Raw genomic sequence first — 121,896 nt, 5'->3', positions numbered from 1 at the left:
GCTAGGTTTTTGACAATAATTTGCAAAAACAATTGAAAAACGAGTTTATTAATTTGTACGAAAAAACACAAATTAGTAATGAAAGATGTTTAAAATAATATACTATTCTGGTGGCCAGAACGCTTTAATGTCCTCCAGGATTTGTTCGAAAAAATCTGTGTTTTGGTGGCGATGTTTCCACAGAAACTCACACAAGTATGATTCTAGCAAGTTGCGACTTGTACCGCATTCGTTCCTATTACGCCGTTTTGCCGACGCCCAGAGCGATTCGATTCTCTGTGTGTGTGCTCCTGTTGTAGGATCAACAAAATTTTCAGAATGGGTTAGATCACGCGATGCTTGCCCGCTGCGCAGCGCTTCGCGCTGCTTGCTCTTTTAGAAAAAAATTAACTCGAGCTTGCAAAGTCCAAGCCCAGATCAAGCGGCGCGCGTTTATCACTGATAAGATAAGACGAGTAGAAAACGCACCTTATATAGGTAGGAGTCCAAACTCGTGATTCTTCGGTTAAAAGTGACCAACCAGAGTTTCAGGATTTCCCGCTTTTTAATTGACAATGAATTAACCGCTTTAATTACGATCTTTGTGAATGCGGGGACATATTAGAAAAGACCCGAATATTGGATTGTGACACTGAAAAATATGATACTTAGTACTATCGTTCCGTAGCCGATTGAGATATTTTATAAAAACTATCAAACAATATTCTGCAAGATGTCAAAACATCGCAACTAGCAACCTGCAGTTCTCACTGGAATTATTTTACGCATTAACCCATATTATCATGGATGAAAAACAGAGTGACTATCTGGCCGTCCTTGAAAGTGAAATGTGATTATAGATATAACCAGTTTTGCAAGTCCAAACTATAAAAACAGCAGAGCCTATCATTAAAGGTGACATACTCAAGCCGTTGAACTTGATAATTACACTTCCAAAACAACTATTTAAATCTTAATTCCGGACCGGACTGGAGGGATTCCCACAGGAGTGGAAATGTACCAAGATCACGACGGCAAGACTTGCTATTTGCTGCGGACTTGCAGGATCTTATGATGAAGGATGTGATAAAATTGCCTCCTCATACTACTGGAGATTGTCGTTATTTCCATTGTCATGTAAGGACTGGCTCCCGTCATTATTTACTTGTTAGTGGGTACTTTATGTCATTCCTGCAGAATAACGTCACGTTCAAGACCATCGTGGCCGAACTTTGCGGAACACTTCCTTGTTCATTAATTGTGACAAGAACAACGAGGTCAGTAAAGTTGGTGGGCTTAGTTTTATTATTGTAATGCTTCGATGTTGATATTAAATTGACTGATTTCTTCAGTAACACAATATTGATCTTGCGTAAAATTTAAAAAGAAACGTTTTCTAATAACATTTTAGTCAGAAAATGAGTATGTACTAGAATGAGTCTCATCACTATCTTAACCTTAATCATCTCCATAGATATGGGCCTACACGGTTCAGAACTCAAAATAAAAGTAGATAGCTCTTATAACATATATAGTGGGGAACCCGGCGGAATGGGGTGTACTTAGTAAATATAAATTTTTTTCATGTAAAAAGGGTTGATTAAAGAAGGCTGAAATATTTTATACATGTTTATTGAACATTAGCACACAACAAGACAATATTCATATCTTAACAAAACACAGATAATTTTTTTTATATTTGAAATTACACCTATTACAATTTCCGTTCTGTGCCCTGGGTAACGGGGCAGAATGGGGGTGGTCAATTAAATCCATGTCAACATTTTTGAAAAACTTCCCTCCAAACGTATATTGTTAATTATAACAACTAATACGTGTTTTTGTCATAGCTTTTTTTCCTGAAGCTACTTAAACTAACATCAATTGTTTCAAATCTCCTATTCTCAGTCCTCATCGTCACATATTCACATAACACTACAGCTTCATCGTCCTCACTGTCTATGCCTGCGCATGAAAAGTTAAAGCACCACATTTTGCAACTCTACAGCACGATACCCACCCTTCTACTGATTTTTGAATAGAAACCTCCACAATACAAACTGGCACAGTCTGCATCTATCAACATCATCACTGTCATCATTGTCTTCATTTTTCTGCTGCTCCCTGTCTTTTTTTCAAGTTCTTCAGGTTTTTTTTCTTTAGTTTCCTTACTCTTCAGATTTGTTCTCCTTCTTAAACAACCTCATTCTTGCTTTTTCTTGCTTGATACGATTTTTTATCTTCCCTTTCATTTATAGATCCTCCATAAGTTCTCTTTTGTATGGCGATTCTGTTAAGATCGCAGTCTTCCCTTTTTTCCGATTGCCCTCTTTTGGTGGCCTTAACTTTGGGAATTGGCATCACAACTTCGGGTTTGAGACTACAAATTTGTATGTATTCCGGGCCTAATTGAAGAGGCCCTGGTTACCATCTACCCAATGAAGCATCCAGGGACACTCAATCCATCATTGAGGGAGGGGGGGGGGGGGGGGGGGGGGGGGGGGGGGGGGGGGGGGGGGGGGGGGGGGGGGGGGGGGGGGGGGGGGGGGGGGGGGGTGGGGGGGGTGGGGGGGGGGGGGGTGGTTGGGGGGGTGGGGTGGGGGGGGGGGGGGTGGTAATTGGTGAGGAGAGGGGAAGTTAGGAGAATTGAAATTGTTTTTTTGGAATTTATATTGAGATTTGGTGGTGGTGGATGGTTTTTGCAATGATAAAGGTGCAAACCACACCCCGGGTACACGGGCGGGGCGGGGGGGGAAGTTGGGGGGGGGGGGGGGGGGGGGGTGGGGGGGGGGGGGGGGATGAAACACTGCGGCAAACCGGGCGAGGGGGGGGGGGGGGGGGGGGGGGGGGGGGGGGGGGGGGGGGGGGGGGGGGGGGGGGTCATATCTTACAAAAGAAAGCCGGGGTTCTTTGCCGGTGTTTGCTCTTTTCAGTGCAAAAAATCTTCATCAACATCATTTGAGCTTGCTGATTGGCATTTTTTAACTGGAATGTTCGGAGAAGGCTCCTTGGATAAGTTCTTCACCTCCTTGGTTAAGATCTTCACTCCTTGTTAATATCTTCACCTCCTTGGATAAGTTCTTCGCCTCCTTGGGTGGGGATCAGTTTCTCCTCCGGTGAAAGACAGCCTCTTGGGAAGGAGGTATTTCAACAGGAAATGTCGGTTACGTCTGCTGGAGAAAATCTTCCCTTTGAAGAATGGAGGGATCAGTAGTCCATATTCCTGTAGCTTTAAACGCACTTAGGCAGTTCTCATATTGGCGCATTGAATATAGGCTTGCCCCAAAAATAGTCGATATCTGAATAAAGTTACCACTTTATCCTGGATTTCTCCCGAAGCCATTTTCGGAGCTCCTCGCTGTAGTATCCGACTTAATGGGTTCATAAAATCAACCATCAAGAGCTGAAGCCACTGGAGCAATGCGTGGAATCATAGCATGGAAACTCATGGTCCCTAGCAAGTCAATAACGTTCAGGTTGTTTTTAGTGTGGAGTCGAGTGGCCGTCAAGGATAAGAAGAACCGGCGATGTTATGTTAGATGCATTAGAGAATGTAACAAACTCTTGAACCATGCAAAAAAAGTAATCTAATAGTAATCCACCCCGATCTGTGTACCTCTGGCCCAACCCCCAGGAGGCAATCCCATCTCAAACTCCTGCTGCATTCTTTTTCCTAGGAAAATATCAGCATAGGAGGCATGTACGCTCCACTTGCTGACATGCAAAGGAGGGCAGTTACAGTTTTTCTCCTCTGTCTGCCGAAGTTAACAACCCAACTGACGCTTTCCTTTTAGTGGCAATGATTTTGTGTAATGCTCTCTGGGTTAACTGTAATTCCCAGTTTCTGTCGCAGTTATATATTTTGGGAGGCAGTTAGTTTGTGCTTGTCCACTACTTTTGGTGAGTAACAAAAAAAATTTGGTCACAGACTCTTTGTTGAAACCCCAATAGCTCGTGCACCAGATGTTTGAACTCAGGTGTCCGAAGAGTTAAAGTAGGATGTCTCTTAAGGAAGCCTTAGACCCAATCTTGTCCCTGCGGTTTGATTATTAAATCTATGGCCAATGCCATTCCTTACAGCTAATTGATAAGCTAATTCCCGCAAGTCTTATCATTGACAAAACAAATAACCTAGCCACCATAGAATTTTAAGTAGGTTGTACTAGCTCCTTGTTCCTGCTCATCACTAAATACTTTTGAAATTTTCCTGCTGATTTATTAATGTTTAATGTCAGGGTTTCTTTCTTTTTTTTACATATCTTTCCAAAGTTTGATTGGGGCACATTGAACTGTTTGAGACGACTGTTTTGTAACCGAATTGGCCGGAAATAACTGCATCCTAACTGCGTTATTGCATAGAACGTAGGACCATGATTGTCCATCCGTTTTTCCTTTTATAGTCTCGAACCATCTGAATATAAAAAATAGCCTAAGTAATATGGTCACCAATAAAACAATGAGGTATGGGGCAGAACGGGTACTTCCCCGTCCTGCCCCACCCCGTCCGCCCCAGTGATATGTTTAGGTTATGAGTATGTGACTCAAAAACGAAATTGTTGGTAAAGAAACATTCTACTACACGTAACATAAGCTAATTAAATGTACCATTGCAAGTATCCACTAATGATAGTTGACTTAAAAGCTGTAAATTGACCTTACCGTTGGTTCCAATACCGAATCAAATTTGCACGCAGAAGCACGAAAACTATCATCGAGCACACTCACTCCGCAAAACCCATTATTTCCGCTTGCAGGCGCCGAAACTAACTAAACATGGCTGCGCGTTGGTGTATGCGAGCCGAGACAGGGTGGTAGGGCGTGATCTAGTTAGGCTCTTATGTAGGATGTGAGCCGCTAGGTACAGGGCTGTGAGCACGGGGATGCGGTAGACCTCAAAAGCTCTACTTCGTCGAGTTCTGCCCCGCTACCCCATTCCGCCCCGGGTTCCCAACTCCCTTCTGTACTGTAGACCCCAATGTCAGTTTTAAACAAGACAAATATTTTTGCAAGCTCTTGATTGATTTCATTAGTATCCATACCAAAATAATTGTGTTGATCAATGTTTACGATACTATGGCCATGTTTATTTATCTTTATGTCTAGTCTGACGTCTGGTTCGTTATTTGTGAATTCAGGTGGGTTGGTGTGGATTTTTCATTTTCGGTCTCGATGCTACGTAGGTTTGGATCCATCCACATCATGGGATCGAGCCTTCTGCTCAAAACATGGCAGCCTGACGTGGTCCAGCTGACCTCACATAACAGTAGGTCCAAGATCAACTCGGGCTAAATCTGGTAATACGTGTTTTTTTTTTTACCTAATCAAGTTTTCAAACTCTATACTTGCTGGTTCAACATAAAATTCTTTATGTTTTTATCAACCCTTTAAAAAAAGTTTTACTTGGTGTGAATGTTAATTTAGTTGGATTTCACCTTCCACTTACTCGAACGTCTGTAACGTGACATTGCCGTAGACATGATTCCTGGAATCTGGAGTCCACGTCCGTATGAAAAGATAAAATAAGGTCGGTGACGAAGGCATTCAAAACGAACTCTGCATAGTTTCAACATGAAAGATAAATTATATTAAAACTCTATATGGTGTTCCTCACACAGGTTTATATCTCACGTGCGTGAGAGAATGAATCCTATTGATTAAAAATAAGTCTCTTAGGGAAACCTGATATTTCAATGTTGATCAAAAGTAATGCAATAAGTGAACATTCCTATCGGTGGATATATGTAATCAAATGAAAAAGTAAACAGACGGACGGCAGAAGAAAAGAAGTAAAACAGATAGATGTACGGACATCTCAGTCAGGATAATGCAAAAGAAAAAGGAAACAGACGAACGGCAGACGAAAAGAAGTAAAACAGATAGATGTACGGACATCTCAGTCAGGATAATGCAAAAGAAAAAGGAAACAGACGAACGGCAGACGAAAAGAAGTAAAACAGATAGATGTACGGACATCTCAGTCAGGATAATGCAAAAGAAAAAGGAAACAGACGAACGGACAAACGTGAAGAAGTAAAACAGATAGACGTACGGACATCTCAGTCAGGATAATGCAAAAGAAAAAGGTAACAGACGAACTTCAGAAATTCTGGTAAATGACTATAAATTATGTAGAAAATGTAAACCTATTTGTTGTTGAATAAGTTCTGCTTAGCCTAAGTGTAAACGTGAAGGATGTAAAATTTCTTGTTGCGTAATGGTGTGTCCAAAATTCAAATACACTTCTGCAAAGATTAAATATATATATATATATATATATATATATATATATATATATATATATATATATATATATATAGTAACTACTCTAACAAACAGTGGTCTTGCATCCTAAACATTCATTTCGGCTAACAGCGCCTATGATGCGTAATAACTGTTTTTCCAGTGCTGCTTTAAGTATTGCTTCCTGAGTTACAAACAGTGGATTTGAGATATTTTTGTAACTAGCACCCCACACTGTGATCCCCCCTCCAAAAGTGATTTAATATATGCGAAGTAAGCTATTCTTATTTCTTCTAAAGTTAAAAATTCTTGCAGTTGACTAAAAGCATAAATGAGTTTTCTAAGTCTACCATGTGCAGATGAATTTTATATATAGCTCATTACAATTAAAAATCTTTGGATAGGCATATTTAGGGCATATCCTGTACTATTTTTACAGTCTTGTAAAGGAAGGATTTAGCATTTTGTTATTGTTTTGTTGGGTGTTAAAACTGAATTAAAACAAGCTGAGTCAATTTGTTGTTTCTATATTTTTTTCATTAATAAATTAGCAGTATTATAATTTTACAGTGATTCTGTTCATCTTTAAACTAACCCCTTCCTTATTTTAGAAACAATTTCTGGTCATCGTAATCAATAAGGTTTCTGCATTTCGCTTTAACGTGGGCGTCTTTTTTCGGACCTTTTTATTTTTAATTTCAGAGCAACGATCTTTTAAGATGGAATAACTGAGAACAGCTCCACGAGGTATTTGATCAATGAGCATTTAGAGAGGCAGTTTATATAACAACACATTAGCAGTAGTTTACAAGATTAATAATTTTTAAACACGTCAGGTTAAGGAACCACAGTTTTCAGAGACTTTGGCAGCGGATTTGTCATGTTTATATGTACTTCAAGATGTGATGAGTTATATAACTATACTATATTAGATATGCTACACTCCCATCTTCCGGTTACAAGTGTAATGGAAGTTACGTGAAGACAGGGTTTTCCATGTTGTTTTCAGAACTCGTCGTAATTGGTTCAAGTCAAGGTGCTTGCATATTTTATTGAAGGTTGGCCTGTAAAAAACCTTTAGCTCTTACGCAGCTCTTTCTCTTGACAGCTTAAGAGTCTTCTGCGTTGTATACTTGGTGGAAGTGGAAAGGTCTTAGAATTGAAGACATTTTTTTATACAAGAAGAAGTAGAAGTACAAAACATTTCTTCAATTCTAAAAGCTCTTGTATCTTCCCCACCTGACGAAGAGGATAGATTACAATACTCGAAACGTTGTGTTATACCTTTTGTAACCTATAACGCTGGCAAATGTCCGAAATCCTGTTATTCTTTCAAACCTTCCATCGTCAATAACAAACTTTAAACAAAGAGTCTTTAACTAGTCGTTTACTTATAAGATAGGATTAAGCCCACCAATTGTCACGTAAAAGGCTTTACTGAGGTTACGAACAAAATTTCAAAGTCTGTAGAAGTAACTGGATAACAGGATTTCGGATATTTGCCACCGTTATGATGTTATGCCAAAATCCTTTAAAATCATTCATTTTTAGCCATGAAATTTAAACAATTTGCTAGTGACGCATTCCTTTTTATGATTTTTCTGCCTTCTACTCTCCTTTACGGTATTTGAACTCTTTAACGATCACTTTGTACAAGTCTCTGAAGTATAACTCAGATTGGTGTCAGTCAGCTTAATGATGGACTCTCCCAGGGATCTGTCTTGCTTAGATTTTTTTTTAAGGAGAGGCCGATCCTCTTATAAGCCTTATTCTATCCGTCCTCGTGGGCCACTAGCCTGTGCGAGGATCTTATCAAACAGAATAAAGTGGAGTGTCGATACAGTACAAGGTCGATGGTACTGACAAAAAGTGCAAGGGTCACAGACAGGATTCGAACCTGTGCTATCTCCAACTCAGTCCCAAAGTCCAACGTCTTAGACCGCTTGGTGATCGGCACTCCCAACGTTTAGTATTTATTCTGTTGATATTAATGTTGCGCAGTCTAGAATGTTGATGTAGCCAATTCTACAAACCTCTGTTTCACAACTTAGAGAAGTAAGTTTTATTGACACGAGGTTTGTTATCATGTACTTTTTAGACATCAAGATTACATAAAACTCTACAATTTAAGCAGCTTAATAACAGGATAGTTAACATATTTATCAATAATACTTAGTCGCCGTTACCTATTTTGCCTCACTCTGTCCATCCCCAGACACTTGATTTGCTTAAACACAACAATCATATACATACCCACTTACGGAAGCCATCTCTAAAATACAATAGAACAGATTTTAGGAAGTATTTTACACCACTTAAGTTGTCCATTTCAGGAAGAAAGTGCAAGAGTATTGTATAAATCAACTTTATCCCTATTATAACATTCTCTTGTAGAACACTGTGATCTTTCCTGTTCAATTAATCGGGGCGATGATTTAGATCAATAGTATTTTCGTGGCTACTACTTTCCGATGGCTTCCGATACCAAACGAGGTATCCTCATCTGATATCAAATACAAGGAAGCTCTGACGAGAATGTTTAAAGTACTACTGAAAATACATACATTCGGGGTTTGTTCACTCCCGAGAATCCCATGACAAACTCAATCCAAGATGACCTTGACGAATGTCTGGGATTTTTCTAATGACCAGAATAGCAATTTGATGACTGATTCAAAGAAAGCAGTGTGTATTTCCAGGAAGGAATGGTCTTTAGCTGCTTCTGAACTGCCTTGGCCTCTGCAATTACTGAATGAAAATGGGAAGAGATACGAGTGTAAGGCCGGGAGTTGTAATTATGTTGCAGCCTCTAAAGCAAGCCGTATTATTAATGGGTATCCCCCGCCCTTTTCAGTAAGAATTACTGAGCACAATTCAGCCAGCCAAGAAGCTGTATATACTGACTGGATGAGTAGGATTTGGCTTAAAGATAAATTTTTCTCCTTATTCTATCTGACGCAAATACATTGTAGTTTCGAATTTAAAAGACAAATGAACAGTTTATATTACATTTAGGTAATTCATACGACGTAAATTTACAATGTAATGCAAGTAAACTTGTACAACTGGCAGAGCGTTAGCGAAGCTTATCACTCGAGGGGCTGGGAAATTTAATTTCTGTCTGTATGTCTGCTATATACTTTTCTACCTGTTCGCAGGATATCTCGAAAACGAACTTTAAATTCTGCATGAAGCTTCATTTGTATACAGGACACTGAGTTCGATGACGGTGCAAGTCACCCCATGGGATTTGAATGAGTGTTGGATTCTGTGAGTAACTAAGATATCAAAGAGAAAATATCAGAACAAATAAATGTACAAATAAACTGAGTATGTTCATGTGACATTATGTGACGTAGTAACGCAAAAAATAGCAGGATAAATCGATTTGTAAACAGCCTTAGTAGATGATTTTTACATGTGACATTTTTTTCATAGAGTACGAGTACACTAAAAAGGGGAAAATCGATGTTAAAGGTTGAGGATAAGATTTGATTTCAATGCAATCTTACGTTGTAGCTTCCCTAGCACGCCGGACCTTTTATTATTAGAATACTGCTATTAAACTCAACTTAATGAACAAAAACGTGAATGTATCATGCAAAAACATATCTGAGAAATATTTCATCTGTAGAGTTTCAATTTTGCATGAGACGTCACTTATATATAGATAACAATGAGTTCTATGATGGTGCATGTCCAACTATGGTCTTTGGCTGAGCGTCATTAAAGCCTGTCACTCATTATGCTGATGCAATTTCTCTTCAGCCTGCCGAGAGATGTAAATATTTCTCTTCTGCATGATTGTATGTCTGTCCACACGACATCTAGACAATTGAAGGAGCTATAGATTTGAATGTTACATGCAACCTCTGTTATGCGACAAGCGGTACTCATACTCTGTTAACTATTGAGTGTGGAAAATGTTTGGAAAACCCTCAATATTTTTTAAACTATAGCATATAAAATATAAAACTATGCACAGTATTATTATACGGCTATCTTAATTGCATTTTTGTTCAATACCATTACACGCCTTCTTTAGGGGGGACCGTATTGTAGAAAACTGAAAAGCATAACATCTTAAAGTTCTTTATTACTATAACATAATTCCGCAAAATACACTGCGTACGCTTTATTCATAAAATAGAGCAACTTTGAGATTGCCAGTTTTGAATATTGTAAAAGTATAAACTTTGGGTATTGATGTTCTGTTATTAAAAGAATACATTCAAATGATAGCCAGAATTATACATCACACTAAGGGCATTCTTGAAGCTATTGCACAAAAGTCTCAATAAAAACAGTTTTTTTATTATGCTTCATAATGACGATTGGTTCTTGTTTCTGTCTCCCAAAAGAAAAAGCGATGTTAGTGAGAAGGAAGTCACTCTGTTTCCGTCTACTATTAGTTATTAGGCTATAATAAGTAGGTAAATACACACGTACGTATTATAAATATAAAAAGTTAATGAGCACTCGTGTGATCTGAGCTTATAGTGAGGTACAATCTCGAGAGGTGTTTTTTATTTTTTAGCCAGAAGTGTGGGGTGGATATGACGTCAGATCACGTTGGACGATCTTGCACGTGACCTGAAATTGGGAAAGTACCGCTTGGAAATACTCCTGGCCATCAGTGCGGGCTTCCATCGTGATAGTACCCAAATTCAAGTTAAGATCACGTGAGTGCTCGTAAAGGTTATCTTTAACCTCTGTACTACTAGTAACATTTATGGTAACCTAATGTAAACCTACTTAGGTTTATATAGTGTTATATAGCGTTATAACAAGAAGTAGATAGGGACAGAGTGGCCTCCATCTCGCTGACATCACTTTCTTTTGGTAAGCAGAAAACAAGAACCAATCGTCGTAATGGAGCATAATAAAAAAAACTGTTATTATTTAGACTTTTGAATAACAAAACCCTTATCCTTTTGACCTTTTGAAATTTACAAATTTCACTGTTGGTCAAATAAAGTCTGTTCTTTCTAATAGTGTATTTATTCAAGTTCCCGGTAAGAAAATCTGATCCAAAAATAATACCCAATTCTTCGGATAATACCAAAGTACCTTTTTTCTGCTATTGAACATTGTTGCAAATCACCAAATTCTGACAATAGTGCATTAATCATGAAGATTGCTTGACCTTCACCTTAACCACCTTAACTTGGCCTTGACAAACGATTAGCAATTAATCATTCAACCCATAATCTCCTCACCACTACCATCATACTCCTCAGTAGTGGTACAAACCACTTGTGTAGGATTTGTTGCGTAACAACTATTTCAATATATTAAACTAGCTCATACCCGCGGCCTCACCCGCAATTTCTATGCAACGTTCCGTGTATTTAATTAAATAGCTTTCGCGGTTTCAGTAACCCTTTAACTATTATCAACCAATGTGGAGAAACTCCTAATTCGAAGTTCATAGCCTTCTTAGCGAAAGCACTTAGGATGTAATACGATAAGGGACATATGATATTTTTGAAATGGAATTAGTCATCAAGTACACATCTTTCAGAGGGCGAGAAATTCCTATTTCAGGTTTTGTTTTTTTTTCAGAGCATTTCTTGTTAGAGTTATATATTATATATCCGGACTTACAAATATAATTGGATGTACACGTACTTGGATTTACCATATCTAATTTTGTAGGGAGGTTTGATTCAAAACAGTGCCGTTTTAAATTTTATATATTGTTAGTGAAAATTAAAAATTAAATCATCAATAATACTAACACATTTAAATACTTGAATAATGAAAGTTGTCACTCCAACTACGGTGGAGTCATATGATATTTTAAAATAAAAGATTTCAGTGGTCAACGTTAACAGAACAATAATACACATATTAGAAATGTAGCCTCGAAAATGGTTTTATATAAGTAAACAATGATAAACCTTTTAACACTATTGTAGATTTTATTTGTACAATGTACATTTCGAATTCAAATGTTCGTAATGAAGTCATTCACAGAGACACGAATATCCCTTTTGTTACTGAAGAAATTCCAAAGTTCTGCATCAAGTATCAAAACAAATTAAACTCTCATCCTAACTACTTGGCTATTAATCTGCTGGAACAACAGTGACCATCAATTTCGGCTAAAAAGACATGATTTCTTAAGCTTGGCTGATCGATTTTAAAGATGAACAATCTCTTAAATGTTTATGTTAATTAAGGTTGATGAACTTTGATTAACCATGTCCTTAAGATTTATCATCAAATTTACTTATTGTTTGTTGTATATAAACAGATTGTAAATAAATTAAAGTAAAAAAAAAAAAAAAAAAAAAAAAAAAAGGATCCATCATCAGGAACTTGTAGGTTAAAGTAAATGAAGTAAATAAATAATTGAAACCATATTTTCATATGTTTTAACTACCTTGGTGGCTAAATTTTGAACTTAATTTAATTTAAAAGTCTATCAAATACATTTTGTGTTAGAAAATCATTGTCATTTAATAATATATTAGGATTAATTTTGTCACTTTTGTAAATTTCAAAATGTTCTAAAGTTGACAGTATGTGACTTTTTAACGATATAAATTGATAACGTATAAAATTAAATACAAAATTTAGCCACCAAGGTAGTTAAAAACATATGAAAATTTTGTTTCAATTATTTATTTACTTCATTTACCTCAGCCAAGTACAAGTACCTGATAATGGATTCCTTGAATTAGAAATGTAAATTGTACAAATAAAATCTACAAAAGTGTTAACAGATTTATTATTGTTTACTTAGTCTTTGCACGAGTATGAGCATTTCTGGTTCGAGTGAATTATAGGCCTACTCGTATTTCCGACGCCAATGTCCAGTTTGCCTTGTTACCACGATCAAGAAAATGAGCAATGTACGTCGTTTACTCCAGTCTTAGCAAAACTTATTTCATAGTTGACATTTCCTTGTTCCCGGATCAAGAAATATACATATACATACACAGATCTGAGAAGCTTACTTCTATCTAAAGCAAACTAAGATAAGTTTTATAACAATCTTTAAATTTATAATAATAAATTATACAGTAACTTTGTATTTGGTATCTAGTACTTAATAGTTACTAAATATGCATGTTAAAAGTATATTCTTACTGAATCTTTTCTTGATATTTTTTACTCTGTGCTCAACAGCTGTTACAGAAAAGTTTAAAATAGGTTGTGTTGTTACTATCAAGCTTAGTCTAACCTTTCACACTATAAATGTAAACCAGTAGAAAATAGTGGTTAAATTAAATAAGCATAATGGTTGTGCTAATAAAATAATGTTTACACAGAACAGTTGATTACATTTAACAGGCGCTTTCAATTAATATTTCGCTACTTTAGAGACCAAGATGGGATTTCTCACTACTTTAAAGACCATTGGGGCGTAACCCGGTTAGATTTTTGAGAAGAGAATATGTTTATATTCGTACCAGAAACCTAAGAATGTCCATGTAAAATTTCAGGATAATCGGTTGAATAGTTTACGCGTGAAATTGAAACAAACAAAGGCACTTTCGCATTATATTACTTAAGTTAAAATAAACAAATCCCGAACAATTGTACAATCAAGTCTTTCTTTATTAAAAATATTAACATTTTCTCCTAGTTTTAAGACAAAATTTGGGGACATAGGGAATTGTTTTGTAACTACTTTTAAAACTTGCAACACTTCTAAATCAGTTCATAAACTATTCTAGAAATATGTTTCAAATGTATTTTAATTATTGAACAAAAATAAAGGTTTAAAAACAGCAAAACAATAAAAAAATAAAAATATTTACATAATCAACTGAAAACAAGAGCACCATAAATTTTACTGTAATAACTGTTAAATAAATAACGTTAAAATATGAAGGCTTTTTTTAAATTATGGAAAAGTTATATTCAAATTTCATAATGCATGAAAAAGTAAAATGTTTTGTTTAATACAGAAATCAAGTAACAAAACACAAGTGGTATGGCACAAAACAACAACTATTAGATTAATCATTAAAATAAAACTCAAATACTCAGTTGTTCCAAAAAAAGATAAAAACTAATCTAAAAATTAGAACATGAACCACACATGTTTTAGTAGTAGTGATCTATCTACTTTTTATTTTTTGGGGGTTTTTTATTTACCACAATAAACTTAATTACAAACTAGGATTCAAAAAAATTAAATTATGATTGATATGCCTTTTGACTCATAACTCCATTTTAATTCAGTAGTGTTATAATTTTACTTATATAAAACTAAAACTAATCAGTTGAAATAAAACATGAATTCTTAGTAAAATCTTAAATACGTTTATAAAAGGCATCACAATTCACTTAAGCACTCGAGAGCGTTGCAAACAATAGGCTACAAAAAGACAAGATAATCATTTCCCTCTTAGGCTGGCTAAATCAACATGCAAAAACAACTAATTGTATTTCTCAGGCTTGCATGATCGGTGTCACAGCTAACGTCTACGTTTTCCTGTTCACAGCGAGTAGAAAAAAATGTTAACGCAATGAAATAATTTAAATATTTTAGCCTTGGTGTGGAATGCTGAAACTGACTTGAGATGGCTCTATGCAGTGAGGCCAAAATATGTCGAGTTTTATTGTGCTACCAATTCATCAACGTGGTGTGAACCCTAACTTAGGTATTGGTTAGAAAATGTAATGTAACACCATTGCTTTTCAACAGTTTGAGCAGACTAGGCTTTATTTAGAAATATCAGATACTCATAACATTTTTGGAGTTTCATCTAGGCGGAATAAATAATTTTGTTGATTCAAAAGTGATAAATTTTTAAATGGAATAAAGATTCAAACTTGTTTCACTTAGAAAGTGGCATCTTCCAAGGTTCTGCAATGACCTTTGTGTTCTGAGCCCATATTTTCACAGAGAATCTTAAAAACTCGATTCTTTAATTTATTGCTGCTCTTTAATGGCATTGATTTTTTAACGCCCACATGTAAAATTTCATCAAGTACCAGGGTCATACCTTTTGCTGCAAAAGTCCATGAAAAGTCGTGAATTATGCAGTGCGTTCATATAGCTTCTGACGTTACCTTTTTGATCTACCCTCGAAGTGCAGTGTACTTTCCTAACATAGTCTGAGCTCCTTCTGTGCAAATTCCTGCACTTTCCTTCAAAAATGTATCAGTCATTCTGGAAATGGTTTTACCAGTGGTGTCTGCTGAAAACGTCTCACAAAAAAACAACTCTTCCCGCATCGCCTCACCATTGACGAATCTTACATAAAATATCGAATTTGCAATTCTCTGAAGATCGGTAGTTTCATCAAATTGTATGATAAAATGGGAATTGTTCACCTTTCCGTCAATTTCGCGTGAAGATTTTCTGAAATGTCAACTAAACGTGTTGATACCGTATTATTTGACATTGGTATGGCCTTTAACTGTTGACCCATGGATTCTACAAACATAGTTGAAACCATATCAATTGCTGCTGGTAATATCGGGTCTTATACAATAGTGTACGGTTTTTTCTTCTGAGCGATTCTATGAGAAACGTGATAAGATGCCAACAAAGCCTTTGAAGATACACTTATAATGTTGGAAAAAGCATTGTTTGTAGATTTAATACTTTAAAGCGTTTGTTCAAAAAACTCTCTAAGTTTGTTTGCGATATTTCCATATTTAGCGTCAAGGTATCTTTTTAGTTTGTTAGGTTTCATGCTGTCAGAGGCCAGGACCGGCTAGTTAGATTACACACTGGGTCGTTCTTGGCCATTTATAACTGTTTTTGTAAATCCTAGTGATAGATAACTGTCGTGATATTTGCGCACTTTGGCTAACCTTGATCTGCTTGGACTTATGGAAGTGGTTAGGTACACCTATCGTGTTGCCAGGATCCACATTTCGACCTTGACTGTCACTGACGCCACAACCCGTACCTGCCTTCACTGATACGGTCCACTTGCACCACTTGTTACAGTTACAAGAAATCCTTTCATTTAGATTTAGAACATACATGTTTCTCTCATGGCCAATTATTTGTTGCATGCTTTCGTGTTGATAAAACATCTAATTTGTTTATTTCAGCAAAAAGCAGGTGCACTAAACATATTGTACACAAAATAGCGCTTAATTGAATTTTAATTAATAGTTATAATTTGAAACAACAAAATTGATTGGAGTAAGAATCGACCTTTTAATACCTGGTTGATAAAATTCATATCATATATATGTCAGCAATATAACGAATTTTGAGATTACTTACTTATTATTTATTGTATTTGAATTTAATACAATACATAATAATGCATAATTTGAACGTAATATTAATCGAATAGTAATCAAGACAAAACTTACTTTATTGTGTATAATAGGACAAGAAAATGTGTAGACCTAAACTGCTACTAGTTTAATGAGAGCAGCACGCAAGGAAATATAATCTGAGGGGAAATAATGGTCATTTCATACTTTTAGCTTTTGGATACTCTAATAGGCAAAGTATCGTTTTCATTTCCATTTAATAATTCTTCTGAGATTTGGTCTACTTTTTTACAACATTTCCGAACGAATAAATTCAAATTAAACACAATACAAAGGCAGTGTATCATCTATCCTGTGTAATCATAAAATGTTTATGGTATCTAAAATATTAACACCGTACTTACGCAAAAATAAAATGCTGTACAGCCTTTATAAATAAAATATTGGCCCCTTCTGTTTTGTCATTCAAGGTTTTAGTACATATTAATGAATCCCTTCCTTCCTTAAAGGTACGCGCTGTGTGATCAGAGTGCTGTTCTTAAATTGACGAATTCCTTGAATACACCTCGTTGTAGTTATATACTTGCAGTGTCATATTACGTAACTATATGTTATTATTATTATTTAATTAATTTAAATCACTGTGTGTTGTTATATTACTTACTGAATTGATTATAGTTGGTTTTGACTTATAACAGAGAAGCGATTTCGTCTACTAATGCAACTTTTATTCAACGTCGGCGATCGAATCGCGTGTGGCCTGCAACCGAATATCCACCACAGTAATAACATGCTAATATTACGAATTGCTGGATTCGCGGAAATTTCCGATTGGCCACCAAGTTACAATCGGTAATTGTCGTAACTATTCCGAACATGTCCGAATCTTTAACCTTGGTTTATCCCCCCCACCCCGCCCCCTGATGACGACGCGACGCGACGCGAGCGATGTTGACGGCCTAAATCCAAGGCTCAGGCCAGAGCAGGGCACGGACACTTCTTACCACAATAGTACGGTATCAGTGCATGCAATTTGTGCTGTAAAAACCGCTGTCAACATTTCATTGATCGGTATGTCATCACTATCCTTATCTAATATTAGTTATACCAATTAACTCCTAGATTTATTTACTTTAACTCTATGGTTAATGTGTATTTAATTTAGCAGTTTTCTTACTATTTTATTTCTTTCCTAAATTAGCCGTGTTTACAAACAAGTGCACAATCAGTGTTGTTGAATTGCCTTATCACAGATTTGTTCTTACCGGGAAGTTATTAAATAACACTGAATTGTAAAATCATACAAAGTATGTATTAATACATGCTTTAAATGTCATTCTCAAACTTACAAGTCTTAACATATTATTTTAAGGATTATATAACATACTTAATAATAATAATTATTATTATCATGCATACAACCGTGGTTGGTGTTGAATTTTAAAACAGATAAAGTATTTCTTAGCCCTTTTTCGATCCAGTTTTCATATTAATTGCCTTTAATCCCACTCATTTGTAGTGAAAATAATGATGACTAAATATTGAATAGCACTTTTAATTATTGATGGTAATTCTCAATATAAAAGCAACTCTTTTATAAATAGTTCAATTCAAACATCAAAGTTAATTTTTGACCAATGAAAATTGTTCACAGTTTTAAGTGTTAAATGGTTCAATTTGAAAACTATTTGTTTTATATTTTCTACAAAAACAGTTTGACTTTTCTTTAGCCATATATTTTTATGTTAGCTGTAATTTAGTAATATTTTATTTTATTTAGTAAGTTTTACAAAAAAAGGACAATCTTCAATCTTTTATATAACTCTTCAATGGCGCTGTTTGAAAACTAATAACATTGTTGATATACTAAACATAAAGTTCGTTTATATATTGTATAATTATATTATATATATATATATATATATATATATATATATATATATATATATATATATATATATATACACACAATATTCTACAGGGTGTACATAAAGTCCTGCACGGGTATAATATTTTCTAAACGATAACAGATAAATAAACAAGATTTGGTACATCAATACTACACCTAAAAATCTACTTTTTGAAGGAACTATCAGTTTTCTGTAATATCATGGGGACGTCCCGCAAGGAGTCAGAAGGAAATCTTAAATAGGAGCATAGGTCAATATGGACATCATTTTAAAGGGCTTATCTAGCAGAGTGTAATGCCGCAAACCGCACTCAAAAAGATTGATCCAGTAAAAAATGGCGGCTGTTCAAAGATTTTACTTGGTTACATTTTATTAGTAGCCATAACCCCAGTAAAGCAAAACTGCAACCAAACGAATACTGCAGCTAACTACTACATTATGCTTGTCAGTTGTACAGAAGTGAATTATGACATTAGTTATCCTCAAGGGTTACAAATTTGGTCCTAATATATTGATAACGGGGAAAATCTGATAACAGTAACAATTAGAAATCTCAGCGACCTATGACGATCGGAAACACTTCCTGTTTTCATAAAGTGTTGAACAGTTCTCCCTACAGTTGTTCTAGAAATTGGCTGCCTCTCGTGAAAGTAGTCATTAAATAAATGGCATGCTTCCTCGTGTGATCGTCTATACGTTCACGTTCGTCAAGCGACATAGTGTAGTTGAAGAACTACAAGCAATACGACAAACTCTTTTGTACTAAAGCGCACTGATAAAATGGATGGACAGCACTACTAAAACAAGAAAACTAGAATAGCCTACTATGAATAGACTGGCTAATAGGAAAGTCCTAACTGCGACCCAAAGATAAGAGATTTCTAATTGTTACTGTTATCAGGTTTTTCCCCGTTATCAATATATTAGGACCAAATTTGTAACCCTTGAGGATAACTAATGTCATAATTCACTTCTGTACAACTGACAAGCATAATGTAGTAGTTAGCTGCAGTATTCGTTTGGTTGCAGTTTTGCTTTACTGGGGTTATGGCTACTAATAAAAATGTAACCAAGTAAAATCTTTGAACAGCCGCCATTTTTTACTGGATCAATCTTTTTGAGTGCGGTTTTGCGGCATTACACTCTGCTAGATAAGCCCTTTAAAATGATGTCCATATTGACCTATGCTCCTATTTAAGATTTCCTTCTGACTCCTTGCGGGACGTCCCCATGATATTACAGAAAACTGATAGTTCCTTCAAAAAGTAGATTTTTAGGTGTAGTATTGATGTACCAAATCTTGTTTATTTATCTGTTATCGTTCAGAAAATATTATACCCGTGCAGGACTTTATGTACACTCTGTATATAATTTTGTAAATTCGCTCGTTATCAACTTTGAAGTTTGATATATATATATATATAAAATTTTATTTGTACTGTTATTTATACGTGAAAAATTTCTTGATAATCATTCAAATCTCTTTGAGAGAAATTGGAAGAGTATTTACAAAAATGCATTGCATACATGGTGTCCATAAATGTTCAAACTGCAATAACTCAAAAATGGAAGATTTTACAAAAAAAAAAAAAAAAAATAAGAACAGTGTTATCTTTTAACTACTGATCAATAATCAGCTGATTGTTATATTTAACAGCTAAACTGCCTGCTCATTGTCCTCATTGTGTACTAAGCAATTGTTAATACATTGTTTTGGATGCAGTACATGTTGTTTTGCCGAATTGATCTTTATTTTTTAATTTATTTTTTTGCTTATGTACTGTAACCAAATACCCTTTATTAAGTCATTTATATAATTGAAATAGAATTAATAGAATTTATTGGTTTACACAATTTTAATATTGTATTTTTTCTCATTAAAAATTATATGGTTTACTAAATACACTTAACAATGATCTATTAACTTCAGCTTTAAATGTAATATCCAATAAAATTTAAGTAATGAAGAGTTAAATTAATTAACTTTCTTTACTAAATTTAGTAAACAACACAATTTTGAAATCTTATATGACTTCTCTAACACATTTTCCAAAACAGGTTTTGATTAGACTAAACATTTTGCAAAGGTTGAATGCTAAATTTTAATTTAATTTAAACATATAGTTTTTTCGTAAAACACAAGCAGACATGAAAGTTTCAAGCAGTATGAGCACAAAGCTGTCAAATTAACTGACTATCTAGAATATGAAGTTAAAGTTGAATCAAAATGTAAATGGAAAACAAATTTACATTTAGCTCCTTTTGACTGTGTTTAAGCTCCGGAAGTTGATCTAACCCTATCTGATACATTCTGGGACCCAAAGTTTCATACAGTCATAGATAAACTTGAAGGTGCCTTTTCAAAGAGGCTTGAAGCATACGTATTTATTGTTACGAGGTTTGGGTTCCTTAACAAATTGGACATGCTCTCTAATTGAAAACTCTTGGAGCAATTGGAAAATTCTTTAAATATTACTAAATGTTAAGCTTTTAACATTTGTGGTTGCCTGAAAATGAAACCTTTGGTTTCGAAAGGCCTCGTCCAAACAATAAACAATTCGGAAAAGTGTTGTTTTCATTAACATTTAGTAATATTTAATGCTCTCTAATGATGAGGTGTTAGCAGCAAGCAAAATGCTAGTAGACAGCTGCAACGAAGATCTTAACGAAGAATTGGACAAAAAAGTTTTAAAATTCAATACTTTTTCCTACCAGTTTCAAAATTAATATGAACAAAGTGAAAACCATGTTAGTAAAGAAAAGTGGATGTATTAACTTATGTTGAAAAACAACTTAAAAGATTGCTTTTCTAATTTAGTTGTAGCGTTAAGAATGTAACTTTCCTCGATGCTGACTACTTGCGCTGCAGAAAGATAGCTGAAGCTGATCAAGAACAGACTCCGGACCTCAATATCAGAAGATAGACTAAAAGTTTTGACTTTTCAGTTGGTACTCCTCCTACAACTAGTTTGCTGGAACATTTGAACATAAGTAAACAAACCATTCCAGAGAACTTTTTTCGAAATCTAGAGAAGAAAACTGAAAAAAATGTTGGCATTAACATTGAAAAATCAGTTGAAATCCAGTTGAAGTGACAAATTTAATGAATTTGAAACATCTGTTTACGTTTGTTCCAAAAAAATAATGGTTTTGTGGAAAAACTAATGTTTGTTGAAAATCGGATGAATGAAATAGAAAAACAAAACAAGGATTTAGTAGCTAAAAATTTAAAATTAGAAAAAGAAGTTGAACAAATGAAATTTCTGTTTAAGGAGTTACAGCAGTATGGGCGGAACAGCAACCTCCAGATAGATGGTGTTCCTGAGTTTCCCGGTGAAAATGTTTTGAATCTGGTAAATAGTATGGCAATTGCTACTGATGAAACTATAGTCTTAAATCAGGACATCCAGGCCGCACACAAACTGCCATAAAAATACACAAAAGCCCTGCCCTATTGTCATTCAATTTAGTAACTGGCAGAAACAGGACAGTGTTCTAAAAAAAAGGGCAAGTTAAAGAGTTCAGTATTTGTGAGGGATGCGTCAGAAAGTATGGTGTACGAGTATGTTAATGAACACCTAACACAATACTTCAAAAAACAGTTCTATGATTAAAAATTGGTAAAATGAACTATCAGTACCTATGATGGATATAAAACTCAAATATTCATGAGGAAGGACAGAGACTCAATTGCAGTAAAAATAGCCAGCACACAGGATTTGGAAAAATTGAAAAACGATAATGATTAAATAGTCAACAGAGGAACAGACAATACAGTTTAGACAGAGCATTTCTGGAAACTGGATTCTTGTCGTTGGTGCTTGTGTGGATTGACCAAAGGTCGAATTCAAACATTTTCTTGTGTTGGTTAATGATAACTTCAGTCACTGTAATATCTGACATCAATATTACACTTTTACTCTTATCTTCATCAACTACCATGGTCCTTCTGCAAACAGACAATAAAGTTTGAACAGAGCATTTCTGGAAACTGGATTCTTGTCGTTGGTGCTTGTCATGGATACTTGTCGTTGGTGCTTGTGTGGATTGACCAAAGGTCGGATTCAAACATGTTCTTGTGTTGGTTAATGATAACTTCAGTCACTGTAATCTGTGCCATCACTATTATACTTTAACTCTTATCTTTCTCCAACTACCATGGTCCTTCTGCAAGCCTTTTCATCACTTAAAGCAAAAGACTCTTATTGCCATGTTGCAGGAAATGAAAATTATTTTCTCACATATTGTTTTGTTTCCTTTATTAAGGATTGCAGATTCGCTTTTTTATTTTTATGTTTTAATATTTCTTGTTTTGGAAAGTCTTATTTTACTTTTATTTTATACATTGTTTTTCTGATTATAATAATGCATTTCTGTTTTAAGCAAAGGAGAAAAATTTGATTTTTAATTTGGTGTAACAGAATAGTAATTTAATAAGAAAAATTTGTTTGTATGCCTCATTTTTATTGCGTCAGAAAATGTGTCTTAAATGTAACTCTAACTGTAACCATATGCAAGTGAGTAATTTTTTCTGTAAGTTTGTTTATAATATGTGTTTATAAATTTGTTTATAAATCATAATGGTTCAATTACTATTATGATTTATAATTTTATATTATGATTATGTTTTTGTTTTTAATGTAAAAATGTTTTAAAATTATAAATAATAAACAGTTCAGCACTTTTAGAGAGCATTAAATCACTAAATCGATTTTATAGTGAGAATGATGATTTATTATTGTGGCACACAAATATACAGGGGTATAAACACAAATTTTGATTCATTTATTGGTTGAATATGAATGGTTTGCATATAAAACCTTAAGTAATTGTATTGTCTGAGGCTTGGTTGGTAAGTGAGAAGGAAGTCGTTTCGTATAATATAAATAGTTATCAAATATTTGCATCTTGCAACTCTGCCGTGAGAAGTAGTGGTGTCATTGTTTATACCTCAGGTATAACATCGGTTCTGTGTGAATGTGATATACCTGGTTGTGATATGGTTTTGGTCTTATGTCATTTAAATAATATTTCTTTTTATGTTTTAGGTTTGTACCGTTGGAATTTACCATTGGCAAGGAATTTTGTTCATAATATTATATGATTTGGGTGATTTTAAGATTACCATTAAATCAGAAAATAGCTTTAGTGATGAATTTTTGGATTCAATGGCTAGTCTTGGATTTCAGCAACTTCACTAGATAATAGAGTGCAAGGCATTTCTTCCTCATGTATAGACCACATATGGTTTAGTTCAAGGGTTTATAAAGCTCACAGGGTATCAGTGATTGAAACAAATGTAACTGACCATAGATCTGTGGCGTGCATTGTTGATTTCACTCACCTTGGAACTGCAGAAAGAAGAGTTCATCATAGATGTTTTATTGATTAGAAATGACTTAGCGTTGATATTTTTGAGACTAATTGGTTGGATATTTCGGAGATGTTAATTTGGAATTTAATTTGTTTTATGATAATTTATCTACTTTGATCCATAACAATAAACATGCACTAATAACCTAGAAAAAACTAATGTTAAATCTAAAATTTTAAAGCCATGGATGAGTGCTAGATTATCTAAGGCTTTTACTATTAAAGATACGATTTATAAATCTTTAAAAATACACCCCTGCACAACGAATACAGAAAACTTTGATAAATTTCAATGCTAATTATCAACATAGGTGAGACAAGCTAAACACATATTACACTAATAAGTTCCAAGAATACAGTAATAATTCAAAACAACTGTGGCATTTAGTCAATAGTATTATAAGAGGAAATTCATCCACTAGTAGTATAATAACATTACTGAACAATAATAATAGTTTAATAACTGATACTTGTGAAATTGCTAACAGTTACTGTTTTAACAATTATTTGGTCAACGTTCCTAATAACCTAGTTGATTAATTTCAATGTATCTTTGAAGATATTAAGCACCTTTGTTCTACATATTTTAAACCTTTTATTAATTAAAGTTAATTTTTTATTACACTGAAAAAATTTTAAAAACAAAAATACAAATAAAAATTAAAGTCTCTTTTACTGATTAAAAGTATTGGTGATGAATTGTTATCATCAAGGTTAATATTTAAAATCTTAGAAGAATTGTCTCCGAAGTACTCGAAATGGGACTTGAAGTATACATAGCACTCAAATTAAGATTTGAAGTGGACTCGAAGTATGTATAGTACTCGAAGTGGGACTTAAAATAGGACTCAAACTCGCCTATAACAAAATCGCAACCGGATAAGCCAATCAGAGGCAACTTATAATCATGACCATGTAATCTCGTCACATACCATGGATGACACCATAAGTTATATTCATTTCAATCTGGTCAATAAAACTTCATCATAGGTAATTTACTTGAATATTTAAAAATTTACTTTTACAATACATTCAAAATAGATTTCTAGCACAAAAGGGCTAATTTATAATGCGAAAAATGTAAAATTTACTACGGACAAGATGCGCAAGGTCTTGCTCGGCAGCTAGTTACTCAGCTGCACAGTTCAAGAGAGAAAAGATTACTGTGCATGACAATTAGGTTATTATTCCACCAAGAATTTAGTTCCAAGAACATCAGAGACAAAAAATACTAACCACCAGTAATGAGTAACAGGATAGCAAAAACATGTTTTATATATGATACAAGTAATTCCTAATTCAAAATTGGTGTACCACAAGGATCAGTACTGGGACCCTTTCTTTTTATAATAAACATACATGATTTTTCTTCTAATATGTATGTACATCTTTTTTATATGCAATCATGCCACTTAAAAAAAATTCAGTGACAATTTACAAAATTTAAATAAAGTCCAAAATTAATCCATATTAAAAGCTCTGAAATGGTACAAAGTCAATTCTTTATCAGTGAACAATAATAAAACTGATAGATAAATATTTTCTCTGACACAATTAAATGTAGATAATGTGAAATTACGTCTTGTTATTCGGCTAGATAATATGCTTAATAATTGGGTAAGCCATCTTGACCAGTTGTGTCAAAAGTTTCTAGCTATTTAGCTAGAGGTACTTACTTGATCCATTGGGTAAAACAATCTGTAAACATATATATATATATGTTAATCTCAGTACACTATGCATCCTTTCGTTCTCATCTTTCATATGGTACCCGTTGGAGAAATAGCAGGAAGGGAGGAAAAGTTTTGATCTTGAATAAAAGTGTTACAGATAATACACAATATTTCATCTAACATGGATGTCATGTTTTCAAGTTTTTCGTGAATTGCAAATTATAACATTACCTTGTTTTTACATCTACAAATGTAATGTTTGTTAGATGTTAAAGAAAATCGATCTAACTATACTCTAAGGCAGAACAAAGTTTTTGTGGTTCAAAGATTCCAAATGTTGTTGATAAAAAGGTGTGAATGAAACTGTAAAGTTTTAATATTTCACACATAGTAGTAAAATTAGTTACAGTTTATTTTCACATTGTTCCGAATATATTTAACTTGTATTATCCATGTATTGAGGACTCAATGCAGAATAAATTTTAACATGTAATAATTAAATGTACCATACGTATACAATTACCACGCATACTCATAAATCATACTTTTTTACTTCTGTGGGAGGAAACTCAAGCCTTACCAGTAATAAGTTCCCATGACAGTAATTAGTCATAAATATACGATGAGCAACAGTTTTAAAATAATTGTTTTCCTCATTTACTCTGATTGTTGGGTTGAGAATATCTCTTTAAATCCACTCATTACTTAGCACAGTGTACTACATAGCTATTACATAAATCAATAAACTATGTGATTGTTTTAATGATTAACTTTATACCCAATGACAAGAACGCTAATTGGATAACATAGGCAATCAATATCAAATTATAGATCTTCTAAAAAAGGAAGACGCTGCTTGTTACTATGTTGTTGCTTTAATACTTGTTGACTCATTTCTTCATAGTTGACTCTTGTAATTTAATGCAAATTAAATGTGGTTACAAAAGAATTTACAATGCTCTTTTTTGATGCAAAATCATGACTTTAGTTATCTTTAAATTCTGTCCAATCTTATCTTTTTTATAAAATTAGTACATTTTGAAAGTCTATTACAATGACAATATATATGTTTTTTATATTGTTCTAAATTACTTATTTAAAGAATAAAATACAATTCCCACACTATTGCAGTATTTAATTCTGTGTAATAAATATAGAGAGCAATAAATTAATGCCAATTTATTATTTTTAGTTAAAAATTTGTTTGGGTGGAGTATATTTTATTCGATTTGAATATATAAAAACGTGTACAAATTTAATGTAGTGATTCTCAGCAGCATAATACTATTTGCTTATCACCAAAGATTGGAAATAAGAAGCTCTTCATGTGTATCGCATAACCAAAGAAAACTTGCGTAACACTTATTTGGTAAACAAAATTAATTGGTAGATCTGACCGGCATATAAAACTGCAAAGTGACTCTTATCAAGTGAGATGACCTGGCTATCTTCTACAGGTCAGCGGTTGATGGTCTGAATGTTACCGCAATAGAGAGAATTCGGACCGACTCTGAAGGTATCCAATAGAGGAGAGATGCCTAACCTGGAGAGCAGCTGGCCTGACTGGAAGTACCCGGAGTGGAGGGAGAAGGGAGGACAGTTGACGGCAGATGGATGGCTCGAGGGCCGGAGGGAAGTGGATGGAGCCGAGGGGCTGTGGAGAGTTCATGATGGTCTGTACGAGTTGTCTTCTTGGGTCCACTCCCACCCCGGTGGCTCCCAGTGGCTTGAAATCACTAAGGTAACAAACTATTGAATTTTTTTGAATGTTTACAAACAGGTTTAATTACCAATGTTATGTGTCACTCAAAAAACTTCACGTTTGCGTCTTTTAAAAGTATTTTTAACACATTTGCTGCGGTAAAAGGTCCCCATTGTGTACCCAATATACAGTATTAATCAAACTCATAATTTTTGTTCAGTTGGCACTATTTGTGTTCATTATGCTCTAAAGTAATTAACAGAACTGAACCCCGAATTTTTGGCAAAAACACTTGTAAAGTATATGTAAAATCATAATAACTTACCAGTTGTGATAAGCAATATCGAAATACCAAGGACCAAAAATACTCTAGGTGACCTTGATTTTCACACAGTTCTGTCTCAAAGCATCGTAACTGCACGGACAGTGGTCCTGCATGTTATGTTGGATACAGTATTACAATGTTTCTTCCAAAAATACACAATAAAACAGAGAAATTATTTAAATATTCTTTGAATAATTCTAATATGAAACATAACACCCATTCATTTACAAAGGATATTGTAAGGGTCCATATGTATGTGTCCGTGTGTTACTAATACTAATCAAACAGTAATCCCGCTTTGCAGGTCAAGTAAGTATACTTCATATAAAACAAGTTCGAAAGTTACAGAGATCTGTGGTAAGATAATGCAATGCAGCACATGACAGGTAAAATAAGTGAGTGCTGTACGTTTGGTAGAGTAACTGATCGAAAACAGTCCTCCGCAACTTTGGCAATGGAAACACTACTGTTCGGACAGTAGTCTGCAGCAAACGTGTTAATTTTATGATTTTTCATGGAATTTAATTGATTTTATTTATTTTATTTTTATTTTGAATATTTTGAAACTTTAAGTGTGATCTTTTCAGACTGAATTTTGCTACTGTGGCTAAGTATTATTTTTCTACATAGTGGTACATTGTACATTCAAGATTCCAGTCCTATAACTTAGTTGATTACATAAATTGTGTTAAAAGACAATAAAACATTCTTGATTCCTATTATCAAGATTTTACCCCTCCAAAGTTTTTGAGATGTACCACTCCCCTCCCTCCACCAAAAAAAAAAATGTTTTCTAGGTTCTTCGGGAAAGATGAGATAAATTTTAAAAAGGAAAAAAATGTGGATGACAATGATAAAAATTCAAGTCATTTCCAGCTTTAAAAAATTATGTGTTAAATAAGTTGTTCTTTGAAGTTTATTTTTGACGATGGAAAAGATTGTGAAGGAAACAGGATTTTTCCGGACATTTCCCATCGTCCAGCGATGCAATATAATCAGTAGCACTATGTTTAGAAATCTGCAATCTGATCTCTTCTTCAGGTAAATGACTAAACTAACTTCTACTAACTAAAGTTAGTATGTAATACTAACAGAAGCATAGTGTTACTGACTGTATTGTATCACTGAACGATGGCAAATAAGTAGTATTAAAAACCATAATCTACAGCAATTGTACAACATGTCATAATTATCAAATGATTGTCTGTTAGTAAAAGTTTATAAAGCGTATGTGTTACAAGTAGGGTTCCATTAAAAGCTTACTTTTTAACTCTCAGTGCCTCTGGTTAGAATGTGTCAAAAATAAATTTGTAGTGAACATTACAAAGATAGTATATTTTGATTCCACTATTATAAATTAATGTTTTAGTCAATCATTAGTGAACTGAAAGGCTTATTTACTAATAGACTTGGAATCATTCTACTTCATCCTTCACTTTGTCAGATGGACTTAGTTTGTTTTGAGTTTCATCGTCTTTAAATTGACTGAAAGTGTTTTAAAACCATTCTCAATTACTCAGTCATAATATCTTATTGATAAGACTCCTATTAAGTAACTCCATGACTTGAAATTCCTAGGAAAGCATCTATCTGACTTGAGAACAAATATGTAAAAAATAAAAATTCAACCGTATATTATAAAATTTTATACCTACTGTTAACTTGTCTTTGTGTTTAGGATTTTTTTGGATCAATTAAAAATGTATATACCTTTTATATAAAACGTACAAGACGCCTAAAAAGGATTATAGGTACTACGTAGCAAACCACTACCTCCTAATGCTACAAGGCGTTACCCAGCAGGGACCACTTCAGGCTGGTTTATACCTTCCAGTTGAACCCACCACTGGGCACAGCAAAAGCCGACGTGTCACTTCAATCTGGGCAACCTTATGGAAGTCCAGGAGCGGCACATCACTAACTGCAAATGTCAAGATTCTGGGGTTCATGGGCAATTCGATAGGTGTAGTCTACTGTGGGAGATGACTGTTGGAGTTGGTAGGATTTGTTCCCTAACCTCAGAGGTTCTAGCTAACCTCAACAAGGGTGTGCCACCCCCTGCCTACTTTGACTGGAGAGGCTGGTTCAGAGCTGGCCTCTCCTTCTTCCGGGGAGACATGACTTTGAGATGTAGTGCCCTAATTCTTCCTCATGGATCTCGATAGGAGGCGGCCCCTACTCCCTAACCTTACCCATCCTGAATATCCTGTCACTCCGGAAGCAGCGCAAAGGTTCTTACAGGACTAAGTGCAATTTATAAGCTTCTTGTCCTAAAAAGAAAAAAAAATACTACAAGGCTAATAAGAAAGTGATTCATGATCAGTTAATGCAGTACCTAGAAAATAAGAATTTTATGATTATTTCTCAACATGATTTTCAATCAGGATGATCTGCAAGTGAATTGATAGACGTGTTGTGGAATCAATACAGTAGACACACTATAGGAATCTATATCGATCTATCAACGGTCTTTAATAGTGTAAAAATGTTCTTTCAATCAAAAATAAATAAAAATTAGTAGGATGTTCAAAGTACATATTGTCATAACTAAATAGTATTTAAAGAATAAATTTTAATTTGTTTAACTTTTTTTGTGAGGAAAACAAGTTGTTTCATCTAAATTACAAAACATTTTTCAGTTCTCTAAGTCTCAATTTTAGGTCCTCTACTTTTCCTCTGTTTTTATGTATATGATATTTACGCTGCCTCGTATATTACAAAGAAACCTTTTCCTGTAATATGATAACTCAAGTATTAAAGCATCTGCAAACACAGTGAGTCTAAAATTTTTATGATTAATCCATAAAAAATGGAACACTATTTAGGTGCCACAATTTAAAGTTAAATCATAAAAACACACTTTTGTATCTTTTAGAGTAATCCCACATAACAGCATAATATTGAACTGCAAATAGTTTATAATGGAACTTTGTTTGAAAGTAAAAGTAACAGAAATTTTCTTGGCTTGGTAATAGATGAAAACTTAATTTGGGATAGACATATACAACAAAAAACTGAATTCAGGAATTTGTGCTTATCGAATATATCACATTTTTGTAAAAAAATAACAGACTATAATGGAATAATTTGTTTGAAAAGTTATTTATAGTTGGCAAGTAATTCAAAGGTATTAGTTATTTTAATGTCTCGTTGTGTAATGTGCATTGATAATATGGCAAGGAAGGAAATAACAACTAACATATTTCTTATTGAATCATTTGAAAGTAAATATAATTGAGATGGACATATAATCAAATGTCTATATTAGTCCATGTGGATTTTTAAGAAATGTACCATACCTTACTTGTGCCGGTCACTGAATTGATGTACTCTTCTTTTCAATTTAATATTTACCAGATTTTCTAAAACCTGGTAATTAAACTAATTTGTGAAAAAAAAACTTTCCATTATGAATAATTCCAATATTTAATAATAATATATTATAATATAATATATAATAATGACATATTATAGTATAATATAATGGGCCAATATCCATTTCTTATATTTAGTAAAATTTTCAAAGACCATTTCATGAGAACTTAGCTAATAAGTTATCACCAAGATAATTATCAAATTTTAAAAGGATTGTACACAGTAGATTAATTGATTAATCAATAATTGACCTACTATATTAATCTGCAATGTATGATACACTAACTTGGGTAAATGGTTAATGGTTTGATAATTTTAAACTATAGGTTATATTTTTAAACTATTACAAAAAAAATAGTTAAAAACAAATTTGTTGGCCAAAATATTAGAATTTGACTTTACAAAATCATTTGTTATTTTTATGAATGAGTTGTTACATTTGGAACTACAATTATAGACCGTGTTACAACTTGGATTGGCTTGGAAGAGGAGGGGGTAGGAGTGAATCTGATATAATAGCACACCAAATCAGAGTAGTTTGGAATAAATCTAAATTTAAATGTATTAGACAGGCTAATTTAAAGTAAAACAATTAAATGCTGCATTTCAAACAAATTAGATAGCTGTTGTATTTGTATTTTTGAAATTTGTAGGGTATTTTAGGGTGTTATATCCCTCTTTTTGACACAAATGATTATAGTTAATATTAATGTTATTGTGAGACGTTTCATTATTTACTGAGTTACTATAAACTAACTGAGAAATCCAGCTAAGCATATGTAGAAACTGGGTTTTTGTCCTTGAAATTATAATAATGTCATTCATATATCAGTCTCAAGGTAAACTGTCACTGCATCATGCATGGTCAATGCTAAATGCTACAAACTTTTGTACTCTAATAATTATGATTTCTTGTACACTGACTACAATGTTTCTGAAAATGATTTAATGTCTGTATAGCATCTGTCTGCCATTTTATCTGTCTGTCCGTCTCTCTGAAATATCAAAGATCCATTCCGCCGTTGTGCTATAATATAATGATCCCCTCCGAGCTATCTGCAGATTAAAAACCTTGACATAAACTAAAAATGAATTACTAAGACTTGAAATTTTCATCCTTTTACAAAATTAATGCAAACAAAGTAACTTAAGACCTTAACGACTTTTCATCTCAATGTATGTTGTTTTGGTGAATGTTTTTCTCTTTTGGATAAACATGTTTGTAGAGTCTAGATATATACATTTCTTTGCAAAATTGTTATTTTTAGTACTTTATATCAAATTTTTGTTTTTTATACATCATCAAATAAGTCATTATTTCACTATCCCTGTCTATGTCATCATCACCCAAACGAAGCTAATTGTCTATTTGTGCACTGGACATTTCCACAGTGCAATAATTACTAGAAATAAATCCATAAAATACTCCAGGACAGGTGAAATGCAAGAGCAATATGCAATAGTTGTCTGCTCTGAGCGATTATGGTGCCTCACCAATGTGCAATCGCTCGTGGTAGAGGACTAGGAATTGCAAGAACCAGAACCAGGGCCGTACTCTGCATTGGCGGACCCTGGAAAAGACATTCCGGCGGGACCCATCATGTCCCACTACCTCGCCACCCTGTTGACATGTGGCGTGTTTCTGCCCAGGCCTTGGTAAAATTGTCCAAAAAACCCATTCTGAGAACTGACCTGGACAGAACTACTAGTGCAACACGTGGTTGCCATGCAAATGCTTCTTGCGCAATATTACTTATCAGAAAACAATCAAACAAGAACAATATAACAATGCGTAATGTTACATCAGTAGCACACCTTTACACAATCGCTATGAACATAATATTATGTCAAAAACTGTGAAGGGGTTACTGGCTAACAATTACAAACCAATTATATTAAATCTAAGTAAAAAACTTTTCTTGGAAAAAAATATATTGAAAATTATGAGGAGATTAAACTCTGAATGTTATTAAAATGCTAGTGTTGAAAACTCAATTAATTTGGAAACTAGAATACAATTTACTAAATTTCTTTTTTCAAATAATTCAGTTTGGTATTTAATTTTGAGATCATTTTCTGACTTTGATAAAGTTTTTAAGATCCAGAAAAACATTATTAGATTAATGACTTTTACATAATTTAGAACTTCTTGCAAACCTCTGTTTAAAGAATTAAAAATTTATACATTCTGAAAATCCTACTAACAGTACAATCGAACTTTGAAAGCTTACCACATAAAAACTTAAACTTTGATCATAATTACAATACAAGATTTAGAGCCAATTTTCAATATGACATCCATCGACTGCGCCTTGTAGAAAAAACTCCAATGTACGCGGCAAAAAACTATACAATAAGTTACCTCTAAAATATAAGTATTTAATCAATTCAAAGAATTTAAAAGCAAACTAACAGATTTTTGTTGAAAAAAACTATTATAGTAATGATGAGTATTTAATGGATTCTGAATTTTAAAATTTTATTTTAGCATAGATTGCATCAAGTTTGTTATGCTAGCTTGACCTCTTATATATATATATATATATATATATATATATATATATATATATATATATATATATATATATTCCTTTATCATTATTACACTATACTATGACAATTTTACCTTTTTCTATAGCAATGCTATATATAAACGTTTATGTAAAAATAAAGACTGATTATGACAAATGAGCTGTGTTTTATTTAAAATTTCACTATAATCAGGTTGTATTTGAAACAGTGTAGAAACAGTATAATTTTTAGTTGAATCTTGTTCAATGTATTGCAGAATACAGAGTTTTCTCATCATTGTACTGTTGGTTTTACAACTAAAAAGTAGGTATTTGCATAGTTGTGGTTTGATTTGCAAGCAACTAATACATTGGCTGCTTTTAAAATGTAATGATGGTCTTATATAGCATCTAATTGGATATCATACTTTGAGAATGGTACTTGGAAAGCAACAACAGATAGGGTATTTTGGAACCTGCTTTCATATGTCACCAAACCAATTTTATTCGTTAAATAACACATGAAGCCTTGTAAAGTTGTTCAGGTTATCCTTGGATGACCCAGGGATGGAATTTGATTTCGAAAACTAGATTTCAGCATGCTGTCATAATATAACTGAGACCAGCATCTCTTAATTTGGGACTCCAAGCAAAATTGTAGCACTTCCTTATCATGAGTCACTGCAGGGGCTTACTCAGAGAAAGATATGGGGGTCCATCATCCCCCTAAATTGTGTTTTACCTTAATATTTCCAGTCAGAAATAACTAAAACCATTTAGAATTCTAGCAATAAGTTAATACACACTTGCATACACGGTTTAAATATTTTTCACTTTCTTTTATTCGTAATAGTATACAATTGTAAACTCTTAACCTTCCGAACTAACCTCTCTCCTAAAATAAATTCTTTGGTATGCTCCTCATCGATCAGTTACTTTTTAAGTAATTACTTATGGTAATAAATCATTTTAGCCAATTTTAGCTAACAACAAGAAATAAAATCTTATATTATGCTGTTTCTCTTTCCAAAATCACACTGTATTGTGTCCAAAACCCTTATTCTAGTATAATGGATTACTATGAATAACATTTACATTGAAACCATCTGAGATTCCTTGGATGGATGTATAAGTGCTTGAAAATATTGTAAGAATAGCGTAATTTAGGGTGTAATAATAATAATAAATATTTTATTCCATAAGACATTTTTACAGGAAATGTATCGGAATCGTCAAATTTAGAGAGCTTAAATTTTTCCATACACTACCACAAAAGTCTCATACATAGATTGTTTGCCGTCACACTCTCTCACTCATTCGAATTGTCCATCTCTAGTCCCTAGTCAGTCTGCCAATCGAGGGTCTCCCAATTAAATGCCATAAACTCGTCCGTGTTGTAGAAAGCGTTTGCGACTAAAGTTGATTTCAGGGGAGCTTTAAATGCCTTCGGCATTGGGGCATTTTTTATCGAATTTGGTAATCTGTTGAGGAAGAGAACTCCTGCCTGGGAAGGCAAACGTTCAAACAGTACCGTCCTGTGTGCCCCAGTTCGGTAGTTGTATCACAAACATGGTCTATTGAGAGAAGGCACATGAATAGGATAACCATTAAATGATTTTAAAATAATTGAAAATGAAGGAAACAAGTACAGGCATTGAAATTCTTTCCCAATTACAGAATAGTCAATATTTTTCCTAATAATTTTTCTTTCCTTTTCAACACATCAGATATTGAGTTAGAACAAGTGAATCCTCATTTAGTTCCATATCATATAGGATGGCAACTGAACCGTTGAACTGCGAATATGTCTTCTATTGGTTCATATTTTTAGCAATTTAAGACTTTTGTACAGCTCTAACTATGATAACTCAACCAACATGTGTTTTATTCGGTTTTTAAAATTCTTGAAATAATTGTAATTTTTTGAAAATGCTTCAGGTAAAATAAAAAAATTACCTAATTTCATATCAGCATGTGCTGTAAAAATGTAAAATATTCATGCAAATTTGTATATTGTGTGGATGATGTGTTCTAACATAGGATTGCATTTTTTGTCACATTACTTTAGACTAGGCTCAGATGATTCTTAGAATGTGAAATCTTGGATTCAAAGTTAAGGTTTTAAGTTGAGATTTCCAGTAACAATTTCCACAATTACTGTTAATTTGTTGCCCATTTGCTGTTTTTCCTGTTAAGTTGACCATGCATCAGGACCCATTTAAACATGATAGAAGTCCACCACACCACATGTTGCGTAACACTCTTTGTTGAGGTTGCACACAAAATTTCTAATTTCTAGCTCATTTTATTACAATACTTAGGTTACATGTGTTTCTATGTCACATGTTAAAATATCATGTTCAATTTCTTCTTTCCCCCATAAAAAATTGTGGCTGTAGTGATAAATAAATCAATAAGTAAGTACTTTCTTATACATAAAATATTTTTTTGTATGGACGGTTCATATTAAGGTAAAGTATTGATCATTTTAATTTTACCAATTTTTAATGTCACAGAATTTTTATTTATGGAAATAAAGTAGTTTGAGATTCAAACGTAAATTTTCAATGCGTTTAAACACATTTGTGATTCTGATTACAACACATTTGCAAAGCTAACACATTAGCTTTTGTCAGCTATCTGTGTTGTAGGTCCCAGTGTTAAAACAATATGTGAAAACGGGAACGGTTTGATTACTCCACTGATCGTTGGCTCAATGACCGGCCCACTTTATAAAGATGTAGAGGTTCAATTAGTCTGCTGGCCCGTTTCATTTGTTTCATTTCTGTTAATTGTACAAATAAGATTGTTGGCCCAACGAACCTTCAAATATTAATTTACTGGTTTATTAAAAAATATACCAACAAAAACATAAATAATGGAAAAATAGATCACAAGATTTATACATAAACTAGTATAGATTGTATTTATTCTCTGGTCAGTCAACCAATTGAGAGGTCTCCCTATTTTTTGCCATAAACTCGTCCTATACCGAAGAAAACGTGTATGGTCAATGTTGTTTTAAATGAATTTTAAATGCCTTCAGCATGGGGGCACTTTTGATCGAGTTCGTCAGTTTGTTGACAAATCGAACTCCTGCTTGAGTAGGCAAACGCTCGTGAGCTACTGTCCTGTGTCATCTGTCACAGTTCAGTAGTCATCCATGCCTGTAGTTGCATAAGAGTGTAAATCACTACCACTTATGTGTTTGCATTTGGATTAAAAAAAAAAGATATTTTTCCAAGATGTAGAGACAAGGTAATGTGCAACAGTTTCAGATTTCTAAAAGCTGGCCTGCACGATTCTATCCATTGCAGTTTTGCAATTTTTCGAACCCATTTTTTTTTAAAGATAAAAATTCTGAAAAAGTATGTGCTTGTGCAAGAAGGTATAGGTAGATCAGCCCATAATATACCATCATCAGTACCAAATTTGGGAAGTATTCGGACAGTTTTCTCAAAACATAAATGCCTGAAGATAAATTTGAACAATCATGATCCACATGACAATCCCAAGTCAAACCTCTATCTAGGTGTATTCTGAGGATTTTCATTGAGTAGACTTCAGTTTTTCATCTAACATAACTGTTGGACTATTATATAAATCTGTTTGTAGCAAACTAAATTGAATGAATGTCGATATCAAGAGATTTGTTTGCAGGTCGTGGCTGTTGAAATGTTGAACTACACTGTTGAGCTCAATGAAAGTAATTTGTTCAAGTTCTCCTTATGATTTTGAGTTGAGACAGAGAGTTGTATCAACTGTGTACTGGATGGGTTGCCCTTGCTGTATCGATGAACTAACATCATTTACGTAAATCAAGAAGAGTAAAGGGCTAAATATGGAGACCTAAGGAACCCCATAGCTCAGACTCAGTGTTCCCTTACTGAGACACAATTTGAGCCACTTGAATGACATTCGTTGCATCCTGTAATACTCCAGTTTGTGAATGAGGATTTAATGATAAAAAAAATAAACTTTTTATTCTTTATTTAATTTTTTGTTCCTAAGGTAATATTTGATTCATTTTAAAAATTTTACGTTATCGCAGGTTAAGTGTAAGAAAGGGCCATGCGGCCCTAACTTTGCCTGTATAAATAAAGAATTTTTCATTTCACAGTAATACGCTTTGAAAAGTCAAGCAAAATACTCAAAATATCTCCTTGACTTTCGATTCCTTCTACTATTGCATCGGCTAGATGCACGACTGTGTCTACTGTCGATTTACCACTTTGGAATCCCAATTCACTCATTGGAAAAAAAGCTTCTCAAATATTTTGCTGAAGGCTGGCAGCATCTAGATGAGGTGATAATTTTGAGTTAAAAGAGGGTCACCCTTCTTGAAAATTGGAATGACTTTGTTGATTTTGAGAGAGGATGGAAATTTCTTGTGTAAAAAGAGAGGTTAATGAGGTGTTCAAGCGGCCCCAATAAATGCTTAGAGCACTGTTTTAGGAGCCACATTGGCACATTGTTTGAGTCAACCAGACCGTTTTGATGGAAAGTCTCTTATCACTCCAGCAATTCCCTCCTCTGATACCGGGGTAAGAGCAAATGAAGCTAGTGGAATTGGCACTGATGGCTGAACATGATACCTATTCATTGAACTCCTCTACTATCCTTAAATAAGGAGTTTATCGTTGATTTGCAGTTTGCAGGTTTGTAATTCAATATTTTTAATGTTGATGATGGCTTATGCGGCTTTTGAGACTTTTTTCAACGTGAGCAATGCATTGTTTACATTATAGGTAGCTTTGATGACTTTTCTAATAATTAGTTTGTAATTTTGAAAAAATCTATTGAATTCCTTATTGAATGTGTGCTTGTTGATTTCTGAGAAAAATAACTTTTTCTCTAGAAACCAGGATACCTTTGGTAATCTATGCACACTCGTGTTTTTTTTTAGTTTTTTGTTTTAGAAATTTTAGAATTGCAACTCAAGGTGATCATCAGAGTTCAGAAATTAAAAACATTTTTCCCCAGTTGAAAGGTGAGCAATGCTTTGTTTGTAAAGATTAATCAAGAAAACTTAATTGAAACAATTCATAATTATAATAATTGCAAGATAAGTGAAATTGCTGTAAATCATCACAGGTTAAATTTGACTGAAAAAAGACTCGTTCAAAATTTTGCAATAGGTTCTTTACTGTTCAGACTTGTCTCCTTAGGGACGCTCTTCCCGATGATATCAGATGTATTGAGGACCATGCACACTTTGGGGAGGGGGTTAGGGGTCTGCTGCTGGGGGGCCTTTGGGAGTGACGGTGGTGCTGATTGTTGCGGTCATGTGGTGCTGCTTGTAGCGGTCATGTGGTCAGTGGGTGTGTTAGAGTGATTGAATGTGTCTTCTTGTTCTTCATTTTGAGTTTTCTTGTACGTATTTATCATACTATCTATAAAGTTTTTATTTTGTATTTTAAGAATAAGTTAATAATTTACCACAATTTTGTCATACTATTTTAAATTTACTGTATACAATATGAGGTTGAATGGTAGAGAGGGATTGATAGCCCTTTAGATGTCTTTAATAAATACATTTTTTCATTTCATGTTTTGAAGAAATTGCAAACACAGGCAGACTGTAGGCCTGAGTTGTTATATACCATTACAAATATTTAATAACACTTAGTTATGATAGCACAAGTGGATATAAGAAACACACAGTTCTACTGTGACTACCGAGGATAATCTTCTTGAGGATGTCCTTTACAATTCAGGAGCCGAGAGCAAATTTGCATTGTCCTGGCACACAACCTGGTTGTTCCTGGAATTGATAAATTTTTCCTACAAAAGAAATCAGTTGTCAGCCACATGGAGATCAAAATCGGAGGGTATCAAAAGGGTTAAAAATATGGACCAATGATTGTTTCTCTTATTATATATTTTCAAGCGTGATAAGTTTCAAACTAACTGTCAGATATCTAACTACTAGTTATATCACCATCAGTCAACTAGACAAAGAGATTGCACGTCACTACATTAAGAGCCTCTGTTTAAAGTTAGCTGATGCTGATTTAATATTTATTTACATGTCTGACAGTTAGTTTTTATGTCTGTAAAGCTAAGAAAATATGGTCTGGGAAAAGAATTATCATTGATATTTTTAACCCTTTTCATAACCTTTCATTTTAACCTCCGCCAAAACTAGTGTACCTGACAATCAATTCCTTTCTTAGGAAAGATGTCAGTTCAAGAAAAACCCGATTGTGTGCTCATACTTAATGCAAATTGGATCTTGGCTCTTAGAGTATTATGATTAAGTCTGAATAGAAATGAAACTGTTTATAATATTGTTCCTGTTGCTATCTACAATGTTTTGGTTTTTTTCAGGGGACTGATATAACTGAAGCATTTGAAGCTCACCATATTGGACCTCTGGCCTCAAAAATGCTGGAGAACTTTTATGTCAGACCTGCAAAAACCCCAAGGAATTCAGCTTTTACTTTCCATCCTGATGGTTTTTATCGGACCCTGAAGTCCAGAGTTTATGAGAAACTTAAAGGAGTTAGACCCGGACCTAGTGAACAGTGAGTGAAGATATTTTTGTAATAGAAATACTATTTATCATTGAAATGAATGTAAAATCACATCTCTTAATTTAGTGAGTACCTTACATATTATAAAGATATACATGATTCTTGGCTGAGCGTTAGTGAAGGCTATCACTCGAGCGGCTGAAAAATTTCATTTCTGTCTATCTGTCCACATGATATCTCAGAACAAAACTGACTTATATAAACTTTAAATTCCTTCTGTTCTCTGATATCCTTGGGGCTGAGAAGATACGCCCTTAGGAATTTTGTCCTACTTGTAGATATGGCAGGACAGTTTAGCCTATGTGTTCCGATAATTCTTCTACTTATCCGCTGAGTCTGCATTCATCGGTCTGACTAAGATCAACCTTCATTAGATGTTTCCTAAAGGGGCCAAGTCCTGTCAACATCCCTAATATCAATCTTATATCCTCCTTACTTTGTTATAGGAGAGCTGCCCGCCCTTTAGCATTAGGAAAGATAAAAATTATAGATTGTCTTAGTCCAGAGGCTCTACTCCAGTTTAAGGGTCTAATCCTCCTATCCTATTCTTTTACGAGAGTTGTACTGTAGGAGAAAGCTACTCCACAGCCTGGCTCAGGTCCTACCATAAGAGATTCTGTACCTATTTTGGCAAGGGTATCTGCTTTTTCGTTTCCATAAATGCCCTTGTGACCTGGCACCCAACCGAATGTAACTCTGTCCTTCTTTAGATCTGTAGATTCTTACACTACCATACTGCTTTAGAATCAAGTGCAGCCTGGTTACAAGAGAGGGTTAAGTATTCTGCCCCTTTTGGCCTCATTTGTATGAGTCTTCTGGCACTTGATTATATTGCCATAACTTCCGCTTGGAAGACTGTAGTGTGTTTTGCCAGGGGCATTGCTAAGTTTATTCCTGGTCCATATATACCAAATACTGCCCTAGAGTCAAGCTGTGACCATCTGTGTAAAATTTCTAGACTCCTTTAGTAGAGTAGGCCTCCGTATTGCTCAATTTTCCATATCTTCAATAGAGATTAAATATGGTTTTTCAAAGGAGTGTTTCCTAATCATACTTTCTGATATGTAGGTTATTATTTCAGCCTCAGGAAATTCCTGAGTTATTTTCATATGCCCTTCTGAGGAGGTAGGCTCAATCATCTTTTACTCAGAAGAATTAATGCGGAAGTCCTCTTCACCTTCTGCCTCAGAGGATTGCCACCCATAAACTGCTTCAAATGCCAGAGTTGGACAGGAGCTCATTGCCCCTGTGAGTAAAACAAACACAGGCTCTTGGGTTTTCATTTGTTGAACATAAATAAGATTACCAACCTGAGTCGTTAGGCACCTGTGTACCTTTGTTAATCCTTGTACCTGGATTAGGGTGATATCCATACCTGTTGTGATACACCTCCTTCCCAAGATGTCAGTTGCACCCTTAGCATAGTGGACATACATTGGCTGAGTGTTAGCAAATATTTTAAATTGGTTTTATGGGTAACCACAATGGCATAACAATGGTTAACACATATGGCTAAACTTTCCTGCCATATTTAAAAGTAGGAAATAATCTACTGAGGCATATCTTCTCAGCCCCAAGGACATCAGAGAACAGGAGCCCTAAAATTTTATTGACCTCTGTAAAAGTCTTAGATTCTGAGGGCCTAAACATACTCGTACGTAAGAAAAGCACTAAGGTTTTAGGACTACTTGTAGAGGCAACCGTTTCTTTCCCTCGAGGTAAAAACACCACAATGACAACGAGAAAATAACAGAATATATAAATCTGTAAACAAACTCAGTACTTTTCATTGGGGATTTTAACATGTGACAGTTTTATTTCTAGAGTAAAGAACAAAACGTAATAAAGTGGAATTTGTAAACTTAAAATTTTGCACGAAACTTCATTCCTACAAGAATAAGATCTACGGTGGTGCATGTCCTACCATGAAATTTGGCTGAATGTCATTGAAGGCTGACACAATTTCTCTTTAGTCTACCGGAGAGATAAAATATCTTTCTTGTATGATTGTCTCTCTCTCCGTAGGAATTCTCCAGAATAAAATGAGCTATAGATTTTAAATTATGCAAGCAACCTCAGCGAAGCCTGTTGTGTGTGGTGTACTCCTACCTTGAAATTAATAAAAAAGCCGTCACCCTTAATCAGGTACATTTTGCACATTTATTAAATTTATTTTTGATTGAAAAAAGTTTTAAGAAAGCAAATTTTTCTAAAGATTAAAAAAAGATGTATGTTACTCACACACTGTTGTAATAAGTTATTATTTGGGTGTAGAACGAGTAACTGGTTTTCATTACCCAGGAGCATTTAAACACTGCCATTTGCAATTTTTTCTGCCCATGTTGTGCGTGAACGCATTTGTTATTTTTGCAAAATATTTTGTTATAGTAAATTTTAGTACTAGTCTCGAAAGTGTACTAATGTAGGGTAAGAATGTATTTCGCCTAGCGTGGAAAATGCTACATATAAAGTAGCTATGGTGGGAAGGGTTAATTCCATGTAAATGTTGAACTACCCACAAGTCCACACCTTCCTCTTAGTGTGCACTTGTGAGACAAATGAGAATATTTCTTCACCTATAGTACACTATATCTTGTAGTCTAGGTGTCTGTGATGTTTGAAACGAGTTAATTTTAAGCATCTTCTTCACCAACTTTTTTTGGATCTCTTCAGACAAACATGACTCCAGATTTCAGGAGTCAAGTCTATAATATTAAGAGGAAGGTGAATTGGATCCTAACTCACATTCCTAAATTCACATGGAAAATGCTATCGAGTCCCGCAATAGAACTTTCAAGACGAGTATTGAACCATACTTTTCATCACAATACAAAAAGCACAAGGAATCATTAAAAAAATTGTCTGACATTACGTAGTCCAGTAACTATTCCTTTGTAAGAAAACGTAAACACTATTTTATAATTCATTTTGGTGTTAAAATCAGCTGTTTGAACTAATATTGTTTAAACAAATAAAGGAATAACATTTGATGTATTTACCCATTTACAACAATAATCATTAGTGCTCTTTTTGGGTGAAATAGAAAATTCAATTGTCTATACTGGGCAAGAGATGTTTACATAGGGAAAGTAATGTTTGGGAGAGGAAAAATCATCTGACAGCTACTATGGAAACAATGACTTCACAGATCTCAGCTTTATTGGAAAGTAGCCACTATAAAGCAGCTACTTTAAGTAAGTAAGTAGTAGTAGTATAAGTAATATCACTATAAAGTGATGAAAAAAAATATTCTTAATTAAACTTTTGTTAAGCATGTGTTTCATAGTCACCAATTCCTCCCAATGTCTTGTCATATTGACAGTAAGATTGTTACAGATATCCCAAACTAACCTAGAGTGGTAGTCTACGAATGTCAGGCTGCTGCACTGACAATAAAATTGTTGCAACAAGTACATGTTACTCGTATCACACCCAAATAATGTTCATGAAATTCCAAACGAAATGAACTTGCTAAGTATTGAACAGATCTATTTATTTTTCAGTTCCAAGAGGCTGTTAGAAACACTGGCCATAGGAACTTTGATGTTTTCCGTGTTGGCAGCAGTGTACCACAGTTACTTGCTAGGGGCAGTGGCAGGCCATTTGTCTAATGACACAAAGGGGGAAGGTGGGGGCCCTTTGTGGGCAATTCAACATTTAATGGAATTAAACCCTTCCCCCCAAAAGTACTTTTTTTTAAATTTTTTCCAGTTTGGCAAAATAAAAACTTAACCTAAATTTAGACACTTTCGAGACTAACTAAAATGTACTAAACAAAATTTTTTTTGGGCAAAAATAACAAATGCGTTCCCCGCCAACATGGGAAAAAAATGGGGGGAAGTTTTTTAAATGCCCCGGGGTGAAAAAACCCCCCAAATTTTTCCCCTCGTTCTACACCCAAAAAAAAAACTTATTAAAACAGTGTGTGAGTAACATAAATTTTTTTTAAAAATTTTTTAAAAATTTTTTGCTTTCAAAAACATTTTTCATAAAAAGAGGTTGCTTGCTTTTTTTAAAAAAATCTATAACACTTTTTAAATTTTGAAAATTCCCAGGAGAGAGAGACAATCAACAAAAAAAATTTTATTCCCGGTAGACAAAAGAAATTGTCAGCCTTAAAACACATTCAGCCAAATTTTATGGTAGGACAGCACCACCGTAATCTTTTTTTCTTGTAGGAATGAATTTTGGCCCAAAATTTTAATTTTAAAAACCCACTTTATTTTACTTTTTTGTTCTTTACTCCAGAAATAAAACTGTACATTTTAAAATCCCCAAGGGAAAGTACTGAGTTTTTTTACAGTTTTAAAATATTTGTTATTTTTTCGTTGTCTTTGGGGGTTTTTTCCCCCCTCGGGGGAAAGAAACGGTTGCCTCTAAAATTTAGCCCTAAAACTTTAGTTTTTTTCTTTTTGTATTTGGGGGCCCCCCTCAAATCAAAATTTTTTTAACAGAATCAATAAAATTTTTAGGGCTCCTGTTCTCTGATGTCCGGGGGTGAGAAGAATGTTTTCAGTAGTTTTTTTCCTACTTTTGATATGGGGGACATTTTTTAGCCATATGGGGGTTAACCTGTTTGCCATTGTGGTTACCCATAAAAAAAATTTTAAAAAAATTTTTTTGCTAACACTCGGGCCCAATGAAATGTCCATACCCAAAAGGGTGAAACTAAAATTTGGGGAAGGAGGTGTATCAAAAGGGGGTAGGAATCACCCTAATCCGGGAAACAAGGATTAAAAAAGGTAAAAAGGTGCCTAACGACCAGGTTGGTAATCTTATTTATGTTAAACAAAGAAAACCCAAGAGCCTGTGTTTGTTTTATCACGGGGGCAAGAGCTCCCCCAACGGGGGGCATTTTGAAGCAGTTTTTTGGGTGACAACCCCTTTGAGGCGAAGGTGAAGAGGACTTCCACATTAATCTTCTGAAAAAAGATATTGAGCCTCCCTCCTCAGAAGGCATAGAAAATAACTCAGGAATTTCCTGGGTTTGAAAAAAAAAACCCCTGGCCCCAGAAGATCATACAAATGGGCCCCAAAAGGGCAAAAATATTTAACCCCTTTATAACCAGGCTGAAACTTGATTCTAAAGCAATATGTAGTGAAAAAACCCCTACAGATCAAAGAAGGACAGAGTCACGTTGGGTTTTGGGGCCGGGGCTGGGGCAAATTTTTGGGGAAAAGAAAAAGCAGATACCCTTGCCAAAATAGGTACAGAACCCCCCTTTTTTGGGGGGGCCCCGAGCCAGGCTGTGGAGTACTTTCTCCACATACAACTATGGGGAAAAAAAATGGGGGGGGGTTTAGACCCTTAAACTTTTGTGGGGGGGCCCCTGGACAAAAATAATCAAAATGTTTACCCCCCCTAATGCTAAAGGGTGGGGGGTCTACCCCATAAAAATAAGGGGATATAAGAAATTTATATAAAGGGGTGTTGACAGGATTTGGGCCCCCCTTTGGGAAAAAAATTAATGAAGGTTGATTTTTGTCCGACCGAAAATGCAATCAGCAAAAAACAGAAAATTTTGGGGGCCCAAAAGGTAAACTGCCCCGCCAAAATCACAAGTGGGGCAAAATTTCCAAGGGCGATCTTCTCAGCCCCAAAGGGAAAAAAGGGAAAAAAAAGGAATTTTTAAAATTTTTTAAAAGTCTTTTTTTTTTTGGAATCAAATGGACAGATAGACGAAATAAAATTTTTTTACCCCCTCGAGTGATAGCCTTCACAAAAGTTTCCCCAAAAAAAAACAAAAGTATGTTTTAAATTGTAAGGGATTTTTAAATTAAGAGTGTGGGTTTTACATTCATTTAAAAAAATAAAAAGTATTTCTTTTTCAAAAAATATCTTCACTCCTTTTTCACGGGGCCGGGTTTTTAAACTTTTTCCCCCTTTTTAATTTTCTCATTTTAAAATCTTTTTTTGGTTTAAAAAGGGGGTCCGAAAAAAACCCCTCAGGATGGAAAGTAAAAGCTAAATTTCCCTTTTGGGGGTTTTTTCAGGTCTGACATAAAATTCCCCCCAGCTTTTTTTTAGGCCAGGGTCCAATAGGGGGAGTTTTAAATGCTTCTTTATATCACCCCCAAAAAAAAAACCCAAAAAATTGTAGATAGAACCCGGAAAAAATATTATAAAAAAGTTTCATTTCTATTCAGACAAAACATAAAATCTAAGAGCCAAGATAATTTGCCCTTAAGTAATGAGCACAAAAAATCGGGTTTTTTTTGAACTGACATTTTTCCTAAGAAAGGATTGATTGTCAGCTACCCCAGTTTTGGCGGGGGTTAAAATAAAAGGGGTTTTAAAAAAGGTTTTTAAAAAAATAAAAGAAAATTTTTTTCCCCGACCAAAATTTTTTACTTTACAAAAATACTAAAAAAACTGCCCGGGATGAAATAAAAAATTAAATCGCATCAGCTAATTTTTAAACCCGAGGCTTTTTAAAGTAGTGAGTGCATTCTCTTTGTCTTTGACTGATGGGAAAAAACTAGGGAGTTAGATATCTGACAGTTTTGTTTGAAATTTTTCCGTTTTAAAATATATAAAAAGAGAAACAATAAATTTGGCCATTTTTTTAAACCCCCCTTTTTAAAACCCCCGATTTTGATCCCATTGGCTGACAACTGATTTTTTTTAAGGAAAAATTTATCAATCCGGGAACAACCGGGTTTGGCCAGGACAATGAAAATTTTCCCTCCGGCTCCTGAATTGAAAGGAATCCTCAAGAAGTTACCCGGGGGTAGTCCAGGAATGTGTGTTTTTTTATACCCAAAATGTGCTATCGTAACAAGTTTTTATTAAATATTTGAAATGGGTATAAAAAAACCTCAGGCCACAGCCCTGCCTTTTTTCAAAAAATTTCTTCAAAAATGAAATGAAAAAATGTTAAATTAAAGACACTAAAAGGAAAAAAATCCCCTCTCAAATTTAAACCCCTAAAATTGTATACAGAAAAATTTAAAATATAGCAAAATTGTGGAAATTTTTAAACCCTTATTCTTAAAATAAAAAAAAAAAACTTTATAGTAGTATGAAAATAAAAGAAAACTAAAATAAAAGAACAAGAAAAACAATTCAATCACTTAAACACCCCCTGACCACATCCCCCGCTAAAAAAGCAGCCCCAAAAAGACCGCAACAATCCCCCCGTCACCCCCAAAAGGGCCCCCCCCCAGCAGACCCAAAACCCCCTCCCCAAAGTGTGCGGTCCCCCCATAATTAAAATCTCGGAAAGCGTTCCAAAAGGAAAACAAGCCCTAACAGTAAAGAACCTTTTAAAAAAATTTTTTAAAACGAGTTTTTTTTCAGTCAAATTTAACCTTGTTTTTTTACAGAAATTTCATTATTTTGGGAAATTATTATAATTATAAATTTTTAAAAATTTTAAAGTTTTTTTTTTTTAAAATCTTTACAAACAAAGAATTCCCCCTTTAAAAGGGGGAAAAATGTTTTTAATTTTGAACTTGAGATCCCCTTTTGAGTTGCAGTTCAAAAATTTCTAAAACAAAAACTAAAAAAAAACCATGTGCATAGATTCCCAAAAGGGGTATCCTGGTTTCAAAAAAAAAAAGTTTTTTTCTCAAAAAAAAAACAAGCACACTTAAAAAAGGAATTCAATAGATTTTTAAAAATTTAAAAAAACTATTATTAAAAAGTCATCAAAGAAACCTATAAAAAAAATGCATTGCTCATTTTAAAAAAAAAAGTCTCAAAACCCCGCATAAGCCCATCAAAAACATTAAAAATTTTGAATACAAACCTGCAAACTGAAAAATCACATAAATCCTTATTTAAGGATAGTAGAGGATTTCAATGAATAGGTATCAGTTCACCCACCCCCAAAATTCCACTAGCTTCATTTGCTTTTAAAACCCCCCTTTATTTCCAAAGGGGGGAAGGGGAAAAAGGGGAAAAGGGGAAAAAAAAAAAAAAAAAAAAACCCAAAAAAGGGGGGGGGGGGGGGGGGGGGGGGGGGGGGGGGGGGGGGGGGGGGGGGGGGGGGGGGGTTGAATAAAAAAAAATGGGGGGGGGAACCCGGGGGCCCTTCCCCTGTTTTTTTGGGGGGGGCTTTTTTGGGGCCCCGGGGTTGAAAACCCCCCTTTTTAAAAAACCTTTCCCCTTTTTTTTAAAAAAAGGGGAAAAATTTCCCCCTTCCCCCCCCCCTCCAAAATCCCCAAGTCTTTCCCCAATTTCAAGAAGAGTGCCCCTTTTTTTAAACTAAAAAATTACACCTCATAAAAGTTTGCCAGCCTTCAGAAAAATTTTTTGAAAATTTTTTTTTCCCAAAATGAGTGAATTTGGGGAAATTTCCAAAGTGGTAAACGACAGAAAAAAACAGTCGTGCATCTACCCGATCCCAATTTAGAAGGAATCGAAAGTAAAGGGGAAAATATTTTGATATTTTGCTTAAACTTTTCAAAGCTTTTTAAAATTTGGAAAATAAAAAATTTTTTATTTAAAAGGAAAAAGGGGGGGCCCCGCGGGCCCCTTTTTCTTATTTTTAAACCCCGCGATAACGTAAAAATTAAAAATAAATAAAAAATTACCTTAAAACAAAAAATTAAATAAAAAAAAAATTTTTAAAATTTTTTTTTAAAAATTTAAAAATCCTCATTCACAAAGGGAAAGAATTACGGGATGCAACGAATTTTTTTTCAAGTGGCTAAAAATTGGGGCCCTCAAAAAGCGAACACTGAGTTGAGCATGGGGTTCCTTGGTCTCCATATTAGCCCTTTTTACCCTTCTTGATTTCAAAATGATGTTTTCATCAAAACGCGGGGAAACCCATCCAGTACACAGTTGATACCCCTTTGTCTCAACTCAAAATAAAAAAAGGGGAACTTGAACAAATTACTTTCATTGAGCTAACATGTAGTTCAATTTTTCAAAAAGCCCCCCCTGCAAAAAAACCCTTTTATATCGACATTATTCAATTTAGTTTTTTTAAAAAAAATTTTTTTAAAAAAAGTCCCAACGTTATGTTGATAAAAACTGAAGTTTACCAATTTTAAAAATTTCCCGAATACCCCTAGATAAGGTTTTGATTTGGGGAAATTTTTCAAAGGGGATCATGATTTTTTCAAATTTTTTCCCCTTTACATTTATGTTTTTATACTCTTAGCAAAATACCAAATGCCCCCTTATGCAAATAATGCATTTGGGTACTACTGAACTGTGACAGAGATTTTGGATGTAGCTCCGAGCGTTTGCCTACTCAACAGGAGTTTTGAAATTTTTCAACCCAAATGACAACTCAATCAAAAGTGCCCCCCGCTGAAAAGGGTTTTTTAAAAAAACATTGCCCATACACGTTTTCTTCGGTATAGGCAAGTTTATGGCAAAAAATTGGGGACCTCTCCCAAATTTGGGTTACTAACTAGAGAAAAATACAATCTAACTAGTTTATATTAAATTTTGTGATCTATTTTTTTCCCTTATTTTTGTTTTTGTTGGTATATTTTTTTAAAAAACTAGTAAATTAATATTTGAAGGTTTTGTTGGGCCAACAAATTTTTTTGTAAAATTTTTCAAAAAATAAAAAAAAATGAAACGGCCAGCAGATAATTTAATCTCCCAAATTTATAAAGGGGCCATTTTTTTGACCCCAAAAACAGGGATAATCAAACCATTCCCGTTTTCCCCATGTTTTTTTTAACACTGGGACCTACAAAAAAGATAAATACAAAAGTAAGTGTTAGCTTTGCAAATGTGTTGTAAAAGAATCAAAAATGTTTTAAAAAAAAAAAAGCATTGAAAATTTACGTTTAAACCCTCAAACTACTTTATTTCCATAAATAAAAATTCTGTGACATTAAAAATTGGTAAAATTAAAATGATCAATACTTTATTTAAAAAACCTCCATAAAAAAAAAATTTTTTTATGTATAAGAAATACTTACTTTTTGATTTTTTTATCCTACAGAAAAAATTTTTTTTTATGGGGGAAAGAAAAATTGAAATGATATTTTAACATGTACAAAAAAAACACATTTTAACCTAATATTGTAAAAAATGAGCAAAAAATTAGAAATTTTGTGTGAAACCTCAACAAAGAGTTTACGCAAATGTGGTGTGGTGCACTTCTATAAATGTTTAAATGGGCCCTGATGCTGGTAAAATTTTAAGGAAAAACAGCAAATGGGCAACAAATTAACAGAAATTTTTTGGAAATTTTTTTAAAACGGAAACTCTTTTTAAAAAACCTTTTACTTTGAATCCAAGATTTCACTTTCCCTAAAAAATAAATCTGAGCCTAGTCAAAAGAAATGTGACAAAAAATGCAACCCTTTTTTAAAAACCCAAAATCACCCACCATACAAATTTCATGAATTTTTTTTTTTTTTAAACAGACTTTGCTGAAAAAAAAATTAGGTAATTTTTTTTTTTTTCCCTGAACTTTTTCAAAAACTTAAAATTTTTTTTAAAAAATTTTTAAAAAAAAGAAAAAACACAGTTGGTTGAGTTATCATAGTTAGAGCTTTACAAAAGTCTTAAATTGCTAAAAAATAAACCAATAGACGACATATTCGCAGTTAAAAACGGTTCAGTTGCCATCCTATATTTATGGAACAAAATGAGGATTCACTTGTTCAACTCAATATTGATGTGTTGAAAAGGAAAAAAAAATTTTATAGGAAAAAATATTGACTTTTTTCTGAAATTTTGGGAAAAAGAATTTCAGTGCCTTACTTGTTTCCTTCTTTTTTCAATTATTTTTAAAATCATTTAAGGGTTATCCTATTAAATGTGCCTTCTCTCAAAGACCTTTTTGTGAACAATACCAAAACTGGGGCACCAGGCGGTACGTTTAAATTTTTTCCCTTTCCCCGGGCGGATTTCCCTTTTCCCTCAACAGATTCCCAAAATTTCCCCAAAAAAAAATTTTCCCCAAAAATCCGGGGGGCATTTAAAGCCCCCCTAAAAAAAAAATTTAGTCCAAACGCTTTCTAAACAGGGGACTTTTTTTGGGGGTTTTAAATTTGGGGACCCTCAAATTGGCAGCGATAGTGACTAGGGGTGGCCAATTCGAATAGTGGAAGGGGTGACGGCAAACAATTATTATGATTTTTTTTGTGGTGTGTAGGGAAAATTTTAAAAGCTCAAAAAATTGACGTTTCCGTACATTTCCTAAAAAATGTTTATGGAAAAAAATATTTATTATTATTTTTCCCCCCCTAAATTACCTTTTTTTACAATATTTTAAAGATTTATAGATCTATCCAAGAAATCTCAAATGGTTTCAATGTAAATTTTATTCATGTAACCATTATACTAGAAAAGGTTTTCAAAAACCCCAATACAGTGGGTTTTGGAAAAAGAAACGCATAAAAAAGATTTTATTTCTTGTTGTTAAAAAAAATTTTGGGCTAAAATATTTTTACCATAAAAAAATTTTTTTTTAAAAAAAATAACTGACGATGAGGAGCATCCCAAAAAAATTTTTTTTGGGAGAGGTTTTTTCGGAAGGTTAAATTTTTAAAAATTTTATACTATTAGAAAAAAGAAAGTGAAAAATTTTTAAAAAACCCTGTATGCAAGGTGTTTTAAAAATTATTGCTAGAATTTTAAAGGGTTTTTTGTTATTTCTGACGGGGAAAAATTAAGGAAAAAACCCAAAATTTTGGGGGAGATGGAAACCCCCCTATCTTTCTCTGGGTAAGCCCCCCCGCAGTGGGGCTCCCTGTAAGAAGTCACAATTTTGCTTGGAGCCCCCCAAAATTTAAAGAATTTTGGTCCGTTATATTAGAACAGCATGCTGAAATTAGTTTTCAAAAAAAAATTTCCTCCCTTTTTTCCCCCCAAGGGGTCCCCTGAAAAACCTTACAAGGGTTCATGTGTTTTTTAACAAAAAATTTTTTTGGGTTTCATAGAAAGCAGGTTCCAAAATCCCCCCCCCTGTTTTGCTTTTCCCAAATCCCCCTAAAAAGTATGATACCCAAATTTTTGTCAAATAACCCCTCATTACATTTTAAAAGCACCCCAAAGTTTTTAAATTGCTTAAAAACAAACCCAACTATCAAATACCTACTTTTTAGTTGAAAAACCCCAAAAGTACAAGAGGGGGAAAAAATTGTATTCTGCAATACATTGAACAAGATTCAACTAAAAAATTATAATTTTTTTACACTGTTTCAAATACAACCTGATTATAGGAAATTTTTTAAAAAAAACCAGCTCATTTGTCCCTAACATTCCCTTTAATTTTTTTCAAAAAATTTTTTATACTTGCTATAGAAAAAGGTAAAATTGCATAGTAAAGTGTAATAATGTAAAGGAATAATGATTTTTTATTTAAAAAAAAAATATATATATATATATTATATAATAAAGAGGCTAGCATAACAAACTTGAAAGCAAACTAGCTAAAATAAAATTTTAAAAAATTTTTAAACCTTAAATATTCATCATTACAAAAATAGTTTTTTTTTAACAAAAATCTTTAGTTTGCTTTTTAAAAATTTTTGAATTGATTAAAACTTTTATTTTAAGGTAACTTATTTTATAGTTTTTTTGCCCCGAAAATTGGATTTTTTCTACAAGGGGGAGTGATGGATGATATTTAAAATTTTGGGGGTAAATCTTGTAATTTTTTTTTTTATCAAAGTTAAAGTTTTTTATGTGGTAAAATTTCAAATTCATTGACTGTTAGTAGATTTTTTAGAATGTAAAAATTTTTTTAATTTTTTTAAAAAGAGGTTTGAAGAAGTTCTCAATTATGTAAAAAATCATTTTAAAAAAAAAAATGTTTTTGGGGGTTTAAAAAAAAAATTTTCAGAGTCAAAAATTTCTAAAAATTAAATCCAAACCCGAATTTTTGAAAAAAGAAATTTGTTAATTGTATTTTAAATTTCCAAATTAATTGAGTTTTTCAACACTAGCATTTTAATAACAAAATTTTTTTAATTCCCATAAATTTTTTTTAAAAAATTTTTCCAAGAAAAGTTTTTTACTTAGATTTAATTAATTGGGGTTTTAATTGTTAGGTAACCCCCTTACAGTTTTTGACACAAATTTGTTATAGCGTTTTGTAAAGATGGCTATGAAAGTAACTTTTCGAAATTTTTATATTTTTTTTGTTGATTGTTTTCTGATAAAAAAAAATTTCGCAAGAAGCATTTGCATGGCAACCCCCCGGTTTAAACTAGTAGTTCGTGGGGGCCATCCCAAAAGGGGGGGTTTTTTTGGAAAATTTTTCCCAAAGGGCCCCCGGGAGAAACCCGCCCCATGGAAAAAGGGGTTTGGGGAGGTAAGGGGAAACAAAAAGGGTCCCCCCGGGAAAAAGTTTTTTCCCGGGGGCCGCCAATGCTGAGTAGGCCCCCGGTTTTTGCAATTCCTGTCCTTATACCAGAGCGTTTTGCACTTGGTGAGGCACCAAAAACGCTCGAGCAGACAACTATTGATTTGCTCTTGCTTTTTCCCCTTTTCCCCGGAGTTTTTTAGGGGTTTATTTCTAGAAAATTATTGCCTGTGGAAATGTCCAGTGCAAAAAAAGACAATTAGTTTTTTTTTGGGGATGAAACATAGACGGGATAGTGAAATAATGACTTATTTGATGATGAATAAAAACGAAAATTTGATATAAAGACTAAAAATAAAAATTTTTTAAAAAAAATGTATATATCTAAAACTCTACAAAATGTTTTTTTCCAAAAGAAAAAAATTCACCAAAACAACATAAATTGATGAAAAGTTTTTTAAGGTCAAAAATTACTTTGTTTGCTTTTAAATTTTTTAAAAGGATAAAAATTTTTAAGCTTTGGAAAAAACATTTTTTTTTAAATGTCAAGGTTTTTAACTGCAGATAGCTCGGGGGGGGATTTTTTTTTAGCCAAGGGGGGAATGGATTTTTTATATTTAAAAAAGATGGCAGACAGAAAAAAAGGCAGAAAAATGCATACGAAATTTTAAAACTTTTTAAAAACCCATTGTTTTCATGTAACAAAAAAACATAATTTTTAAGTACAAAAGTTTATAGCATTTAGCTTGACCATGCAGATGCAGTGACATTTTTCCCTTGAAAACTGATATTTTAATGACATTTTAAATTTCAAGGAAAAAAAAACCCCTTTTCCCCACATTGCTTACTGGATTTCTCAGTTGTTTATGTAAACCGTAAAAAAAGAAACGCTCACAATAACATTAATATTAACATAATCATTTTTTTAAAAAAAGGGTATAACCCCCCCAAAAAGGGCCCCACAAATTTCAAAATAAAATACAAAGCTATCTAATTTTTTTTTTGGGAAAAAAGCGCATTTAATTTTTTTTTTAAATTTAAATTGGGGCCCTTCTAATACTTTATTTTTTAATTTATTCCAAACTACTCTAAATTTGGGGGGGTGCTATTTTTCATTTTTCCCCCTCCCCCCCCCCCTTTTCCCCAAACCCAATCCAAGTTGCAACACGGTCTATAATTGTAGTTCCAAATGTAACTACTCAGACATAAAAATTAGCAAATTTTTTTTGTAAAGCCCAAATTTTTAAAAATTCCCTTTGGATAGAAATTTTTTTAACTAATTTTTTTAATAACGGGTTTTAAAAGTTTTTAAAAAAAAACCTTTTTAAATTAAAAAATTTTCAAACCATAATATTTACCCAAGTTAGTGTAGAATTTTATTGCAGATTAAATAGTAAGTTTTTAAATTTTGATGAATTTTTAAATTTGGGGGTCTGGGTACAATCCCCTTTAAAATTTGAAATTTTCAGTGTTAACTACAACTAAGTTTTTTATGAAATTATCTTTAAAAATTTTTCTAAATCTAGGAAATGAAAATTGACCCATAATTATTCATAATGGAGATTTTTAAAAAATTTGTTTTAAAATTTTTCCTGGTTTAGAAAATCTGGGAAAACCAAATTGGGGGAAAAAAATATATTTAATGACCGGGAAAGGTAAAATTTCTTTTAAAAAAAAACATGGGGGAATATAGACTTTGAATTTTACATCCATCTCAAATTATATTTACTTTTTAAATGATTCAGTAAAAATATGTTAGTTTTTTTTTTCCCTCCTTTTAAAAATTTACATTTCACAATAAAACATAAAATAAATAATACCTTTTTAAAAACTTTTTTTAGGGAAATAGCTTATTAAAAAAAAAAACAAAAATTAGAGTCTATTACTTTTTAAAAAAATGTGATAATTTCCATAAAAAACAAATCCCGAATTCAGTTTATTTTTTTTTTTTTTAAAATGTCCATTTCCCCCAAAAATTTAAATTTTTTTTTTTTTTTTACCCAAACCAAAAAAAAATTTTTGTTACTTTTTTTTTTCAAGCAAATTCCCTTGTAAATTTTGAAATTCGACTATGCGTTAGTGGGGTTTTTTTTTAAAAAAAATACAAAAGTTTTGTTTTTTTTATTTAACTTTTTTTAAAATTTTGGTTTCAATGTGTTCCCCAAAAATTTTTTTTTTGATTAACCATAAAAAAATTTTTTAAAAAACTGTGTTTGCAAAAGTTTTTATTTAGCCATATAAATTTCAGGCAAAGGTTTTTTTGGGAATAACAGGGAAAAACCCTAAAATACCATGTAAAATAAAAACAGGGAAATTAAAGGGGGTAAAGTTTTGGGGGTTTGAGAACTCAAAAAAAGTTTTTGTAATTTAGATGAAAAAAAGGTTTCCCCCCCACAAAAAAAGTTAAACAAAAAATTAAAAAATTTTTCTTTTAAAAACATTTAAATTTTTAAAAAGTACTTTGAAAATCTACTAATTTTTATTATTTTTGATTGAAAGAAAATTTTTAAAACTATTTAAAAAACCCCCGATAGATCGTTAGATTCCCCATAAATGTTCTTTTGTAATTTATTCCACAACACGTCTATTAATTCACTTGCAGATCAAACCTGATTGGGAAAAAAAAGTTGAGAAAAAATCATAAAATTCCCTTTTTTTTTAGGTACTGCATTAATGACATGAATCACTTTCTTATTAGCCCCTTTTTTTATTTTTTTTTTTTTTTTAGGACAAAAAACTTTTTAAAATTTTACTTAGTCCTTAAGAAAACCCTTTTCGCTGCCTTTTTCCCCGGGGTGACAGGAATTTTGGGTGGGGAAAGGGGTTTGGGGGTAGGGCCGCCTCCTATCGAGATCCTGGGAAAATTAAAGGGACTACATCCTTTTAAAAAAATCCCGGAAGAAGGGGAAAGGGCCCGCTCTAACCGCCCTCCCGAAAAAAGGGGGCAGCCCGTTAAAAATAAACAAAACCTTGAGGTTAGGGAACAAAAACCCCCCCAATCCAACAGCATCTCCCCCCAGTAACAAAACCTTTGAAAATTTCACTACAAATTTTTTTTTACACATTCTAACCGGGGCACTGAATTAAAAAGTAACTTTTAAAAGGAACCCACTTGTAACACATACCTTTATAAACTTTTCTAAAAGACAATCTTTATAATTATACAGGGCAATTCGTAATTTGGTTTTAAAAATACTTTTTTTCCTCGTTTAGGATACAAAAAAGTCAAACACTATCTTCTTTATTTACAAAACTTTTTTTATAGAATTTTTAGTTTTAAATTTCCTAAGAAAGAAAAAAATTGCAAATTTCTAAACAAAGGTACGATTAAATTTTTATCCTGGCGTAAATCCGAAAAACCGTTTCCTTCAAACTTTTCATCGTCAAAAATAAACTTTTAAAAAAACTTATTTTTTAAAAATAATTTTTAAAGCTGGGAAATATTAATTTTTTTCATTTTCACCAATTTTTTTTTTCCCTTTTAAAAAAATTTCTCATCTTTCCCCAAAACCAGAAAACATTTTTTTTTTGGGGAGGGGGGGGAGGGGAATCCAAAAACTTTGGGGGGTAAAACTTATAATGGGGAAACAAGAATTTTTTTTTTTTTAAAAACAATTTATGGAATCAAACAATTTAGGGCGGAATTTAATGTACAATGTACCTCTATATAAAAAAAAAAACTTACCCATACAACCATTAATATAAAAGATCACACTTAAAAATTTTAAAAAATTTAAAAAAAAAAAAAAATCAATTTTAAAATTCCATAAAAACATAAAATTAACCTTTGCTAAACTCTGTCCGAACGTAGTTTTCCATTGCCAAATTAGGCTTTCGATCCCCACTTTTTTACCTGCAGTTTATGCATTATTTACCCAGATCTCGTAACTTTCAAAATTGTTCTTTTGAAGTATACTTACTTGACCGCAAAGGGGGTTACTGTTTGACTATTTATAACCCCCCGACACAATGGACCCCCCTTCAAATTTTCCCTTTTTAAAAGAATTGTTATTTTTTAAACAATATTTAAAAAAATTTTCTCTTTTAAATTTTTTATTTTTAAAAACATGTAAAAAATGTATCCAACAATGCAGGACCACGTCCTGCAGTTTTTAAAGCTTTTAACAGAACTTGGAAAAACAAGGGCCCAAAATTTTTTCCTTTTGAATAGCTTTCTTAACTTAAGTTTTTATTACAATACTTTACTAGGGTTTTTTTACAAAAAAGGGGTACGTTCTGTTAATTACTTTTAACATAATGAACAAAAAAAATGCCAACGAACAAAAAAATAGAGATTAATGCGTTATTGGGCCAATGGGCCTTTCCCCCCGCAAATGTGTTTAAAAAAACTTTTAAAAACGCAAAAATTTAAATTTTATGACACATAAAAATTTGGGAATTTAAACCCGTTTTTTTAAAACATTAAAAAAATTCAATAGTTTGTTACCTTAGTGATTTCAAGCCCTGGGAGCCACCGGGGTGGGATGAAACCCAAAAACAATTCGTACAGACCATCATAACTCTCCACAGCCCCTCAGCTCCATCCACTTCCCCCCGGGCCCTCAAGCCATCTGTCTGCTGTCAACTGTCCCCCTTCTCCCTCCACTCCGGGTACTTCCAGTCAGCCAGCTGCTCTCCAGGTTAGGCATTTCTCGTCTATTGGACACCTTCAGAGTCGGTCCAATTCTCTCTATTGCGGTAACATTCAGACCATCAACCGCTGGCCCTGTAAAAGATACCAGGTCTCTCACTTGATAAGAGTCACTTTGCGTTTTATAAGCCGTCAGATCTACCAATTATTTTGTTTACCAAAAAGTGTTACGCAATTTTCTTTGGTTATGCGATACACATGAAGAGCTTTTATTCCAATTTTTGGGTGATAAGCAAATAGTATTATCTCTGAGAATCACTACATTAAATTTGTACACTTTTAAATCAAATCGAATAAAAATACTCCACCCAAACAAATTTTTACTAAAAATAATAAATTTGGGGCATTAATTTATTGCCTCTATATTTATTACACAGAATTAAATACTGCAATAGTGTGGGGAATTTATATTTTATTCTTTAAAATAACTATTTAGAACTATACAAAAACATATATATTGTTTATAGTATATTAGACGTTCAAAATGTACTAATTTTATAAAATATGATAGATAGAACAGAATTTTAAAGTTTCCTAAAGTCATGAATTTTGCATCAAAAAAGGGCATTGTAAATTCTTTTTGTAACCACATTTTAATTTGCATTAAAAATTAAAAGAGTCAACTTGAAGAAATGAGTCTAACAAGTATCCAACAAGCAACAAACATAGTAACAAGCAGGCGTCTTCCTTTTTTTTTTAGAAGATCTATAATTTGATATTGATTTGCTAGGTTTATCAAATTAGGCGTTCTTGTCATTGGGTATAAAAGTTAATCATTAAAAACAAATCACATATGTTTATTGATTTATGTAATAGCTATGTAGTACACTGTGCTAAGTAATGTGGTGGATTTAATGAGATATTCTCAAACCCAACAATAGAGTAAATGAGGAAAAACAATTAATTTTAAAAACTGTTGCTCATCGTATATTTATGACTAATTACTGTCATGGGAACTAATTACTGGTAAGGCTTGAGTTTCCTCCCTCAGAGTAAAAAAGTGATTGATTTATGAGTATGCGTTGGTAATTGTATACGGTATGGCATCATTTAATTATTAACATGTTAAAATTTATTCTGCATTGAGTCCTCAATACATGGATCATACAAGTCAAATATATTCGGTACAATGTGAAAATAAACTGTAACTAATTTTACTACTTTGTGTGAAATATTAAAACTTTACAGTTTCATTCACACCTTTTTATCAACAACATTTGGATTCTTTGAACCACAAAAACTTCTGTTCTGCCTTAGAGTATAGTTTAGATCGATTTTTCTTTTACATCTAACAAACATTACATTTGTAGAATCTGTATAAAAATAAGGTAATGTTATAAATTTGCGATTCACGAAAAACTGAAAAACATGACATCCATGTTAGATGAAATATTGTGTATTATCTGTAACACTTTTATTCAAGATCAAAACTTTTCCTCCCTTCCTGCATATTTCTTCAACGGGTTACCCATATGAAGATGAGAAACGAAAGGATGCATAGTGTACTGAGATTAACATATTATATATATTTGTTTACAGATTGTTTTACCCAATGGATCACGTAAGTAATCTAGCTAATAGCTAGAAACTTTTGACACAACTGGTCAAGATGGTTTACCCAATTATTAAGCATATTATTCTAGCCGCATAACAAGACGTAATTTTCACATTATCTACATTAATTGTGTCAGAGAAAATATTTATCTATCAGTTTTATTATTGTTCACTGATAAAGATTTGACTTTGTTCCATTTCAGAGCTTTAATATGGTTAATTTTGGACTTTATATTTAAATTTTTGTAAATTTGTCACTGAAAATTTTTTTCAAGTGCAGGATTGCATATAAAAAAGATGTACATACATATTAGAAGAAAAATCATGTACGTTTTTATAAAAAGAAAGGGGTCCCAGTACTGATTCCTTGGTGGGTACACCAATTTTGAATTAGGAATTACTTGTATTCATATAATAACATGTTTGTGCTATCCTGTTACTCATTACTGGTTAGTAATTTTTTGTCTCTGATGTTCTTGGAAACTAAAATTCTTGGTGGAATAATATCCTAATTGTAATGCACCAGTAATCTTTTCTCTCTTGAACTGTGCAGTCGCTAGTAACTAGCTGCTGAGCAAGACCTTGCGCATCTTGCCGTAGTAATTTTTACATTTTTTTGCATTATAAATTAGCCCTTTTGTGCTACTGAAATCTATTTTGAATGTATTGTAAAAGTAAATTGTTAAATATTTCAAGTAAATTACCTATGATGAAGTTTTATTTGACCAGATTGAAATGAATAGAACTTATGGTGGTCATCCATGGTACTGTGACCGTAGTTTACATGGTCATGATTATAAGTTGCCTCTGATTGGCTTATCCGGTTGCGTTTTTGTTATAGGCGGAGTTGGTGATCCTATTTTAGTCCCACTTCGAGGACTATACATACTTCGAAGTCCACTTCAAATCTTAATTTGAGTGCTATGTATACTTCAAGTCCCATTTCGAGTCCTTCGGAGACAATTCTTTCTACGATTGTTAATTATTAACCTTGATGATTAACAATTCTTCACCTTATGCTCTTTAATCAGCAAAAGAGACTTAATTTGTATTTTTGATTTTTAAATTTTTTTAGTGTAATAAAAAATTTAACTTTAATTTAATAAAAGGTTTAAAAATATGTAGAACAAAGGTGCTTAAGTATCTTCAAAGATACATTGGAAATAATCAACTGGTTTATTAGGAAACCGGTGACCAAATAATTGTTAAAAACATAGTAACTGTCAGCAATTTCACAAGTATCATTTTTAAAACTATTATTATTGTTCAGTAATGTTATTATACTATAAGTGGATGAATTTCCTCTTATAATACTATTGACTAAATGCCACAGTTGTTTTGAATTATTACTGTATTCTTGGAACTTATTTTTTTTAAGTGTAATATGTGTTTAGCTCTGTCTCACCTATGTTGATTAATTAGCATGCAATTTAATCAAAGTATTTCTGTATTCGGTTTATGTTGCAGGGGTGTATTTTTAAAGATTTATAAAAATCGTATCTCTAATCGTTTTAAAAGCCTTAGATAATTCTAGCACTCATCCAGGTCTTTAACACTTTAGATTTAACATTAGTTTTTTCTAGGTTCATCAGTGCATGTTTATTGTTATGGATTACAAGGTAGATAAATTATCATAAAACACAATTAAAATTTCCCAAAATTAACATTTCCGAAATATCCAACCAATTAGTCTCAAAAATATCAACGCTAAGTCATTTCTAATCAATTAAACATCTATGATGAACTCTTTCTTTCTGCAGTTAGTTCCAAGGTGAGTGAAATCAAACAATGCTCGCCACAGATCTATGGTCAGTTACATTTGTTTCTGATCCCCTGTGAGCTTTATAAACCCTTGAAGCTTAACCATATGCTGGTCTGATACATGAAGGAAGAACTGCCTTGCACTCGATTATCTAGTGAAGTTGCTGAAATCCAGAATAGCCCATTGAATCCAAAAATTCAGCACTAAAGCTATTTTCTTATTTAATTGGTAATCTTAAAAATCACCCAATCATATAATAATATGAACAAAATTCCTTGCCAATGGTAAATTACCAACGGTACAAACCTAAAAACATAAAAAGAAATATTATTTAAATGATATAAGACCAAAACCATATCACAACCAGTAATATCACATTTCACACAGGACCGATGTTTATACATGCGGTATAAAACAATGACACCCCTACTTCTCACGGCAGAGTTGCGAGATGCAAATATTATGATAACTATTTATATTATACGAAAACGACATTCCTTTCTCACTTACCAACCAAGCCTCAGACATTACAATTACTTTAAGAGGTTTTAAATGCAAACCATTCATATTCAACAATTAAATGAATCAAAATTTGTTTTATACCCCTGTTTATTTGTTGTGCCACAAATAATAAATTCATATTTCTCACTATAAATTCGATTTAGTGCTCTCTAAAAAAAGTGCTGAAACTGTTTTATTATTTATAATTTTAAAACATTTTTATCATTAAAAAGAAAAACAGTAATCATTATATAAAAATTTATAAATCATAATAGTAATTGAACCATTATGAAGTTATAAAACAAATTTTATAAACAATTATTATAAACAAACTTTACAGAAAAAAAATTACTCCACTTGCATATGGTTACAGTTAGAGGTTACATTTAAGACACATTTTCTGACGCAATAAAAATGAGGGCCATACAAACAATTTTTTTCTTATTAAAATTACTATTCTGTTACACCAAATTAAAAATCAAATTTTTCTTCCTTTGCTTAAAACAGTACAATGCATTATTATAATCAGAAAAACAATGTTATAAAATAAAAGTAAAAATAAGACTTTCCAAAACAAGGACATATTAAAAACATAAAAATAAAAAAGAGAATCTGCAATCCTTAATAAAGAAACACAAATACCAATTATGTGTTGAGAAAATAATTTTCATTTTCTGCAACATGGCAATAAGAGTCTTTTGCTTTAAGTGATGAAAAGGCTTGCAGTAGGACCATGGTAGTTGGAGAAAATTAGAGTTTTAAGTTATAAAAGTGGATGGCACAGATTATGTGACTGAAGTTATCATTAACCAACACAATAACTATGTTTGAATCCGACCTTAGGTCAATCCTCACAAGCACCAATGACAAGTATCCATGACAAGCACCAACGACAAGAATCCAGTTTCAGAAATAGCTCTGTTCAAACTTAATTGTCTGTTTGCGAGAGGGACCATGGTAGTTTGATGAAGATAAGAGTAAAAGTATAATATTGTTTGATGTAAGATATTACAGTGACTGAAGTTATCATTAACCAACACAAGTAGAATGTTTGAATTCGACCTTTGGTCAAATCCACACAAGCACCAACGACAAGAATCCAGTTTCCAGAAGTGCTCTGTCCAAACTGATTTGTCTGTTCCTCTGTTGAATATTTAATCATTAGCGTTTTTTCACTTTGTTCCAAATCCCTGTGGTGCTGGTCTATTTTGTACTGCAATTGTGTCTCTGTCCTTCCTCATGAATATTTTTGAGTTTTATATCCATCATAGGTACTGATAGTTCATTTTACATATTTTTAATAATAGAAAATGTTTTTTGAAGTATTGTGTTAGAAGTGTTCATTAACAAAATCGTACACCATACTTTATGACGCATTCCTCAACAAAATACTGAACGCTTTAACTTGCCCTCTTTTTTTAGAACACTGTCCTGTTTCTGCCAGTTACTAAATTGAATGACAATAGGGCAGGGGCCTTTTGTGTATTTTTATGGCCAGTTTGTTGTGCGGGGCCTGAGATGTCCTGATTAAGGGACTATAGTTTCATCCAGTAGCAATTTGCCATACTATTTACCAGATTCAAAACATTTTCACCGGAAACTCAGGAACACCATCTATCTGGAGGTGGCTGTTCCGCCCATACTGCTGTAACTCCTTAATACAGAAATTTTTATTTGTTCAACTTCTTTTTCTTATAATTTTAAAATTTTAGCTTACTTAATCCTTGTTTTGTTTTTCTATTTCATTTCATCCGATTTTGCAAACAAAATTTAGTTTTTCCACGAAAAACCATTATTTTTTTGGAAACAAACATAAACAGAAATTTCAAATTTCATTAAATTTGTCAGCTCACAACGGATTTTCAACTGAATTTTTCAATGTTAATGCCGACATTGTTTTTCAGTTTTCTTCTCTAAAATTTCGAAAAAATTCTCTGGAATGTTCTGTTTACTTTTGTTTCAATGTTTCCCCCGCAAACTAGTTGTAGGAGTACCAACTGAAAAGTCAAAACTTATTAGCTATCTTCTGATAAATTGAGGTCCGAGTCTGTTCTTGATCAGCTTCAGCTATCTTTCTGCAGCGCATTGTCACATCGAGAAATTTACATTCTTAACCCTACAACTAATTAGAAAAGCAATCTTTTAAGTTGTTTTTTAAACATAAGTTAATAAAATCCAATTTTTTTTACTAACATGGTTTTCACTTTGTTCATATTAATTTTGAAACTGGTGGGAAAAAGTTTGAATTTTAAAACTTTTTAGTCCAATTTTCTTTAAAGATCTTCGTTACAGCGTCTATTAGATTTGCTTGCTGCAAACACCTCATATTAGAGAGCTTTAAAATATTACTAAATTTTAATGAAAACAACAACTTTTCCGAATTGTTTATTGTTTGGACGAGGCCTTTCGAAACCAAAGGTTTTCATTTTTCAGCAACCACAAATGTTAAAAGCTTAACATTAGTAATATTAAAGAATTTTTACCAATTCCCTCCAAGAGTTTTTAATTAGAAGCATTCCAATTTGTTAAGGAACCCAAACCTCGAACAATAAATACTTATCTTCAAGCCTCTTTAAAAAGGGCCCACCTTCAAGTTTATCTATGACTTTTATGAAACTTTGGGTCCCAGAATGTATCAGATAGGGTTAGATCAACTTCCGGAGCTTAAACACAAGTAAAAGGAGCTTAAATGTAAACTTTGTTTTTCCATTTAACATTTTGATTCAATACTTTAACTTCATAATTCTAGATAGTCAGTTAATTTGGCAGCTTTGTGCCCATACTGCTTGTGATTTGAAAACTTGAAACTTTCATGTCTCTCGTTGTGTTTTTACAAAAAAAACTAAACTATATGTTTAAATTAAAATTAAAATTTAGCATTCAACTTCTTTGCAAACAAAATGTTTAGTCCTGTTTAGTCTAATCAAAACCCTGTTTTTTTGGAGGAAAATGTGTGTTAGAGAAGGTCATATAAGATTTCAAAAATTGTGTTGTTGTGTACTAAAATTTAGTAGAAGAAAGTTTAATTAATTTAACTCCTTCCTTTTACTTACAAACTTTATCAAAATGATTAATTTTACAGCGGAAGTTAATAGAGTTTCATTGTTAAATGTATTTAGTTAATCCATTATAATTTTTAGGAGAAAAAAAAATACAATATTAAAATTGTGTGTGGTGGTGTAAAACCAAATAAATTCTAATTAATTCTATTTCAATTTAAATATAAATAGACTTAATATGAAGGGTTTATTTGGTTACAGTACATTAAGCAAAAAAAATAAAATTAAAAAATAAAAAGATCAAATTCAGCAAAAACAACATGGTACTGCATCCAAAACAATGTGATTATTAGCTATAGCATATGTACACAATGAGGACAATGAGGAGGCAGTTTAGCTGTTAAATATACAATCAGCTGATTATTGATCAAGTAGTTAAAAGAGATAAATGTTCTAGTTATAAAGATAACTGTTCTTATTTTTTTTTTTTGTAAAATCTTCCATTTTTGAGGTTATTTGCAGTTTTTTTGAACATTTATGGACACCAATGTTACGCAATGCATTTTTGTTTAAATACTCTTTCCAAATTTCTCTCAAATGAGATTATTTGAGATGGATTATCAATAGAAAATTGGTTACGTACATCCAAAAAAAAAACTAACAGTACAAATAAAAATTTATATAATATATATATTATACTCAAACTTCAAAGTTGATATAACGAGACGCGAAGATTTACAAAATTATATAGAAGTATATTGTATATATATATAATATAATTATACCAATATATAATATAAAAAGAACTTTATGGTTTTAGTAGATGTACAACCAATGTTATTGGTTTTCCAATCGCGCCATTTGAAACGAGTTAGATATTAAAAAGATTGAATAGGATTGTCTTTTTTTCCTTTTCTATGTATTAAAACTTATAAAACTTTACTAAATAAAATAAAATTATTAACTAAATTTACAGCCTAACATATATAAAAATATATGTGCTAAAGGACAAAGTCAAATCTGTTTTTGTTAGAGAAAATATAAAAAACAAATAGTTTTCCAAAATGAACCATTTAAACACTTAAAACTGGTTTGAAAAAAATTTTTATTGAGTAAAAAATTTAACTTTGATGTGTTGAATTGACCATTTTATAAAAAGAGTTGCAGTTTATATGAAGATAGTTACCATCCCAATAATATTAAAAGTGCTATTCAATATTTAGTCCCTTATTATATTTTCAAACAAGATGAGTGGGAATTCAGGTAATAATTAATATGAAAACTGGATCGAAAAAAAGGGCTAAGGAGCTACCTTTAATCTGTTTTAAAATTCAAAACACCTACCACGGTTGTATGCCTTGATAATAATCAATTATTATTAAGTTTGTTTATATAATCCTTTTAAAAAATAATATGTTATGATTGTAAGTTTGAGGACTGACATTTTAAAAGCATGTATTAATACATACTTTGTATGAATTTTACAATTCATTGTTAATTATATAAACTTCCCGGTAAGAACAAATCTGGTGATTAGACAATTCAACAAACACTGATTGTTGCAATTAAACACGGCGCTAAATTTAGAGATAAATAAAATAAACTAGTTAAGGAAAAAACACCTGCCTTAAAATTTAAATACACCACATTAATCAAATAGAGTTAAAGTAAACCAAATCTAGGACGCGTTTTTAATTGGTATAGCCTTATAAAACTAATATTAGATAAGGATATTAGATGATCTACCGATCAATGAAAATGTTGACAGCGGTTAGGATCCAGAAACAGCACAGACTTGCATGCACTTGATACCGTTACTGTTGTGGTTAAGTAGTGTGTACCTGCCCCGTGCTCTGGCCTGACAGAGTCCTTGGTTTAGGCCCGTCAACATTCGCCCGCGTCGCGTCGTCATCAGGGGGGCCGGGGTGCGGCGGGTGGGGGAGGATATAATATATAACCAAGGTTAAAGATTCTGGACATGTTTCGAATTAGTGTACGACAATTACCGGGATTGTGTTAACTTGGTGGCCAATCGGGAAATTTCCGCGAATTCCAAGCAATATTCGTAATGATTATGCATGTTATTTACTGTGGTGGATATTCGGTTGAGGGCCACACGCGTTTCGATCGCCCCGACGTGTTGAATAAAAAGTTGCATTAGTTAGACACGAAATCGTCTTCCCTGTACTACCTGTATAAGGGTCATTAACCCAACTAATAATCAATTGGTAAATAGTAAAATATAACAACATTACAGTTATTTAAAATTAATTAAACTAATAATAATAACATATAATTTACCGTAATATGACACTTGCATGTATATAACTTTCAACGAAGGTGTAATTCAAGGGAATTCGTCAAATTTTAAGAAACAGCACCTCTGATAACACAGGGTCAGACGCGTCCGCTTTAAGGAAGGAAGGGATTCATTAATATGTACTAAAACCTTGAATGACAACAAAACAGGAGGGGCCAATAATTTTATTTATAAAGGCTGCTCCACTGTACAGCAATTTTATTTTTTGGCCGTAATAAGTACGGTTTGTTAATATTTTTAGATACCATAAACATTTTAGGAAATTTACCCCAGGATAGATGGGTTTTTGTAACAAATCGGGTTGAAAACCCTCAAAAGGTATTATTTTAAATTTTTAATGAAAATTTAAAAAAAAACCTATTCTTTAAGTAAAGTAGACATTTAAAGTATCAAAAGGCTTAAAAAACATGAAATGATTTTTATTTTTCTCGCAGTATTATATTTCCTTTGAGTTGAACGTATTTTTTAAAACAAAACCAACCATCATACGCGAATGAAATGTTAAATCGACGACACTCTTACGATTACCATACTCCCCCCCCCCCCAAATAAGACCCTTTGTATTGGCGACTTTTGATTATTTTTTATATTAGTTGGATATATTGTTTTGAGCGATTGTTGTCTGGCGGTGATAATATATTATTTATGTGTCTTTCATACGGTTTTAAGGTGTTAATCGAGCTAGAATAAAAATATAAGCCTAATCTGAAAAATTAAATCTTTTTAATGTTTTGAATCATTTCGATACCGTCCCATTTCTCGATCTCTTAAATTGATCGTGTCTAACGATCCAATCTCTGTCTTTGGAAAAAGTTCTCTATTTAAAATTCCTTTAAAAAAGTTCAGGTTTTGTTTCTATATAGCTTACATTGGATATCGGCTCCTGGGACTAGGGGCAAATTTCTTTGCTATCAAAAATGAAATCAGGCAATAATAAACTTATCAACTTAAATATGTTTGCATTAGACTTATAGTATTTTGGGTCTGTCGCGGTGCAGCCTTGGTCTTATTGATTTGTTAAAACAAACGCGAGGACTGCTTAATGTGAAAAGCTTCCTCTAAACATAAACAGGATACGTAGCAGAAAAAAAACATTTTTTTGAGGGGGGTTTTAAGACAAATGATATTTTCTCCGTTTGTGGTCAAAGAGTAAGGCTCCAGTCAGTTCCTTGACCCGTTTCTTTGTTGAAGAAACGATCTTTCCAGAAGTACACGTCAAGTAGTAGTACTGCATTATGTTAAATAATAATAATAAATCGTTTTACTAAAAAAAGGAAATTGGCAAAATTCGAAAATTGGGAGGGTCAGGACCCCTTGGACCCCTCCGCTAGGCCACGAACTTGAACAGACATATGATTCTTTTAAGCGAGTAACATTTATGTTGTTCCTAGTTATTGTACCTCAAGAGAGATCTCGTCTTTTATTTAAATTTCCTCATAATGTGCTCACAGTTAAAGATACAAAACCGAAGTTCTTACCGGAATGGCGTCTGTAGCGCTATCCTACCGGGGCCAGGCTCTAGCACTACTACCGACATGTCTCGCACACTATTCTGCGATCCATATATAGATTCAGGCAGGTTGTATAGATTCAGAAGCGTGCGGAGACCATGTTCCGTCCATATTGGAACTCTTGCAGTCTCTGGTCCTGTCTGTACTTCAGTAATGTTACCTCAGCTTAGGTAACCGTATCTCAAATGAGGCGTTCAGGACAGTACAGAACGCAGTTATCCGCCTTGTGTTTTCTCTGAGACATGTATCTCGGTTAAGAAGTGCTGGTATGGATATCTGATAATGGTTGGTGAATAGTGTTAGCCAATTTTTAAATGTGTATTGAGTGGCAACACAAAGTTACAAAGGTAATCCCTTCCTTAACTGTGATCAACTCGCCTCTTTCGATTCTAAAAATTAGATACATTCTCTTGATTAAATTCGAGACAAGACATTAAGAAAATTGGAAAAAAAAAAAATCATTTTTTTTTTCTCTAATTCACTTCCAAACAGAACTACATAAAGTGGTCAAAAGCCAATGTCTTGATTTTCTTCACTTAACAAGATTCGAATATTATACATGATACATGTTACTTATGTATGTACTCATGAGGGATACTATTACATGCTCTCATTAAACTAGTAGCAGTTTAGGTCTACACATTTTCTTGTCCTATTATACACAATTAAAGTAAGTTTTTTCTTGGATACTATTCGATTAATTATTACGTTCAAAATTTTATGCATTATTTTGTCTTGTATTAAATTCAAATACAAATCTAATATATAAGTAAGTAATCTCCAAAAATTCTTTATTGCTGACATTTATATTGATATGTTTTTATCAACCAGGTATTAGAAAGGTCGATTTTCTTACTCCAATCAATTTTGTTGTTTCAAATTATAGGACTATTAATTTAAAATTCAAAATTTAAGCGCTCTGTTGTGTACAATATGTTTAGTGCACCTGCTTTTTGCCTGGAAAATAAACAAATTAGATGCTTTATCAAACCGAAAGCATGCAACAAAATAATTGGCCTGAAGGAACCATGTCTGTTCTAATTCTAAATGAAAGGATTTCTTGTAACTGTAACAAGTGGTTGCAACGTGGACCGTATCAGTGTAGGCAGGTACGGGTTGTGGCGTCAGTGGACAGTTCAAGGTCGAATGTGGATCCTGGCAACACGACAGGTGTAACCACTTCTGTAAGTCCAATGTGGACCAAGTGTAGCCAAAGTGGCGCAAAATATCATGAGTTATTTTTCACTAGGTTTTTTACACAAAAACATATTATAAATTATCAAGAACGGGCCCAGTGGTGTAATCTATCTAGCCGTCCTGGCCTCTGACAGCATGAAACTAACCAAACTAAAAAGTTACCTTGACGCTAAAATATGGGAAATATCGCAAACAAACATAGAGAGTTTTTTTGAACAAAACGCTTTTTAAAGTTTTAAATCTTTTTTTTTTATAGACAAACAATGCGCTTTTTTCCAAACATTATAAGTATATCTTTCAAAAGCTTTGTTGGCATCTTATCCACGTTTCTCACAGATTCGCTTTAGGAAGAACAAAACCTCACAATATTGGATAAGGACCTGATATTACCGTCAGCATTGATATGGTTTTTAAAACTGAGTTTTTGTAGGAATACCTTGGGTCAAACAGTTGTAGGTCATTACCAATCTCAAATTATACAATACGTCATAGTTTGACCATTTCGGAAAATCTTCGCGAAATTGGACGGAAAGGGTGAACAATTCTCATTTTATTCATTCAATTTTTGATGAAACTACCGATCTTCAGGAAATTTGGGCTAATTCGCTATTTTAGGTAAGGATTCGTCAATGGTGAGGCGATGCGGAGAAGAGTTGATTTTTGTGAGACGTTTTCAGCAGATACCACTGGTCTAAAACCATTTCCAGAATGACTGATACATTTTTTAAGAAAGTGAGGGCTTTGCACAGAAGGAGCTCAGGACTATGTTTAGGAAGTACACTTTGCATTTCGAGGGTAGATCAAAAAGGGTAACGTCAGGAAAGCTTATATGCCATTAATTCACGACTTTCCATGGACTTTTGCAGCAAAAAGGTATGCCCCTGGTACTTGATGAAATTTTACATGTGGGCGTTTTATTAAAAAATCAATGCCATTAAAGAGCAGCAATAAATTAAAGAATCCGAGTTTTTAAAGATTCTCTGTGAAAATAGGGGCTCAGAACACAAAGGGTCTCATTTGCAGAACCTTGGAAGATGACACCTTTCAAAGTGAAACAAGTTTGAATCTTTTATGCCATTTAAAAAATTTATCACTTTGAATCAACAAAATTATTTATTCCGCCTAGTTGAAACTCCAAAAACGTTTTGTGTATCTGATTTTTCTAAATAAAGCCTAGCTGCTCAAAAAACTGTTGCAAAAGCAATGGTGTTACCATTTACATTTTACTAACCAATAACCTAATAGTTAGGGCTTCACACCACGTTGATGAATTGGTAGCTCAATAAAAACTCGACATATTTTGGCCTCATGCATTGAGCCATCTCAAGTCAGTTTCAGCATTCCACACCAAGGCTAAAAATATTTAAAATTATTTCATGGGCGTTAACATTTTTTTATACTCGCTGCGAACAGGAAAACGTAGAACGGTAGCTGTGACACCGGTTCATGGCAAGCCTGAGAAATACAATTAGTTGTTTTTGCATGGTTGATTTAGCCAGCCTAAGAGGGAAATGATTATCTTGTCTTTTTGTCGCCTATTGTTTGCAACGCTCTTCGCGTGCCTTAAGTGAATTTGGATGCCCCTTTTATTAAAACGTATTTAGATTTTAACTAGAAATTCATGTTTTCTTTCAACTGATTAGTTTTTGTTTGTATATAAGTAAAATTATTAACCCCACTACTGAATTAAAATGGTAAGTTGAAGAGTTATGACTCAGAAAGGCATATCAATCATAATTTTATATTTTTTGAATCCTTAGTTTGTAATTAAGTTTATTGGGTTGGTAAATAAAAAAACCCCCAAAAAAATAAAAAAGTAGATAGATGTAGGTTCATGTTCTAATTTTTAGATTAGTTTTTTATTTTTTTGGAACAACTGATATTTGAGTTTTTTTTTAAAAGATTAATCTAATATTTTTTGTTTTGTGCCATACCACTTGTTTTTGTTACTTGATTTCTGTATTAAACAAAACATTTTTACTTTTTCATGCATTATGAAATTTTGAATATAACTTTTCCATAATTTAAAAAAGCCTTCATTTTTAACGTTATTTATTTAACAGTTAATTACAGTAAAATTTTTGGGCTCTTTTTCAGTTGATTAATAAATATTTATTTTTTTTTTTTTTTGCTGTTTTTAAAAAATTTTTTTTTGTTTAATAATTTAAAAAACACTTTAAAAAATTTTCGAATATTTATAACGTTTTTAAATTTTAAAAATTTTTTAAAATATTACAAAAAATTCCCTAGTCCCCAAATGTTTCTTAAAACTGGGGGAAAAAGTTAAATTTTTTAAAAAAAATTGTTTCAATTTTCGGGGTTTTTTTTTTTAACTTAAAATAAACAAATCCTTTGTTTTTTTAAATTTCACGCGTAAACTATTCACCCTTTTTCCAAATTTTACATGGACATTTTTGGGGTTTCTGGTACGAATATAAACATATTCTTTTCTCAAAATCTAACCGGGGTTTGCCCCCAAGGTTTTTAAGGTTTTGAAATCCCTCTTGTCTCTAAAGTACAAATTTAATTAAACAGCCGTTAAATATAATCAACTTCTGTGTAAACTTTTTTTATTACACAACCATTACCCCTTATTTAATTTAACCCCTATTTTTTACTGGTTTAAATTTAAAAGTAAATTAACAACTTGATATAACAACAAAAACCCATTTAAACTTTTCTTAACACTTTGACACGAGTAAAAAGAAAAAAAATTTGAAAGAATATACTTTTAACATTTATTTAGTAACATTAAGTACTAATATCAAAAAAAAGTTACTGTATAATTTTTTATTAAAATTTAAAGATTGTTATAAAACTTACTTTTTGTTTTAAAAGAATAACTTCTCAATCTGTTATGTATATGTATATTTCTTGATCCAAAAAGGGGAAATTCAACTATAAAAAATTTTCTAAACGGGAGTAAACAGTACATTGCTCATTTTCTTGATCTGGAAACAAAAACTGACTTGGGGTCGGAAATACATGGCCTAAACACCAACCAAAATCTCAAACCGTCAAAGACAAATTAAACAAATAAATCTTTAACACTTTTGTAGATTTTATTTGTAAAATTTTCTTTTCAATTCAAGGTATCCTTATCATACTTATTTGGGCTGAGGTAAAAAAAGTAAATAAATAATTAAAAAAAATTTTTCATATTTTTTTTAACTACCTTGGTAAAATTTTTTTTTAAAAATTTTTATATTATCAATTATATAGTTAAAAAGTCACATACTGTCAATTTTAGAACATTTTAAATTTAAAAAGGGAAAAAATTTAATCCAAAAATATTTTAAACACAAGATTTTAAAAACACAGGTTTTTATAATTTTTTAATTTTAATTAATTCAAAATTTAGCCCCAAGGAGTTAAAACATATGAAAAAGGTTTTCAATTTTTTATTTATTTCATTTATTTTAACCTACAATTCCGAGAGGACCTTTTTTTTTTTTTTTTTTTTTTTTTTTTACTTTTTTTATTTACAATCTGTTTATTACAACAAACAATAAAAAATTTGAAAAATTTTAAGGAAGGTTAATCAAATTCATCAACCTTAATTAACAAAACTTAAGAATTTTTCACTTTAAAACGATCTCCAATTTTTAAGAAACTTTTTTTTTTGCCGAAATTGTGGCACTTTTTTTACAATTAAACCCAAATAGTTGGGATAGATTTTAATTTTTTGATATTTTGATGCAAAATTTTTAATTTTTCATAAAAAAAGGGAAATTTTCGTGCTCGGAATACTTCATTACGAACATGTAATTCAAAGGGTACTTGTACAAATAAAATCTACAATAGTTTAAAAGGTTTACATTGTTTACTTAAAAACCATTTTCGGGCTACTTTTCAAATAGTGTATTATTTTCTTTAACGTTCCCACTGAAATTTTTTTTTTTAAAATATCTATACCCACCGATTAGTGACAACTTTCATTTTTCAAGTATTTAAATTGTTATTTTTGATATTTAATTTTTAATTTTCCAAAAAATAAAAAAAATTTAAAAGGCACTTTTTTAAAATAAAACCTCCCACAAAATTAGATAGGGAAAAAACCCAAAGTACTCCAAATTTATTTGTAATCCGGGTAAAATAAACTCAACATAAAGCCCTGAAAAAAAAAACAAAACCAAATAGGAATTTTTCTCCCCTCAAAAATTTACTTGAACTAATTCCTTTTTAAAAAAATCATATGCCCTTTTCGTATTAACGAAGTGCTTTCGCTAAAAAGGCATAAATTTAAAATTAAATTTTTTCCCATTGGTTGAAATTTAAAGGTTACTGAAACCGGGAAGCTTTTTTAATAAAAACAGGGGAAATTCATAAAACTGCGCGTGAGGCCGCGGTAACTATTTAATATTTGAAATATTTTTACGTAACAAATCCACCCAAGGGGGGTACCACTATGGGGATAAGGTAGTGGAGGAATTATTTGAATGTTTTGCTAAACGTTTGTCAAGGCCCAAATTTAAGGGGTTTAAGGGGAAGGGCAAGCACTTCATGATTAAGCCATTGTCAAAAAAAATTTGGTGATTTCAACAATTTTTAATACAAAAAAAACTTTGGGGTTATCCGAAAATTGGGGATTTTTTTTGGGGCAATTTTCTTACCGGAACTTGAATAAAACCTTTAAAGAACAACTTTTTTTGACCAACAAAAAATTTTTAAATTTCAAAAGGCAAAAGGATAAGGTTTTTTATTCAAAAGTCAAATAATAACATTTTTTTATTTCCCATTACAACGATTGGGGTTTTGTTTTCTGCTTACCAAAAGAAAGGGGATTCACGAATGGAGGCCACTCGCCCCACTACTTTTTTTAAACGCTAATAACACTAAAATAAACCTAATAGGGGTATTAGGGGTTTCCCCAAATATTATAGTACAATTAAAAACCTTTACGAGCAAACACTGATTTAACTTAATTTGGGGACATCACAAAGCCCCACGAGGCCAAGTTTTTCCAACGGTACTTTCCCAATTCATCACGTGCAAATCCCCAACTACGACGTCATATCCACCCCACACTTCCGCTAAAAAAAAAAAACCTCTCAGATTTACCCACTTAACTCAATCACATTGTGCTCATTAATTTTTAATTTATAATACTACGGTGTTTTTACCTATTTATTATACCAATAACAATAGAACAGAAAAATGACTTCCTTCTCACTAACATCGCTTTTTTTTTTGGGACGAAACAAAAACCCAAAACGTCATTTAACAAATAAAAAAACTTTTTTTTTAACTTTTGTCAATATTAAGAATGCCCTTTGGGAGTAAATTTTCGGCACCCATTTAATGATTCTTTTAAAAACCAAACATAAATACCCAAATTTAACTTTTACAATATTAAAAACGGGAAATTCTCAAATTTTTCTCTATTTTATGAATAAACTATACGGGTTATTTCGGGGAAATTTGTTCTAATAAAAAGAACTTAAGATTTATGCTTTAGTTTTCTACAATAGGGCCCCCCCAAAAAAGGCGTGAAAGGTTTTTAACAAAAAGCAATTAAATCCCCTATAAAATACTGTCAATTTTATATTTTATACTATATTTAAAAAAAATTGGGGGTTTTCCAAACTTTTTCCACCTCAATGTTACAGAGAGGGGAACCACACCCTTAACCATAAAAAGGGGTTCTGTAACATTAACCTATACTTTTTAATTTGTCGAATGTCGTTGGCAACTAAAACATGCAGAAGAGAAATATTTACATCTCCGGGGGGCTAAAGAAAATTCCACATAATATGACGGGGCTTTAATGACGCCACCAAAAGACCATAGTTTGGGCATGCCCATCAAAACCATTGTTTTTCTATATTAAGTGACTCTCATGCAAAATTGAAACTCTACAAAAACATTTCTCAATATTTTTTTTCTGATACTTTTACTTTTTTTTTCTTTAAAGTTAGTTTAATAGCATATTCTAAAAAAAAGGCCGGCTGTTTGGGAAGCTACAACAAAATACTTAAAAAAAAATTTTAAAACCCAAACCTTTTTAACAGATTTTCCCCTTTTAGTGTACTCGTACTCAAAATAAAACCTGTAAAAATATTACAAGGGCTTTTTTTCAAACGATTTATCCCCCTTTTTTAAAGGGTTTTTTTTGACGATGGAAGGATTAAGGGAACATTTTTCCGGACATTTGCCATCTTAATGAAACAAAAAACAAACCACTTTGAATCTCAACTGATCTCTTCTTCGGGGTAAAGAACAACCCCAAAACAAATTTCAAACAGTTTAATTATTTTTATTATTTTTTACCTGAAAAGAGATCAATTGCAGATCTCGAAACGTATTTCTTTTTTTGTTTCACTTAAATCAAATTCCGGAAAAACCCCGTTCCTTTCACGTTTTTAACTGCTATTTTTTGCTTTTTCACGCAATAATTCCCCATAACAACCATTTATTTTACATTTTTTTTTTTCTCTTTTTTTCCTTTATATCTTAGTTACTCACAGAATCCAACACCCCCTTCCCCAAAACCCAGGGGGGACTTCCCCCAATCAACTCATTTCCATAAAAATAATTTCATCAAAATTTTAAAATTTCTTTTTGAATATCCGCAACAGGAAAAAGTAAACAACATACAACAAAATTAAAAATTCCCACCCCTATGAAAGCTTTCGCTAACGCCACTAGTTTAAAATTGACTTCATTCTTTAAATTTCTCGAAAATTACCAAAATGTAAAAAAAAATGTTCTTTGTTTTTTTAAATTGAAATAAAAAGTATTTGCGTCAGATAGAATAAGGAAAAATTTTTTTTTAACCAAACCTACTCCCATCATAATACCTTTTTGGGGACTAATTGTGCTCATAATCTTTCGAAAGGGGGGGGATACCCATTAAAAAAAACGGCTTCTTTTGAGGGGCAACAAATTCAACTCCCGCCTTCACCATCTCTTCCCAATTTTTTATTCTAATTCAACCAAATTCAAACACTAAAGACCATTCCTTTTCCGGAAAAACACACTGCTTTCTTTGAACATCATCAAATTCATTCGGCATTAGAAAAATCCCAAAATTCTCAAGGCCTTGGGGTTTAGTTTTCATTCTCAGGGAAAAAAACCCCAATTATTTTTTCATAGACTTTAACTTCCGTAAGCTTCCTTAAAATTTATATCAATGGGTCCTCGTTTTGGGATCAACCTCGGAATATACCACAAAAAACATTTTTCTAAAAACACGCCCCCATTAAAAAACAAAAATACTTTCTACAAGAGAACATAATAGGGAAAAAGTTTATTTTTTTAAAAACCCTTCACTTTTTCCTAAAGGGCAACTTAATGGGTAAATACTTCCCAAAAAACGTTCATTTTATTTTTAAATTTCCGAAGTTAAATATATATTGTTTTTTTAACAAAAAAGCTGGGGTCAAGGGGACAAAATAAACGGGGACTAATATTATTAAAATATGTTTCATCCTTATTAACTCTTTAAAAATTTGATTTATGTAACTTTTTTCTAAAAGACATGATAACAAACCTCGGTCAATAAAATTCTTCTCTAATTTTTAAACAGAGGGTTTTAAATTTACACAAAAATTTTAGACTCGCACATAAATCAACAAATAAAAAATAAAAAGTTTGGGGTCCCATCACCGAGGGGCTAAACTTGGGCTTTGGGGCATTGGAAAAACACATTTTAATCCTTTTGTCCCCCCCACTTTTTTTTACCATCAAAACCCTTTACGTAACGACACCCACTTTATTCGTTTGATAAATCCCCGCACAGGGGAGTGGGCCCCCGGGCGGGAAAATAAGGGTTATAAAGGAGGGCCCTCCCTTAAAAAAACAACAAACAATCCCAACCCCTTAACACGACACCAATCGGTTTTACTTCAGAACGTACAAAGTGATCTTTAAAAGTTTCAAATACCGTAAATTTTAGTAAAAAAAAAATTTTTTCAAAATGCTCATTACAAATTGTTTAAATTTATCAAACAAAAATTTAAAAAGGTTTTGGCATAATTCAACGGGAAAATACCAAATCCTCTACCCCTTACTTCTACAACTTTTAAATTTTTTTCAAACTTCAAAAGCCTTTTACGTCAATGGGTGGGTTAATCCTATCGTAAAAGTAAACACTATTAAAAACCCTTTTTTACATTTTGTTATTACGGGGGAAGGGGTTTAAAAAAAACGGGGGTTCGGAATTTACCACTTTTAAAAAGGTTAAAAGGTTAACACAACTTTCATATTTAACTCCTCTTCCCCGGGGGGGAAAATACAAACTTTTAAATTTTAAGAAATTTTTGTACTTCTACTTTTTTTAAAAAAAATTCTTCAATTCAGCCCTTTCCCCTTTTCCCCAAGTAAACAACCAAAACCCTTTTAACTTTAAAAAAAGGACTCGTAAGACAAAAGGGGGTTTTTTTACTAACCTTCATAAAATTTGAAAGCACCTTAATTAACCCAATTTACGACATTGAAAAACAGGGGAAAACCCCCCTGTCTTCACGAAATTTCCCCTTACTTTTTTAAACCCGGGAAAGGGGGTTAGCTTTCTTAAGAAAATTAAAAACCCACATCTTAATAATAAAATATAAAAAACCCCCCAAATCTCTGAAAACGGGGTTCCTTAACCTACTGTTTAAAAAATTTTTAAACTTGTAAACCCGCTAAGGTTGTTAATAAACCCCCCAAAAAGCTCATTACAAATACCTCGTGACTTTTTCATTATTCCTATTTTAAAAATATCTTTCTCGAAAAAAATAAAAAACCAAAAAAAAGACCCCACTAAACAAATGCAGAAACCTTTTTGATACATAAACAATTTTCTAAAAAAAGGGAAGGGTTTTTAAAGATAACAAATCCTTAAAAAATTTTAACTCAAATTTATTTAAAAAAATAAGAACAAAAAATTTTACTCACTTTTTAATTCATTTTAAAAAAAATCAACAAACAAAAAAAAATGCAAAATCCCCCTTTTTACAAGACCAAAAATAGTAAGGACATCCCCCAAAACTCTATCCAAAATTTTTAATTTAATACTATTTTAAAATTTTCCTGCACATATAATTTTTAAAAAACTCATTAGCTTTTGTCAACTGCAAAAATTTTTAATTTAAAAAATCAAAAGTTAATTCCAATTTCAATCACTTTTAGGGGGGTTCAGTGGGGGCTATTACAAAACTCAAATCCACTGTTTTTTAACTCAAAACAAAATTTTTAACCACTGAAAAACACCATTATCTATAAACCTTTAGCAAAATGAAAGTTTTGGATGTAAGACCACTTTTGTTAAGATTACTATATATTTTTAATCATTTTTGAATGTTTGAATTTTGGGGACACCATTTCCAAAAAAAAATTTTTCATCCTTTACGTTTTCACTCATAAACAAAATTATTAACAAAATACATTTTACTTATCTACATTATTTAAAAAATTTAAAACCGAAATTTTTAAATATTTTCGTACACATTAAAAAATTTTTAAAAAAAAATAAAAAATTTAAAAAGCTGGGTTTGAATTTTCGGAATATTTTTTAAAAATCTGATGCAGAGTTAAAAAAAATAAACTATTACAGGGGAAACTGCTTTTTTTTATTTTTGAGCGTGGGGTTGGTTTTGGGCCCGTGGGAATTTCTGGGAGGGGTTTTTGAAGGGGGGGACGTACGGGCGGACAACATCAAGCTTACCATTATTCCCTCAATCGTTTTTTTTCTTTACTTTTTCCATTTGCCCGTTTCCTTTTTTTTTGCATTATCCTACTAGGGTTTCCTCAAAATGTTTTTCCTTTCGCCCGCTCTTCTTTTTCTTTTCTTTTCATTATCCTACTAGTTCCCAATCTTTTTACTTTTTCACGTTTCCTTTACTTTTCCTTTTTCTTTTGCATACCCCCCCAGGCCCAATCTTTTTTACTTTTTCACGTTTGCTATTCATCGTTTTTTTTCTTTTTCTTACCTTTTTTGTGGGGAAAAAAACCATAGATTTTAATAAATCTTCCCCTTATTTGAAACATGCAATTTTTTGAATCCCCTTGTCACCCACCTTTTTTATCTTTTAAAGGGCTGGCTCCCCAATCCGAATCATGTCCGGGAATGTCACATTCAACTTCGCCCAAGCGAAAGGGGGGAAACAACAAAAATTAAAATCACAACATAAAACTTTTTAAAAGGGGGTTATAAAAACCAAAAATTTTATTAACCACCAATTAAGTTTGAAAACTTGATTAAAAAAAAAAAAAAAAAAATTCCAATATACCTAAAAAATAATAATAAAATAATAATAAAAAAATTTTTTATTGCGTAGAACATAAAAAAAATGTTATAGCAATCGCCGTATACACTAAATTTTCCCCTCTTTTTCCATCAATCCCCTTTCCCCACAAAAAATTTTTTTTTTTTACTCCTCTCACTCATTCGAATTATCCACCACTTCCCCCAGTCACCAATTAAGGGCTCCCCAATTTTTGCCATAAACCGTCTATACTGTGAACGCATTTTAAAAAATTTTTTTTTAAAACAGCTTTTTAATGCCTTCACATCACATTTTTAACGATTCGGCAAGTTTTTGACAATTAACTCCGCCCTGAGAAGGCAAACCTCAGCTAAAAACCCCCCCTTTTTTCCAGTTCTATCTCCCCCTCTAGTTGCATAAGATGAAATCACTACCCTTTTGTGTTCGCATTTGGATTTTTAAAAAAAACACGTTCCAAACAAAAGTAATGTCCAATTTTAATTTTTAAAAAAGGGCCCGCACACTCTCCCATTGCTTTTTTTCAATTTGGGGGGGGTGGGGGGGGGGGGGGGTGGGGGGGGGGGGGGGTGGGGGGGGGGGGGGGTGGGGGGGGGGGGGGGTGGGGGGGGGGGGGGGTGGGGGGGGGGGGCAGTGGCAGGCCTGCTCCTCACTCCTGGAACCAGCCAACTGTGCCCACAATTCCTTCTTCCACATGAGGGGAACAACTTGGCGGATGTTCCTGTTCAATTTTGGTTCTTTATGTACGGTCAGGTTAGCTTTGGTGTTTGAACAAATTGGTCCTTTTGTTGTTTTCTGTAAATCACTGTGTTAGTTTTGTTTTGGATTTATTTGTGACTAGCATTGCTTATTTGGTTTTAATTTATCCAACGATAAAAAGTATGGATGAAATGATTATGGTTTATAAATATTCAAGTTTTGTGTTACTTAGTGCAAATTTCCAATTTTGCAGGTCCCCTCTCTCTCAGAATCAAAAAGTAGTGTTTTCAGTTTTGAAATAACCTTTCACAAATTTATTGATTAATATATAGATTATATATATATATAGATATATAGTATGATAAATATTACTTGATTATAATATTATAATAATTAATATATATTATTAATTATAATATAATAAATTAATAATATATATAGTAATATATAATTATTATAGTATATATATATATTTTGATTATTAAAAAATATATATATATATATTTTTACCTTAACACATGTTTTTTTTAAAAATGAAAATATTCCATTCTGGAAATTTGGATTACCAATAATGGCACAAACAAAGGCATCATTTTTAATGTTTACATACACACAAAAAAATTTCTAAATATCTTAGTTCTATAAGTGATATTATTTAATCCAATAATAAAATCTGTGAATTAAAGACAATAACAATTTTCTTGTGTCATCAAAATTTTTGGTTGTATAATTGTAACATTATACATTTTTATTTATAAAGGAGATTAATTTTCCTATTTGTTACTTATTTTAGAAGCATTAATACATTGATGGTTTTTATCTGAAAGTCATGTTTTATGGCTTAAAATTACAATTTTTGAACCAATTCATTTTAATTTTTGTGCCATTTTTTAAGACTATATAATATTTTTAAGAATATAGCATTAATATACATATCTGCTTTAAAACTCAAAATAATGTTCGGTTGTAAACCAATACAAATGAAATTAATTGGAAACCCAAATTTATATTAATAATCTCCTATAAGTAATGTAATAAGCATATGGTCCTGCACTAGATAAATGGAAAAAGGATTTACCATACGTTAATAGACAATTTATTTCACTTAATTGAGCGTATATGTCCTATGTTTTATTATCGCGGGGTTCTTTTTAATAGAATATCACTTTAAATGGGTCATGACCTGATACCATTTTTCCATAATCTAATATCTGACAGAGTTAAAAAATACTTTGGAAAGTTGTGCAATGAATTTTGAGTTATATGTATACATATGCCACATGTGTACAACAATCTAGACTTGGATGTTGATTGCAGGGAACCGAATTTATCAAGTAATTTAAGCAGGTCCATGGGAAATCCAATAGAATATTGTGTGGTTGGAATAAGTGCAGGTAGACAGTAGATAAATATTATTTATTAAACTAGCTATTTCCTCCGCGGCTTCGCACGGCGTCTCTTCTAAAGCTTATTGCCTCGTAATATTTCTTTGCCTATCAAATAGTGTTTTTTTGGCTATTTAATATCACGTAAACTGGTGTCTTAATTGCAGTTTTTTATAATGTGAGAAAGGCGCTCTTGATTAACTTTTATTATCTTTACAGTACAGCCTTGGTGGTGGAGTTACATCAATGGGTCATTGCATATAAACCTTCCTACATAGAAAAATTACAAATAAATATCAATATTTTCATTAGTGATCGGTTCCCAATTAGTTTTTTCTGAGTCTATAAAGGACAAACACACAAACCATTCATTTTTTATATATTACTAGCGGGCCCACGGGCGCGCTTTGGCCTGCGCATTTATTCAATAATTTTTTTGCAAAAGTTGCCCGCGGGGCATTTCCGCGAACGCAATTTTCCCGTTGAAGAACAGTACACTATATTCACTTATTCTTTTTCTATCACATTCTAAACATATTGCTGAGATAATTGATAGTCGGCATTCCATTCGTGAGGCCCTCTTGTAGGCGTATTATGAAGGTATGTAAACCATATTCCCCATGCCTCTATCTAGCCTGTTACCCACGGATCTTCGCACGCATAAAATCTTAAGAACCGAAGTCCTTTATATTACTTTAGAGTACATTTTCTTTTTTTACTTATAATAAAATTTTAGATTAAATTAGGTTATATCTCTCCGATGCCGTAACGACTTGAGCGATTGCTTTGTTGTCTCGCAATCGAAGGAGAATATGGTACACACGGAGTTTAGTGAGACCCATAACTTCTAGTCAAAAAAAACAAACTAAGGTTGATTTTATAAACATTCTTTATATTTGTAGCCAACGTAAGAATAGTAATTTATGATATCTGCATTACTCTTCTGATCAAGCATTGAGCAATGGTTTATATTAAATAAATATTGCAGTTTAAAGGTGAATTTTTACGTCAAAATTTGGAACTTGTTATTCATCTGGATAGTAAAAGTCTATGTTTTAAAAACAGTGATTATGCAAAAACAGTTTAAAACAAAATTTTGTCGTTTCTCTTAAGCTTACTCTATGCTTTAAAACTATAAGTCGTAAATATATGTTTAACAAAAGGAACAGCTGATTAAAAAATTTGAAAAGACGTTAACATATGTTTGCTAGCAATGCATTTCTTTATGGGTATTTCTGTAACCAGTGGGGCGGAATCCTGAATCGGGAAAGGGATGGGCATAGCTTATAAACCTTCTCCGTGGAAAAAATACATATACGTAATAAATTTTCATTCATGATCGGTTCCGCAATAGTTCACGATTCCAATAAAGGACAAAACATTCAAACATTCATTTTTTATATATATAGACTAGCGGGGCCCGGCGCGCTTTGCTGCGCATTTCCAATAATTTTTTGCAAAAGTTTATGCCCGCGGCTTTCCGCACGCAATTTTCCCGTTGAATTCAGTACACTAGATTCAACTTTATTCTTTTTCTAATCACATTTCCTAAAAACATTGCTCGAGATAATTGATAGTCGTTCCCATCGTGAGCCTCTTGGGGCGTATTAATTGAAGGTATGTATCCATATTCCTGCCTCTATTCTAGCTGTTATCCCCCACGGACTTCGCACGCAAATCTTTAAGAACCGAAGTCCCTTAATATTACTTAGTAATATTTTTTTTTTTTTACTATAATTAAATTTTTAGATTAAATTAGTTATATCTTCCGATGCCAAAAACGAATTGAGCTTGCCTTTGTTGTCTTCCGATCGAGAGAATAAGTACACTCACGGAGGAGTATTTGAGAATCCATACTTTCTGTCAAAAAAAACAACTTAAAAGGTTGATTTTATAACATTCTTTATATTTTGTAGCCAACGTTTAAATAGTAATTATGATATCTGCATTGGCTCTTACTGATCAAGCATGAGCATGGTTTATATTAAATTAAATATTGCAGTTAAAAGGTGAATTGTTTACGTCAAATTTGAATTGTATTATCTGGATTAGTAGAGTCCTATGTTTAACAGTGATTGCCAGAAACAGTTTTAAAACTAAAATTTATCGTTTCTCTTAAGCTTACTCTATGCTTTTTTAAAAACTGATAAGTGTAATATATGTTTACAAAGAACAGCTGTGATTAAAAATTTGAAATGACGTTAACATATGTTTTTTTCTGCAATGCATTATCTTATGGGTATTTCTGGTTAACCAGTGGGGGCGGAAAATCCTGATTCGGGGAAAAAGGGGTATGGGCATAGCTTCATAAACCTTCTCCAGTGAGGAAAAAATAACTATATACACGTACAATATTTTTCATCATAGAATCGGTCCAATAGTTCACGATTCCCCCATAAAGGACAAACATACAAACATTCCATTGTTTTTTATATATATATGATTAATTGATCAAAACTGCTCAAAAGGAATTCCTGTAAACAAAAAAAATGTTGAGAAAAAACTATTCTTCAAAGAATATTTACATGAGAAAACGCAAAATTAGCTTGCCCTATTTTTTTAAAAAACCTTTTTAACTGATGGAAAATCCAACACTGTTCTTGGAAATTGTAAAAAAAAAAGATATCAAATCACGTTTATCAAAAATTTTGACATTTGTGACACGTTTTGTAAATGTCAAATAAATTGTTTGTTTAACATAGAAACGTCCAAAAATATTATATGGTTTACCTTATGTATTTACTGTCAAAAATAACAAACAAATTTTTTGTCGCATTATATCATGTTTACAAAGAAACTAAGCTGAATTTAAAAAAATGTTGAAAAGACTCTTTCACTTAATAACATATATGTTTGCTGCAATGCCATTTCTTACGGGTATTTCTGTAACCAGTGGGGCGGAATCCTGAATCGGGAAAGGGTATTAAAAAGTATTCCTATTAACCTTCCTAACATATCAAGACGAACAAATTAAAAAAAAAAATTAGGCGAATCCGTCCCAGCCGTTTGTGAGTGATGCTGTTACACACGAACAGTTTCAATATAAGATAAAACTCATACAAAGCATTCCTATAAAATGAGTTTATTGGTTCTTTAATTTCTATTCCATCCCCTGGGCACCTTAGAGCGTTTCGTGCTTATTCTGTATTTGGTAACGCTTTAAATGTAAATTTAAAAAAATGGAATGAAAAACTGATTATTTCCCCCAAATTGTACAGATATATTTATCACTTTACTATTTGGGGGAATTAAACAATTATTTATTCTGTATTTTTTAACTTTGATTCTTGATCAATGATAATAAGATCATTGATTATAAAACATAAAAAAATCTACTAATCTAAAAAAAAGAAAATAAAAAAGAAGGATAAATTATAAACAAATATCACTACCCTATGCTTACTTGGACTGGTATAGTCTGGAACAGAGCTAGCCTTCCCCTTCTTCCAAAGTGACATGACTAAGATATAGAGCCTGACATCCTTCCTTTTAGGATACCGACAGGAGACGGCTCCTAAAACCGGCAGTACTAATCCTGAAGGATTAAATGCAAGGAGTGATTTCCTCAACTTCTTGTTGTAAGTGAACAACTAGGGTTTGAATTATTTCTCTAACATTTATATTCCCAAGAATATTTCAAATTTAAATTATGAATTTATGTTACTTAGATTGGAATTTCCCCTTAGTACAGATGTTTAAACTGATAGGTGTGGATATAATATTATAGATGTATTACTATGAGGGGTGATTTTTTTCAATTACATGTTGGTCAGTAAAATTGTGAAACTCCATCCTACACCACCCGATTAATAGTCCCAATGTGTCAGTCGTGCGTAAGCTATGGATAAAAGAATGTGGCTGATACAATTCGTGTTTCCACCAGGTGTGAGTTACAACTCGTGAGTTGTTTACTGCCTGCAGAAAAATGTATCTGTATGAAATCCATTGTAGAAGGATCCAAGTTTACAGTGAAAACTGTATGAGGTATGATAATGTAGTGATGTCAAAAATGTAAAAAGACATACTGACATCCTTGATGAAGGTGGTTATAAAAGCAAGTCTGTCATTATTGTACATCAAGTTAAGCGTGTTGGTCATATGGTCTGATGCAAAGATCCCACAGGCTTTCCTTGAATTTCAAGGTCTTTTCTGTACACAATTGTGTGAAACTGTACTAACTTTGTGAATGATACAGAAAAAAACAAAGAGGCATGCTCTCATCAGGTGTGGTTTTTTATCAATAAAAATATAACTCGTAACTCTGCACTGTGCCAATGTCACAACAAACCTTCTCAAACAATTCAGAAGGAAAGTTTTAAACCAACCACCTTGTAGGCCAGAACTAGCATGGAATGATATCATGCCTTTTTGGGTTAGAAAGGCTGTGCTTTCCCACCAAAGAAGAATTTAAGGTGTAAACAAGTATTTGAGCTCACTTGCAGCAAATTTTTATCATTTATATTTAGACAGATTAGTAAAGAATTAATCTACTTTTAATAGTAAAATAATTAAGTATAGTTCTGTAATTCTATCTTTTATTGGATATTGAGGTTTTGGAAAAACAACACTTGCTGTTAATTCATTTATTAATATTATATGCTTACAGAAAATGTCAGTCTGCTGACCAAGATTAATAATTTTTTGTTCTAAATTTAAAAGATTTCTAAAGGTCAACTCCTGGACTTTAAATATCCTGTTTTGTATTGTTTTCCCACAAAAAAATACAATTGTATTCTTGTAATGCATGCTGATTTTTATAGATTAATGAATTTATTTGTGCATTGACAGCATGAAATGTTGATGATAGCAATCAACAACATCGCACGTGTAAAACCTTAATGAATATAAATATGATGAGTAGAATTTATGATGACAGTCAAGGTTACGGAGGACATACATAAAACCACAAGCTTATCTAACCTTGACCACAAACCGATGCATGCTTTATGCAAGTAACCACAGTAGTTTAGCACAATAAATAAGGAAAGATAGTAGATAAAAGATCTTTTTCAATGTCAAGGGAGAGTTGTAACCATTGTGTAAAAATGAGTTGAGGTAGTTCCTCTGAATATAAGTTATTTATTAATTTGTTTAGCATCTGTTGAATTTATTTTTAATTTAAACTATTTTAACCAATTTAAAGCTTGAATTGGTTTATTTTGTCAACAGTTGTCATACAACAAGAGTAAAAATACAATACCAAGAGAAAAACATTGAGTTTTGAAACATATGTTGTTACTTAGCTGAGATGACGGTTTTGGTCCAAGAACTTGTTCTCAAACCAACAAGGCAGTTCACCTTTAAGCTTCTATTTGCTTGAGTTCGGCAGGAAAAACTTGTATGTAATGCTCATAAACACTGTATTTTGCTTGTAATGGAGCGTGGATAAATAAAAATAAACACAAAATAAATTTTTCAGGTTCAAAATAAGAACAACTGAAAACATTAGTTTTTTAATGTATGATTAGCTCTTATTTAGATAAAAGAACAGTTTAAATTCTGAACCATTTGTTTTATGATTACAGACAATGGCGTATAACCCACGCACTTAGCCATCACCTGTTCCCCAACACTCACTATGACTTGGAGATCTCCTCGTTTGAACCTCTGATGATGTTCCTGCCCAGCCCTGAAAAAACCAAACTATTTGGTATCACGTCAGCAGTTGTTTCACCTCTACTCTATCCATTTTTCTATTTTTTTTGAAGCTCTCAGAAGGTAAAATTTTTAATACTGATGGTTACTGTTAAATTGATCAAAATTTATAATCCGTACTGACTTACCTGCATTGCCTCAATGTCTTGCTTTTTCGGTTAAAACACTATCTACCATTATTTCTAAATAGTTTTGTTTTATACAATTATACTTAAATCTGTAAATCTATATACTTAATCACATGTGTGGCAAGAATTTTGCTTTTTTTAAATAAATTTATTTTGGTAAAAGTTTAAAAACATACATGAATTTAAAGTTATATTTTTTTAGGACAATAAAAACATACTTTAAATACGTGTTATAATAAATTCAACTGCTAAAATGTCTCTGAAACAATGCTATCAATAAGTTTTTATTTACTTATGTAATTTTCAATTGAACATCCTTTGCACTTTACAGACCTATGTACATTGTATATCCTTTTGTTGCTTGAAGTACAATGTGCGATTTTTCTGTTCTTCTTTGACGGACAAAATTCACGATAACACCGTCCTTCACTTGCATCAGATGATCGTTGCTGGAGTTTTGGATATTCCAAGGGCACGTGATTTCACAAATTCAGGACTTTACTGTGAATAGGTATACGAGATTCATAAATTCGCCTTACCATGTGGCCCTTGAAAAGATTTCGCACAAATGTTGACGAATATGCACTGCGAAATCTCTGCTTGAAAATAATATATGCATTCACTCCGAGCACATATAGCAAGGAGTACAACATAGCTAGTGGCCACCTGCTTGATTTCTGTGATGCAGAATATTTCAATTACATTGCATGAAGTACGATCAACATTGAACGGTTCATTAGCACACTCAAAGTGAGCAAAAATCACTATCGCTTACCACTTCTAAACGAGATGAGCAGGTGAAAGACCCTGATGATTTATCTCTGGGAGGTGTTCAGGAGTCCATACCTGGGAAATTTTTGAAATATTAGGTCCTGCAATTGTTATTTTATAGTGTTTCTGATCTTGTAAAAGAGGGAGGTGAGGCAAAGACCAGTTCTGAATGTATTCAGTTTACAGTAAAACCACTCTAGCATCAATCACTAGGAAGCTTATAAAAACCAGGGATAAAATAAAATTTTTCTGTAACAAACACAGTTTATGTAAATTTTACTTCTTTAAAACAAAATGTTATCGGCATAAATACTGAAAAATCCAAACATTTATAACACAAATCAAGACCAGAGCTATATCTTTGTATCTACTCTTGGATCAAAACGTACCCACCAGTTTGATAGTTAATAAAAGTACAATAATGGGAGTTACATTAAAATTTAGCTTGTTTATTTCTGTTTCGATATATAAAACAAATATAATAGTTTACTAACAATAATTATTTTCCAGTTTTTATATCGATAACAATGAAAAAGGTACCGGAATTTAGTGCTTTTCAACCTAACTCCAATATAAAAAAATAAAAATATATAACTTGAAAACTTGTAATTTGATTCAGATCAAATTTTTGCACAAGATAGTTACAATTGTACTTTAATTGGGTGTTTAATTTTAGGAATGTACGAAAACAGACGTTGAATTACCATCTTAACTTTTATTCTTGCCCAGACAGTCCAAACGATTCAGCATGGGTCTTGTTATGAATCTCTTAGTCATTACCTTGGTTGTGTAATTTTGTAAAACACTATTTAAAATGATTAATTTATAACACGGATTTCATTGAGCAGGATTTGTTAATTTACTGCGGCTGGCACCTGGTCATTTGAATGCGAAAACCGCCAGACATTCCACGGCGGTATTGCCTCATAGTGACAATGAACAACAACAAATTAACTCAATACAAAACTGCTCAGAGCTGGGTAATCCACTCTCAACTGTGGCTCCCTCACCATCTACTGTTTTCTGATCATTTTTATAATACTGTAACAGATTTTTTGTATCAGATACTAGTCTTTCCCGAGAGTACTTGTTACTGCAAACCGAAAGTATCCGGTACAGGTTACTGTTACAACTAATTTTATGATAGATATACTTTACACGTTTACCACCGTTCCTGGTAGAAAGTACTTGGACTTATAAAAGTAACAGTAACTGTAACATGTATCTGTACTATTTTTAGAAGTACTCTGTAACGTTTGAGTCTAAATCAGTACATTTTGTCTAGTTTACTTTGAGTACTCGGGTACAGTACAGATACAAGCTACAAGAAATAGTAAAACGTAACCTCAATTTCATTGCTGTTGTGATAGTGAAATTAAAGTACTTAGCGTTTTGAACAAACACATTTTTAGCATTGTGACCGATGAAATTGTCTCTTTAATTCGATGAGAAGATTAAAGAAGACCACCGATTCACAATAACAAAACCTCACTTAGTTTTCCTCAAGTTACACAGAAGTTAGGTTACCATACATTTTGTGCTAGATACGGCAAATCAGACTCAAGAAGTCCTGATGCTTTTAAGTGGGAGGTGTTTTTCACATTTGCCTTACAGTCAGGACGTTGTACCCAGCAACTATCACCTTTTCAACAATGAAGACCTGGCTTGTGACGCAGCGCTTTAATGACGACATGGAACTGCTGTTGGGTGTGACTACCTGGTTGAAGTCTCAGGCAGCAGAATTTAAAATGCTGGAATTTCAAAACTAGTTCACCACTATGATAAGTGCCTAAATTTGTATGGTGGCTATGTTGAAAAATAATATTTTAGTATTGCTTTCAAATGTATACAATAAAATTTTTTTTCTTGTACTTTGTTTATATCAAAAGATATCTACTTTATGTGTAGTCTTGATAGTTATAGTTTTAATTTATATGTCTGATTAATATTGATTTTTAAAGTTTCTACATAAATGAAATTTAAATAACAAATAGATTAGTAGGCGATCTTCGAAATAAAAATGTTTTTGGGGAAGGCGGAGACAGGGCCTGTTAGTCTCTCATGTTGGTGCACCCCTGTGTTATATTATGGAACAATATCAATACTCGTTATAGATCATTTTAAGGTAAAATCCATCTTAATAGTGTACCTTTTATAAAAGTTCTTTTAATTTGGCACCCTCCTTTAAACAGCACCCTGTGTGGGCGGCATGGGGTTAGACACCCATGGGTTTTTATAGAAACTTGAATAAAACCCTGTTTCAAGCCTATAATTTTTTTAAAGTATTATATTGGAAAGTAAACATTGAACATGTTTGATGCTTACTTGTACTGGATTCTTTTAGGTAGAAAACAACTTGATTTAAGCTGCACTTACATTACTCAAATTACTTGACGCAAGTCTACTTTAGAGTGACTAGACTCATGATTATGGTGATAACATTGAAATAAAATGTGATATTATTGCAGTTTTAAATTCAAGTGGAGCACTGGAAGTTTGTTGGGTCTGAATCGCAGAAAACACTATGTACAAAATGTTACATAACATTGCCAAATTTCATATTCCTCAAATCAAGACCTGCAAACTATGGAACGTGACTTGCGTTAACAGTTCATATTCTCATTGACATCTCGCTAGTGAAGCGTTCTGCGGAGTTGAACTTATTGATCATACATAATTAATGTTGAATACATTTTATGTCACAGGTTCTGTGTAGTGTATCAAACAATTCCAGACACTACATCCCTTGATAGCCAAAGTGTTAAGACTTCACAAATAGTTATACAAATTGAATTGACTGCCATATTATTCCGTATATTGTATTTTAACCAATTTAGTATCAGACAAATTTTTCAAATATTAGATTAAAACCGTTTATTTTAAGGCATTGTCCAAATAGTGCTGTGTGATTTCAGCAATTCGGATAAGATTAAAGTTTGTTCATATTTTTTTTTTTCTCAAAAACATTGGTACTAACATTTTTCTATACTTTAAAAAAGTCAAATAACTAAATCTTATCTTAATAACTACTGATGAAACATTTTTGGGAAAAGACGCTCTAAAAAATTCTTATAAAGAAGAAACTGAGTACATTTATTCTCAATGTGTCTAACAGTTTTTTCTAAATTATATCCTAATTAGTATACAAGGTTAATAAATTAATCTTAATATAGTTAGTTTTACTTTTTCATGTAATTGACAAAAATTAAATTCTAAAATTTAATTACTGCCAATGATTTAATCAATGCATCACTAAGAAACAGTGTATTGCTTTTAACCTGCAGAAGAATGAATGTTTACTGTTCATTAAAAATTAAATGTTTTTCTGGTTTTATTTTTAGCAGAAAACCAAAACATTGGAATTTTATTCATATGTTCCATTAATCAGACATTGGTGCTTAAGAGTTCTTGTTTACAGTGCACATTTACTAACAAAGCACTGTGCTTGCATTCCAGAATCCTGAAGACTAAATTCCACAGCCAGGACCTGATTAGCCTGGTGCTACCCACTGCGATGCTACTTGTAGGTCGTGTGCCGGTTTCTAGATGTCATCTTGATGTGGACATACATCAATATGATTAGCAGCTTCTGGTTTGGTGTCATCGGACTCAATGCTGCCCACCACCATCCTGAGATATTCCACTATGGAGATAAGCCCAGGTAAGGGTTAATTTAAATATTTATTCCCCATACAATCATAGTGAGTACAATAATTGTTGTTTTCTCAGAATTATATTCTTTAAAATTATAATTTCACAAAATTGTATATTCTGTTCTATTACAACAGATTGAATGGGAACTTTCCATGCAAAGCTGGTGTGAGCCCAACACTTGCTTGAATAAAATATAAATCATATAGAAAGCAAAATCCTAAAGCTCAGCAAACACAGCAGCATTGGAAGTACGAGGGGGTACCCAAAAAAAACCGGAATTGTATTGCTGGCAGCCGGCAGCGTGTAGTACACATTCCTGCCGCTAGGCGTGTGTGTCGCGCAACCCATTGCGAGCTCAGTGACCCCAGTTCCGTTGTCCTAGTGCATTCTGTTCGTTCGTAGTGACTGTTTTCGCTAACCCTGTTTTGTTCTTGTTTCGTTTTTTGTCATGGTAAGTTTAAGTGAACAACGTGCAGCTGTGAAATTTTGTTTTTTTACTTGGTAAAAATGCTGCAGAAACTATTTAATGTTGAATACAGCTTACAAAGATGGAAAAACTCAGGTCTACGAGTGGTTCGCTCGATTTAAAAATGGCGACAATTTCGATTGAAGACAAACCTCGTTCTGGACGTCCATCAACCTCTCGAACCGGACGAAAATGTTGAGAAAATTCGTGAACTTGTGTGCTCACCGACCGTCCGACAGACAATTGAGGAACTATCAGAGAGTAGTGGGTTAACTTGGAGCTCGGTTCAGCGAAAAGTTCGCCAGAAAAGACCCGATTTGTGGCAGACTGGAGACTGGTTCTTCCACCACGACAACGCACCGGCACACACAGCCATCTCAGTTAGGCAGTTTTTAGCCAAAAAACGGCATGGTTCCGCTGCCCCACGCACCTTACTCGCCTGACCTCGCTCCATGCGACTTTTTTTTATTTCCACACATGAAAAGATGCTTGAAAGGTCAACGATTTGACAGCGTTGAAGAGGTTAAGAAAAAAAACGAAGCTCGAGCTTGCAGCCATTTTTAAAGATGACTACAAAAAATGTTTTGATCAATGGAAATACCGTTGGGACAAGTGTATTAGTTGTAATGGAGATTATTTTGAAGGAGATAAGGTCGTATTGTAAAAATTTGATAATATATAATTTTTATAAAATAATTCTGGTTTTTTTTTGGGTACCCCCTCGTAATCAGCTGACTATGTAGTATTGTTATAATTGCAAGCTCGTAAAAACTATGTTTCATTTGTGGTTCAGATAAAGCAATCTCCAAGCATGAGCTAATTATAGCAAGTGTTATTCAGCGAGGTTTAGACTGGTTCGTTTGGTATTAGTTTTGATTGTTTATCATATGTAACATTTGCACAGATTTTATGGTACTAGACCAAATATAAACAGTATTTGTTATAATTCATTGGAATTTAAGTAATAGAATTTTATGTAAGCTGTCAAGAACTTAGATATGATCTGAAGAGCATAGTTTTCGCTCTTTCACTGAAAAGTCTTGTATTGTGTGCTCAGGGAGGACAGAGATTGGGGTTCTCCACACCTTGGACGCCACACGAGACAGGGTCGAAGTGATGGGGTCACCTAATCTCGTCCTGGTGACCTACGGAGATCACTCACTCCACCATTTGTTCCCCACAATCGATCATGTGCACCTCAGCTCTCTCTATCCCATCATGGAGCAGACCTGCAGAGAGTTCGGGTACAACTTCAAGCTAAAGACAACTTGGGATCTGGTCACCGGCCCAGTTCCGCCAACTCATGAGGAATGAACCGAACCTCAAGGACCAGAACCAATAAAATAGTAGTGGTCGAACTCATTGTAGATATAGAAGTTTGTTATGTTTGCAATAAACAAATCTTTAACACTGTTGTATCAGTTGATTACCATCTGATGAATTTTGTATACTCCCTAGTAAAGCATTTTGGTTTACTTTAATCTTGAGATATCATGCATGAATAGAGACAAATGAAATTTTTCAGCCCATCAATTATTGATAGGTTTCACTAACACTCACCGAATAATTTATAGAATCACAAAACTCTATCTTTGTCTTAACATAAAATTGATTTACACATAAAATAAGTATCTCAATATTGCAATACAGCGCACACTTTTCATGTCAGATAATTATTTTTCATCTGCCACTAAAATGAAGTACATGTCACTGCATACATATTTTTATTAATTACCCTTCACTAAATATTTTTGGCTGAGCTTTATTGAAGCCTATCACTCATGGGGTTGGAAAAATTTAATTTGTCTGTCCGCATATCTCGAAAACGAACTAACCTATAGACTTGAAATTGTGGATGAAGTTTAATTCTATATGAGAAATTCAGCGTGATGATGGTGTGTGTCTCTATGGGATTTGACTGAGTATGAGCGAATATTTTTTACATTGGTCATATATGTACTCATGATGGCAATGACAAAATAGCAGAATAAATAAATTTGTAAACAAATGCAATACTTCTGTATAACACATTCAAACATACACACACAGCCTAATTATTCCTCCACATACATAATTTTATAGTAACTTGATGTATAGAATTTTATTATTTAAACACTGATATGAGACCCAATTTAATGGACAAAAATCTGAATGCATCATGTGGCAAGATATGTTGAGAAAGTTTTCATATGTAAACTTTAAATTGAGCTTGAACTCCATTTTTAAAAGAATGTGTTCTATGGTGTGTATTTTTTGTGTCAACTTTTATTGTATGATTGCATTTCTGTCTATCTGTCCACAGGACATCTCAAGAATCAAATGAACTATATAATAGATTGAAATTTTGCATGCAACCTCAGCGATGACTGTCACGACACATGGTGTGGTGTACTTACCTTGTTGTACCTGTGCTTTAGAAGAGTTTTGAAACAGTCTTATACATTTAGCCTACTTTAAATTTAAACGTAACCAAGTTTTGAAGAAAAGGAAAAAAAGAAGTGATTTTACTTGCATGAAGCAATTTATTTTATAATTATTATCACAGATCAAGTGTAGCATGGGCTACACAAAACATAAGGTTAACATCATGTATGAAAATAACACATTGGTCAATAAGCTATTAGAATTAAGGTCCAGAAAGGATATTGAGGACTAAGAATTATGTTGAACAATACATAAACTAAATAATTTTGTTCTTATGATTATTTTTAATATTTCACATAACTGGAAAAATATGCATGTCGACATTAACAAAAAGTAACTTAAAAATTAATTAATGGTTTAAAACCACTCTATAACACTATTAATTTTAACTATACCTGACATAACAAAGTAAACAAACTATGAATTTCTTTGAGATTAATTTAAACTTTTCCTTCAATTTTATAAATCATAAGGTCATCTCTCAACTGAAATTGTAAAATACTGATAATAATAGTAACACAAAACAATTTATTACAAAATAACGAGGGAAGTCTCATGAACACGTACAATCACATCAGTACTGCTGCTGTCCTCACACCACCTGCTGTACGTGACCGCAGACACAACACATCAACAGCAGACTAGAGGTAGTTGTCTTCGGGGCACACAGTGAAGGTCGGCTGCTCTCCACAGAGTCGCCCGTGTCCGTCCACCGCCTTCATGATCAGGCCCTCCCAACTCGGCCACAGGAACTGTGAGAGGCAAGGCTAGCGAGCAAAGTGAACAAGTTTACAACTCCCACCACAGGGTTGTCGGAGAGCACTCCCATTGCACACAATCGGACACACCACACTGCCTCGCTCATCTCCACTTGGGCGTCAGTACTTCCAATCAGTCTCTCGTACTCCTCCAGGATCCATCTCTCTGTCACAAAAATTACCACAAGAAATTAATTACTCAAAGATTTTTCAAGATAGCTTTAACCCTTTGGACACCAACATCCAATTGATTCGATCGACCACTGAAGTTCAGGCTAAAACCGCCAACGTCCGATTTGATCAGTTGTTTAGGAAAAAAATAATTTTCAACTTTATTTACTAGTTTTTACTATTTGTTTTGGACTGATTTGGTTTTTTTGAAGCAGATAAAGGTCACCTTTATCAATTTTAAAGTTGGTATCACTAATGACCTTGATACAACTGTTTGTTTTTAGTTATTTTATTATCGTTTTTATAGTTCTCACTTATTGTAAGATATTTTTTTCAATCTATTTTTCAAACAAATGTTCTGAATATGTTCTGCTCAAACAATTTCATAACAAATATAACATGTTAACATTATCAATTAGAAATATATTCGACTAGTAAACTATTTGCTCTAAAGTGATTACATAATTAATCACTTACATAATTTTCATCTTACATAACTTTTTAGTAATTACTATTTAAATACTAAATACATTATAATACAGGATGGCCACTCAAAACCTCTTTTCAAATTCCTAATTCCTTAGTCCATTTTAAAATTAAATAAACAAGTGTAATACTGTATTTTAACCCTTACGCCGAGTGGAAATGTGATGGTTTATCATTACTAGCTGTATTTGCAAGGAAATGCCATGAAGCTGCCACGGTCTAGCAAATTTCGTCGCTAGCGATATGCGAGAAATCCCAGTGACGATTCATCGCTACCACTTATTTTAAGCTCCTTAGTTTTTTATCTCTGTGTCGAATTAACATGTGTATACCTAACAACTTTCCTTTCCCTGACGTTTGGACATTTACATGTAGTAAGGACAGAATTAATTTTTCATTTAATTGTCACATTTCTATTGCAGTATACTACTTGTTTCAAATGTAAAAATTAATAAATTGAGACAAAATGTATTCGAAATGTTCTGACTAAGTTTCAGCTAATTCACGAAAACAAAAAATTAATAGTGCTTCAAATGTTTTACACCATTCTGGAAATGTTAACAATAAGTGTCTTTGTAGTGATGACAAAAAAAGTCTCCTTTTGCAGCAAAAAGATAAACTTGAGACCCTAAGGTCACTATTCTTTAATTAGTATTGCCTTAAAGTTTACTGATAACTACAAACACTTTCTCATTACCTCTGTCAGAAGCTGCAAGCTGGGAAAGAGGCTCGTTATCGGCAGGGTCCATCATTTCTGCTTCATCACAACTGTACAAAAAGTGAAAATACAATTATTTTAATAATGTATGATTTAAAAAAAATTAAAACCACACTGTGCTTCAATTAGCAATCCTTGAACCCATGCTTTGTATATTTTTATCAGATTAAACAGCGAGAAGAACAAATACATTTCACAAGAGAATGGGGGGGTGGGGGGGGGGGGGGGTGGGGGGGGGGGGGGGTGGGGGGGGGGGGGGGTGGGGGGGGGGGGGGGTGGGGGGGGGGGGGGGTGGGGGGGGGGGACAACTACTAATAATATATACATATACAATAACACATGCATTAAATATGTGGACAGCAAATAAGACAAAAAAGAAGTCAGAAGCTGGTGAGCAAAAACAGTAAATAATTGTAACAAGTCAAGTGTCTAGACTAGAAAAAGAGGCAACAATTAAAAATAAAATTTGAACGACTATAACAGTAAAATGTTTAAAGCAATAACAAGAGATACGCCTAGAACAAACTTCAACAATCAAGACAATAACTATAATAAGTTAGGCAAACCACACAGTTTATTATTAACTCTACTTGATTAGTGGTACATTCATGGTTCAATTTTGGTTTTTTAATGTTGTACCTACTTTGCATATATACTTTGTTTGTATATAATAAACTCTCTTTCTTCAGTTTTAAAAAGAACTATTTACTTTGATGGTTATTTTGTTAGTACACATTGTCATGTAATTTTCACTACCAAATTTAAAAAGATAATTTGTAAAACTGGACTGTATGTGTCTCGTAAGAAATAAATAACAGAATTTAATTAATTATAGTATATTGAATAAGATTTAGCAAAATCCGTAAGGTTAATGGTTATTGTGTTCTTCGTAGTACCAAACCGGGACTTTAAACACCATTAATGTTTTTTTCAGAACGAGTGAGTCTTTAAGTTCGATTCTTTTGTATTTATAAATCCTATCAATTCATAGTAGTTCAGGAGAAATAGCAGTTAAAAATGGTCAAATAAATAAATAGTTTTCTTACAGCAAACTAATGGCACAATTTAGTCAAATACATAATAAATAAATAAAAAAAAACCATTCCGAAACAAAATCGTCTATTAGGGGGTATAGGAGGGGTGGTTTTTAGGGGTGAAAATGGTTTTTTGCAATTTGTGAGTAAACAATGCATCCTATTGAAAAACATCAAATGTAAAAAGTTGTTGGAAAATAAAAAAATCTACAACTTATGTAGTAATCATTTTTGCCCTAACCTCAAAAATTTCCCAAAAAAATTCAAAAAAAAAACCGTTTTTTTTGTTTTCAATTTTTTTTTACAAAAATGGTTCGATTGAGCTGAAAGTTTTATCAAATATACTTTGTGCTATTTTAAAAATACTGTATTTTTTTCATTAAGAAATATTTAGCCGTTATAATAAAATGTTACTTTAAAAAAATATTTAGATAATTTTCAATCACCATTTTGAAACATTTTTTTAAATCAAAAAAGGTTCTCTGACGGCTCATTATTTTCGTTTTTTTTGTCTATTTTGAAGAAATGAAATAAAAAATATGTAGTTTAATTGAAAAAAACTGCAGAAAAATTGAAAATAAACAAAATATTGATATTTTTCATTATACATTGTATTATTTACGTGAAAAAATGTTATTATTTATTTAAATTATAATTTTTTTTCAATGTTGAAGAATTTTTGAATATTTTGAAAAGTTTAGAAACATTGTTGAATGTGAAAGTTGGATTACAGGTATATATAGTACAGGTATATAATAGTGTCCTTGAAGTAAAAGCGCGGGGTCAATCCTATTTTTCTATTATACGGGTCTCAGTATGTTTCTAAGCATTCAATAAGCAGCTGCTTTGTCCGTCAGTCAAGTTATATTGGAGTAGAGTCGTGAAATAAGCCTCGTGATTAGCAATTTACAAGATTTTTGTCCATATAAAATACAAATCGTAAGTAAAACTTTTGCGAAACAAAATTCTATACAAATTATTCAATAAAAATTATTAAAAAATAATACAGATCATAAATCTTTGTCTCTGTGCATACAATTTTACGCATGCTATTTATCTAGTAATTTTTACGTATTTTCAGTATACTAATTGTAATCGTGCTTTCTGCATTTTATAGATTCATGTAAATGGTGGAAAAGGTACCTTCTTGTATCATTTGTAAAAGCCGCGATGGAGATTTGGTGAAAATAAAAAGTCCGAGGGATAGATACTCTTATTTCGTCAAGTAAACAAAGCAATGATCAGCGGTACAAAACATTTCAGAAATTGACTGAAGCACACATTCATGATGGTTGTCGATCGGCATACAATAGACCTCGATCAATTGTTACAGCTTCCAAAGAACAAACAAGAAAAAAATCTATTTGGAAGAAAGATTATTAAAGAAGCATGTGATTTTTGATTTTGAGCATCATTGTGCTTTTTTGTGAAGAACCTTGTAAACCAAAATAGAGCATTTCGCGGCATGCAGAAGGTTTGAGACTAATGAAAAATTTTATCATCTTTAAAGGGAAGAGATGTTTTCAGAAATCATTTAATAAAATGTTAGTCTGTTTAGTTAGACTGAATTTTCTCAAAGAATCAGATGAAGTTCAAGCTTATTATCATAATAGGTGCATGTCATCTTTTTATGATGGGACAAGCTCAACATCTTGTAGACATACATCGAGTGTAGATTCTAAAGATTTTATAAGTTACTGCGTTGTATTACTTTAAAAAAATTCATCCGAGTGCCAATTTTCCCTTAACGAAATTAAAGAAGATTTTGATGGTGATTCCCAACATTAAATACATTTTAAAAAAAATTAGTGATAGTTTTGATAACGATCTTGTGTTTCCTTCAATGAAAGGAGATACAATCATTACATTTAAAAAAGCAGGGAAAAAATTGAGTAGAATATGGTATGAAATCATGATCAGATGACGTAGAATATGAAAAAAATATATTTATATTTTTAAGTTCACTGAAAAAAAAAAATATTCAAAAAAACTTTTGGAAAGAAATAATGGTTTCTTGATTCAATGTCAATAAGAATTGTAAAAAATATTTTAAAGAAATAAAAAATATATGATGAAAAATACAAATTAAAAAAAAATTACTAAGAACTCGAATTCTGTTTTTTGATTTATTTAAAAATTTCCACGTAATTGTTAAATATGAATGATTTCATTATTATTTTGCCTAATGCTTACCAAATAGCACTGGTATAAAAAAATTGTAATTTAAATAAATAATAACAATTTTTCCACGTAAATAATACAATGTATAATGAAAAAATGTCAATATTTTTGTTTATTTTCAATTTTTCTGCAGTTTTTTTCAATTAAACTACATATTTTTTATTTCATTTCTTCAAAATAGATAAAAAAAACGAAAATAATGAGCCGTCAGAGAACCTTTTTTTGATTTAAAAAAATGTTTCAAAATGGTGATTGAAAATTATCTAAATATTTTTTTTAAAGTAACATTTTATTATAACGGCTAAATATTTCTTAATGAAAAAATACAGTAAAATTTTAAAATAGCACCAAGTATATTGATCAAACTTTCAGCTCAATCGAACCATTTTTGTAAAAGAAAAAAATGTAAAACAAAAAAAAAAAAAAACGGTTTTTTAAATTTTTTTTGGGAAATTTTTGAGGTTAGGGCAAAAATGATTACTACATAAGTTGTAGATTTTTTTATTTCCAACAACTTTTACATTTGAATTTTTTCAATAGGATGCATTGTTTACTCACAAATTGCAAAAAAACCATTTTCGCCCCCTAAAAACCACCCCTCCTATACCCCCTAATAGACGATTTTGTTTCGGAATGGTTTTTTTATTTATTTATGATGTATTTGACTAAATTGTGCCATTAGTTTGCTGTAAGAAAACATTTATTTTTTCAATCAGGTAATACGACTGGACTATAGTAGCATTCTTCTACTACGAAATTCCCTGTGGCTCGGTATAGATTGGAAAGCAAGTTTCAATGTTTACCTGAGTTCGTGAACATAATGGGAACATGAAGCGTCAGTGTACGGACAATTAAGTCTGAGTAGAACCTAGTTACAAAACCACAATTTAATATAATTTTTCAAAATAAAAGTCCTCGCAAACATTGCACATCTTTACCAAAAAATAATAAAGGAACTCTTAAAAATCAAGAAGAAAACTAACTTCTACGAAGAAAATAGAATCAGATTATCGAAAACCTGGCAGCCTGTGATAATGAAGCCATGTTGTTCAGCGATTGGTTCAGCTCCAGCCAATCACGATAAAGCTCCCAACTGTACATATTAACTTGCTTTGGTCTAAGATTTTTTTATTGAAGATGCTATCCTAAGCGAGTTTGAACATCTCAAGATTTGAATAGTTTTTGTAATGTCTGATGTAATGTCGGTAAAATCATCCGTAAAAATGTGGATGATAGTCATGACATCGACCATGTAAGAATTAAGATTTGTATTAACGCTTTACACAAGCATATTTGGAATATTCTGTATAATACAGTTGTAGAAGAAATAGTACTCATGACAGATATACATTCCATTAACGTTTTACCATTGTTATTTATCCTTGTGCTATCATAGCTCGACCGTACATAAAGTAATATTTCACATTTTTACAAAATTACTACGTAGATTGAAAGAAAACACGTATGTTTTGGTATTCATAAGGTTGTTTTAGTTTTCATGAGCATAATACTGAACAATATCAACATTTGTAGCATGTGTTAGTATAGCCCAATTTCTTTCTATGAGATGTACGAGTATTATGTGGAAATGTTAAAAGGGAAACTTGGAGGAATTGTAGCTCAAAGACAGGCCAAACCAAGACGTCTCATTGACGTTAGTAGATAGGATCAGTCTTCAATTAGCTAGCGTTAGGTCCCATCAATTGTAGTACTAGGGCTGGCTGTTGTATAGCGCTATAACCAGTTGTCCGGAGAGACTGATGTGTTTTTTATTTTACTCTGTTATATTGAGAACTGTTAACATTAGTATATGTAAATGAAGTTATTGAATACATGATAATAAAATCTAAAGAAAAACTTAAATCGCGGAAGTCTCTCACTGTCATACCTAATTCACAGCGTGGTGTAACGGATAGGTCTAGTACAGCAACTGCGGAATTTTAGCTCAGGACAGCAAATTCTGTAGACTGGTACTACTTATGTGACGTCTGAGTTTGAGTTGTTTGCTAAAATCATTGGATTGATTTCCATCGAGCCAAAAGAGCTGTTTAAACATAGGATCAGCATTTCGCAGAGAAAATGTGATAAAAGAAGGCAGGAAGTTCTTCAGTGATCAAGGCTTGTCTGGATTTGGTGGGGAAAAGGTGTTTGTAAAATCCAAGAAACGGGTGCAGGGTTGAAACGTAGGATCAAGCATTTCGCAGAGGAAATGTGATAAAGGAAGGCAGGAAGTTCTTTAGTGGTCAACATTCCAAACGCCACAATCCCTGTACTGGATGTAGCAATATCTGACCGCTATGCTGAGGAGACCATAATTAATAATTTCAGGCCCAAAATTATAACTCAATCATCCAAAATGAAAAGGGACTTGAGTTCGGAAAACATCGCCCTTATGAATTCATATTAAAAAAAATGAGTCTTGGGCGTTTTTTGTAGATAACATTGAAAATGTTGATAAAGCTTTTTAACCGCGTTCCACGAACGTTTTGTTTTTCTTTTGAACATAGCTTGCCCGTTTAAACATTTTAGAGAGCGAATAAAGACAAAATTGACTTCGTGGATGACTCAAGATATCTTGAAATTCGGTGAATGTTTGAAATTTTACAATGTATTCCATCTACGTGCAAACAGAGAACGAACAATTCAAAGCTTTTTATAGAAACGTCAAAGGCCAATTATCGAAAAGCAATAAAAACAGCAAAAACACATGAAATCGAAAAGGAGCTATCAAAATCTGAAAATTTTTCCAAAACTGCTTGTAGCATCATAAACATTTAACGACACAGCCCAATGAAATCAAAACAGTCTAAAATTCCAAAACTCAAAATACAGAATTAATTAGTTACAGATCCATTAAAAGTAGCAGGTGAATTCAACGCTTTTTTCGTCGGTTGCGTTATCCGATCTATCTCTGAAAATGCTCCAACCAAGTGTCATTGATGTGACCGGTCTCTTCCATGGCACTGTCTCCAGTGAGTGAGCAGGAGGTGTCCCGTCTTATACAGAGATGCAAAACAAAACAGTCATTGTGGCATTAACGGCATGTCTATGTGGCTGCTCAATAACGCTGCCTTTAAGAACATTTTGACTCCACTGAAAAATTTTATCAACATGTCTTTCGCTCAAGGTATTTTTTCCTTCCACCCTGAAAACAGCGAAAGTCACGCCAATTAAAAAAAAGACAATCCTTGCCTTAAAAGCAACTATCGTCCTATTTAAATCTTTCCAGTCATAAGCAAAATTTTTTGAAAAGCTTATCTGTCAAGATTAGAAGGGTTCTTTTGAACGTTTTGATGGTTCTTTGCTCTCATCAATTCGGGTTCAGAAAAAACAAATCCACTATCGATTCCGTCAAAATTTTAATTGAAACCGTTGTCGATGGACTGGAGAGACGGGAACATGTGCTGGGCATATTCATTGATCTGTCCAAAGAATTCGACTGTGTACATCATGAGACATTGTTGTACCAGTTGAAGACATGTGGTGTTCGTGGTCTGCCGCACAAATGGCTTTCGTCTTATCTCAGAGATAGAAGCCAGTGTGCAGATTGCGAATTCCCTGTCAGAAAAAGTAAAAATGGGCCTACGGTGTCCCGCAGGGATTTGTCCTTGGACCAGTACTATTTCTTGTGTACGTCGACGGGTTTGAATTCGTCCGCTCCCTAACAGGTAAAATGGTTCAATACGCTGACGATACAACGCTCTGTTTCAAAGCTAAAAAAAGAACCAATTAGAAATCAGTACTTTTTTTGAAACTGAATTCATATATTCAGTATTTCTCAACATTGAACCTGAGAGCGAACAGTTCCAAATCAAATGTGTTTAATTTTTGCCTTCGGCAATATGAGCCCGAGGATTTGCGTTACTGTAATAGTGGATGATGTCCTAGAGGAAAATGATTTCTAACCAATTCCTAGGGATGTGCCTTGATGGGCCTGACATGGGACAATCACATAGGAAAGCATCTGTTCAAAGGTTTCTTCGGGCATTTATGCTTTACGAAATCTCTCCAAGTTTTGCTCCTTGGACTTACTACGAACGGCCTATTTTGGGCCTTGTATATCCTCATATAACATATGGGCTGAGACTGTGAGGCAGCTGTTCTAAAATAAAAATGTGAAAGAGTATTTAGAATTCAAAAGAAAGCAGTCCGAATAATTTCAAAATTGAAATTCAGAGATACATGTAAAAATTCCTTCAGGGAGCTTCAATTGCTGACTTTGCCCTGTCTCTATATCCTTGAGGTTGCTCTGTACTGCCGATTCAAATGTGAGTTGGTCCAAGGCAGGGCCTTTCCACCAATACGGGACTACAGGCCGGGACAACTTCCGTATTCCAACAGCACAGAACTGCCACGTTCGAACGTCTACCATCCGAGGTTGGCGTAAGGTTCATAAATAAGCTCCCTGATGAGATAAAAAATTTAAATGATCCTAAAACATTCAAAGCTCGATTGAGAAACCTATTGGTGTTCGAGGGTGTTCTACTCTGTTGAAGAGTTCATGATGAGCCTCTGGATTAAATTTGAAGTTAATTGAAATAAATTGGTCAAGTCCTTTAGTTCTGTTCTAAATTGTAATCAGCATAGCTGAAAAACTTTTTAATGACTGAAATGACTTGCATTTAAACTGATTTATAAAGTTTAATTCATTTTAATACATGTATATTGACGATTGTATACAATTTACTTAAATTGTGAACGCAATAAAGATTTATTATTAATATTAAGGCTTGTCTGGTTTTGTCAAAAAAAAGGTGTTTGTAAATTGAAGAAATGGGCGCAGGGTTAAAACGTAGGATCAGCATTTCGCAGAGAAAATGTGATACAAGGAGGCAGGATATTCTTCAGCAGACGAGGCTTGTTTGGATTTGTGAAGAAACGATGTTTGTAAATCCAAGGAACGGATGCAGGGTTAAAACGAGGATCAGTATATCGCAGAAAAAATGTGATACAAGGAGGCAGGATATTCTTCAGCGGACGAGGCTTGTTTGGATTTGTGAAGAAACGATGTTTGTAAATCCAAGGAACGGATGCAGGGTTAAAACGAGGATCAGTATATCGCAGAAAAAATGTGATACAAGGAGGCAGGATATTCTTCAGCGGACGAGGCTTTGTTTGGATTTGTAAAGAAACGATGTTTGTAAATCCAAGGAACGGGTGCAGGTTAAAACGAGGATCAGTATATCGCAGAAACAATGTGATACAAGGAGGCAGGATATTCTTCAGCGGACGAGGCTTGTTTGGATTTGTGAAGAAACGATGTTTGTAAATCCAAGGAACGGATGCAGGGTTAAAACGAGGATCAGTATATCGCAGAAAAAATGTGATACAAGGATGCAGGATATTCTTCAGCGGACGAGGCTTGTTTGGATTTGTAAAGAAACGATGTTTGTAAATCCAAGGAACGGGTGCAGGGTTAAAACGAGGATCAGTATATCGCAGAAACAATGTGATACAAGGAGGCAGGATATTCTTCAGCGGACGAGGCTTGTTTGGATTTGTAAAGAAACGATGTTTGTAAATCTAAGGAACGGGTTGCAGGGGTTAAAACGAGGATCAGTATATCGCAGAAACAATGTGATTACAAGGAGGCAGGATATTCTTCAGCGGACGAGGCTTGTTTGGATTTGTGAAGAAACGATGTGTTTGTAAATTCCAAGGAACGGATGCAGGTTAAAACGATGATCAGTAATATCGCAGAAAAAATGTGATACAAGGAGGCAGGATATTCTTCAGCGGACGAGGCTTGATTGGATTTGTAAAGAAACGATGTTTGTAAATCCAAGGAACGGGTGCAGGGTTAAAACGAGGATCAGTATATCGCAGAAACAATGTGATACAAGGAGGCAGGATATTCTTCAGCGGACGAGGCTTGTTTGGATTTGTGAAAGAAACGATGTTTGTAAATCCAAGGAACGGATGCAGGGTTAAAACGAGGATCAGTATATCGCAGAAAAAATGTGATACAAGGAGGCAGGATATTCTTCAGCGGACGAGGCTTGTTTGGATTTGTAAAGAAACGATGTTTGTAAATCCAAGGAACGGGTGCAGGGTTAAAACGAGGATCAGCATCTCGCAGAGAAAATGTGGTAGAAGAAGGCAGGAAAATTCTTCAGTGGACGAGGCTTGTCTGATTTGTAAAGAAACGATGTTTGTAAATCCAAGGAACGAGCGCCGGGTCTCCCACGTACACTCCATGTTGGCGTGCGTCTTCCTTCCACCTTATCATTATTTAGCACCGTGACCTATAAAGCTCCAATGAAGACACCATGTCTAGTGGGCTACCTAAATGAACTAAAATCGTCACCCCACAAGCGGCGCAGAAGTGCACTCTGACGGAGCCGCTCTCAAATTGCCGGTTGTTATGGTAAACGCATCTTTGTCTAAGCCTGGGTAATGGCTCATTTGAAAGTGAAATGATCACACCGTCTGATTCTAGCTTGTAGCAATGGCGGTGTCGCTGGACAAATCGCTTCCTCTGTGGGCCTCACAGTGACGTACCCGGGATTTGACTTTAGGGGTAGGGCCGCCCCAAACCAATTATGTTTTTTTTTACGAAGGAGAATATGTACTTTTTTTAATAATACATAAATAACCTGTGTAAAACATGGACAAACGCTAAAATATAAAAAAAACGGGTCTAAGTAGTAGTTAATTTGAAAGTGAAATGATCACACTGTCAGATTCTAGCTTGTACCAATGGCGGTATCGCTGGTCAAATCGGTTACTATGGGGATTTCAGTGCCGTACCCATATGAAGGGGCTAAATAATCTGTAAAAATTGTTCATAATAACAAGACAAAAGACTGATTGAACACGTTCAAGTATGAGTCTAAATTGTGATTACTCTGATACATAAAGGTTTATTTCGACTATCACATCCCCCCTCCCCCCCTCACCTTATGTAGATCCACACCAGATTGCAACACCTCAGTCGTTTTCTTCCTAATCTTACTACTCTTTATAAATCCAGCACATTCGATTTTATTTGAGTTTTAAAATTTAAAATGCATGAGAACTTAGTTTTATTATTTTATAACGATTTATGTTTTGAAAGGGGTCCGGCACCCTCTGGACCCTTTGTGAGTACATCCCTGGATCTCAAGGTCTCTTCTCCCGCCCAAATTCTGGCAGATTCTGCAACTATTGCAATGTTTTTCTTGAAAAAGTTCGATGCGATGATTATATGACCCAGAATATATTTCGGTATTTTACTCTGACATTTCATTCAAATAGAAAAGACATTTTTCATTCTTCCACGTTTAATTTATTTAAAAAGCGCTTTCACCCCGGTTAAGGCATCATCAGTTAGATATTGTCTTTTAAATAAATTAAACGTGGAAGAATGAAAAATGTCTTTTCTATTAAAACCTATTCACTTCCATCAAGAATACAAAGCAGAAAATTTCATTCAAATACCGAATGTACAGATTCTCCCATTTTCTATTGGAGAAGATCTTCGTTCGGACTTGAGGACCGGTGATGGGGATATAATGAGTGAAAAAGCTCAGACTCTTAAAAAATACTCACAAATACATAAGAAAAAATACTCCACTCATCGGTGACTCATTCATTAATACTTGCTGTAAAGTGTGTGACTCCTGTACCTATTTTGGCCTAAAGCAGGTACACGTGTTATAATCTTAGTTGTTATGGTTATGCAGTTATGAAATGGCACCGAAAACTTATGTACAATATGTTTAAACATTTTAATAGAAATCTTATATGTTTTTACTTTGCGCTTTCACTAAAAAGTAGTACCTCAATAACTACGAAGGTTATGAATAAGTAATTTTAGATAATTTGATATTTCAGTCAAATATATGTCGCAATGTAGGAACAAAATATATTAAAATTTAAAACATTTTAGAATCACTTCAAGACACCCAGTTTGTCCAGGCTTTCCTAAGTAAGCCCATTTATGAAGGACGCATTAAATTTCTTAACAGATCCGTTTAAATGGGAGTAATACTAATTCTTAGTCATAAAGGAGTTATAAGCGCCGTATAACAACACGATGCAATTCCCGCATGGCAGCCATTCACGCCACTTATAATTTTCCCTGTCCGCAGGCGCTTGAACCATACTTTCTCTTCGTGTACTTTTTAAATTTCCCGCCATTGTGATTAACTATAATCTGACAGCAAACTTAACTGTAAACGGAACTGAGGATTTATTCGTGTTAAGAACATTTTGGTTTGTACTGAATTGTCTGTACAGAAAAAGACGTCTTGTCTAATAAAGCTTTTTATTAAATTGTTACTTACCTATCCAGCTACTGTTCGGTTTTGTTTGTAGAGAACACAAACCTGTAAAAGCACATTCATAAATATCTTCAAAACAATTTCAAGATGCTAGATTTAGAGTTTATAATATTCAAATTGATGCCTATTTAAAAAGGCATTTTTTCAATGTTAACCTCATAAGGAACCTCAACACTTTCAGCTTTCATATCTTATGTTTAGTTTGTCATAAGGGAAATATATAAAAGCGCCAAGAATAAAAAGCCTTAAAACTACTTTTCCTTTCGAAAATAGTAATAAAACACGAGATGCTCTATAGTAAAAATGTGTATACATGAAATACATATTATAAAACATATTCAATATTAGTAAGGCTCTCCATTTTGAATTTGGTGTCAGATTTAAACTTTCCAAGATCATGGTGGTGACGCATTTAAAAAACACTCTGTATTGTATAATTTAGTCTAATAAAATAGAAACACAGAGTTTTATGTTGTTGACGGGTTGACGAAGTATGTTTATTACTTTGATAAAAATAAAACTACCTTTTTGCTAGAGCTTCGCCGAACATAAATGACAAAAATTGAGTGTTGTCGATTTATTGATATCCCTCCCATCTCGTGATATTCCAAGCACTTCTTCATTCAAAATCGCAAAATTTACGAGTTGTGAAAGAGGCATTCTTCTTTTGTTTTTTCTTTATTTTCTGTTTTGTTCTGTTTGAAAAGATAATTATTACCATTGTTAAGAGCCACCTTTAGTTAAATGTCCTTAAATATTCCTCCATAACAACAATGTGTTTACACCACAAACACTTTTGCGCCGTCGTTTTAGGTTGTCGAGTTAAGATATATGTAAGCCCTGTAATTAATACTCATCCAAAATCTTTTAAATTATCTTGTTAAGTTGATAATTTTTGAACTAACAATAAATTCACATATAACGTAGCTATGGTAGGACGGGTTTGATTCAATTTGAATGTTGAGTTTAGCTCCAGTTCACCTTAATCTTATTGCAGCGTCTGTTATCTGACGCAGTCTCATACTTTGACCCCTGGAATCTGGAGTCATATTCGTCTAAAGAGAACCAAAAAAGTCGGCATCGAAGAAGCTCAAAACGAACCTATACATCGCTTTAGCACCAGACACACCTAGACTAGAAAATATAATCTCATTGTCTCATCAGGTAAACAATTGAGTCCATGATCTCAAAGCACGGTGGAGCAACCGAGTCTTCCACACGTAGGAAGGGTTGATAAAAAAAAATGTAAATAAATTCAATACTCAACTTGGCCGCCAATATGGCTGGCTCTTAAGGGTGGTTACTAGAAAAATTGTGTTAATCTTTAAACAATTGGGATTTTTTAACTGTGCCAGAATAGTGACATGAATTTTGTAAAAGATACTGAGCCTGTTAATTTATAAGACCAATACCTTAGGTATTTAAATAATATCGTTTAAACAATATACCGGATTGAATTCACTTTCACCAAAAATATTTTCCAAATTTTTGCCATTTCAACCTAAGGTGACTATTTTTCAAAGACTCTTAGTACCCTATAATCTACTTCTAACAGTCCTGGAATTCAATTAATATCCTGTCTGTTTCTTTTAAATTCGGTCACTTGTTATGGCCTCGTATTCGCCCAAGTAACTTTCCTCTAGAGTTTTTTTTTATTACAGTTTGGCCCATACGGTTTATTGCCCATCTGGCCCATCTGGTCTTGACAGATTTGCTACTCAGTTACGCTTGCTGCATTCATAAATCAAACTGCGGTTACAGTGAACGAGGGTGGGGCAGACCCGAGGTTTGTCATCAGGGTCACCTTGGGAGGAAAAGATGACCTTTGGAGGAAAATGGAAATGCAGTGCTGCAGCCACTTATAACACCGCATAATGAGCAATCCCGACTGAACTAGGGCTCCTCCATTTGCATAAGCTCCTTTAGAGCCGTTCCGCGACTGCGCAGTAAAATCAACAATGGCCGATAAACAGGCGCACCCTGCGCATGCGTTGTTTTGACCCGCAGACCTTCCAGGACCTCAGTGTTGTATCTCACTTTGTATGTTACAGTTGGTATTATTTGTCGCATTTGCACGAAAAGCAACTACGTTATTTTAATAATGATTTTCAGCGATGTTAAATAATATGATTACTTTAAACTACACAGTTCAAGGAACGTGTGATACTGGCATTACGATTTCGTCCAATCGGGTTTTCGGTTGGAAAGTTTTTTAGCAATATCCATTTAAAATTTTATTTATTTATACATCATTTATACATTACTGGTTCTGCTAAGTTATAGACCTACAACTTGTCAGAAGAGTCCATTACACAAATGTAAAAAGTTATACAGTCTAAATAAGTTTTTATGTATTTAAATTATTTTATTATTATTTAATTTATTGTCTCTATTTAATGTCTACGGCACTGGATGGTCAGTCATTGTCATCCGCTATCTTGGCAAACAGACCCAATACTTTGACCCTGGGTAATTATTACTTGATTGTTTGTTTGATTGTGCATTGGTTGTTAGTGTAAGTGTGTTAACCACTCTTAAAACAGTGTAATTGTAATAAGTAATGTGTTATTAAATCATGTAATTTCATTTATAGTAATCATACATACATATATATATATATATATATATATATATATATATATAATATATATATATAATTCGTTCAAGTGATCGTCAACAGCTTTTCCTTGAGGGTGGATACAAAATTTCCCAAATATTATTTTAAATTCCTAAAATTCATCGTGAATCCATTAAAGAATTGTGGCAAATTTTTATTTTTTTCAGTATAAATAAATAGCTCGAAAAGCTGTGATTATGAAAGTTATTAAAATATCTCGATCAACTCAATCGAACCATTTTCTTGTCATCGATCAACAATGTGGTATGGGGGGGTATCGTCAAGTATTGGTGAAATTCTTGGTTTTCTTTGTTACACGGTTGGTTTCATTAATATAGTTCTTATTTATTCACACCTGCGTCTCAACATTGCTCGGACAGTTAAATTCTTAAAATATTTCGGTCCTTGAAAATCTCTTGTTAATAGAATTTTGTTAAAACGAATACGTATTTGTAAGACGCGCACAAAACTCCAGGATATGGATCACAGCGGAACGTAAACAATCAAACACGGAACCAAATTCAGCTCATAAAATTACTTGAAAAAATTCCATAGCGTTACCAAAGGATAATACGATATACTCCAGATATCTCATATAATCATAATAAGTCAGATAATAACAAATCTGTCAGCTTTTGATAAAGAACCATCATTTATCCTTGTTTTTGTCAGATTAATCGTTGATTGGTAATTTATGAAATAAACAGGATTTTTCGTCGCGGACTTCGGTCAGTGATACAAGAAATCAGTAACACTACGTTTCGAGATTTGCACTTTGGTCTCTTCATCAGGTGGATAACCAACCCAAAAAAACACTCAAATGCAATTTACAATTTAGAATGTAGTTGGAATTCAACCTCAAGACCGCGCGGATCCGCAAGACTGCACTTAGGAGCCTGGGACAGCAAGATCAAGTGTGGTGTGAAGAAGATCTTCAACGTTCCTTCCCGCGCCAGTGCCGAGTTGGTCTATCTTCCACCTTCCTGCGGCGGGGCTGGACTCGTCCCGCTGGCCGACCTCTCGGACCTGGCCGCCATCAACCACGCGTTCAGGCTCCTCACCTCACCGGATGCCAGGGTTGCTTCGCTTGCTTTGGAGGGATTAGCGGCCTCTGCGGGCCAGAGGAGTGCTGCCCGCGCCGGAATGGAGTTCCTTGTGGGATACCTCAACGGCGACTTCCCCGGGAACTCCAATGTTGCCACTACTTTTTTCTGCCGCGCGGGCAGCTTTGAACAGGTTGAAGAACTTGACTTGCGCTGGGGATGGTGTGCCGGCAGGGCAACACTTCAAAATAACGATCCCTGGGGACAGGCCCCTCAGGATCGTCGACAGGGGCTCCCGTCACGCGCTGTCCGCCAGTCTGCGCTCCTCGCTGCAGCAACACTTCAGGCCACCCTTTCCGCGAAACCCGACCAGGGAAGGGTGGCCAGGGTCACCACCACCTGCGCCACTGCCAACCACATGCTGCACGAGGGGCGCTAAACACATTTCGCAGACTGGCGGTTTGTTCACCGGGCCAGGCGAATGTTCTTCCTCTCAACGGTTGCCGACGCTGAGGAGTCAACGATCGGCGTTGTAGGCGGTGTGGTCGACACGACGAGACCACCGCCCACGTGCTCTGCCACTGCACCTCCAGCCTCGCTACTGGCATCACGCGAAGACACAACGCCGTCCAGGATCTCCTCGTCGCGGCCGTCAGACCTGCGGAGGGAGTTGAGGTCCGCGTGAACCAGCGGGTGCCCCTTCAAGCGCTGCTCCAAGGCCGTGAAGATGATTTCCCGGAGGAGATGGTGCGCTTGCCGTCCGGATGTGGTGATGATCGACGCTCACAACAAGATCGTCAAGATAGTCGACATCGCCGTTCCATAAGAGGACGGCTGGCGGGCCATCGAAGCTGCGCGGGGAGAGGAAGCTCGACACCACCTATGGTCCACTCGCCCGGATGCTGACGGCCGGAGGCTACAGGACTTCCGTGGACGCATTCGTCGTCGGCTCCCTGGGTGCGTGGGACAGCGCCAACTGGGGGACCCTGGCACGCCTCGGGGTTCACCGTAGATAGGGCACATCCCTCTCCCGTCGTTGCGTCTCCGAGGGCATTCGCTGGAGCCGGGACATATATGTCACTCATGTATCCGGCGTCCAGAAGTGGCAAGACTGATCCAGTTACCCAGTTATTATATATTGTAGTTATTTATTTATTTATTGCATGTTATTTAGTATATATTGACGATTTTAATTATTTATTCGTGTTATTGCATGTTATTTAGTATTTTAGTAATTTATTGACCCAGCCTTGATTGACACTTTCTCCTACCTTTTGACACTGTTACTTTTAGTTTATTGTTATTTAGATTAAGATATTTGGAAATTGTTATTAATCATATTAGACTTAAGGGCAGTCCGACCTCCATAAGAACATAATGTTAACTTGGGAACCTATATCTCTGTAATGGTTATAGATAGAGTCCTGATTTTTATTTTACTTATTAAATAGCTTATAATCTAGGTCTTATCATGAGGTTTTTAAATTTGAAAAAAAAATTAAAAAGTTATAATTTTTTTATAATTTATTGTTTTTAACTAACTTTTTTATAAGTAAAAATGTTTACTGTGCCTCATTGACAAGAGATATTTATAAATTCCCATGAGGGGAACTAGGCAATAGTAAGTAGAATACTGTATAAAAATTTGACTGGGGTAGGCCTAGTAGTTTTTTGAGTTATAGGGCCCCAAAGTTAAAAAATAACAAGTTTCGGCAAATCAAGAAAAAGCAAGAAGGTAGCATATTTTGGACTCATACCTTGGTTTAATGATGGCCTGCACTGTAGGAAGGGTTTGTCTGGATCCTCTGCTTCTTGATACAGATCCTCCAGCTTCCTTTTGGCTAAAGTCCTTGATTGCCTGATTTTTTTTTTCAATGTCGGTAGCCGCTTTATCTGCTTTGCGAATCCGGCTGGGTGTCGAGACGTTTTAAAGCTAACCGCATATTCAGTCCTGGTTCTAGCCCAATGTGCTCTAAAACTTTCACTTTGGAGCTGTACCCATCATTGAATGATAGGACTGCCTCATAGACACCTAGCCTAAGAGCACCTAGTGTAACAAAGGTGCGTTTAGGGAGCCGAGCCCAAATGACATTATTCATAGACTCATTAGGATTTTGAGATTTTCCTTTGAGACATTTTCTGAGTAGTTCTAGGCTGCACAAAGATTTAAAAATAGGTTTGATTGCTTTCATTAGAACAGGTGAGAGGTGAAAATGCTGGCTGTGGTCATATTTAGTTTTTTCTTTGGCGGCTTTGTTTATACTTACACCATGTGTCTTCGGTGTCTGGGCATAAAATATGTAAAGTGTATCGTTAGTAGACTGAACATGAACAGTACAACGCCCAAACTGCTCGCCTCATGGCTTCCACGCTGTGTGTATTCCTACGGATGGCTAGTCCATAGTATATTTGGATTTGTTGGATCGCCTTCCCTGTTAGCCTACCTTTCCCAGAAAGAGATTTTCCGTCAGAAAGCTTCAAGCCTTTATTTTTCATGATAAAGTCCCTTATTCTTGTCCCCATCCTCTTCTGGACGTGTCCTACACATTCCAACTTCTGAATGGACACATCTGGGCCATATGGTGCTTCTGCCACAACTGCTGCATAGCCATTGGAGTCACCATCTCCAAGGTACTCCACATAGCGAACACCGTATTTAGTCTCGGATCTTTTGAACATTGCAGTCGCACCTTCAGCTTCCATACCTCCACTGCTACCTACATAATTTGCCTTGCATATTTCTAAGTGTTGGTTGCTTGTTCTCTGAGGGCAGTTACAGTATTTTGACATTGAATAAATATCTATTACTTTACCCGTATCTGCTGAAGTAATTGTGACAACGCCATTTAGCGAGGTGTGGCCTCGCTTTTGCCAGCTTCCGTCAACCGCAACACATAAGTCATTAGAATTTCCATTTTCAATAACTGCTTCTGTCACTGCTCTCTTCATAGAGTTTTCAACACACACTTTCTACATGGCTGGACAAAAACTGTTCATGTTGATTGAACTTGCTGGGCGGAGCGGGTAAATTCATCATGCCGCAAAGAGTTTGGGCAGCAGTATAGCCCTTTCCTATTACACGCAAGCCGTATACTAACCTTAGGTTCAAGTCATAGTAGCATTGTGAACTTTTGCTTGGTGCCTCAATAGGCCTAGGCCTAATATCTGTTGCTTTGGGACAGTTGTCAAAAGCTTTTGTCATGCCACAGCTACAGGAGACGGAAATTTGTACTGCGAGCCCTGCTAATGGTTTTCGACTAAATGATAGGTTGCCATGACAAACCCTACACACTGCAACATCTTTCAAAACTGATTCTAGCTGTACAATGTTTACTATGTCATACTGTAAGGTATCAGTTGAATTATCATAGCAGGCTAGGTTAGGGCTCAATTTCTCATTGGATGTGGAAACAACTTTGGGTGTTCTAGGCCTATCCTCTTCATTACCTGAAGTTACTACTGTTTTCTTGCTACGAACAACAGTCTTCTTCTTGTAACATAGTTTCTTAGTTCCTACTCTCTTCTTATTACCCATTTTAATCTACATTCAATTACAATAAACTCCTTTACAAATAAAAACAACAGGGAAACTTGCAAATCACAAAACACAGTATTTTCAAAACTTCACAATAACCTCCAACATAAAATAATAACAACAGATGACATCTGTCATATTGCTGACAGTGTGTGATATCAGCTAAAACCAGACTAAAAGCAAAACAGTACCAACATAAACAAAACCAATTAATATCTATTTTATAGATTGTTGTTTACTATAAGGAGTGGTGCTCAACGCCAAACAACAGTTGCAAGCCTTTATATATATATTTTTTATATATAAGGTTAATATTATAGTAATAAGGTATATTATATACCATTTTAAAGAGAAAATTCTAAAGAATATTAATAAATAAAAAACCAAAATTCCCCAAAAAAAATTTTTTTTCATGTCAGACTGCCCTTAAGACACTAGTTATGTATAAAGCAGGAAAATAATGTGTTTACGTTACTTATCCACCCGAGGAAGAGATCAGATTGCAGATCTAGAATCTTATTGTTACTGTTTTATTGTATCACTGAACGATGGCAAAGTCTAGAAAAATCCTGTTTCCTTAACAGTACTAAAATCAAAAACAAACTTAAAACAAAATACCAGCCATTAATTAAATATCCCAATAATCTAATACCTAATGCCGTTAAGAGTTACATAGACGTTATTGTATCTCATGTGAAGGCTGATTCATAGATTACAATCCAGACGGCTGCTGAAATTGAGCTTTTGCAAATTTTATCCACTTACGACACTTTGCTAACCTGGCTGGCTTTCACGTGACATCTGTAGGTTATCCTGTGTCATTCGAATTTATTCCATCTAGAAACTGATTATGTACTGGTGCCGCAATTCCTAGTCGGTAATTATGAACAAACTGTGGCTCTTTCATCTAAATGAAGAATAAGATCCTCATCTCCTACAAGTTATGGTAAGTTTTACTATTATAACGAAGAGCATTTTGTTGGCTCACAGATGCATCAGCTACAGTAAAGCGCACTGTTGACACTGCCGGGTGGGCGCCTCGATATTGCGCAATTTGCAAGGGCTCGGCCGGATGTCGTGAGTCTGTCTACAACAGACGGACTCTTCTGTGTCAACTGTCAACATCACCTGCCCTCCTGTCACTCAAGTGGGCGCCAACTTGGTTAGTACGGCGCACGTGTACGTGTCTCATTGCCTTGCACTTTATACAAGAGGTTTTTGGGAATGGTGCACGATCAAATCTTCACCCTGGCTGTTTAATACATCCTGGAATGCTATGGCCCAATAAGGATTTTCACAAGATTAGATAAAACTCAATTTGATATAATTTTTAATATATTCAACAGCTCAAGAGAAATTTGAAGATTGTTTTCTTCTTTTCATTTGAAAACCATCGAGATGAGAGATACAATTCCTTGGGATTGATGCATTTTCAATGTTGTGCATTGGTTTCAAGAGCTAAAGATGAATTTTATGAGTCTTTTCTTCGTCCGAATGCATTTGTCCAATTGGGAATCACAAAAAGCTAGAATGCAGTGGTTTTGATACAGTTTTCATCGGTTTCAACAGCCCAAGACAAATTTAACGAGCCTTTTACATTTTTCGCTTTATCCGCTTTTTCGCCTTTGACCAATAGACTTACCTGGCCTCCAAAGTCACTCGAGACATCGCTTCGCATTTTCACAATTTTCACGGCCTTGTCTGTTTTAACAAAAACTATCATCACCTGCCCTCCAAAGTCACTCGAATGATCGCTTCGCATTTTCACAATTTTCAGGGCCTCGTCTGTTTTAACCAAAACTGTCATCACCTGCCCTCCAAAGTCACTCGTGATCGCTTCGCATTTTCACAATTTTCACGGCCTCGTCTGTTTTAACCAAAACTGTCATCACCTGCCTTCCAAAGTCACTCGAGTGATCGCTTCGCAATTTCACCATTTTCACGGCCTCGTCTGTTTTAACCAAAACTGTCATCACCTGCCCTCCAAACTCACTCGAGTGATCGCTTCGCAATTTCACCATTTTCACGGCCTCGTCTGTTTTAACCAAAACTTTCATCACCTGCCCTCCAAGGACACACACGAGTGATCGCTTCGCAATTTCACCATTTTCACGGCCTTCTCTGTTTTAAAACAAAACTGTCAACACCTGCCCTCCAAGGTCACTCGAGTGATCGCTTCGCAATTTCACAATTTTCACGGCCTTCTTTATTTTAGCCAAAACTGTCATCACCTGCCCTCCAAGGACACACGAGTGATCGCTTCGCAATTTCACATTTTTCACGGCCTTGGCTGTTTTAACAATGAATACAAAACCTTATGAGGTTTGCAATTCATTAGTTGTAACCAACACTGCCATCACCTGCCCTCCAAGGTCACTCGAGTGGGCGCTAGCTTGGTTAGTGGGCCACACGTGTACGTGTCTGATTCCCTCGCTCTTGACAAGGAATGTTTGGGAACGGTGCGTAGTCATAATTATGTTTACCCAGGGCATTGATATATCCTGGAATGCCTTTGCCCAGTAGACATTGTCAAAATATTATATAAAAAGCAATTATTTTGATGTAATTTTCAATGTTATGCGTTAGTTACATCTCAAGGGCGATTTTACAAGTATTTTCCTTTTGTATTTTCATTCGAATGCTTTTGCCAATTGGGATTGATAAAAGGTGAAATACAATTCAGTGGTTGGTCTATTTTACAGCGTTTTACATCTGCTTGAAAGTCTGGAAAGAAATGTTACGAATGTTTTCCTTTCTTAGTTTCACCCAACGAACTATACTACTGGAACGCGCACTGCCCACAAGCCACATGTTGTGTTTTCCGGTCGCACACAGCTGTGCGTTACTGGTGTATCCATGGATTTGCAGGCGCTTAAAGTGGGCAAGAACTCACCGAGTTTCTGTACTCCATGCCAATGATGCTGATCTTAGAACACATTAACTGTTTATTGATTTTAAATCTAAGGGTAAATTAAGTAGATCAAGTGATGATGTACGGCATTGAAAATTGTAAAATATTGTTATTTGCTCTAGTTATCTCAAACAAATGCGACCACTTCTAAATTGACGAATTTACTGGAAGCCACGAGTTATTTTTAATTAAAACTGGACTAAACTATTTTTTTAAATAATATCTCGTTACATCGAAAAAACAGAAAACTTTTGACATTATAAAAAAATCCATCCAACTTAGAAATAAGGCAAAAATTGGTCAAAATAATTTTATTTTCTAACACATAGATTAAGTATGTCATGCTTGTAAATTTTATGTAGTTTAATTTGAAATAAAATACTGTCAATAAAAAGTTGTTTTTTTTCACCTGGGAAAATATTTTTAATGCCTGTAATCTTTGTTTCCGACTTTGAAAGAAAAATAAAAGTCAAAATCTCAGTTATTTTGATATTGTACAAAAATCAGTTTTTTTAACTAAAAATAAAAATCCACGGTAAAAAGCAGCTACTAACATTAATTTGTAATAATAAAATAAATTTTAGTATTTAACAATTGTATTAAGTCTAGAAGGCGTTTTAAAATGATGTAAGATCATTACTATAATGCCTGCCATATGGACGGAGTTAGTTCTTGCCCATTTCCAGCGCCTGCAGGCTCGGAACGCAGCCCAGGATTTCGGCTCAGTTTTCTCCGGCCCAGAGCGCGTTCCATTATTATAATTCGTGTTGGTTTTCACCTGAAACGGCCTTTGACCAATAGGAATTGTTAAAAAGGCGACAAAAAATTCAATGGTTTTTATATTTTATTTCTAACGTTATGCGATCCTAACAGCTCTAGAGAAATGTGATTAATGTTAAAATTGTTGGTAAACCCGAATGTGTTATCGCTAATACCATCTGGGATTTTTAAAGGTGCATCTAGGGTTTCTTTATTCTTTACTTTGGAATTTCTAATGGTCAAGTTACCTTGTATGAAGATTGTGGTTTTACTTGATTACGGAGAGAAGATGGCTTGTGAATTTAAGGATTCCCCTCCTTTTTATTTGCAAATGCTTCTCTTAATATTTCTATTTAGTTTCATATTCCGACAGTTAATATTCTATATTATTATTCAGTTAATATTCTTATGTGTACTCTTTTGTTTCTGCTATATGCAAATGACCTTAACACCCACTTAAAGGATCACTTGGTGCAATGCGCTGATGATACAAGTGTTGTTGTGCGAGCAAAGACTACTCAATTACTTGATGCTTCTTTACAGTCAGTATTACTGAGTCTCCTCGGAATCTAATCGTAGATAAAACAAGCATGCTTTATTTTGAAACCACATAGAACTTCGACTGAGATCCTAAACTCTTCCATTGTATATAATGGGGCCGTAGGTTTTGAATCTAATTCCGTTCGTTTTCTTAAGGATGCACATAGATCCTGGAACTGGAACATTCACATTGATCAGCTGTGTAGGAAACTAAACAGTTGCCATTTTTCTCTCAGATATTTATCTGGATTCTTAAATAAGTCCATTCTTAATGGTTTATTTATGGTTATTTTTCCCACTGGTATCATGTGGTATTTTCTTCTGGGGAACTTCATCGTCACCCTCTTTCAGCCGGGTTTTTAGACTGCAGAAAATGGATGTGAGTGTGATTTGTGGTCTCGGGAGGCTGGAGATTTGCCGAGAAGTTACCCTTGTTGAACATTTACCCTTCCATCCTTGTTAAAATTCGATGTACTTTTGTACTTTAAAAACCTATAATCCTTTTTAGTACATAAACATGCTTATTCAACACGATTCAAAACCTGTTCACTATGGTTCCACAGCATCACCATGAATTCTTTATAAAAAAATATTAAAAACATATATCTTGTGCCAAAATGTTTTAATGCTCTACTAGGACTATATATAAAACTATTGACACCCTTTCAATATTGGTAAAAAAGAAATAAATAATAATCTCATAAACAGAGTATGTCATACCTTCGGAGGAATTCTTGAGAGGCTTGTTTTTGACGGTGTAAGTTTATAAATTGTATTTTTCAATAGACATGTTAAGTGGTTTTTTTGGGATCCCGATTAAATTTAGAAACGGCATGTATAAATAATATTACATTCTTATATATAGTTAAAAAAGTAGTATAAGATATATAATTACGACAATGTTCCTATGCAGTGTTGTTATTGTTAATAAACAAAATAATTATTTGATATACAGACCATAGTATTGGCAGTTGCGCAACTTCACGAGCGCTATGTCGTGTTTAATTTGTGTTTGACTCTTAAACCAACTAAGTTAAAATTATTGACAAGAGATCCGCAGTTAAATTCCAGTTCAAAATAATCACCCGAGTTGGAGGACCGCACTGGTAACCGTTTAAAATTTACGATGTTTCTGTTCTCGTGCAAGAATGTGGAGCCGTTAACCTGTTTTATGTTATTTTAAAACGACTGGGTTTGTTATTGCACCAATAGAGTGCAACACTTCACAGTCGAGTGGGTGTTGAACTGGAGTGTTGTGGTTCGGGTCACTGCGCTCATAGAGCGATCCGTGCCTTCTGTATGGCTCCTGTCCGTCGATTTGGTGAGTAAACAGTAAGAGAGAGTAATCAAGAGATTAGGCAGAGTAAATACTCTGTCACAAAGGCTAAACCATACTATCTTTAAATACTCTCCTTGAGCTAATTGTAGTAATTGTAACAAAAATTTAGTAATATCTTCCTTTCTGCATTGCAGTTATTTTAATGGAAATACCTTTTTGATAGCATGTTGTTTGATAGCAATAAATATAACATACTTTCATTTTTAGTGATGGACGACTCGAATGTCTTGACTGTAGTCGATAGTTGTATTATTTCAGTGTAGGCTTGTATGAGTATTTGTGAGAGTTTGTAAATGCCATGGGATCAAAATTTTGAGTCACTAAAGACTCAAATGCTAGGCATAATGTCCTCTAGAAGGGTTAACAAGCTGTAAGGATGTCTCATTTTACAGGTGAAGCTATGGCTAAGAACCATTCTCTAATTCTTAACTTAGTAACCAACGGCTGTAGGAGGACTACCCTTAAGACCACTCCCAAGGACAGGATCACTCAGTGGTCACCTGTCCAAGAACTAGCCCAAGCTCTACGTTGCTTGACGCGATTATCCTATAATAAACTTCTACTCTCTAGACTGCGACACTGATACGGGGTAGATTGCGA

General features: G+C 33.5%; 1 protein-coding gene across 1 annotated transcript; it reads left to right on the top strand.

Moving 5' to 3' along the window:
* Positions 1-17,352: 17,352 nt before the first annotated feature.
* Positions 17,353-93,934, top strand: LOC124368275 (cytochrome b5-related protein-like). The gene is given in 11 exon segments (XM_046825549.1): positions 17,353-17,493; positions 26,836-27,119; positions 39,621-39,817; positions 43,330-43,454; positions 57,586-57,695; positions 87,339-87,536; positions 91,815-91,943; positions 91,945-92,057; positions 93,574-93,592; positions 93,594-93,800; positions 93,802-93,934. Coding segments are annotated over 10 exon segments (1,362 nt in total). The 5' UTR covers positions 17,353-17,493; positions 26,836-26,912; the 3' UTR covers positions 93,859-93,934.
* Positions 93,935-121,896: the final 27,962 nt, after the last annotated feature.

This window comes from Homalodisca vitripennis, chromosome 8, assembly GCF_021130785.1.
Source record: "Homalodisca vitripennis isolate AUS2020 chromosome 8, UT_GWSS_2.1, whole genome shotgun sequence".
NCBI lineage: Eukaryota > Metazoa > Arthropoda > Insecta > Hemiptera > Cicadellidae > Homalodisca > Homalodisca vitripennis.
This window is presented reverse-complemented; position numbering and strand designations above follow the sequence as displayed.